The sequence below is a fragment of the Diceros bicornis genome, chromosome 24, assembly GCF_020826845.1.
Source record: "Diceros bicornis minor isolate mBicDic1 chromosome 24, mDicBic1.mat.cur, whole genome shotgun sequence".
NCBI lineage: Eukaryota > Metazoa > Chordata > Mammalia > Perissodactyla > Rhinocerotidae > Diceros > Diceros bicornis.
The window spans coordinates 36,239,906-36,384,084 of NC_080763.1; the positions used below are offsets into that span (position 1 = coordinate 36,239,906).

Genomic DNA, 144,179 nt, shown 5'->3' on the forward strand with positions numbered 1-144,179 from the left:
CGCCCTCTTCTGGCCCGTAAGGGGCCCACACAGGTCCGCTAAGCACCTGACCACCTCTTCGGCGCCCACTCCCCGAATCTGCGGATGCGAGCGCCGAAGCCCCCGGGTGGGCCCACCGAGAGCGGGGCGTCTGAGGGCGGAGACTAGCGCTGGGGGCGGCTCCGCGCGGCCGGGAGGCGGGGGACGGGGTGGAGTCGCTGCCGCCCGTAGCCGCTCGGCTCCACCTGTTGCAGCGTCGGAGCGCGCCAGCCAGGCAAGGCAGAGCCCGGCGTGGACCTCTGCTCCCCGCGCCGCTCTGCAGGGCAGGCCTGCGGCTAGGAGGGGACCTGGGGCAGATCGGCGCGGAGGGGGCGCTCCCTGGGAGGTGAGATTGGAGCGCGGCCGCGGCGCCAGCGCCTCTTGAAAGGCGGGGTCTCGGGGAGGGCCCCGGGCGGTTCGCTGGGGAGTCTCGCCTCTGGTCTGCCTGGGGTGGGGGAAAGCACTCCGCGCGGAGCCCTGTAGGCGCGAAATCGCTGGAGCGCACCGAGGCAGCCAAGCCCGGGTGGAGGAGATGGAACTCTCCGGGGTCACGATCTTCTGGCCGCGGGCCCCTCAAGCCCCAGGTCCTTGACAGCTTCCCAGGGAGCTGGGGCCGCCTCGCAAAGCGCGCTTCGCGCGGGCAGAGCCGACACGTGGGGGCGGAAGACGCCCCCGCGCAGGACCCAGAGGCCAAGGGCGTTCTGGTCTGGGCAAGGCGAGGGACACTGCCCGGGAGAGATGCCCCTAACTTCCTTCGCTCCCTCATTTCAACCTCCCTTTCTGGTTTCCTCCTCCAGCTGGTCCGCCCGCTGGATGCCGGGCAGCTTGGGGGCCCGGCGAGAGGTCAGAACCCGAGGACGCCGTTCCGCACAGTCCCTCTGTCCGTGCGCCCGTCCAGGACCTGCTCCAGCCTCAAAGCCGGGCAGCCGGGTCGGGGACCCGAGAGGCCTGAGGCTCCGCGCGACGCCGAGACTGGGACGCAGCACCACGGATCCATCTGGGGAGGCACCTCCAAAGCCAGGCGACTGAGACCGCGCGTCCTACCCGTCGGTACTTGAGAAGCGATGGTCAGCGAGTCGGAGACCGCGGGGCTCCCCTTTCCCGCCAGCCTCCGAGGCCCGCCGACCTTGGCTTCGGGGGAAATTCAAGCTCGCCGGAGTTAGCCTTGAAGACGCGCCACACCCCCTCTCCAATCTGAGCGGGGCCGGGCGCCACGGTGGAAACAGCGCCCGCATCCTCGTGCCAAGCAGAAGGCGACTCTGAGCCTGGTCACTCGGACCTTCAGCGTTTAGGAGAACTCCAAGGCGGGCGGGGACGGCCGCGAAAAAGCGGATTTGAAACCAGGAATCAAGGCGGACGTGGGGAGCTGGCGCCGCTGGAGCGCTCGAGGCGGCGGCCCGGGGAGCCGCGCGGCCGGGGGGAGCGCCCAGTGGTCATGGGCCTGCCGGCCATCGGGCGTCTGGGGGCCGGCTGAGCGCCCCGCCGAGCCCCGACCTCCCGGGGGCCTGGGCGAGAGTCAGCCCGCGGCCACGGCCGTCCGGCGCGGGGCTGTCCCCGGGGGCCCGGCCATGGCTGGCCGGGGTTGCGGCTGCAGCTGCGGCCCAGCCCACCTGAACGAGGACAACGCGCGCTTCCTGCTGCTCGCCGCGCTCCTCGTGCTCTACCTGCTGGGCGGCGCCGCCGTCTTCTCCGCGCTGGAGCTGGCGCACGAGCGCCAGGCCAAGCAGCGCTGGGAGGAGCGCCTGGCCAACTTCAGCCGCCGCCACAACCTGAGCCGCGACGAGCTGCGCGGCTTCCTCCGCCACTACGAGGAGGCCGCCGAGGCCGGCATCCGCGTGGACAACGCCCGCCCGCGCTGGGACTTCACCGGCGCCTTCTACTTCGTGGGCACCGTCGTGTCCACCATAGGTAAGTGGGCCGGGCGGAGGGGCGGCCGGACTCGCTGGCTTTCCTGGCTGGCTGCTTCTCAACCTCGCATACGTCCGTCTCTGCGCTCAGCCCGGCTGCACAGATGTGAGTTGTTACCTGATCAACAGGTGTTATTGCCTCCCTGCTTCTGGAAATGTGGTCCACGGACCAGCTGCCTCGGCACCACCTGGGAGCTCCTTATAAATGCAGTCTCAGCCCCTCCTCAGACCTCCTGAGTCACAATCTGCACGTCAACAAAGTCCCCAGGGGATTTGAATGAGCCTTAAATTGGAGACGCTCTGCTCTGGGAGATTTTTCATCTAGTTAAGGAGACAGAGCTTGTGTTCATTGAATTTTAGGGAGAAGGCTTACAAATCGAGACAGGAACCTATAAACATTCATTGAGTTAGTACCATGCACAAGGCACTGGTCGGGAGCGGAGGGGGGGGGTGCAAGTTTAAAAAGACTGTGCCGGTTACTTCAAATTTGTAGAGAGAAAATCAGATTGAATACCAGATTGGAAGGAGGCAAAAGTGCTAATGAGGATGGAACTGTTTCCTACCAGGATGGGGGCCGGGGGAGAAGTGCCCTTTGGGCTGAACCAGTTGGTGTTAGGTAAGATTTGGGTTTGATGACTAAAAGTGCTTTGCACTCTGGAGGAGGAGAGAATTGCATTCAGGGGCCCCGTGAGCTACCTGATCTATGTGGTGTAGTGGAAGGAAGGCTAGGAAAGTCTTCTGGCTAACGGGGTGGCGAGGGACGTTTACCGTCAGACTAAGGAGCTAGAATTTATCTAAAAGCAATTGGGAGCCATTGAGAGTTTTTGAGCAAGAGTGTGGCATGGCTGCTGTCAGTTATGCCTTTATTCCCAGCGGAAGGAAAGAGTTGGGAGTCTTTGCACCACATCCCTAAAGGTTGTTCATTCTTGAAGCATAATTGAGTGATAAGAGGGTTGGGGAAGATGCTGCAGAAATTCTGAGGTAAGCAGAGAACCGGAGTGAGGAGAGAGAGGCTATGCAGAAAGGAAGCGGCTCCCAGCTGCCAGAGCACCAGGAGCAGCAGCAAGGCTCACGGTGGCAAAGAGCACAGGGTGCGGGTGCTCTGCCGCTGTGGCCCCTGTTCTTGCCAGCAGAGCTTGTCAATGAAGCAGGGCTACAAGACAAACTTCCGTGAAGCTTCCACGTATGATTCTCTGAGGTAGACATTCTGCCAGAAGGAGCACAAGGCGTAATAGGGATCAGCCTCAGGCCTGATTAGTCAAGAAAGACTTCCCCAGGTTAGTCTAGAAGTCAGGGCTCAGTTGGTGAGTAGGAGGCATGCCCCATCTGAGGGCCATTATGATACGGCAATAACTGGGCATCTGGCAAGAAAAACTCGCACAGCATTCTCCGTGATAACCAGAACGTGGGGCCCTGGGGGGGATGGAGAAGGAGTGATACCCTCCATGGTTCTCTCCCCCAGCCCACATTCTCTGCTGGACTCTCTCTTAGCACAATTCCTCAAGTCCCTCATCGTGTCACCTTCTGTGTCTCAGAAGACAGGTCCAGCGTTTCTCTGTAAGGAGGGCTTGGGGCGAACAAACTGATTGGGAAGCGTTGCTTGAATCTGCTATGTTTGCATAGAAAGTACAGGGTTTTTTGTTTTTTGGTGAGGAAGATTAGCCCTGAGCTAACATCTGTTGCCAATCCTCCTGTTTTTTGCTGAGGAAGATTGGCCCTGGGCCAAAACCCGTTCCCATCTTCCTCTACTCTATATGTGGGGCGCCTGCCACAGCATGGCTTGATAAGTCATACGTAGGTCCACGCCCGGGATCTGAACCTGCGAACCCCGGGGCACCCAGGACGCCAAAGCGGAGCATGCAAACTTAACCGCCACGCCATCAGGCTGGCCCTGAAAGTACAGGGTTTTTATTTAGGTTGAATATTTATTTGAGGTAGTTTTGGTGAGATATTGGGGGGCTAAATCCCCCTCCCACAAGCCACCCCTTGGCACTCCCCATGTACACGGAAGCAGGAAGGAGCACAGTGTGTCTATAGACGTGAACATCCATGTCGTGGGAGCTGAGAATGTCATAGGTGGGTGGGCGTGTAGGAACACAGGCTTTTGAAGTGCAAATATAGTAATGTAGCCCAGGGAATAGAAGGAAACCAGAACTGAGTCTGGAGTTGGAGCTATCGGTCCTGCCTCTGTAACTTGGGCAAGTTTCTTAACTGTTCTGAGCCCCATCCTTCTCATCTGAGATGTCTGCAAAGTGCCCACCTTGGTATCTGGCACATCATAGCTGTTCAGTAAATCTTAGTCCTGTCTCCTGCCCACTCCCCTCCCCTAAGTCTGCCCCTCTTGCAGGGTTCTTGTGAGGAATAATGAGCTCGTGTAAGTGAATATTCTTTAAAAAAATGCAAAAACGATGTAAGTATGGGCTTATGTAATAACGGCAACTGCTACCCTGTATTAGTGTACATGCTGGGCACATAGTGTGATTAATATGTGAATATGTGATGCACCTAATTACTACATGACATTCACACTTAATTGCAGTCGACACAGCTCCATGAGGTAGGTGTGATTATCCCCATTGTATAGATGAGGAAACTAAAGCTTCGTGTTCTTTGTAAAATAACGTATAAAGAAGAAAGAAGTTAAACCATCTATAAAGATAACACCCCAAGCTGACCATCGTTAACATTTTGGTGCATTTCTTTCTATTATTTTTTCCCTGTGCATACACATATGTGCATTTGTATTTTTTTTTTTTTTTTTTGTGAGTAGATCAGCCCTGAGCTAACATCCGCCAATCCTCCTCCTTTTATGCTGAGGAAGACGGCCCTAGGCTAACATCGGTGCCTATCTTCCTCCACTTTATATGGGACACCACCACAGCATGGCTTACCAAGCAGTGCGTCGGTGCGCGCCCGGGATCCGAACCAGCGAACCCCGGGCCGCCGCAGCGGAGCGCGCGCACTTAACTGCTTGCGCCACCGGGCCGGCCCCTGCATTTGTATTTTTTAAAATTGGGATCATATTCTAGAAACTATTTATGTCTTGTATTTTATTCGTAACATTAAATGATGGTGTTTTTCTTCTAAAAATTAGTTCCACCATGCTTTATTCTAAGACTTTGAGGTCACAGACAACAAGAAAGCATACAGTGAAATAATTATGAAATGTAAATAAAACTTCAGCACCAGAGAAAAGAAGAACAGAAATATGGAAAGCAAATGTATCTGGGAAGTTGCTAGAAGCAGACCTTGAGCCAAGAATTTGAGTGCAAACAGTTTACTGGCAAGGGATATAGGCAGGTGAAAAGGAAATAGGTCAATATAGGGTGTGCTATTAGGCAGGAACCACAGTGGGTAACTGGTTTAATCCCAAGGGGAAAGTTGAAAACAATGCAAAGTTCATGACCCAGAATTAGCCCATGCAAGGGAGCTGGGGTATTTATACACCCACACCTGTCAGTAATTGATTAAAGGCTGTTTGGAGGGTGGGAGAAGCACAAGGATATAATTCCCAGGTACTTCTGGCCCTGATTTTCATGGACAACCCAAGGGTAGCCCTCTGACAAAGATATTGGCATTGGCCATTTGAAGATATAGGCATTCGTTGCCCTGAAATGGTAAGAGGGATCCCAAGGGTTGTGGGCAGGACATCAACAATGACTATTCAAGCTCCAGATTTGGTTGCAAGCACCGTAGCAGAGTCATGATCCATACTGGAATTCTTATGATCAGAAAAAAGGAAGCATAAACCGTTTTCCAGTACGTCATCCTCAAAAATATTTCCCCCTTGGGATTTTATATAGGAGACACTGCATAGGACCAGTGGATGATGTTCACGAACAACATTTTCCTGGAAAATACAATTAAAGATTTCTTGTAACTGTTGTCTAGTTGAGACCTTTGATTTAAAAGTCAGAGCAGAGTAGAAAACAGTTTGGCAGTTTTCTCCAAAGGTTAAACATAGAACTACCATATGATCCAGCAATTCTACTCCTAGGGTATATATTCAGAAGAATTGAAAGCAGAGACTCAAACAGATATTTGTACACCAAAGTTCATTGTAGCATTATTCACAATAGCCAAGTGGTGGAAACAACCTAAGTGTTCATCAACAGATGAATGGATAAACAAAATGTAGTACATACATACAACGGAATATTATTCAGTCATAAAAAGGAATGAAATTTTGATGTATACTACAACATGGATAGACCTTGAAAACATTATACTTAATGAAATAAGCCAGACACAGAAGGACAAATATTACATAATTCCACTCATAGGAGGTACCTAGAATAGGCAAATTCCATAGGAATGGAAAGTAGAATAGAGGTTACCAGGGGCTGGGAGAAGAAGAGAAGGGAGAGTTATTGTTTAATGGGTGTGTAGTTTTGTTGAGGATGATAAAATTTTGGGTGTAGATAGTGGTGATGGTTATATAACATTGAATACCATTATATGGTTATATAACAATACCATGAATACATTTAAAACCATTGAATTGTGTACTTATGGTTAAAATGATAAATATTGTGTATATTTTGCTACAATTTAAAAAGTCAGAGCAGAATATTAAAACATAGGGGTGTGGATTCTGGAAGAGGTTGATGATTAGGCTAGAAACGAGAATAAATTTGAAATACTCAGGGAAGTAGATTGACAGTATATCCTGTAAATGATCTTCTATAAATATCTTTTCTCTCAAATAGGCTTTTGTTAGGAATTTATTCCTATGTTTGCCTGTGTGTTTATAATTCAGCTTCCGTCCAAAAAGGATTTGAGGTTATTTTAATATGATATGGTCAGGGCAAGCTTAGATTATGCCATGGTAAGAAGCTACCCCCAAATCTCAGCAGCTTAACACAACAAGAGTTACTTCTTACACACACACAGCCCACTGTGGGCAGGGACTCCCCAGGGCAGTTGTCTCCTGTGTTGGCTCAGTGTTCCGGGCTTCTTTTATCTTGTGGCCCCTCTTCATCAGCAGGCGTTCCAAGACTGCCCAGGACGGGGAGGAAAGGGCTGAAGACTGGAGCACCAGCAATTAAACGGATGCCACCATGCATGTCACCTCCATGCACATTTCGTTGGCCAGATCAAGCCACATGGTCTCACCCAACCTCATGGACTTTGGGAAACACACTTCTCCCATGAGTCCAGAGGTGGATAAGACTCGATATTGGTGAACAGCATGGGTGTCTTTCACATATGCGTGCATACAGTGCACTAGAAATGGATACTAATGGATTTAAAACAATGGAGAGATGAGAAAACATGAGTAGGATAGGACAATTAAGCCACAGATTGCTAATACACAGAGATATATGTCAAAAGGACCTGTGTAATTGCCAAAAGTGAGCCCCAAATTTGGCTGAATTTTCAGTTGTCAAAATGAACACAAAAACAACCATGAAATGGTTCTCCTTATCCAGGCTGGCTGCTTGGAAGACACCCAGCTTTTACAGACGTGAATAAAAATTTCTCCTACAGATTGTCATGAAAGGGACAAGATAATGTGGTGAATAATCTTCTCTCCAGCATCTGGGTCATAAATAGGAAAGAGCACCGTGTGCTCCTGCGTGGCATAGCATCCCTCCATGCAAGGTGCAATTCAGTGAAATCCCCTCTGCCAAAGTCCAGAGCCATGCAGAGCAAGCATGTAGCTCCCGTTGGTCTCGTCCAGGAAGGACATTTAGAATTCTCTACTGGCGGTTCCCAAGCTCTGGTGTCCATAAGAACTCACTGCAGGGGAGAGTAGTCTTGTTAAAATGCGGGTGCTTGGTCCCCCCTTTCAGAGATCTTAATGCAGTAGATCTGCATTTTAAGAAACTTCCCCAGATGGCTCTGATGTAGGCAGTACAGGGAGCACGCTTGAGGCATGCGAGATAGGAGTTGGCATAGGGTTGAAAACTGAGACCACCCAACGAGGATCCTCACTGTTCAAAGAGTGGTCCACGAATCAGCAGTATCAGCATTACCTAGTAGCTTGTTAGAACGGCAGAGTCTTAGGCCAATCCCAGACCAACTGAATCAGAATCTGCTCTTTAACGAAACACCCAGGTGAGTCACAGGCACGTTAATGTTTGAGAAATCTGGAGTCTAGAAAGCTGTTGTGTTGTGATGTTGCTGACTAGGGCAAGCCTCCCCGCTCTGGGCTTTAGAACACAGACAAACTGGTGGCCAGGCTGGCGTGGTGAGAAGGCGAGATGTGCTCATCTGTCTCCTTGGTGGACCTCCTCCCCAGGTGATAGTTAAGTACATGAGGAGTAGGTTAACCAAGACCAACATTATCCAGATGCAGGGATGCAACGGGCTCAGGCTGAGAAGGGGATCCTGGCTTGTGCAGATCTGAGAAGCTCAGACACAGAGATGCTGAGCCCCTCCTTGGTGGTGTACCACTCAAGTAGGTGACCAGATTTTCAATGACAGTTTCTTTAATTTTAATTAAACAGAAATAATTACACTGGCGCCTCTTGTTGGCCCCGGGTGTGGCTGGTGATTAGCACGTGGGTAGCGGTGTTCTACAAGGCGCTCTGGTTCAGGAGCTGAGCTGACAAGTATGTATGGCCTGGTCAATGTGCAAATCTGTGTGGCCCTGAACTGAATATGTTTTCAGAATCTGTTTTTTCCCCCGTGGGCACAGGCCCCACTACTCCCTATTGTCCCACATGCCAAGTTACACTCATTTTCATTCATGGTCTGACTCCTGGGTTCACTGACCACAGGGTTTCCCTTCCAAGGAGATAAAATCAATAGAAGAGATACCAGGGGTTGATCAGAGAATGGGAACAATAAACCCTGAACATGTTATGAGGCTTCTAACAATGGCTCTCTGGCCAAAGGAAGACGCAGCAGGCGTGCTCAAGATGCAGCATTTCAGAAAAGTGGTATAAGGTCTGGCAGGTCAGATAAACTGAACTGAAGGAGGCAGAAGGCTGGAGAGAGAAGGAGGAGCAACGTAATGATGGAGATGCCTCCTCACGCGGTGCATTTCCCCGCTGTCCTCAGCAGGACCACGTGCTCTGGGTCTGGACACAGTAACGTCCTCCTCTACAGGCTGAGAGTGTTCCCCACATAAAAAGTCATTAATGCACTGGTAATAATAATCATCCCCTGCTCTTCTCTCCTTCACCCTAAGAGGAAAGGATTGCTGCTTGCTGGGTCTGCTCCCCAGGCTATCCTTAACTGTGGAGAATCCAGATAATAGGCTGAACGAGAGAAAGCTAAAAGAAGGTGGAGAGGTTAAGTCACTCATGATGATAGAGAGCAGAGAGAGATGGGGGGGAGGGGACCAGGAAGGACAGAAAGACTGAGAAGGCTGATGACTGGGGATGGTTTTAGGGATAAAAGCCTCCAGAACTCCTTTGAGATATGAGAGACTGGGAGAGGAGGAGAGAGGGAACTTTCCTTTGTGTTATAAATTGGAGACTCCTTAAGATTCTTTAGAGATATGCAAGCAAAAATTAAATTTATTTTTTCATTATTTTGGGCTAATGGACCATACTTTTTTGAATGGAACACTACCCTGAGAACCTCCAAGGAACCCAAGAATTATTTGGGTTACGTTCATAGCAAACCCCTCTCCCCTTCATAGAGAAAGGGATGGAGGAGAAGAGAGAATAGGGTGGAACTGAGGATAAAACAAGAGGAAATCACCATGTTTCATAATACAAAAAAGAATTTTCGGTGAAACCGGCTGAGATCAACACGTATGTGTGCCACAATGCTGGACAGTGGAGAGTGAGCAGTACATCTTCCAATATGACTCTACTTTCAAGATACTGAAATTTTCCAAGCAGGAAACAAAATAATTGAGCAAATACAGGGTTCTCAGAATGGATAGTCTGAAAGCTTCCCCATGAAATTTGAGACGATAGATCCCAAGGAGGTGGCCCTCTCCCCCACCTGAGTGAATGCAAATTCCCACCAGCCACTCTTTCTGCCCCCTCCTTCCCCATCACCATGCATTGCTCCCTAGCTATAATCTTCAAATGCACCCATCATTGTTCACATGAAAAAATATGTTAAAGTGCTTTAAAAACTACGGCTATGACTGCAAGTGTAGAGTTGAAAAAATACTGAACAAAAACTCGCATTCGTAGAAGATCTGGATGGGAAGATATTTTCTGAGCACAAAGACAATGGAAGAAACCACAAGGAAAGACTGAAATGTGAAACTGCACAGCAATTTAAAAAGTTTCTATATCTAAATAATAAACATGGAACAGAAAACAATAATGGATCGAAAGTATGATGCAAACACGATGAAGGGCTAAAATCCTTAAAGTCTAAAGCATGTATACAGTGATTAACACAACATCCCCTGGCTCCTGATAGAAAAATGGGGGAAGGATTAGCTAGTTGATTCAGAAAAGATAAACTACAGGTATTTTTAATAAATATATAAAATTAATCAACTTGACTATAAATCACAGAAATTCTAATTATAATGAGATTCATTTTTACCAAACTACAACAAATTGCTCCTTATAATGGTTATGTGGAAAACAATCAGATACAAAATATGATATATTTCAGTGATTTTAAGATGTACCTTTTCTCAGCATTTTAACATCCTTGAAATTGGGATGATCTCACAATTGCTAGCAGAATTTAATTGGCAGTATTCTTTTCTTTCTTGTTGGTACATAAAATAACAATGCATCTTAGATTCAATAAAAGATCACTTTAGGTTCAATATGGTATGATACACCAAAATATTAACAATGATTCTTGTTGGATGGTGGAATCATGGGTGATTTCTACTTTCTTTTTTATGCTTTCCCATATATTTCCAGTCTTCTAAAATGAGTATGTATTTCTTTTATCATCAGACAGTAAACAAAACCTCGTTCTAATCCTGACTGCCTCTTCATAGCTGTGTGGTCCTAAGTGAGATATTTATGCTCTCTGTACCTCAGTTTTTTTATCTGCAAAATGGAATAACTTCTGTCTACCTCATAAGTTGTACACAAATGCTTTGTAAAATGTAAAATGCTTATGCGATTTATATTTTGACACACATATGACATCCACTAATGTATGCCATTGAATAATGTATTCATGGGATATTTTAATTTTTTCTGAAAGCCTGTTCATCATCTTGGATGTCAGTTTATAGCTTTATACAATATAACAGTGATTCCCAATATTTTATTGTTTGAATCTGATATAATTTGATTCAAAAGCTCTTTCCTCAGCCTTGTTTCCGCCCTGGAGAGAGCAGCCCCACCACAGGCATTCGGATTCTAATTGTAAAACATTGTCCAGGCCAGACAGGTCTGATGACGGCCTAACTCAAGAGTTTGAGTCCCCCAGTTAGAGCTTTGATCATCTGTGAGCTCTGGGCTTCCTTCTCTTTGGGAGCGAGAAGGTCAAAAAGTTCTTAACTCTTCCTGATTAGTAGCAGCATCTTGACTTTTTCAGTTTGCTTAAGTACCTGTTTGTATAGGATGCTTGATCATCACAGAGGGTCAACCTAGCATATTGGCTGTTTCATTGTGAATCCACCAATTTCGAAAAGAAGCGAGGGACAGTTATATTCTCTCAACTTGTCTGATTCTCATGTCTACACCTAGGTGTTGTAATCCATAGTACATACTATTCTGTCCTTTTCTTTTACATTATTTCCTATACACTTGGTCAAGAATTTCATGTGTTCCTATAAATGTAGAATAGTTTATCTTCAAACCGTTGGATTTGGGGGTTATGTGTGATTTTTTTTACTCGTGTGTAATAAAATTTATGAAATTTATTGAGTGCCTACCGTGGGTTGGACACAGCACACATCTTTACATACGTATAATTCTTATAACAACCGCATGAGGGTAGGTACTATTAATATTCTCATGTTACAGGCCAGGATCCTGAGGCCTGGAGAGCTTCTATGCAGTGTCTGAAGTTACCCGGCTGGTAGTGGCATGGAGCCTCGCCTCAAAGCTTACGCTTTGAACCACCACTCCTTTGCCATTTCTTCCTTTGAGATCCTTGTTGTGGGAAGAATGACCAGCTAAAGAAACCATGACCTCTTTTTACAGTTGTGGTGGTCTTTAGGTGGCCTGGGATAATGTAAGAAGACAGAGATGGTCTGGTTAGCAGAATCTCAGGAAACATTTGTGATACTGTAATGTCTACAGTTTCATGGGTAAAATGGTCTGGGTAGTGTTCTGCCTACCTCCCAGAAGTCCATGTAACTGGAGATTTATATCTCCTGTTGCAATATTTCACAGTCCTCTTAAAGTTGCAACCTTCCTCTCATCACCATGACAACTAATGTGCCTGCCCCAGGACTTTCATCTCCAATTCGGACATATTTGATCCCACAAGTCACTTCCTGACTCTGCCTGTGGGCTCTTGGCATGTTGGCACCAAGGTTGTCTGTGTCTTGGGTCTTCTCTTGTATTAAGCATCTGATGAGGATCACAAGGCATTGATCTTACAGAGCAACCAGGGCAGTCGTTTTCAAACTGTGCTCCAAGTAGCCCATGGGGTTCTCTGTGGTACTTTAAGGGCTGCCTTGAGGGCCGAGGGGACCCCTCAAGTTCTTATCTCTGTTATATATATTTATTTATATATGTCCAAAATATTTATCCTATCCTGCCACCTTTTTATTGACTATTAAATTTTTTGGTGGGTAGAAATGATTTTTATATAGCCAAATACACTCATTTTGACTGGCAATTTTTTCTTACGGTCTTTCATAAATTCCAGTCCCCGCCATGGTTGAGAGAAATATTCTCATCCATTCTTTGTTTAACTCTAACTCATCTCAAATGTTATTCAAAAAGTCTGCTTTTTAAATAGTTTTGTGTGGTTGGCTATATAATTATGCTTTGATTTATTTCTAAAATTATCACATAATGATTTGAGAATGTGCATTTTCCAGAATTCTCTTTTTTATTTGAGTGTTTCTGTGTATCTTGGTATCTGTATATATTTCAGCTGGGTTACAGAGTTTTGGAACAGGAAAGAACATCATTCCCAACCACCCTTCAAACCTAATAAACACACCCAAAATAACATTTTGGTTGTGTGTTTTGGGCCATATAAATTCAGTGTTATTGATTTCATCACTTGCATAACTTTTATTATTATTTTGTTGATAATACCTTTGTTTACCTCTTAATGCTTTATATGCAAACATCTATCATTAAATTTAGATATGATTAAATTCCTATATTAGCAGATATTTGCTGACTTTTAGACCATCTCTCTAGTTGTAATTTTTAGTAATTTAAGTAAACCACTTAATACATTTTGTATTTTTATTTTTTTAACCAGTTTTAGACTTTTCTCTTTGTAAAGGAATTTGGCACATTTAATATTTGGTCTCATTTGTATTATCCTTTTTTGTTCTTTCTCTCTCTTACTTTCTATTTTCTTTTCAATTCTATACCTTCTATTACAGTGGATTAGGTATCCTTTTTGTCATTTTAAGTGTGATCAGAATGAAATCTTATCTAAATTTCCTGGGGATAAAAAACAATTTCTGCCACAATTTTTTATGTTTATGAATAAAATTGCGACTCCTTTCTCTGGATGATACAGAGTGTTGTGTCCTTGGGTTCAGCCCTGTTCCGTCCAACGCCTCTGCCACCCAGGTCCTTGTTGTATCTCGTTCTCTGAAAACGCTTTTTAAAATTATATTTTGCATCTAGAACCTTCCTTGTATCATCACGTCTGATAACTGAGAGCATATCACCTCCATGACCTTTTTCTCTTTTGTGATCTGTAGTGCTTCTCTTTTGGTATCTTCCTCCATTTCAGTTCCATTCTCTCTTCTCCTGCCTCTGGACATTGAGGTTCTGCTTGATCATTCACTGAACGCCGTTGCATTTTCTCAAGCCTTGCTTCTGCTTTCCAAGAAAAAGTAAAGGCAAGATAATGAAACTTCAAGAGAATTACTTTCCTACGTGGTCTGAAAATAATGCCGCATTTAACACTGAGTGGGGAGGGAGGAAAAAGGGAAACAATCCCGTTTCTTACCTGCTTCTGTGCTTTGTGCTCCGTGCTTCTCTTATTCCTAATTCTGCAACCACTTTTATTAGCACCACTTCAGTCTTGAGGTTGTATTGCTCCTTTCTGTTGCCTGTACTACTGTTTCTTTGTCTCAGTAATTAAAAAGGAAAAGAAAATGACAGATCTATCAACTGCAGATTGCATTGAGCTGTGTGTAGCAGAAAACCTCAATAACAATGGCTTAAACACAGAGAAGTTTACTTTTCTCATGTAACAAGCAGTTCAGAGGTCTGCAGTCCAGGCTGGTGTGGTAGTCCCGCGAGGCCCCCACGTGCCACCACATCCCAGCGCTTTCTGTCTTTCTGCTCTGGCTGGCTTAGATGGTGGCTCTCCCTTGTGCTTACAAAACAGCTCCAGGCTTTGTGACCGCCACCAAGGCAAGAAGACAGGGAAGAGAAGAGGCAAAATGTGTGTACCAGCTGAGTTGGACCCTTGAAAAGAACTTTCTTGGAAGCCTCAACTTCCACTTATATCTCAGTGGCCAGAACCATGTCCGATTGCCCTCCCCACCATCTGCATGGAAGCTATCGCTGCCGCGAACACAATTAAGGCTCCTTTATTGGGGCAGAAGAGAAGGACAGTGTTGTGTAGCAACAATATTGTGTAGGCAGCTAATGGTATAGCTCCTGAAAAAATATTGTCGGGGTGTCTTTCCTTCTAAGATTATTTTGGAAGAGACTCTATGAGCAGTTAATGTCTTGATCAAAGTTTTTTCAGTCCTGGGACTTATTCTTCAAGTGTTTTCTTAATGGGAGTTTAGACAATCCTTGCTGTTTTATTTATCTTGGCACCCTATTATTCTCAAGTTGGATATTCCTGTTTTTTAAAGTCCACCAGGTGCTTCTGCTTTGTTTTCATGTATTTGCTTAATTCCATATTTTGGATTTGATTCTCCATTTATCGTCCAGGTCTCTAATTTTTTCTCCATTGTCTGGTAACTGTCTGCTGATTTTAACCACGTTGTTAGTTATGCTTACAGTGTTAACCATGCCTACTACATTTCAAGCACTGGTCTAAATATTGGAAATTCTTTTTTGCTATTGTCCTGTGTCTTTATTACCATCAACAGTTCTTGATTTATAGTTCTTATCTCTCAGATTTTCTTCATTCAGTCTTGCTCATTTGTGGGGTTCCTGGCTATGTCCTGTAAGTCACTCCCATTCCCAGCAGAATCTTTCTTTGGAACTTAAAACTTAAAAACTGAATTTATGCTGCATTTAGCATTTTTCTCACTAAGGCCTGTTTTATTCATTCTGGCTGTGATATTTTCTGTTCCAGATGTTATATTTTTGGTATTTGGTATGGAGGCATGCTATATATACTATTTCTCAACCTAGTATATTTTTAGATTTAGTTTCTTTTATTTAATAGCTTGTGACCCAATACCAACACCTATAAAAAGAAATGTGTGAGAGGCAGGCTTTGACCACATAGGGATATTCATGTGTTTAGTACTCAGCAAAGCCTGGGTCCATTTCTTGGAATGATGGATGAAGACTGAATTCTGGGAGTTTATAACTTAAAGCAACAACCAGGGCTCCTTCAATTAATTAAGACAAATTTCCTGGAGGACATGGGGTCTAGGGGCTGTTTGGGAAGAGTTGATGGCCTGCTCATTGTCTCAACAATCCTTCGAGTTAGGGAAAGTAAGGCTCAGAGAGAGTTAGTAACGTTCCCAAGTACACACAGCTGGTAAGTAAGGGAGTATATCAGTTAGGAATTTTGTTTAGCTTCAAGTTACAAAGACCCCAAAAGCAGTGGTTTAAGCACACAAGGTTTCACTCTATCCCAGAAAAGAGGTCTGCACCATATGTGGGCAGTTCAGGGCTGGTATGGTGACTACGCAACAAGGAGTCAGGCCTCTTCAGCTCTGCAATCCCTAGGGTGTTGTCCTGGTCCTCAGGGGTCAACATGGCTGCTGGAGCTCTGGCCATCACATCCACACTATAGGTAGTAGGAGGGAGGAAGGGTGTGTCCTTTCCCTTTCAAGGAGATGTCTTAGGTCAGTTTCTCTAACAAGCAGACTCTTGGGCTAAGGATTTGGGAGGAAGTGATTTATCAAGGAGGTGCTCCCAGAAGAGACTAGTAAGGGAGTGAGGAAAGTGTGGATGGGAAAAGGGAAGAAGCCAAGTAGGGGGTTATTTTATGTTGCTCTGAAGCAGAAATTACACCTTGGAATTTGTCCCGCCTTGAGGCAAAGGTACCAGGATTTTATATTCCCACACCAGTCAGTCATTGGCTATGGCTGGGGGAGGAAGGGACCTAAAACTCCCAGGCACTTGGCTGTCTACGTTACCAAGTGTAAGCTGTTCACAGCAAAGCCTGCAGCAGGTGGGGGATGGACACACAGAGCTGGTCACCAGGTTTAAAAGGATGTGGGTGTGGCACAGTGTCCACTACAGGGGGCTTCCCAGACATTCCAGATGTTACTTCTCCTTCTGTTTCATTGACCAGAACTTCATCATATGATCATACCCAGCTGCAGGACTGCCTGGGAAATGAAGTCTTATTCTGGGTATTAAAATGTCAGAGAACAATTACTAAGGAATAGAGAGAGAAGAATGTGAAGGCATCCAGCAGTGCCTACCACAGGAGTGTGATGGATGAAGGAGTCACGAAGAGCCTCGACTGTCAGGCCGCAGGATGGGAACTCCGCACAGGGAGGCTGGCACGCTGTCAGAGACTGGTAAAGAGTTGCATGAGAAAAAGTGCAATTTCAGGGAGATTAACCTGGCAGAAGTGTAGAAGACCCCTGGGAGGCAAAATCGCCCTCGGTTGAGAACAATGTTCAGTTGTTTTTGTTAGTGCCCTAAAAGGGACAACAGGACCGAGAATCAAAACAAAGGACTGCCTCTGTGGTTCCCTTCTTTCCACGGCCTTTCAGGAGTGGGCGCTGTGAGGGGCACTCTGCTGGGACCGCAGAGATGAATGAGCCAGGTGCACACTCTAGAGAGTGAAAGTACAGATGATTTCCCATTAATTGAGGACTTCCAGGCCAAAGACAAGCTTTGAGTATTTTCCCCTCTCCACACCACCCCCCTACCTTCAACTTGAATTATTAACTGCAAGGTGGCTTTTTTCATTTCTTTTTAAAAATATTTTTCAAGTTGCTAAAGTAATACTTGCACATTCGAATAAATTTTCAAATCATTCCAAAGTGTTTAAAATGAAAAATCAAAGTCTCCCTTTACTTCCCCCTCCTACTCCCTGTGGGTGACCACTGCTTTTTCACTTACTGGTGGTTCTTTTTTATTTTTTATTTTTGGTAACAGCTTTATTGATCTATAATTCACATATCATAAAATTCACCTATTTAAAGTGTACAACTCAATGGTTTTTAGTGTATTCACAAGAGTTTTGCAACCATCATCACAATAATTTTAGAACATTTCATCATCCCCAAAAGAAACCCCATACCCTTTACCAATCATCCCCATCCCCTCCAGCCCTAGGCAACCACTAATTTACCTCTGTCTCTAGAGCTTTGCCTATTCTGGACATTTCATATAAATGGAATCATATAATACGTGGCCTTTGTTCCTGGCTTCTTTCACTTAGCAGAATGTTTTCGAATCATCCATGTTGTGATATATATCAATATTTCACTCCTTTGTATTGCTAAATAATATTCTATAGTCATACGTCGCATAACCACCTGTCAGTCGTCAATGGACTGCATATACGATGGTGGTTCCCATTAGTACCATGTAGCCTAGGTGTTTGGTAGGCTATACCATCTAGGTTTGCATAAGCACTATCAGTGATGTTCACACAATGACAAAGTTGCCTAACAATGCATTTCTTAGACTGTATCCCCATCATTAAGAGGTGTATAACTATATTATATCGATGTACCACATTTTATCTATTAGTTAATCAGTTGGTGGACATTTGGGTTGTTTTCGCTTTTTAGCTATTATGAATAATGCTTTACGATGTTGAATAAATGTACACGTTTTTGTGTGGACATGTTTTCATTTATCTTGGGTATATACTTAGGTTTGGAATTGCTGGGTCATATAGAAACTCTATTCTTAATCTTTGGATGAACTGCCAGACTATTTTCTAGAGTGGCTGTGCTATGTTATATTCCCACCATTGGTGTATGAGGGTTCTAATTTCTCCATATCCTTGAAAACACTTTTATTATCTGTCTCTTTGATTCTGTCCATTGTAGTGGATGTGAAGTGATATCTTATTGTGGTTTTGATTTGTATTTCTCCAATGACAAATGATGTTGAGCATCTTTTCAGGTGTTTATTGGCAATTTGTATACTTTCTTGAAAGAAATGTCTATTCAAATCCTTTACCCATTTTTAGTTGGCTTGTCTTTTTATTATTGAGTTATAAGTGTTCTTTATATATTCTAGATTCAAGTCCTTTATCAGATATATGATTTGAAAATATTTTCTCCCATTCCATGGGTTGTCTTTTCACTTTCTTCATGGTGTCCTTTGAATCACAAAAGTTTTTAACTTTGATGAAGTCCAACTTATCTATTTTTTCTTTTGTTCCTTATTCTTTTAGTGTCATATCTAAGAAACCATTGCCTAATCCAAGGTCATGAAGATTCAAACGTATGTTTTCTTCTAAGAGTTTTGTCCTTACATTCAGGTTGTTAATCCATTTTGAGTTAATTTTTGTATATAGTGTGAGATATGGGTCCAACTTAATTCTTTTGCACGTGCATATCTGGTTCCATTTGTTGAAAAGACTATTTTTCCCCCATTGAGTTGTTTTGACACCCTTGTCAAAAATCTGTTGACCATAAATGTAAGGGTTGATTTCTGAACTCTCAATTCTATTCCATTGATCTATATGTCTATCCTTATGCCAGTAACACACTGTCTTGATTACTATAGCTTTATAGTAAATTTTGAAATAAAGAAGTATAAGTCCTTCAGCATTGTTCTTCTTTTTCAGGGTTGTTTGGCTGTTATGGGTCCCATGAACTTCCATGTGAATTTTAAGATCAGCTTGTCAGTTTCTACAAAGAAGCTTTGTGTTGAATCTGTAGATCCATTTGGGGAATATTGCCATCTTGAAAATATTAAGTGTTCCAGTCCATGAACATAGGATACCTTTCCCTTTATTTAGATCCTTTAATTTCTTTAAACAATGTTTTGTGGTTTTCAAAGTATAAGTTTTGCACTTCTTTTGTTAAATTTATTCCTAAGTACTTTATTCTTTTTAGAGTTATTGTAAATTAAATTATTTTATTAATTTTATTTTATATTGTTTATTGAAGTGTATAGAATACAATTGATTTTCGTGTATTGATCTTGCATCCTGCGACCTTGCTGCACTCATGTATTAATTCTAATAGTTTTTTAGTGGACTCCTTAGGATTTTTTGTATACAAAATCATATCATCTATGACTAGTTTTAATTCTTCCTTTCCAATCTGGATGCGCTTTATTTCTTTTATTTCATGCCTGTCTAGAACCTCCAGTACAATGTTGAATAGAAGTGGTGAGAGTGGACATTCTTGCCTTATTCCTGATCTTAGGGGGAAAGTTTCAGTCTTTCACCATTAAGTATGATATTAGTTCTGGTTTGTTTATTTTAGTAGACGGCCTTTATCAGGTTGAGGAAGTTCCCTTCTATTCCTAGTTTGATGAGTGTTTTTTATCACAAAGGGATGTCAGATTTTGGCAAATTCTTTTTCTGCATCTATTGAGATGATGTGGTTTTATCCTTTCTCCTATTGATATAGTGTATTGCATTAATTAATTTTTAGATATTAAACCAACCTTGGATTGCTGGGATAAATCTCACTTGGTCATGGTATATAATCTTTTCATATGTTGTTGCATTTGGTTTGCTAGTATTTTGTCAAGGATTTTTGCACCTATATGCAAAAGAAAATTCATCTATTTTTTTCCTTTTTTTTGTGATATCTTTGTCTTGTTTGGTATCAGGATAATATTGGCCTACAGAATGAGTTGGGAAGTGTTTACCTATGGTTCTCATATATATCTTTCTGAGGTTGCCCAGGATATGCCACAATGGTATAGATGTTCAATAATTTAACTGTTCCTCTTATTGTAGGATATGTAGGTTGTTTCTAATTATTGCTAGTAAAACAGCTCTATAAAGCATATTTTAAATTTTAATATTTAAACTTTTAATTGTAAATATGTATAGGTCTTGCCAAATTTTTGAGAACTTTAAAATTGAAATATTCTCTTAACCAATTTGTGAGACTCTTGTTAGTCTCACAGCTAACGTGTACTGTATTCTTCTGCCTCTTTGGTACTATACTAAATGCTCTAGATACATAATCTTTCATCCATTGAAGTAGGACTATTATTTTCCTCATTCTATGAGTGAGAAAACTGAAGCACAGAGGGGTAAATAGCTTGCCCAAAGGCACACAGCTAGGGAGTGGTGGAACTTTGATTCAAACTTTGTTCGGCCATGATTTAAATTTTGGAAAGAAAGCTAGCCTCTGAGAGAGTAAACATTCTAGTGAAAATTGAAATAAAATCTATGGCCCTGGGTCTGTGTTTATTTTTGCCATCAATGAATTTGTTTTTGATGTTACTGCTGAATATTTTTTGCAAGCTATTGTTTTGAAGAAAGTGGGCTGCCAGGATGTATAGTAAAGAAGACATCTAGATGTCCCAAACTGGGTTTGAACAATGTCATCTCTGCTCTCTTATCTCCACAGAACCATACCCAGCACCCATCCATATGAAAATTATGGATTACTTCAAAATTATACAACTACTTCAAAATTATGGTAGTTATTAGACCCGTCCTCATTATATAATGATTTAATAAAGAAGCACATAGACTATATCACATTGGTTTCATAGTTTAATAACTATGTTTTAATATGGTTGCTTTTGTGATCCAATGCATTTTATTTCATTAATTTAGAGACACATTCTGTGGAGAGGCTCATAGGCTTCCCCAGACTACCAATGGCTCCATGTAACAGGAAACAGGAATTGAGAACCCGAACATGGTGAGGCTGATTCTGAATGAGGAGGAAAATGGAGACCACACCCGCTGTTCTGGCTGCTCCTGTGTGGTTAGCGAAGGGCATCAATCCACTTATAGTTGCGTGAAAATTGACTTGAAACACTCTTGTTGCTCAATCACTAAGTGTAATTTCATCTTTTGATGATTCAGAAGACATTTCAGGGTGTTGCTGTGTCTTGAGGGTCATCGTTGGGAGGGTAAATTACCACACTCCCTCTGAGCAGTGGGGAAGATGCAAGTATTTAGAAATGTCCTATTTATAGAGCGCTCTTTTTATAGGGGAGTAGACTGAGTTCAGAGCTGCCTCCTGCTTCTTTCTCTCTCCCTTCTCAGCCAGTTATGATGTCCCTCTGACTCTTAGCCCACCACCTCCCCTACGGTTGCCGTGTCACGTGTACTCTTTATTGTAAATATTGTTTTTGAAATATATATCTTCAAGATTATTTTAACACTACTTCTTGATGGGTCTTTAAATTGGAAGTTGCAACTTTGGCCAAAGGTGATATGCTTTATTTGGCCTGCAGACGGTGATGTGTTGGTAAATGCTTAACAACCAGCTTAAAAAAAATAACAACCCTGATTTGTAGCATTTGCCTATTTCTGTGGTGTAAATATTTCCACAATGGCTTATTTCAGGCTATGAACATGAAGTCGCTGAAGGCAGGAGGCAGAGAAGAGAAAAGATGTGCATAATCGGCTCTTGTGAGCCTCTACCTGCCAGCTCCAGGACACTCCTGTGGGCCGCAGGGTGCTTCAGAAAATTCAAATTAGTTGTAAACTTTTAAAAATTAGACTTTCCAGTCAAAACCTAGATTTCTGATTTCTCTTGGGAAAATGGAAAATCTGGCTATCACAGGCTCACATTCCTACACGCCAACCACTCGCTAAAGAAGAGCTATGGATGTTCCTTTGGGGAGCTCACTGGTCCCTGGTCCCACCCCACCTAGGCCGAGTGTCACCTGCCATTCATCACTGTGTTTGACTTCTTTCCTGTCCTCTGGCTCAACTGCTGAGGTTCCTCCCATCTCTTTGAGATATAAGAATCAAGTGATCTGGCCTTTTATCAAAAACTCACCAAAGAGTTGCAGAGTTGGGTCTCATATAATATTAATTTTTAAAAATTGCTTCCAGGTTGATCGTGGGGTAGTCAATTTGTCCTGCTGGGGCACGTGAAGATTTATTTTATTCCATTCTTGTTAATTTCCCTCTGGTTGCCCCAAATCAGGAAGCAAAAGAGCTTTTCTCCTTAGGATATTTAATAAATGAGAATTGAACCAGAAAAGCATGAACTTTGTGACCGGCTAAAGGTTTTCCTCTGGGAAACTAAGACCCACTAACTGGAAATGGTGGAAAGTGACAAGTTCAGAGGAAAATCAGTAGAGTAATTAAAAACGTATCAAGCCGTGTACAGTAGGCAGTTGACACAGCAGAGTCAAAGAAAAATAGCATCTTGGAGGTCTTGGACACCATCCATGTGGATTTTGGATAACGCCCAAGTGTCTCGGGAAAGACTGCTCTTCAACCTGGTATGTAGAACACCCGGGGATGCCGACCCTGCCAGAGGATTGTACCATGAATACCTCATTATTTATGGGTATTAAGGGACCCATAAATGGTATTAGACATTTTAATACCCTGTTCTCGGGTGGGGTGGAGTTCTGCAGATGATTTAGGAAGGTGAGGTTTGGAAAAGGGACTTGGGAGAGTCTGGGCGTTTCCGATGCTGGAGGGTGAGGAGAGATCAGTCAGAAAACCAGTAGAGTTAAGAATTGCATTCTGTATATACTTACTTACACATTGGCAAGAGTATCGTTATTTAAGAATAAAATCAATTCCATTTTGGGAAAGGGAGCTCCATTTTTAAAGACACGTTTTGTGAACATTAACCTGGTGAAACGTTTTTAGTGAGTCTTCCGTAGAAACCCTCCATGTTCTTATCACCTCCTGTTTGTTTGGGAGGAGGTGGGAACTCAGTGCTAAATGACACCCATGCATTCAGGTTCTTCTTTACAACAATTTATGTTAAATGAAGCAAGAAGTGAGTTTTTAACTCATAAATAGTGTTTATTAAACATGGATGAAGTAAAGCCGCAGTTAAAAAGAAAAATGCTAAGGTTTGCGGGCAGAAGATACAGAAAAGTGGAGGACAGATGTCAAAGGGAGCATTTTGAAGTAGCAGGAAAACCTGCCAATGAGTGAAAAAGATGGGGAGGATGCAAGATACAGAAGACAAGCTTTCAGACTTGAGTGTTTTCATTTCTTCATCTTTCAAGAAGCATCACGATGCTCTAAAAGGGGAGAGGGAGACAAACAGCCACCATTTATTAGGTACCTACTTTGTACCAGTTGCTAAATCTCCTCCGGGCACCTGGCAGACAGCCCAAGCAGGCACCCCGATTATAATAATTAAGTTTGTTGAGCCCTTCAGTCTGCCAGGCAACGTACTAAGGGCTAATTGCTGTAATCATCCTGTTTGATCCTCAGAACAACACTCCTAGGTAGATGATGACGTCCCCATTTCGCAGATGAGGAAACTGAGACAGAGGAAACTTGCTCCTCGCCCCACAGCCGGCAGAAGGGAGAGCAGCAAGTCCATCTGGCTCCAGAGCCCACACTCTTTCTAGACTGCTGTGTCCCTTCATAGGTATCATATTGTATTGTGAACTACTTAATTAGTTGAGCATAATGCTCCCTAAAAACGTGGTATAGAATTGCTATTGTTCTTCAAGCACTGATGAAGAAAAATTAATTCAAAATGATATCAGTGAAGATGGAGGCAGCTCCATTTCCACTTGATTGTATTCTTCCTTGATGGTTTTTTGGAATAAAAGCTGTTACCATTGCCTTGATTTCTCTTTGCCACCTCTGCATTTTCAACAAATCAAGGGTGAGTCAGGGAGAATGGTGGATGCTTTGATGCTATATTCCAAGGAACCTTGGATCACCTCCAGCGTGCCCAGCCTCAATTAGATGTGGTGTGAATATTGCTGACGGGCTAAAGGGGCCCCGTGGAGAGCATGAGGTTGTTTGAGGTTTCCTATGAGGATTCCCTGTCTCCCATTTACTCTCGGAGAACATTATGAGCTGCCTCAGCTCTCTAGGGTGGGATCCCTCCTCCCAGAAGACTTGAAGGTCTCCTTGCCCATGGGTAATTTATGTCAAATCCTCATTAATGGAACTCTGGAATACAGTCCTAAATCTTTCTTGATATCTTGAATGTGCTTATACTATAACTGAATTAGTGTCTGGCATTTGGAAATACTGATTTATTACATAATTGGCTGGGCTGTCCTGGGCTTTGTTTTAATGGGATTTGGTGGGTGTCCCTTTCCCCCTGTGGCTTCTTTCTCTCACTACATCGATCTCCTAACTTCTGCTTCAGCTTTCACTCTGTGGAAAAGGGCGACAGTCTCCCAGGTACCTCTTAGGTCTTGCTGTCTGCATGGAACCGTGAGCCCCATGTCTTCCTCATTCGCCTCTGTGTGTCTGCACCTAGTGCCTGGTACACAGTAGGCCCTCAGTAAATGTTTGTCGAGTAGATGAATAAATGGAAACTACCTTCCACATGCTTTGATCCTGGTGTCCTATGCCCTTTCGTCTCCACTGGATGAGAACCAGACAGGCATTCACATGACCTCTCAAGATGACTGTTTCTTCTGATAGCCAAAGAGTACAGTCATGGCACTGCAGAGCAGTTGCTCCACTGAAGTATCAGAGGTGAAGCAAGTACGAAATGCCTTATCTTAATAATAAAACTGATTCTATTTCTTGTAATCTATGAGAGGAAACACCAGAGTGTGGAATTCTTGCTGGACTTGCTTCCTGTCCCTGGGTCTTGAGGAGATCAAGTCCCATTCCAAGTCAACTCGAAGGAGGCCGGACTCGGTCCGCATTGCATATGCACCACAGCATCATCAGGTCTACCCAGCCCCTAGGGGATGAGGTGCTTCATTATCAAGGCTTTTTCTCTAGAATTGAAGTTTTGTCTAGAAATGTGTTTGTCCCAAGCTTGTTTCTAACTTAACCATGTTGGTGGAAGCATTTAAATTAATTATTAATTATTTATTATACTGATATTTATCGTGTATCAAGATTTATTATGGTATCATAGTGAGAATTTAGCTTTGTGAGCCTAGAAATCACAAAAGATGAGACTGACAGATTTAACTAGTGAAAACATAAAACTTCTGTATATTTAACACGTAAAACAAATAAAAAGAAAAAACAGCCAAGAAAAATGTTTCTAGCTAGTGAAAAGAGTTAATGTCTATTATGTATATAATAAAGTAAAACATTAATACCGCTACCCTTGGGCATAACTTAATATTCCATCAACAGGCAAACAGTTAAGCACATTATAGTAACAGTAATAATCACTAGCATTTACTGAGTACCTACCACATACCTCATATACATTGTTTCATTTAACCCTCAAAAATCCATAAATGGAATACTAAGAAGCTATAAGAAGTATATATATAATATATATAAATATATGATTTATATATATAATATATAAATATATAATTTATATATATTATAAAATATATATAAATATATGATTTATATATATTATAAAATATATATAAATATATGATTTATATATATTATAAAATATATAAATATATGATTTATATATATTATAAAATATATATAAATATATGATTTATATATATTATAAAATATATATAAATATATGATTTATATTTATATATTTATATTTATATATTTATATATTTATATATATTTTATAATATATATAAATCATATATTTATATATATTATATATAAATCATATATTTATATATATAATATATATAATATAATTTATATAAATATATATAATATATATTATATATTTATATATATATTTATATATATTATATATTTATTATATATTTATATATTATATATTTATTATATATGTATTATATATTTATTCATATATATTATATATTTTTATATATGTATTATATATATATATTTATATATCTTTATATATAGTATATATATTTTTATATATGTAATATATTTATTTTTTGGTGAGGAAGATTGGCCCTAAGCTAACATCTGGACCCGCAAACCCCAGACTGTGCGAACTTAACCACTACGCCACCGGGCGGGCCCCGAGAAGTATATTTTTGACATAGAAATTTATTCATAATATATGAAATGGAAAATATATTATAAAACAGTATGGTCCCATTTCTATAAGGAAAAAATACATAAATAACCTGATAAGATAAAGATATAAATCCGAATAGTTTGATATAAATCACAGAACAGTGAGTGATGTGATTATAGGCTGTAATTTTTTTCATGCTTATCTTTATTTTCCAATTTTCTACAATGAAGTTACTTTAAAATTTTATACACATTGCAAATTTAATTAAGCCCTTATTTTTTAATGGATTATGCATTATCCCGCCTCTTCAAAAAGTGTGTACTGAACATAATTTAAGCTATTTTAGATGTTTGAAGCTCATAATTATGGGCAAGAAAGTCACCGTGTTTCTGAGCTAGAAAGGATTCTATAGCCACATTCTACCAAAAGGCAATGAATGCCCTCAAGGAACCTCTGTGGTTGGCATTATTTGCCCCTGCATTAACCTGTGATCTCTAGAGTCCTTCCTTTTCTCAGCTGTCCCTTTGTGCTGGGATCAACTGGCTCTTTCTAACAGGGCTGTACATGAAAATCTCCTAGGAAACTTGAAAAAACACGTGAAGCTGTCTTGACTGCTTGACTGGAGTTTTTGATTCAGTAGGTCTGAGGCAGGGCATGGCAGCTCTATTTTAAACCAACACCAAAGCTTCCTTAAGTGAATCTGCCTTTGCTCTTCCCTGAGAGCCAGTGTTATAATCAGCATATCCTCTGCTGCTGTTAATCAGTTTTATTTTTCTCAGGTGTATTTGTTTGAGGACCCCAAGGAGAGCTTCTTCCTACTCCCAACAAGGTAGAGCAGTGATTCTCAAACTTGTTCAGATGGTGAGATACCCGAATTCTTAGTCATCCTTGCAGAATACGGTGAAACATCGTGACGTGTAATTCTCTTATAAAAACTAGGAACAATTTTATTAGCAGTAAGTGTGACCGTGTTTTCTGTATTGTCTTAGTCAAAGTTCCTTTGCAAGTATTAGGAACTCATTGGATTAGCTCAAGACAGCATGTAGAACGTATTGGAAGGATACCGGGGTAGTTCATGGAACTGTGGGGCGGGAAGCACAGCGGCCCTCACGAGAGCCCTAAACCAGGGGAAGGAAAGTCAGCAGGAATCGAATCTGCAGCCATTTTCTGTCTCTTGTCTTTGCTTCTCTCTTTACATCTGTTTTCTTCTCTCCTCTCACTTTTGACTTCTCCTTTCTGCTCCTCCCCACTCTTGGGGACTGATGGCCACCCCTCAGCCCCTGAGTTTATACCTCCTCAGTTGAAACAACCAGCAATGACTGCCCATTGTATCTCAGTCCCGTGTTTACACTCCTTAGAGAATCTGATTGGCCAAATGTGGGTCAGGTGTTTATCCCTTGTCCAGTCAGTTGAATCTTGGGGTGTTGGACCAGGCAGGATAAACATGGCTGCCACAGCAAAGTCCTCAGGGAAGAAGAGGGTGCTGAAACCCTACATCTTGTCTTCTAGATTTTATTTTACCTCTTAGCATAAACCCCTCTTCACCAACATCCAGAGACATCTCTGCCCAATATAACCAGCCATCTAATTGACACCCACAAATCATGTTCCTCACCCCTGATGGGATAACATTCGAAGTCCTGTTGAGCTGCAGCACAGCCCCCAGGTATGACCACCTGCCTGCTGCCATTTGTGGACAAGCAGTCAGGTCAAAACACCACCAACACCCCCAATATACAATACTGGAAGGAAAACAGACAACATTGCAATAAAAATTCTCCTGTAGAAAAAAGGAATGGAGGATTGGAACCCCCATGGTATCCTGTCCAGTTATCATCCATTGGTGCAGAGTGTATATAGCATCCTGAGGGCAAGCGAGAGGAAGGTGAAACCAGGCTCTTTAAAACACAGTATCAAAACCCGCTCAAACCTAAGCAAACAAGGAGAATCCATCACAAGGATCTTGCCTTCTCTCAGCATCCCAGGGCAGAAACCAGTAGATCCTCACGAGGGGACGACTCTCTCTCTCTCTCTGGGCCTCCTGCATCTGCTTCACGTTCCCCTCTCTGCTGCTCCGTGTGCCAGGCTCTAACCTAGGGGTTCCTCATAGGCTTTAAAATACGGATTCAGAGGACCTGGACATTCCTACCAGGTTCTCCAAGTACCACTGGGGCTACATGTAATTTTAGGTAGTACATGGAAAATACTGTATTTTTTAATGGGTAATTTAATTGGCTTTTATTTATTTAAATGGCACACACACACGCACAAAAACCTCTAATTTCTTGCTCTCATTGCTTAGGATCAAGTTTTGTTAGAGTTTTAAAGTTCTGCAATTTATGTAACAATATTAGGTCCATGACCATCCATGCTAAAGGTCCATATGGCCGCATCATGATGAGAGCCCTTCTGGGGACTGTAAAACCCTCATCCATTTGCTTTGGGAATGGAATTGGTCTCGTTAATTGGCTTCTCTTGCCATCAAGGAGTACTAGGATCCTACTCCAAATCTTTAGAAAATAAAGATGTGTGAATTCACCTTTGAAATTAAAGAATAAAAATCACTTATTATCTCACTAAGCATCGTTACTGCTTCCATTTTTCTTTGTGTTTCTTTCCAAACAGTGCATGTATGGTTTTTGCATCGTCGAGATGAAATATTTCTAGCCTATGTGAGTCCACTCTACTGTCTCAGTAAGTAGAGTTTTTGTTTGGGATTCTGCGTTGCCTCCCATACTGTTTGAACAGCTGCAAGTGTAGAGGGTATCAGAAATACAGAGGGTATGTCTCCTCCTTACTCATGTTATCCCCTTGGTGACTTTGTAAATGTCCTAAATAAAGCTCTTGTTTCTTGTTAATGGCCTCCTTTTCGTGAAAGTTGAGTGTATGAAAAATCCCCAGAAAAATAGAATGCCCGTTAGTTGGGTTCCAGGAAATTGAGGATTGATTTATCTATATGAGTTATTAGAAAGATTGTTTCTGGCTCAACAGTTCGCTTTGTATGTATCACCGAGTTTTCTGAGACAACTGGGAGAAAAGTGCTGATTGTTTAGGCGAGTTTTGAGGACTCTAGGTGAAATGCGTTGCTTTTATAGAGCAAAGTAAACCCTGCATGATCCAAACAGCAAGTCAACACTTGTGAAAACCTGACCAGACGGTGGAAAAGTGGAAAACAGGTTGGCATGATGTTCACAGAATTATTCAGAAGGGTTTGGAACATCTGCTTAAGGGAGACAGTCCCAGACTGCATATTTTCTCCTACCAAACAAACATGGTTTTTTCTTCCAGGGGAGGCAAGCAGTGCAAACAATCCAAAATTGTGTGTTTTTGGCTTTGACATACAGAATGGTTTCTTCCCACCCCCCCCCGACCCCCCCAAATTTGCTCCTCTGATAGGTACACACACCTGACCATGTAGCTCTGGATGTTTCTAGAGCTGCTGTTCTATTAGCACATCACCTAAGGCCCAGGTTTCTCCTGCCTTTCCCCTAGCAACTCAGTATTAAAATTAATTTGCTTTCTCTATGTTAGGAAGTACTTAAAGGCTTGGATAAAGTTTCTTGGAGTTAAACCCACTTTGGCATAAATAGTATAGATAATCACCTGCCTAGTTAGGAATTAGCCACAGTGAAAAAGAACTAAATGAAACTAAGAAGAGCTCCTGTGTAGGAACCCTGATGCAAAGATGTGAGTTCACTTTCCACCCTAAAAACTCCATATTATGTACCACGGCTGCATTTTTGTGACTTAATTTTTTGTCATTGGCCAATTCTCAAACCTCGGTGATGTTTGATCCCTAATGAAATCTGAACAGGAAGTAGCTTCTGCATAATGAAATTACAATCAATACGCCACTTTCTAGCTGGTACTGGTGACCTCCAGGATGAAAGGCTTTTCTGTTTCCTAGAGAGAAAATTGCCTACCTCATAGAAGATGAAGGTCCAATCTGCCCGAGCTTATTAGGCAGGCCTCTAAGCGTGAAGCGGTGGATTGAACAAAGGAAAACAGTAATTTCGTCAAATTCGTAGTGGTTATTTTTATAGCTTTGATTTGTCCACCTGAAACAGTGGAATGGTTTTGAAAAATATTCTGAAGAGCTGCCACTTTTAAAATCGTTTCTGCCTCGCAGGTTAGCTATTTGACTCCAGCAGAAGCCTCTACATTTTTTACAACTAAGTGGGATGCAGTTTATCAATGGAATTACCCCCTTGCAAGGTGCTTTGCTCCCCTGTGCCTCAGTTTCCGCATCTGTAACAGGGGGTGATAACAATACCTCACGGAGTTGTGCTGAGGAGTGAAGGAAAGCCTAGGCAAGGTGTTGAGAACCATGCCCGCTATACAGTGGGCGTTCATTCAAGCCATGTTAGCTCTGACTGGTCTTGCCCACTGAAATCATTTCCAGTACAGAACAGGGAGGAGACTATTTTTCTGGAATCTTTATCAGAAGTCCCAGCATGTCTCCACAGTGACCCCAGTGAAGATGTCTTGTCCTCGTATAGCAAAACCAGTACTGAGACAAGAGGTGGGGGTCTCATGTTCAAAAATGGTCCATTGAAATGGACTCCTCCGGACACGTGGGTTCTCCATTACTTCTCATTAAAGGCGACATGTACACCTGTGGCGTGGTCCTGGTAACAACAAGGGCCAGTGTAGAGAAAGCTCACTGGATGCCAGACTCAGCAAGTAGCTCTTCCAAAACTGAGGCTTAAAGGGGTCAAGTAAAACTCATGCATGTGCTCAGATGCCTGGTGGCAAAGGCAGGATTCAGTCCTGGATGGTCGGACGCCAGAATCCATAATCTCAACCCGTACCCTACACAGACACGTTCAGAATGTTGTCTTCACTCCCACCCTCTTCCTGGTTATTGGGAATCAATGGCATGATGGTCTCTTCTCTCCCGTGCCCCCCTGTGAAATGCCTCCCCTTATCTATACATAGCCCTTGGGAACTGGAGCCTTTCCATGGAACTCTAAATCAGTATGGTGTGTTTTCTTGGATGTTCACACTAAATTTCTATCTCTCTGGTTGCTGTTTTCCAGTCGAATTAGAAAGCTCTAGTCTAAAGTGTTAGACATTCGAGTTTGAGGAATTTGAGTTTTGTTAACACTTTGGGAATGTTAAGGGCAACCTGGGTTATTTTACCCAGGAGCTTTTCCCATGAAAAATAATGCAGGTGTTTTGGGAGATTGAAAAATACATGGAAACTAGAGCACGCTCTCCACCCCAAGGGGAGAAAGGTGTCCTTTCTCCTCTCTTTGGCTGGAAAGATCTGTAAGTGCATCTGCTATCTCTGAAGACTTCTTTTCTTCTTCTTTTCTCTGTAGGCTAATTGAAGCATAGATCTTATCCGGATATTTAAGATCAGCCTCTCTGTTTCCTTAAGAGCCTGTCTTTGTCTCTGCACATTTCTGGTAGGCAGGAGTCAGCTTCTCTTGTCCACTTGTCATCGTCAGCTCTTTTTCTCCTGATCTATTGTCTCTGCTAACAACTCACTTACCTCACACTTCTGCCCAATTTTCCTTTCACATCAATTTCCCTCTTCTTAGCTGAGCCTCCCAATCTTGTTTCTTCTCAAGGACACCGGGAATGAAAGTCTCGCCCCGTGTGCCTTCTCCTCTTGGTCCCTCTCTCTATTATTCTTGGGTGTCAGGAACTGAGTCATTTTGGGGCTTTCTCTCTGGACCCTTTCTTCCCTTAAAGCGGTAACATTATTTTTTATAAAAACTATTTCAAATCCATTATTCTAAAGACCATTCTTTGATGAGTTTCTGGAAGTCTCACTGAAAACACAAGTTCTCTGAAGCTGTTTTTATTCCCTCGCACAGCAGGCACCCAGCTGGCAACGCGACACATTGTCCTTGTCACAACATGTGTTACCATGTTTGAAGACTCTTGTGATTTGCTTGATAATTTTATCTTTTTATTTGTTTGAAAGCTTTGTGTGATAATCTGAAGAATTCTGCCAGAATTGTCTCATGCGGGTGATATTCATTTTCTGTTTCTCTCCCAGGCCATGTGTCTTCATAGGATGACCAGGTGAAGCCCAAGGAAGGCTCTGCCCTACCCAGGTTTGGCAAGGAAGGTGGGAGAGTCCCAGAGAGCCCCGTCCCTTGTTAGGTGTTGCTGCCTTAAACTTGGGGATTAGCTATGTTCAAATTCCATTCTGCTGTTTAGAAGTTGGGGGGTGTGATTGGGTCCATCTGTATCTCCAAGACGTTCAACAATGCTGTCTCTTACTCACACGGGTCTCTTTTCTGTTCTTCTAACCCTCCAAGGACCTTCCTGCTTCAAGTCCTTTGAACTTACCTTTCCTTGTCTGAGCTCTTCATGAAACTGGGTCACCATCCCCCAGCTTACCTGAAGACATGAGATCTTCTCTTACCACCTCTGGGGAAGAAGCCCTCCTCTCATGTATCTCCTCTATAGCCCTTACCTGAAATAATGGATGTTAAAGGAAAAAGGTTACACTTCATTTTCATATTCAGAATAAAGCAAGTGGCAGAACAACCAACTTTTAAGCCACACAAGTTCTTATACATTTTGTGGGGCCGCCATGTGTGTGTAGATGAGGTGCCACCCAACCTATGGCCCTGGATTGTTGTCATTGAGGATAATAGTGTATTAATGGGTTTAGAATCTTAGGCTTTGGGTCTTTAGCTACAAAATCCATTGCCTTCCAAAATCAAGGAAGTAATTTTTTTTCTTGCCATTTTTCTTGAAGGCCTCTGAGTCCAACTCCACACAGACGAGCATAGGCAGCAATTAGTGTCCGAAGAAAGCCAGGAACAAAGGCTCCATTTACTTTGTAATTTGTAATTTCTTTGTCTCCAAGGAAAAGATCTTGGGTAAAAAAAATAAATAATTGAGTGCCCAGCGAATGTTTTGTGTTTCGTTGTGAGGCTGCATGATGTTACAAATTGTTACCCAGGGCCTTGGCAAGAACAGGGGCAGAGAGGGAGGTTTTCAGTGGAGACAAGATCTCCAGACGGCTGGGCAGGCCATACTGTGGGGCAGGAGGCCAGTCCGAGTAGGGGCTGGATTCTTGGGTGTCTGGGTCTGCTGATGACTTACCCCTGTGACCTCGGGCACTCTACCTCCCTGGGTTTCAGATCCTGTGTCTAAAAAATGAGGCGATTCAATCAGAATAGTTCTTCTCAGCTCTATCATACCCAACAACTTCCTTTTTATGCCAAAGTTTTCTTATAATCCTGAAATTAAACTTTATAAATAAAATATTCCTTTACTATCCTGAAATGAAATTTTATACATAAAATAAGCTATCGATACGCATAATTTCAAAAATGACAGTATACTGACCTAATTATGATATAAAGAAGAAACAAAGGAAGATATTTTATAGTAAAATAATATGTCCATTAATACATAAATGCGAGGCTCTGACTCTGATGAAGGAGTCAGGTGCTCATACCTACAGGTAGACTGAGACAGGTGTACTGTACTACACACCACTGCTCTGCTGTTTGCAACGGGATTGTCTGAGATGGTGTATTAGGGTTTTCCAGGGAAACCGAACCAATAAGAGATAGATAGATATACAGGTGACTTAATATAGGAATTGGCTCACGTGGTTATGGAGGCCGAGAATTCCCACAATCTGCAGTCTGCAAGCTGGAGAACCAGGAAAGCCAGTGATGGAATTAAGTTGGAGTCCAAAGGCGTGAGAATTGGGAGGCTGATGGTGTAAGTCCTGATATGAGTCCCAAAGAATCAGAAGCACTGATATCCACGGGCAGGAGAAGACAGATGTCTCCACTCAAACAGAGAGAGCAATTTCTGTTCTGTTCAGGCCCTCAACTGATTAAATAATACCCACCCACATTGCTGAGGGCGATTTTCTTTCCTCAGTCTATTGATTCAAGTGCTAATCTCTTCCAGAGACATGCTCATAGACACACCTAAAAATAACGTTTTACCAGCTATCTGGGCATCCCTTCGCCCAGTCAAGTTGGCACATAAAATTAACCATCCCTGATGGTGAACAACTCTTGGTAATAGTTAAAATAAATGTTGAATCCTCCCTCAGTTTATATTGCAGTTGCATTCCTGCAAATTTCAGTGTATATTAAAATTGTGCAAAACAAGGTGAGTTTATTTGTAAAACAAGATTTAGGTTCCAGGCTCAGATAAATGCTGACAGGTTTTCTGTATACATGAATATCCAGCCGGATGTTTGAAAGTCGTGCAGGATGCAGGATAGTTCTTTAATGTGCTGAGGCACAGCTAGCATCCTGGCCCCTGCCCACACAATGCCAAATCATCTGACAGCCAAACCACCTGCCAAACACCCATTTCCTGAGTGCCCTGTAGGGGCAGCGCTGCCCCTGTTGAGAACTCTGTCTTTAGTGAGCCCAGAGATGTGCTGTAAAACTTTAATGTGCACACAGATTACCTGGGGATCTCATTTAAACGCATCTGATTCGGGAGCTCTGTGTTGGGCCCAGGATTCTGCATCCCATCAAGCTTCCGGGTGCCACTGCTGCTGCTGGTCCGGGACCACACTTTGAGTAGCGAGGACCTAAAGGACTCACATGGCACCTCCTTGCACTAAGTTTCTGTGGATTCAAGGTGTCTCTCTCCAAAGTGGGGTTTCTTTGAGTACTACCTGCTGTGAAATCTCTTAGAGTGCTTGTCAAACATGTACATCCCTGAGCCTCACCCCAGACATCTGTTTTGTTGTTTTTTTTGTGTGTGTGAGGAAGATCAGCCCTGAGCTAACATCCATGCTAATCCTCCTCTCTTTGCTGAGGAAGACCGGCTCTGAGCTAACATCTATTGCCAATCCTCCTTTTTTTTTTTTTTTTTTTTTTACCCAAAGCCCCAGTAGATAGTTGTATGTCATAGCTGCACATCCTTCTAGTTGCTATATGTGGGACGCGGCCTCAGCATGGCCGGAGAAGCGGTGCGTCGGTGCGCGCCCAGGATCCGAACCCGGGCCGCCAGTAGCTGAGCGCGCGCACTTAACCGCTGAGCCACGGGGCCGGCCCACCCCAGACATCTTGAATCAGGAACTCCCTGCGTCTGCAGGGAATTATTTAATTCCCTGCGTATCACCTTAAAACCTCTAAAGTTGAAAACCCCTAAGTACATATCTAGACGTCTCTGGATCTTGAGGATCTTTGTGGAACAAAGCCCTATTTCTCCACCCAAATGCTATACAAGTCAAAAAAACTGCCCTTCGATGTCAGAGATTGGAAAGTCAACCACTCATCTGAGGTGCTGGCAATTTTCTATTTCTTGACTGGGTGGTGGTTACATAGATGCTCAAGCCATTTATGCATTTATTCACTTTTTTTGAATATATGTTACATTTCACATAAGCGCCAACAAGACCTCACCTCAGTGGCTTTAGTAGATGTGGTCGATGAGCCCAGGGAAGGCATGAGGGGAATTATTATTTGCTGCTCAAGCCCAATTATCCTTTACTTCCTGGCTGTGCCCTTTTTCTGATGGTTTCATTTATTCTAATCCGCTGGTGGGAGAGGGCAGCGTGGAAGACACAGTGAAATGTTTCCTTTTGTTGTCCTGAGATCAAGCAGAGAGACGTTGACCTGCACTGCTTTGGAAAAGGCCATCTGGGGGCATCTGGAGAAGGGACTGCATCTTTCTCTGGATGCAGAATGTCCCTCTTCTGGAAAAGGCCATCTGGGGGCATCTGGAGAAGGGACTGAGTCTTTCTCTGGATGCAGAATGTCCTCCTTCCCCCTCACCATGACCTTGGTCACAGCAATAAAGCCGCCTTCCCCCTGTACAGGCAGCTGGCTACCACGAGAGTATTACAGTTAAAGCTTCTGAGAACATTTTTGTCTGAAAAATAAGGCTTCTGATTTACTTGGATGAATCACCTTCTCTAGTAATTTCTTGGCTCTGCCCCGTCCATGCAGCCCTCACTAGTGGGTCACGGGGCCAACTTGCAGACTCTGGAATAGACTCCGCTCCTCCTGGGGGAGTCCAAAGAGCCTAGTCCAGTAGTTCAGCAGCAGATCTGCCTTGAGACTGGCCCCACCCTGGCCTTGTACCCTGATTCCAAGAACTAGGATTTCTTCCTTTTGACAAGCCTCCTCCTCAACCCCATTTCTGGTGCCTGTGTCTCTGCCTGGTATTCAGCCCGACATCCTATTCTGCTTATTCTGTTTTGCTCTTGTGTCTTATCTTTTGCTGATCTTCCACAGCTGCGTGTACAGCAGGCTACCATCCTACACAACTTCAAGGGTGCCATTTACATTGTGTTCTGTGGGCAAGGCGATGCTACTGATGGACAAGCATTAAAAAAAATCAAAACTTTTTTTTTTTTTTTAATGAAGCAGGTCATTTGACCCATCATTTGTTCTTGCTCTGCCAGTCCATGACATGTGAAATGAGCTCAAGCATTCAGAAGAACTGGATGAGCAATACAATAGATTAATTCTGAGTGATAGCGCGTTCTTGGAATATCTGAGAAGAACCGCTCAAGTCTTCCATGGCTTGCCTTAGAAAAATACAAATTATCTGTCTTTTATCCAAGTTATCAGTAGACATCTGTGGTAGAAATAACCAATGCAAAATGAAACTGGCAACAGTTAAAACACTGCACATAATAAAACTTGTCACAAATGAGAAACTAAAGAATGTAAACTCGTTGGTAAGGTTGAAAATTGCAACAACTGAACTGGGAAAAATTAGATGTGATAGAAAAAAACCCACACGAAATAAAACTCACAGAAGGAAAAATGCCATATGGTAAAACTAGTTTTTTAAAAATCAGTAGAAAAATCAAATAATCTTGGTAAAATCTGAATATGCAAAATTTGATCCAGGAAAATTGATCTTGGTAGAGATGTGGTCATCAAAGAAAACTCATTGTCAGAAGCCATGATGGACAGACAAAAAATAATGAATCATATGTTTTTGGTAATTTAGTAGAAACAAATCCTGTTGAAAAAAATTTTTTTAAATGGGAAAATCATGGTAATAGTTTAACTGCACCGAATGGAAAAACTGATGAGAGATTAAAGTAGCTTCTAATGGAATTCACTGAGGAAAATACTTTCTCAATGAAATTTCTTCGGTGTTGGTAAAATTCAGATTAAAGTCTATATATTCATAAAGACAATGAAAAATGTGTTTAAGGGCAAAGCACTCACTGGGTCAAATAGAGTCTTTAAAATGGTGGTCCACATAAGACGTGATGACCAAACACCACCTTAGATTGGATCCTGGAACAGAAAAAGGCCGTTGGTGGAAAAACTGGTGCAATCCAAATGAAGTCTGGAGTAGAGTGAATAGCAATGTACCTACCAATGTCAGTTTTTTCATGGGCATGTAAGATGGTAACATTGTATCATGGTCATGTAAGATATTGACATTAGGGGAAACTGGATAAGGAGTATACAAGAACTTTCTGTATTATCTCTGCAACTTTTCTGTAGGTCTAAAATATTTCCCCAAAATAAGATGGGGTCAAAATGCCCTGGACCAAAGACAAAGGCAAACCAGAATTCCCACTGCAGCTCTCCCATGAGCACTGCAGCTCACTTCCCAGTGGACCGCCTTGGTTGTGCCACATTGATTTATTTCTAGGGAATCAGACCCTATGCCACACTTTCCCCTCAGCACCCCTTTGTAGACTTCTGTGCACTGCCCACCACTGGCTTCTCCCTGCGGCTCTATCCCCAGGTTCCAGACGGCTTTCTATTGCTCATCCCTGGAACCAGCTTGGACCTCCCAGTGTGTGGACCAGGGGGGCTCAAACTCAGCTGCATATTGGAATCGCTTGAGGAGCTTTAACAACTCCTGGTGCCTGGGTGCTACCCACAGAGGTTCTGATTTAAGTGGTCTGGGGCACGGCCTGGGCTTCCGGATTTGAAAAACCTCCCTAGGTGATTCTAATGTGCAGCCAAGTTTGAGAACCACGAGTGTCGCCTAACTAGATTCTGTTGGTCCTTGAAAAGCCTAGTTAAGCCCTGTGTTAATTACCGCAGCCTTTCACCATCCTCAGGACCGTGGAAGTCACATGTGTTCCAGCACAGATGCCTGCATGTGTATATTGCACCCACTCTCCTTTCACCTATGTTCATTAGCACCCTGCGCCCGGAGGTTTTGTTGATATTTCTTTGTGTCTCCACCACCAGGAGGTGCACGCTCCTGATTCTCTGGATATTCTTGTGAGTCATCCTGGAGAGTGAGGAATCGATTGCTGGTTTCTCTTCTGGAAGCAGATGGCCATGGCCATCCTGAGGGAGTCATTGCTAGATGAGCACCGGCCTCCCTGTGTAGCAGCCTGGCAGTGCCGGTTTCCGCTTCTGCTAGATGGCCCTTATCTCTACGTGCAGTGGCTGGTCCTCCTCTGATCACTTCCTGTGCAGAGCAGAGGATTTTGGGTGCCCTCCAAGTGTGGCCTGGGCAGAACCTTCTTTCTTGTTTGCATTTAAAGCCCAAGTCCGATCAAAATCATTTGATTCTCACCGATCTGGTGACACACCGGTGTCCAGGTGGAATTGTGTCTTTGAAATGTTGGGGCTGAGACCTGGTCTCATTTTAGCCCCCGAATGTTAATGTTCCCAAACACAGGCAGGAGTTGGGGGGTTTTTTGTTAGTTTATTTTTTTTTAATAACAGCAGTTGATGGACCCTCCCCCAGACATACTGACTCAATCTTAGAAGGGTGACAGCTGGGAATTCGAGTTTCACTAAGATCCTCACATGCTGCTGGGGGCGCCAGCCCACTTCTGCTGGTTCTTGGGCTCCACTGGGAACTGCATGACCCCAAAGCATCAAGGGCACTGGCTCAGAACTTGGGGTTCCTCATGAAAATCTCCTGGAATTTACAAAGAAATTGTGCCCAAGCCCCATCCCTCGAGAGTTGGCATCAGAAGGTTCCAGGTGGTGCTGAACATTTATTTGAGTGGTTTATAAACTCCCCAAGTGATTCAAATGTGCAGTCCTGATCTGATCCATGGATCGGCAGACTTCTTCTCTAAAGGGCCAGCTAGTAAATATTTCGGGTTTGCAGTACATATGGTCTCTGGCACAACTGCTCAATTTGCCATTGTATCAAAGTGCCATGGACATTACATAAAGCAATGTGCACAGCTATGTTCTTGTAACACTTTATTTACAAAAACAGGCAACAGGCTGATTTAGCTCATGGGCCATAGTTTGTCCATCCCTAATAGAACCACCTAGGGAGCTATAAAACGGTCTTCCATTTCCAGGCCAATTAAATCAGGTTCTCCGTGAGTGGTGCCCAGGCATTTTTATTTATAAAAAGCTCTTGAGTTGAGTTTTCAATCAGCCAGGATTAAGGACCACAGCTGTAATGCACTATCATCACACGACTCATTCTGAAGAGCAGTGTCTTGCTCTGATACAATGTTTAGTCTGCTCCAGAAGGTTCTTTGTTTCTTTGTATGTTTGCTTCCTTTTTTAACATTTATTTATTTAAATGGAAGGATTCCAAGTATATTGTTCTATGCCTGCCTCCCCCTTCCCAAATTTTTTAACGAGATATGACATATACAGTCGGTGTGCAAATCTTAAGTGTATGGCTTCGTGAATTTTTACATTTATTGTCTGCACTCTTCTTCACATATATTGTATCCATGGAACAACAGCTCAGATCAAAATATAAGACGCTCAAAGAAGCCGTTGTTCCCCTTCCCAGTCAATAGCCTCCTGACGTTTTTTTGAAGCCTGCTTTTAAAACTATATTCTCTTGGAAAAGGTGTCACTAAGTCACCAACTATTTGGCACTTGCTTTGCCCACAAATCTTGGCATTATGGGGGTGAAAGCAAGCATATAGTGTGACTGGAATTTTCTGTTGCACGTTTTGTTGCTATGGCACGCTGAGCCCTTGGAAAGGAAGTTCCATGTGCCCCGTTGGCCCATGTTCATCGGGGGACAGTGAGGCCTTTCAAGCAGCAAGCAGGCCCTAAGCAGCAGGCGTCTGCTAGGTCAGCTCCCCGCACTTCCGTAGATTCTGCTGGAAAGGTAACAAGTCCGAGTGGATTTAGACAGCTTATTTCAGCACAGCAGGCAGCATGAGCTCCATGTTCCCAAAGGTTCCCCTTGCCCCCTAAGTCCCGTGGAAGCAGTGCACAGCAGGCCCAAGTGAATTAGCTTTATTTTTTTTTAAATTGTGATGCAATTCACATAGCATAAAATTAGCCAATTTAAAGTGTACAATTCAGTGGCATTTAGTACATTCACAGTGTTGTGCCACCACTACCTCTGTCTAGTTCTGAAACATTTTCATCACCCTAAAAGAAAACTCCATACCCATTAAGAGTCACCCCTAATCGGCCCCTCCCCTCAGCCCTGGAACCACCAATCTGCTTTCTTTCTCTATGGGTTTATCTATCCAGGATATTTCATATAAATGGAATCAGACAATATGTGGCCTTTTGGGTCTGGCTTCTTTCACTTAACATAATGTTTTCGAGGTTCATCCACATTGTAGCATTTATCAGTGCTTAACAGTTGGTGGACATTTGGGTTATTTCAACCTTTTGGTTATTATATTTAGTGCTGTTATGAACATTCGTATATAAGTATTTGAGTACTTGTTTTCAATTTTTTAGGTATATATCTGGGAGTGGAATTGCTGGGTCATATGATAATTCTATGTTTAGCTTTTTTTATTGTTTTTAGTGAGGAACATTGTCCCTGAGCTAACATCTGAGCCAATCTTCCTCCTTTTTGTGTGTGGGACATCACCACAGCATGGCTTCATGAGCAGTGTGTAGGTCCATGCCCAGGATCCGAATCTGCGAACCCCAGGCCACCAAAGCAGAGTGCGCAAACTCAACCACTACGCCTCTGGGCCGGCCCCTATGTTTAACATTTTGAGGAGCTGCCATACTGTTTTCCACAGCAGCTGCAACATTTTATATCCCACCAGAAACATACAAGGGTTCCAATTTCTCCACATCCTCACTAACACTTATTTTCCATTTTTTTGTTATAGCCATCCTAGTGGGTGTGAACTGGTATCTCACTGCGGTTTTAATTTGCATTTCCCTGATAACTAATGATGTTGAACATCTTTTCCTGTGCTTATTGGCCACTTTATCTTTTTTGTAGAAATTTCTATTCAAGTTCTTTGCCCATTTTTTAATTGGATTGCTTATCTTTTTGTTGTTGAGTTGTAAGACTTCTTTATATATTCTGGATATAAGACTCTAATCACTAGACCCTTATCAGATGTATGATTTGCAAATATTTTCTCCCACTTTGCAGGTTTTCCTTTGATAATGTCCTTTGATGCACCAAAGTTTTAAATTATGATGGAGTTCAATTTGTCTATTTTTTTTCTCATGACTTGGTTGTCATATCTAAGGCATCATTGCCAGATGCTGGAGTGTAAGCAAATCTAATCCCTGCCCCAGAGCAGTTTTGGAAACATCCTTGAACAAAGCTGTTAATACCCTTTGCTCAGAAGATGTGTGGAAACACTAGAATTACCTCCCAACAGACCAACATGCAAAGAAGGTAGAGATGAGAGACAGAGATGGAAAAAGAGTCTTCACACCAGTTCAGGAGCTATATCCAGCTGTCCCAAAGATGGACTACTTTCTCTCGGTCTGGTCATATAAGCCAGTCTCCCTTTTTAGCTTAAACTGGCTTGAATTGGGTGTGCATTTCTTGCAAGTGATTGAGTCTTGAAAATGTGTTGATGTACAGCTGTGTTTTCTGCTCTAAGTTTTCATAAACTCAGTAACGGCAACTGGTTCATAACTGGTGTCGGAGAGGCAGCAAAAATAACCCCCCAACAAACTCATCTCTCCAACTCAATACCAGACTTGAACTTCTGTCTTTGAGTAAGATGCCTTGTAGGACATTTGAATTGCCAGCCCCAGGTGAACTTCTTACCCAGCCAGGTGGGATTGGTCACCCCAAGACACCCCTAGATACTGCACCTTGATGAGTGATCTCTGTGTCCCTCTGCAGTGGGGCCCTGCCCCTGGCTGTGTTTCCACGCTGAGGTATCTGAGGATTCCCCAGGAAAGCCCTTTGGAACATTCTCATCTGGGCTTGATGTAGGAAGTGGCAACACTCCTTTGATTCTATATCTCAAGGCCTAGACACTAATGAGAATACAGTGCTCAAGAAATGTTCATTTTTAAGAATAGCTGATACTAATCAATAGCATTGACTTCAGTGGTATTTCATTCAATCCTTACAACAGCCTTATGAGATAGAATTACTATTTTACAGGCAGAAGGAAATTAGGTTTCTTGTCCAAGGTCACAGAGGTCGTAAATGATAGAGCTGAGATACAGCCTAAACAGGATGACTTAGTGCCCCATAGCCCTTTCCACAGCTGCCCAAATGGGTGATGAAGGCTACCTCTGCTTGGAAATGTCGCATCCTCTTTCTTTATTCTATTTTATTCCTTCTGTTTTTCTTTTATTAATTGTTGATATAGTAGTCCCCCCTTATCCATGGTTTCACTTTCCAGTTTCAGTTACCTAAAGTCAACCACGGCCCAAAAATATTAAATGGAAAATTCCAGAAATAAACAATTCATAAGTTTTAAATGGCACACCATTCTGAGTAGCATGATGAAATCTTGCATTGTCTTGCTCCGTCCCGGAGTGTGAATCATCCCTTTGTCCAGTGTATCCACACTGTATACACTGCCGGCCTGTAAGTCACTTAGTAGCCATCTTGGTTATCAGTTCGACTGCTGCAATATCACAGTGCTGGTGTTCAAGTCACTCTTATTTTACTTAATAATGACCCCAAAGCACAAGAGTAGTGATGCGGGCAATTCGGATACGCCAAAGAGAAGGCATAAAGTGTTTCCTTTAGGTGAAAACATGAAAATTCTTGACTTAATAAGGAAAGAAAAAAGTCGTATGCTGAGGTTGCTAAGATCTATGGTAACTTTTATTACAGTATATTATTATATTTGTTCTACTTTATTGTTAGTTATTGTTAATCTCTGACTGTGCCTAATTTGTAAATTAAACTTTATTATAGATCTATAGATATAGGAAAACATAGTATATATAAGGTTTGGTACTATCCAGGTTTCAAGCATCCACTGGGGGTCTTGGAACATATCTCCCACGGATAAGGGGGGACTACTGTATGTTTTCTGAGTCAGCCAAGTATGCATTGTGTTTCCACTGTGTGCTCAGAGCCCCCACGCTGGCCAAACTTTGATCCTTGGTTTCCATTCTGCTCATTCTTCAGATGGATGTGTGTGTTGTGTCGTGCTGTGCGTGTGTGTGCTCGCACCATTCCAGCGAAAATAACCAAGTAATCCCCTCCCAGAGTTTACTTCTTTTATCTACACCTGTTTACCCAAAACAATCACCTTATGTATATTACACTCATAAAAGTAGTCCCATAACAAGCTGTGAATATGGGTCACTGGAGTCTTTGTTTTTCTGACGGTGGAGTTGGCAATATCTGTATTTAGCCCTATAGCAACTTCTGGTGAGAACTTAACATTTGGAGCCATTAAGGGGTCTCTTCTTACCGCCTGGCACTCCGTGTTGTCAACCAGAGTGTGAGGTTCTTGGGCCTGATTAACTGTGAACAGATCTCTCTGGTTGGACAGTGCAGGGAAGCGGATAGGTGAGCTGGTGGATAGAGGAGTCTGGGTATTTTTCCTTGTGGTTATTTTGATGGAGATGACATAGCCACTGAGATGCTCTCTTCATCCAAGGGCCCAAGGAGACTTCTCAGCCCTGTGGTTCAAACAAAATACCAGAGGCTGGAGGGGCCCTCTAAGCAATTGTCTTCAAACTTTTTGTTTGTATACCGCCTAAAAGAATTTTGGAAAACTCACACATTTTTAATTCAACATCTAGAATTTATTCATAAATGTGAATAGTAAAGATAGATTTTTAGATGTATGATAAATATTGATATTTAAAACAAAACTATCATATCTTTCTTCTAAAGGTACCCAATTAAATCTAAATTCCATAGCAATTTGATAACCCACCAACCACCACCCATTTTAAAAATATATAAACAAGATTTTCTTTAACTGTCAGAAATTTTATATTGTTTCATTTTCTTTTGGAACCTATGTATCCGTTCCACTTCCCCCACAGAAATTTATACCAATACAGTATATTTTTATGTAAGTCTTTCCTTGATCACCCTTCTCCTACAACAAAAATATGTATGTAAATTAAATTTTAATTTTTTTAACTTCTTGTGATCATAAGGCTTAAATGTTTTAAAAAAATTTCCTGATTGAGATTAGTAGTACACAACTGATCAAAATCACATGAATATATAACAAATTTGGATAAATAGTAAACATAAAAAGTGAAATATTGAAAATACATTTCTAAATGAGATGAATTGAGCTTTATAATGTATCAAAGAATGAGTGTTACATATTGCTAGAAAGAATTGGGTTTAGAATAAATTCTAGTCCTATTTTTCATTTGAATGGAAGCATCCAAGAAGCTTCCTTTATATAAACTGGCAAATGAGAATGGAAGGAAATTTTGTTTAGCAATGCCACCCAATTCTTTGAATGCCTTCTGAGTTATATGCCAAAAATCACATGTTCATTTTCATCAAAAATTATATTTAATGACTGTGGTAAGCTAAAGAATGCCCCCCACACACATACACACACACAATATCTCCACATCCTAATCCCTGGAACCTGTAAATATTACATTGTATGGCAAAAGAGACTTGCAGATGTGATAAAGCTAAGGATCTTGAAATGGGGAGATAATCCTGGATTATCTAAGTGGGCCTGATGTAATCACAAGGATCCATAAAAATAGGACACAGGAGGAGTCCTGTGAGGAGCAGAAGGTGATGTGACGATGGAAGCAGAAAGAGTTTTGAAGATGCTGCACTGCTGGCTCTGAAAATGGAGGAAGGGAACATAAGCCAAGGAATATAAGGAGTATAGCTCTAGAAGCCAAAAAAGACAAAGAAAAGTTTTCTCCCCTCAGATCCTCTAGAAGGAACCAGCCTTGCCCATGCCTTGACTTTCGCTCAGTGAAACTGTTTTTAGACTTCTGATCTCCAGAACTATAAGAGAATAAATTTGTGTTGTTTTAAGCCAGTAAGTTTGTGGCGTTTTGTTACAACACCTGAAGGAATCTAATACACTATCAGGTGAGAGCTCCGTTCCGTTCTCCTAGTAGGTAAAGAGTTGGAAACCACAACCACCGTGTCCTCATTCCAGCCCATGGGACGGGGACAGGGAAGAGGAAGACTCACTATACATAATCCAGATTTGTGGATGGCCACATCACTTCTTTTAGTCACCTAGTTGCTAGGAAACGGAGAAGTGTAGATTTTTTCTAAGTGGCCATGTACCACTTCTTTTAGGAGGTTCTATTACAATAGAAGAAGCAAAGGATGGATTTAGCAGGAAAGCAGTCTCTGGCTGCCAGTTTCCTGCAGGTGGTGAGGGAGAGATGGTGCTGGCATTAGCCACAGAGAGAAGTGGACTGATGAGAGAGTTGGAGACCTGCGTCAAAAGGACTCGAAGGATTGTTGTGGCAATGAGGGCAAGGGATTTCTGGCTCACGGAACTGATGAGTGGCTGTGTCACTCACTACAGAGGGAGGCACTGCTATGTAGAGCATGCTGCAAAGTGTAAGAATAAGAGTAATATATGTGCCTTATCAGAATTGCAGGTTTATGTAAATATTGACTTTCATCGACAGCTTTCTGTTAAATTAATTATGAAGAATGTTTTGTTAAAGGGATAGAGAAGTTGCTGAAGCAGCACTTGACCACTTCTGCCCTCTGCCTCCCTTTAAGCACTGTGACTTCCTTAGGATGTGTTTACACCCACACCAGGAAAACGTTCTGGGGAGGAACGTCATCATGCCGGAGTCATGTCATTAGCTAAATGGCATTTGGTCATTTGCATTCATTGTAACAAGATAGCTGAATCCCCAAGCAAGATGGATCTCCTGGGTCCTGTTTCTGCTGTTTGTTGTTGGTTGTTTTATATTAACTCTATTTTATTTTCTCCCATGATTAATGTAGGGTATACTCATTATAGAAAAAAGTCAGAAATTCCAGAGAAGTAGAAGGAAGGAGGGTAATCACACACACTCCTACCGGCTGAGGCACCCACTTTCTTAGCATCTTGTTGGAGTTCCTTTCAGTCTTATCTCTATGCATTTTTAAGTCATGTTTTCTGTATCTCTTTCCTTTTTTTTTTTTTTTTTTGCTGAGGAAGACTGGCCCTGAGCTAACATCCGTGCCCATCTTCCTCTACTTTATATATGATGCTGCCACAGCATGGCTTAACAAGCGGTGCGTCCGTGCACGCCTGGGATCCGAACCTGTGAATCCCGGGCCACCGAAGCGGAGCGTGCGCACTTCGCTGCGCCACTGGGCCGGCCCCTCTGTATCTTTTTCTTAAGTAAGCACCATAATATAAGCATTTTTCACAATTTTGATAGCTTCATAATAGTCTATGTTGGGCATGTACTATATTTTATATTTTATTATCTATATTTTATTTATCCTCTTGCTGAGCATTTAGATTGTTGCTTATTTTTCACTGTTATATATAATGCGGTGAGTAATATAAGTAATTTCCGTATTTAGCATCTTTTCCTCAGAATTGAGTAATAGAAGCGAAATTTCTGGATAACAGGGTATAAATATTTTAATGTCTTTTCACCCACAATTGGACATTGCTTTCCAAAAGGGGTGTATCCGTTTATATTTTAAGGATCATGTGTGAAGTTATTGGGTTTTATTTGAAACGTGATATTCACAGTCTTGCCCAAGGCATTCAATAAACGTGAAAAAAAAAGGAGAAGCTGTAACTTGAAGGAGACCAATCTTAGAACTAATTTTAAGAGTGGATAGAAGAAAAAGTTTGGATGGACTTGCTCTGTGACACTCTGTTCATTCATTCAATACATACCCAATAAGCCCTCCCATCAAAATCAAATTCATAAAGGCTATGGAAGGATCTCGGTAGATTTACCGTCACAGATTTTTCCATCACATCTTATCTCAGCATAAGGTAGTGTCCTTTTACAGATGACGACTCTAAAGCTTAGTGTTTTAGCCAAGGTTGCAGTCAATTAGTGGCAGAACTGAGACATAACCCCAGGGTTAGGGCTGCTTTGATTGTATTTATTGAGCTACTGCTATATTCAAAACAGTGTGATAAACATCAGGAGAAACAAAGGTGAAAAGGCAAGGTCCACCCCCAGATCTTGCACTTAATATGGAAGATCAGATGCTTAAAAGGTATATTAGTTTGCTAGGGCTGCCGTAACAGCGCACCATGGACTCGGCAGCTTAAACAACAGAAATTTATTTTCTTACAGATCTGGAGGCTCCAAGTCCAAGATCAAGGTGTCAGCAGGGTTGGTCTCTCGTGAGTTTCTCTTTCTGGCTTGTAGATGGCTGCATTCTCACTATGTCCTCACATGGTCTTTCCTCTGTGCGTGTCTGTGTCCTAATCTCCTCTTCTCATAAGGACACCAGTCATACTGAATTAGTGCCCACCCTAATGACCTCATTTTAACTTAATAGCCTTATTAAAGACCCTATCTTCAAATACAGCCACATTCCGAAGTACTGGGGGTTAGGACTTCACATCGAATATGGCGGACACAATTCAGTCAATAACAAAAGGTAAAAAAAAAAATCCAAAAGGTTGCAAGTCCACAGTTATGAAATATGGCTAATGCTAAGCTAGTGGCTCTCAACCCCAGCTGCACTTTAGAATCACCTGGGGAGTTTTTTAACAAATAGTAATTTGTCTCACTTGATTGGTCTGTGGAGGGCCCTGGCAAAGGTGTTTTTTAAAAGCTCCTTGGTGATTCAAATGTGCACCCAGGACTGAGAACTTTGTGTAACTGAAATACTAAAGAGAGACCTGAGTTGCTTTCATTGTCCTAAACTGTCGTGCTTTCTGCCCAGCAAACACTTAGCTTTATATATAGAATACGTTCTAATTGGCGGAATATCAGAACAGCAGCTCAATTTCGAGTCTCAGGTTCACGCAGACTCAGCTTGCAGTATTCTTTTTTTTTTTTTGTGAGGAGGACCAGCCCTGAGCTAACATCCAATGCCAATCCTCCTCTTTTTGCTGAGGAAGACTGGCCCTGGGCTAACATCCATGCCCATCTTCCTCTACTTTATATGGGACGCCGCCACAGCATGGCTTAACAAGCGGTGCGTCGGTGCGCACCCGGGATCTGAACTGGCGAACCCCGGGCCGCCGCAGCGGAACGTGCGCACTTAACCGCTTGCGCCACTGGGCTGGCCCCGAGCTTGCAGCATTCTTTTGCTCTTTCATCATTAAGTAGATAGTCATTAGTTGAAGGCCTCTGATGCACTAGACACCATGCTGATGTCATAAGCCAAATAATGGCCCCCCTAAAGACGTCCATACCCTAATCCCTGGAACCATGAATAGCAAGATTATTCTGCATTATTTGCCTGGGCTCAAATTAATCATATGAGCTCTTAAAAGCAGAGAACCTTTCCTAACAGAAGTCTAACATAAGAAGAGCAGGAGAGATTCAAAGCATGAGAGGGACTCCCCCCACCATTGTTGCCTTTGAAGATGGAGGAAGGGGCCACCAGCCAGGGGATGCAGGCAGCCTCAATGAACTGGGAAACTGGGCATCTGGGAAAAGCCTTCAGCTGTCACCCAGCAAAGAAGCAGGGATCTCAGTTCTACAACTCCAAGGAATTGAATTCTGTCAACAACTTGAATGAGCCAAGAAAGCGTTCTCCCCTTGCCGCTCCAGAAAGGAGTGCAGCCCTGCACACACCTTGGTTTCAGCTTGGTGAGACCCAAGTCGGACTTCGGACCTACGGAAGTGTGAGATAATAAATCTGTGTTGTTTTAAGCCACTAAATTTGTGGTAATTTGTTATAGCAGCAATTATAGCTGTAATACAGCTGAACTCTGAAAAATAAAATAACACATTCTCCCTGTTGTCATGGAGCATAGCGACTCAAATTTGCAAAATTTATAAAAGGAAAAACAAATCAAGTTTTTTGGTAACTCGAGTCTTAGGCTCAAGCAGTTTTTGAATTCAAGGGCCCTGGGTGTTAGGTGATATGTGAGGTCCAAATTCTGCACTTTTTGATGCAAGTTCCCAAAAAAACGAGAATGAGCAACCTGTTACTGTGGATTGAAGAAAAAGGGAAATTTTTGTAGTGAAAATATAGCAAAGACTAATTATTAGAAAGGGTAGGCTTTTTATAAAGAAAATAATAGTTATAATAGTTCCTCAGACTTCAAAGGAATTCCTGTCCTCAGCCCCCAAAACTGCTAATTTTAGGAGGAAAGCTGGTGGTAAAATCATATGTACCAAGTAAGGAAATGCTCAAAAAAAAAAAAAATTAAAAAATCCAAACTCACAATGATGGGGGCATGTCAAAGGAACACAGGAGCCAACTGAAATAGCTCCCAGTGGCCAAAGCTGGAAGGATTTGAAGCAATAAAATCAAGTAGTATTGGGTAATAACCCAAATAGAAAATAAATATCCATAAGTCCACACTAATATAAGTAAATGATGCAATAAATAAATGGGGAGCAGAGACAAATCTCCCCTGAAAAAGAATTCCACATAAGTTATGTAGGTGCTCCACCTCCAAGGAAGTACATGGAGCACAACTCCCCACGGCTTAAGTGTTGGGTGCACAGTGACTTCCTCCAAGAGCATGGATGGGAAAAGTCTGGGTGGGAGGTGCAGCTAACTTTACAGTGGAGAAAACTGGCAAACTCTCAGCCAGGTGATCAGGGTTTTAGCATCATCTGTGAGAAGTCATGTCGATGGTGAGTTCCCTTGACATGGTGTAATGAGAATAGCACTTCCCCGCTGTGGTCCTCCTCTCCCAGACATACCACCCCAGTCTAATCATGAGAAAGCAAGACAAATCCCAAATGAGAGACATTCTACAAAATACCTTACCGGTACTCCTCAAAACTCCGAAGGTCACCAAAAACAAGAAAAGTCTGAGAAAGTGTCACAGGCTAGTGGTGCCTACAGAGACATGATGAATAAATGTAACTAAATGTGGTGTCCCAGATGGAATCCTGCAACAGTAAAGGACATTAAGTAAAAACCAAGGAAATTTGAATAAAGTATGGACTTTAGTTAATAATAATGTATTAATATTGGTTCATTAATTGTAACAAATGTACCATGCTCATGGAAGCTGTTAATAATAGGAGAAACTAGGTATGGGGTATATATATGGGAATTCTCTGTCCTATCCTCACAATTTTTCTATGAGTCTAAAACTATTATAAAGTTAAAACCTTATTTTTTTTAAAAAGTGAAAAAACATCATGCATCTTACAAATGTTTCTTCCATGGTACCATATATGCTCTGTAGAGTAAGACGAACTTTTCTGCGTTTTCTGACGGGAAAAAGGAGCCCTAAGGGTGCAGATGTGGGCACAGCCCCCAGAGCAGTTCTATTTGGGGGAGGGGGACTTGTTCTTCAGGTAATTTAAAGTAAAAGCATCCTAAGTTATTAGTTTTTGTGCACTGCTTTCTCTGCTTCATGTACAACTCACTCATCATAGTATATTAAAGCTATTTGATGTGCCAAGAGTATGTTTCATCTAACAAAGTACATTCTGTGACCATTTTCAGTATATTTTTGGGAAATTAGGATAAATATGTATCGTAGAAAATAGATGGAACTTTGGTATTTTGGTAGTTGCCCGAGTTGAAGGCAAACCTGGCTTGACCCTGGGCCTATGGGAACCCAAGTCCAGCCATTATGAATTCTGAATGGTCATTCAGAATAGCCTTCCCCATTAGGATAGGGAGGCAATTTTACATCAGTCTGCACATGGAAATAAAAATAGATGCTTTAGCCTCTAGTCCAGAGGAAGAACAGGAATCGTGTATCTCATCTTTACCTGTGGACGCAATGGCCAAATATTCAAGTACTTTGCAAGGTAGTCAAGCTCTCTATCTTCAAATGAAACTTATTCTTTCATTCAGGGAGAGACTGACAATTTTCCAAGCAGCTATATGTTTCCAGTCCCAGGAAGGAGGCAACTGGTGGTAAAAAAAAAATTCTTTTTAAGTAGTAAAAGCATGTGTATGTATTTAGTTCTTGAGGTTTCAGGGGGCCTGGGCTCCTAGACCAGCTGTTCCTCTTGATTCCTCTCCTCATTCCTTGTCACTGGCTTCTCACTGCCCGACACATCGTGGGCTCGCAAGTGTTGGGTGAATGAATAACCCGGGCAAGGGGGGGTGGAAGGAAAGGAGCCAACCTGCAGCACATTGCCATTCTGGAGACGGAGGTTGACGACGACGAGAGAGAAGGGAATTCTCTGTGTGTTTTGGCCACCGTGTCCTCGGAGGGCAGCAGTCCTTCCAAGCTGGTTCCACTCTGGAGAATTTCCTCATTCTTTCTCTTACAGAATAGTTTTCCTGAGCATCATTTCTCCTAATCAAGCAAGAGATAGTGTATTACTTGGCAGAAGTCATCCCCTTCTCCTCCTTTTGTTACTTAATTTGATAAATACAGAAGAATGTGTGTGACGTAAATCCACCTTACAAATTCTCCTGATAAAGTAGACACCATGAACCCACCTCCTGCCCTAAGAACGAAGTGTTACCTATAATGTCATATCTCCCCACCCATCCCCACTTCCCCTTCCCAAGAGGTGACCACCACCCTGCACTATGTGGTTATCATTCCTCTGGTTTTTCAAAATTTTACTTTCATCACAAGTATGTAAGCCTAAGCGATATATTGTTTCAGTTTTGGCTTTGAGGTTTATGAAAGAAGCATCATGCTGAAAGTCGTCAACTACAACTTTCTCTATAGCCTCAATATTATGTTTCTAAGATTCATCTCTAATACGTGTAATCTATAACTGCAGTTCATTTATTTTCGGTTCTATATAGTATGCTATATATGAATATTCCACAGTATACTTATCCATTCTCCTGATTTGGGGCATTTGAGTTTTTTCCAGATTTTTGCCATTATGATCTATGGCACAGGGAACATTCTCGGTGGCTGTCTCCTGGTGCGTTCATATTAGCGTTCACTAGTGCAGTAGTTCTCAAATGTAAGCATGCATCAGAAAACCTTGGGGGGCTTATTAAATCACGGATTGCTGCGCCCCATTCCCAGAGCTTCTGTTTCAGTAGATCTGGGGTGGGGCCAGAGACTTTGCATTTCTAGTAAGTTTCCAGGTGACGCTGATGCTGCAGGCCTGGGACCTCGTTTTGGGACCCACTGTCCTAGGGTAAATACCTAGGTGTGGCACAGCTGGGTTGCAGGGTGTGCACCTGTCCCACACCATAAGATAATGCCCGATTGTTTTCCTTCGTAGCTGTAACATTTTATTTTCTCATGATAGTACGGAAAAGTTCCACTGAGCCACATTTTCACCAATCCTTGGTCTTATTCATGTCCTTTCTCTACATTCAGTGTGACTGAAACTGTGGGAAGGAAAGGATTTATACACTGAGACAAGTACGGTTTATAATTTTTGAAAAGAAAGCCGAAGTCTTTACACTGTCTGGGTCTGTTTCACTGGGCTTATTAACAAGCAAAAGAATGGACTCCAACAGGTTTGCCAAGGAAAGTGAACAGTGAACGATTCTTATAACTTTAACTGAACATCTTTTACCAGAGTCAGGGAGAGGTAGATGGTTAGGTCATTTAGGTTCATTAAGTAGCCATAACAAAACTGGAGAAGGTCCTCACACAATAGCTGAAATGATCGACAATCATTTCTGTCTATTCTCCCATTAGAGTGTAATGTTGCTTACTCAGAAAGCACTTCATTTCGAGAAGATGCAGACTCAGGAGAGAGGTGATGGAAATTTCATAATGTCGTGACAGATAAGATGACCATGATGTATCACATGCCAGAACTGGAGGAAGATAGAGAAGGACATTTAAAAAAAGTAAGGGGAGAGAGGGGATGGGTCTGTGCAGGACATTGTGCAATTACTTCACTCACAACGTGGCAAAGCAGAGCGTGGTGGGAGGAGCATCAGCTTTCGTCAGCCAGAGCGGAGTTTGATTTCCGGCTCCTCTAGCAAAGCCTTGGTGTAAGAACTGGCCCAAATTTCTGGTCTCTCCTGAGCCTCAGTTTTCTCCTATGAACTGGAATCACTCCTGTCTACCTCACAGGCTATGGAGGTTTATATGAGATAAAACGTGCAAAGCTCCTGGCACGTGGTAAGGCAGTCAGTAAATGTTCTATCCTCTTTTCCTTTTAAACAGGCTTTATGAGAATAGTAACTATTGCCATTTTTCCGTTAGTTCACCGTTCACAAAGCCCTTTTCCATGTCTAATTCTCATAGCGCTCGAGAGGATGCTATTTCTATAATCTTTATTCTGTGCTCGCCCATCTGACCTGCCTCGCCTCTGTCAGCATTCATGGTTATGTTCTGCCTCTCCCGCCGAGCACCACTGTAAACCTTGAATGGCTATGTGCATGAGCCCTGGTTCATCACTCTCTAATCTAAACGTATGGATGACGAGATCTTTACAGACAGGACAGACGTTTAACATGTTCCCTCCTCGGCTCTGCACAGAAACATCAGCATGAGGAGAGCGAACATTATTGAGTACTTCCTCTGTGCCCAACACTTGGCATGCTCTACATCTGAAGTGGGTTCAATTATTACTTTTATTTTGTACATGACAAGGTAGCCACAGACCTAGAAAACGTTATGCCGCGTGAAAGAAGCCAGTCGCAAAAGACCACGTATTGTGTCATTTCATTTATATGAAGCGTCCAGAATAGGCAAATCTATAGAGGCAGAAAGTAGATTAGTGGTTGCCAGGAGCTGGGGGGATTGGAGGGAAATGGGGAGTGACTGCTAGTGGATATGAGGTTTCTTTATAGGATGATGAAAATGTTCCAAAATTGATGTGGAGATGGTTGCACAACTCGGTGAATATCCTACATTTCAAATGGGTGAGTTGTATGTAAATTTATATCTCAATAAAACTGATTTTTTTAATTTATTTTTTTATTGATGTTTTAATAGTTTTTAACATCGTGAAATTTTGGGTTGTACATTTTTGTCCATCTCCATATATATGTCTCCCTGTGCCCACCCCCCACCCCCATTGCCCCTGGTAACCACAATACAGTTTTCTCTGTCCATGTGTTGGTTTATATTCCACATATGAGTGAGATCATACAGTGTTTGTCTTTCTCTTTCTGGCTTACTTCACTTAACATAATACCCTCCAGGCCCATCCATGTTGTTGCAAATGGGACAATTTTGTCTTTTTTTATGGCTGAGTAGTATTCCATTGTGTATATATACCACATTTTCTTCATCCAATCGTCAGTCGAGTGACATTTATGTTGCTTCCACTTCTTGGCTATAGTGAATAATGCTGCAATGAACATAGGGGTGCATAAGCCTCTTTGGATTGTTGATTTCAGGTTTGTTGGGTAGATTCCCAGTAGTGGGATGGCTGGATCATAGGGCATCTCTATTTTTAATTCTTTGAGGAATCTCCATACCGTTTTCCATAGAGGCTGCACCAGTTTGCATTCCCACCAGCTGTGTATGAGGGTTCCTGTTTCTCCACATCCTCTCCAACATTTGTTGTTTTTTGTCTTGGTGATTATAGCCATTCTAACAGGTGTGAGGTGATATCTTACTGTGGTTTTGATTTGCATTTCCCTGATGATTAGTGATGTTGAACATCTTTTCATGTGCCTATTGGCCATCTGTATTTCTTCTTTGGAGAAGTGTCTGTTCATTTCCTCTGCCCATTTTTTGATTGGGTTGTTTGTTTTTTTGTTGTTCAGTTGTGTGAGTTCTTTATATATTATGGATATCAACCCCTTGTCAGATGTATGTTTTGCAAATATTCTCTCCCAGCTGGTGGGTTGTCTGTTCATCTTGATTCTGGTTTCATTTGTCTTGTAGAAGCTCTTTAATCTGATAAAGTCCCACTTGTAAAACCGATTTTTTAAAAATCTTATTTAAAACAAAAGCAAGATAGGCTTGGAGCAGTTAAGGCACTCGCCCAAGATTACAGTGCTAGCAAGTAACAGAGCTGGGATTTGCACCAGGTAGGTTGAATTCAGAGTCACCCTTGAGCTTCCTGGTTCCTCTCTCCCATTTGTCTGCCTGACAAACTCCAGCTGCTCCTTCAAGACTCAGCTCAACTCTAGCTTTTCCTCAAGGCTTCCTGTGTTTCCAGGCAGCCTCTGTGCTCCCTCTCCTGGGCCCTTGCTTTCCTAAAAACACCTGCTCTAGAGTGCTTGTCACAGTGTCCTGTAAGGCAGGCTACCTATTTGCCTCCTTAGTGTAACTATGTATGCTTCTAGCAAAGAGAGATTGGCTCCTTTCCTCCGTATAATCCCAGAGCCTAGTTCATGTCTGGCACCGACTACATGTGTCTAGTCCTGACGCTGTGACTGAAATCAGGGGGCATGGGCTGGTCCCATCTACAAAGCATCCTTTGGCACCAGCATCTGAGTTCCTGAGCAAAATGACCCCGTGTGGGATACTTTTATGTACACAGTTGGGTTTGGTGAGCTTGACTGATGAGTTCTTCACACTAATGAGGCCAAGGTGGCCAGTCTAATCTTTGTGCAGGTCACAGAACATTGCTTTCTTTTCTGTGATTGCAAATTGAACCCTCACCCCAGACAGCCTTCTTGTAAAGCCTGTGCAGTTGATAAGATAGGAGACTAGGTAAGAATGTGTATGATTTGGGAAAAACACATTATTGTCTCTGGAAAAATACCTGCAAGTTCATGTCCACGTGGTAGGAATAAACATTATTCCTTTATACACAGAGGTAACACTCCTTCATTTTGACCCCCCATCTTTCTTCCTATTATAGTTTATAGAACACTGCCTTAGAAGACAAGTCTGAACCCAGTGGAAATTGGCCATAGGTAGGAATTTTAAGAAAAATCTCTCCATAAGAAAGATCCAAAGTTTGTGAAATGTTGACATTTGTAGATATGCAAAGAAGGAAAGGAAATGCATCAAGATGTTATCAATAATAGCAGCTCACATTAATTAGCTCTGACATTGTGCTAAGTTCTCTACACTGTAAACTCATTTAATCCTCATACTCTTGTACTATTGTTTTTCCCCTCATTTTACCGATGGGGAATCTGAACTGTAGAGAGATGTGTGAACTCCCTTTTCTGGATGCAGGATTGTGAGTGGTTTTTAATTTCTCTTCTCTGCTTTTCTGCATGTTCTAAATTTTATACAGTGGATATGTGTTATTAGGAATAACACATTAAATGTTGTCATAAATGAAATGTTATTAAAAACAAACCAAAGAATGCAGCAGCTGCTGAGGAGAAACCCTTTTCCAGATGATGGGGCTACCCTGCATTCAGACTTGTGGGCTCACGATAGCCTATTATCATGCACAGAACTGATCTATGAGTCTTTCCCCTGGATGCAAGGCTTACTAAAGCATCCCAGCTAACCTTTACAGTCATCTGTGCACACCTTACATTACACATTGTTAAATGGCGGAGGAATTGGGCCTCCAGCTCATGCGGGGGACTCTCACCTCCACGCTGCTGACCCAGGTCTTCTAACAAAAACACGCAAGTCTGCGCCTAATCCTACAACTGGGACTCATTCAAAAAGAAAACAAAGATAAGGATGAAGTGGGTTTCATGAAAGAAAACCCTCTGTGTACTTGATGACTTCTTGGCAAAGAAAAGACGGGAAGTGTGTTGCCGGCCAGCCGCTCCTTGGGCCGCCTCAGGCCTGTCTCGCCCGCCATGGCAGGTGGTCAACATTTATCTCACTGAGAACCGAGGGAAGGGAGGTGCTGAGGTTCACTGACATCTCGAACTGTTTCGAGGCTGATAAAGAGTGCTACGGAAGTGATTTTTCAGATTTTCAAAACATGAAGATGTTGAGGTTCCATTGTTTTCCATTTGATGGCCACTGCCTGGTGTCGGGTCTGAGAAGACCTTTCTCACCTTTGTCGACATATGGTGGGTGATTTTCACCGACTTACAGATGGGCATCGGAGAGAAGACGGCCTGTAATGTCATGGGCAGGGTGTGCTCCCACATCACAGGTGGGCATGAGAAATGTCTGGCCTTGTGGGGAAGGCCGGAGGGCACTTGGCTTGCTTTTCAGCCCTGGATCATGCTGATGGGCTCTTCAAGAAAAGGAAAGTTTTTCATTCTATGCTTAAGTTTTTACTTCTAATTGAGTTTAGGGGCATGGCATTGTTCATGGAATGTTAAAGAAGTTTTCTAAAGTACCTGAAACGAATTATCAGAAGGGTCCACATTCACGGTGATGGCAGGGGACTCAGATAAGCTGCTTTCTTCTCCAGGAGAGAGAAGAACACGCATCCAGCTGTCTTAACTCACCTGGCATGAGTAGAACCACTCCACAGGTGCTAGAAGCACGGGGGCAGGCCTCAAAACACAAGCCACCTGCAGGACACACACGGCTGGCCTGAGTAAGCCAAGGCCAGGACAGCAGTAGGATGGACAGACAAGCCAAGTGGTGTCTAGAAACTGAAACATGTTATCCAAGAAAGAGTTTGGTCTGAGGGTCATGAGAAGTGACCAGAACGTGGATGAGAGCAGATGGGATGGGGAACAAGCAGAAGGCTGAACGTCAAGGAAGCCTGTGCACATTGGGCGTGCGCACTCTGTATCTCTGGCCTGCGTTTCCTCGTTGCCTGCAGTAAATGGAGGAGATGGCCCCTGAAGTATTTTGCAGGTCTCCTGTTTGCCCGTCACAGAGCTTTGCTTCTGCTCTCGTGGTTCCAAAGCAACAGGTCACTTCTAAGTGGGAAGAGACAGCCTGGAAGCAGGTAGTGCTGATTGAGGTGGGGTCTAGGGACAATGAATCTGGAGACTCTGTTACCAAGTAAATCCCGAACCCAGAAGGGAGTACGTATCCTTTAGCAAAGACCCCGTAGGAAGCATAGTGTAAGCCTCTCCCTTAGAGCAGAGACACAAGGTTACTAATTGATTATAGATGTTTTTTTTTTTAATTTTGCTAAAACCTGAACTAAGGTTTTACTGAAAATAGTCGATTCCAATGGTCGTCATTATAATAAATACAGCACATAGCTTTGGGTAATAAAACGGTTCCTTACTTAGCTGTCTGTCCAACTAAGTTTTGAGCTCTCTGAGGGCAAGAGTCTCTCATCTCCAACCTCAGTGTCTAGTGGAATAGATGATGAATGAAGGCTCCAGGGGGGACTGGAGAGAGAAGGAAGGTACCACAGTCTCCAGTCCCCTCAGTCTGCTCATTCCAGGCTGAACTGAGGGTGACTCCAGACCCCGTTGGCTTTTAAATACCCTCGTGTGTATTTCTCTAGCCAAGACAGACAATGAAAGAAATGAAGAACAAATAAGAGTCACAAAATAACAAAACAGGCAGTGAAAGTACAGTTTATAGGACAAATTACCCACAGCTCATGGAGCAGTTCAGTGAGTTTTTCTGATTCGTATTTCTTCTTTTTAGGTCTGTGCTCATTTAAAAAGAGCCAAAGTAAACACACAAAAATGTGGCAGACCTTCTGCCTTCATGGCCTCTGGTTTCCTTTCTCCTTGCTGCGGTGGGGTCACTGGCTACTAACTCCACTTGCATTTTCCTGCCAGTGAAAGGTACACACTCAACTTAGCAGTGTGACTTTCCCCCCTACTTTTCTGCAGTGTGGCCAATGTTCCTATTCTTGTTTAAAAATGACACATTGGGAACAAATGAAAGAAAACTATTAATTGTGAAGTTGTTCCTAAATGTGGAGGAAATAAATGAGCTGTAAAAAATGTGAACAGTATAATTGACTCTCAGCAGCATGTTTACCACATTAGAACTGCAAATGTCAGAATTCATTTTCCTAGTCAGTGGCTTGACACAATGGTGATGAGCAGCTTACACACACGGTTGTGCATTTAAAAAGCCTGTAGCTTCTTATAATTAGAGATCGATTTCGCTTTAGCCTGGCACGTAGTTTAGCTGTTGGTGTGAAGACAAGATGCGTTCTGCCTCTGAGGAGTTGCTGTCATCCGCGGTGGAGTGGGAAGATATTCCGGCCTGGTTATTCAGCCCTTGGCAGTATTTCCTCCTCTGACCTGAGTCATTTTGGGTCATTTACATGCTTATCAGCACCCTTAACAAGGAGTAAAATGTGGGATAAAAGAACCTGAAATTCAAAGCAATTAATTTGACTTTTTATTTATAGTTCTTTATAAAGTCCCAGTGTAAACCCTACTCCCCCAAAATAACTGTTATGAAGAGTGTTCTATCTATCTATATTTTTCCATGTGTATATAAAACATATTACTGATTTTGATTTTCTCAGGGGATCATATATCAATTGAATTCTATAACTTTTCATGATGTGCTGACGTCATATGATTGATAAAATGTGACCATGTGCTAAAGTGTCTAGCCGGGACCTGGCACACAGTTAGAGCCTGGTAAGTAGTGATATTTCTTAAAGTAAGATTTGAGGATTGTCTTTGGCTTTCATATCTCTGTTCCCTATTTACTGTGGATAATTGGGAGTTCATATAAAATGTCAGAGAACAGAGGCTTACCAGAAGAAAGTTAAAAATCAATCCTATGGGGCTTGTCACAGGATCTCTGAGATGACCACTCAAAGATGCTATGTACAGTTGTGTGATGTGTGCACTGCACAAAGACCCCCAGCCAAAAAGGCAAGATTTAGAGCATGCAGGGCCCTGGAAGCCATGGTGAGGAGCTGGAGCTGTTTCCTTTCCTGCAGTGGGATACCATTGAAGGATTTTAAGCAAGGTAGTGGCAAGATCCAATTTATATTTTTAAATGATCACTCTCATAAAGAAAAATTAACTTAACAATTAACTCTGGGTGCTGGGAGGAACTGGTGTTGTCGGTGGGCAAGAGCAGAAGCAGAAAGGTCTCTTAGGAGCATCTGCAGAGGTCCAGGCGAGCAGTGAGGTCTTGGACGGTGGGGTGGCTGTGCAAATGAGGAGTAGTCAGATGTGAGATGTCAGGGATGCAGGACCCACAGTCTCAGGGGAGCCAGAGAGGTTATCATGAGAGAGACTAGGGCCAGAAAGGTCAAGACAGGCCCCCTGATTTTGGGATAGCGAGGTTAGAGGGTGGTTATAAGAACAAGCAGGCAACCACACCTCAGAACCTCTGAGCCGTCATGTAGGGCTCCTTAAATAAGAGTTAGATTCTCCCAGTGCCTGGTCTCACCTACAGAGTAAAGACTTGAGAGACTTGTTCATTTCTTCTGGTTCTTGAAGACCTACCCCCCATTAAGAACATTCTGGTTCTTGGAAGCCCATTAGGAAGCAATAAACTTAAACATTTTAAACATTCCATGCTACAAAGCAGTTATTTAGATCCTGGGGAAATGGAGCCAAGGGATGGTGTTATTAATTGTTAGACATTGGTGGAGGGCTGGGACCATGAATCATTATCCCTTCCATGCCAATCCCTTCTCTCCAAAGAGATAAATCTGTACTAAAACTGGACAAGCACGGAGATAAATTGAAACACATTTCATTTTAATATTGCTCCTTTTTGAAAATCCCATAGGATTCCCTGTAAGATCCTGATGCACCCTCTGAATTATCTGAGGAAGATTAATTATGTTCAGTAGCGTTTGAGGGTTAAGGATATTGGAATGGGACGGAAGATAAACGTGCCAGTGACTTCTGTAGGTTTTAGGTTCCGTGATGAGAAATAAATCAGCAAAGTTCATTCCCTCTCTGGGGCAGTGAAGTTTTTATGATCCTTCCTCTGGCCACTTTTGGCAGAGCTCTGACATTTCCTGGGGAATAAGTCAGTAAATAACACCGACGTAAAAGCAGCATGTGGTGGAGGGGGCCTGAGCCTCCCACAGCTCTCAGCCACCCGCCTCTCACATTAGGGGAAGGTGTGTTGTTTCTGAGCAGATCAATTTAAGCTCCTGCCAAGAGTGAATGAGAAGGAGGACATCACCCCAGCACCCACTACCCTCACCCCCTGAGATGGGAGTCTTCCTGGACATCTTAGCTTCTCCAGGTCAAAACCAAGAGAGCTGGCCCCTGCTGGCTGCCCACCCAGGACCCTCCCTCTCAGTCCTTTCTCTTCCCCGGGCAGTGACTCTAAAATTGACCACATTCCCAGGAGCATTGTCCCCAGTGCAAACGGATACAAAGATGTGGTGTCGTACTTCAAAGCTCCGTAGCATAACCAGAGAGCTATTTGCTTTAAACCATAGATTTTGTCCTTTGTAACTTTATTGCAAAATAATTTGACATACAATAATCTGCGCATATTTAAGGTGTACAGTTTGATGAATTTTGACGTATGTGTGCGTCCGGGAAACCATCTAAATAATTAAGACAGTGAACATACCCATCATTCCCAAAAGTTTCCTTATCCCCCTTTGTAATCCATCCCTCTCCCCCATCGCCAGGGAACCTCCTACTGCTCTCTGTCACTATGAATTAGTTTGCATTTTCTAGAATTGTATATAATTGGAATTATACAATATGTGCTCTTTTTTTGACTGACTTCTTTCACTCAGCATAATCATTTTGAGATTTATCTATATTATTGCATATATCAATAATTTGTTCCTTTTTATTGGCTGCCCATTTTTTCCTAGCATCTTTTGTTAAAAACTTTTTCAATTCCCAACTGAACTGCCTAGACACCATTGTGAAAACTGTGGTTAAGTTCGGCGTGCTCTGCTTCAGCAGCCGGGGTTCAGTTCCTGGGCATGGACCTACACCACTTGTCTGTCAGTGGCCATGCTGTGGCAGTGACCCACATCCAAAAAGAAAAAGAGGAAGATTGGCAACAGATGTCAACTCAGGGCAAATATTCCTCAGAAACAAAAAGAAAAAAAATCGAGGCCAGCCCGGTGGTGTAGCGGTTAAGTGAGCACACTCCGCTTTGGTGGCCTGGGGTTCAGGGGTTCGGATCCCAGGCGCGCACCGACACACCTCTTGTCAAGCCATGCTGTGGCAGCGTCCCATATAAAGTAGAGGAGGATGGGCACGGATGTTAGCCCAGGGCCAGTCTTCCTCAGCAAAAAGAGGAGGATTGGCATCGGATGTTAGCTCAGGGCTAATCTAACTCACACACACACAAAAAATCTATTGACCATGTATGCGTGGGTCTATTTCTAGACTCTCTGTTGAGTTCCACTGATCTATATGTCTATCTTTACACTACTACAACATTGCCTGAATTATTGTAACTATATAATAAGTCTTGAAATCAGGTAGTATAAGTCTCGAGCATTGTTCTTTTTCAAAGTTACTTTGGCTATTCCAGGTCCTTTGCATTTGTATATAAATTTTGAAATTCACTTGTCAGTTGCTACCAAAAAGACCTGCTGCTGGGATTTTTATTAGGATTGCATCGAATCTATAGATCAATTGGGGGAGAACTGGCATCTTAACAATATCAAGTCTTCTGATCTGTAAACATGGCATATCTCTCCATTTATTCAGGTCTTCTTGAATTTCTCTCAGTAATATTTTATAGTTTTCTGTGTACAGGTTCTTGCACACCTTTTGTCAAATTTTCCCTCAGTATTTTATATTTTTGATGCTATTGTAAATGATATTTTAGTTCCATTTTTTATTGTTCTTAGCTAGTATATAGAAATACAATTGTTGTATTTGTATCCTGCAACTTTGCAAAACATACATTAATTCTTGATCTTGGTTTTTAGATTCAGTTGGATTTTTTACATAGACGGTCATGTCTCCAGTGAATGAAGACTTCTTTCTTTCCTTCTGAGAACTGTTTTAGATGCATCTCATAATCTTTAATTTTCATTAAAGATTTTTATTTTCATGCCATTCAAAATACTTTCTAATTTCTATTTATTTCTTCTTTGATCCATGGATTATTTTAAAGAATAATTCAATTTTCCAGTTATTGGGGATTTTGTACCTATCTTCCTCTTATTGTTTTCTAATTTAAGCCCATTGTGGTCCTCAACATACTTTTTATGATTTGAATGCTTTTGAATTTATTGAGTTTTGTTTTATGGCCAAGAATATTATCTATTTTTATAAAGGTTCCACTACACTTGAAAAGAATGTATATTCCGCTATTATTGGGTAGAGTTTCCCATAAATGTCAATTAGGTCTAGCTGGTCGATAGTATTGTTCAGGTCTTCTGTATCCTTACTGATTTTCTGTCTTCTTCTGTCATTTATTGAGAGACGTGTTGAAATCTTCAACCATAATCATGAATTTGTTTATTTCTACTTACAGTTCTAATAGTTTTTGCTTCATATACTTTGAATCTCTGTTATTAGTTGCATAAACATTTAGGGTTTTTATGTCCTCTTGATGAATTGGTTCCTTTATCCACTATAGAAGATCCCCTTAGAAATGATCATCTTTCCTCTGGTAATATTCTTTGCTCTAACCTATAGTGAATCTTGTATGAACATAACCACTCCACCTTTCTTTTGGTTAGTGTTAATGTGGAATATCTTTTTCTATCCTATCACTTCTCACCTCTCTGTGTGTTTATATTTAAAGTGGGTCTCCTGTAGGCAGCATATAGTTGGATCTTGCTCTTTTCCCCTCAATCTGACAATCAGTGCCATCTAATTAGGTGTTTAAACATTTATACTTAATGTGATTATTAGTATGATTGGATTTAAATCTGCCATTTTGCTATTTTTTCTATTTGTTCCATCTATTCTTTGTATTGTTTTTCCTCTTTTTCTGCCTTCTTTTGGAGTAATTGAATATTTTTTATGATTCTATTTTATCTTCTCTGCTGGCTTATTGGCTAAAGCTCTTCAATGTGTTGTTTTAATGGTTGCTTAGGGTTTATAATATATGTGTTTAACCTATCGCAGTCTATCTTCAAGTATTGTTATCCCACTTCACATTTAGTATGTATACCTTAAAATGGTGTATTTCCATTTATCGCCTCCCAACCTTTGTTCTGTACAATGTAGGTCATTTATTTTACTTCTGCGTACGTGCTGCCTGCTGTCCACTGTCTGAAAACTGTTATTTCATGTATTTCATCCATTAGCGTTAGTTGTTTAAGGCAGGAGGGAAAGGCTAGTCCCTGTTATTCTGGCATGGTTAAAAGCAGAAGTCCTAAGAGTTTTTCAGCCACATCTTTTTAATTTTTAAGTAGTTTTTCCATTTCTGTTCATTGTGGAAATTTTGGGAAACTTCTGGCAGTACTAAAAAGGAAATATTACCCATAAGATTACCACCTAGAAATAACCCCTATTAATATTTACCCTATTTCCCTTAAATCATTTTTTTTACATTTTCACATAATGGAACCTATGTATAGTCTAATAATGATGAGGAGGGGGGCATTTTCTTAAATCATTAAAAACTCTTCACCAACATCACATTATTGGCTGCCTCCTAGTGTATCATCTTTTGGCTATGTACTAACAGATTTTACTATTCTTCCAATCTGGGATACTTATATTGATACTATTGTATTGTCACTATTATACTATCATAAATATTGTTGCATTGAACATTTTTGAAATCACTGTCTGATTTTCTCATTTCCCTGTAACTGATTCTGAAGGTCCAAGGGAATGACTATTTTTGAGACTGTTGATGTATACGTTGCTTAATTGTTTTCTAGAAACGTGGTACTCATTAACACTCAGCAGTGTATACGGGGGAACAACTCTTGGCTTTAAAAAAATTTGCTAATTGTTAGGCAAAAATGATATCTTCAATTTACATTTCTTTGATGACTAAGGGAAAATTAATTATTTCCCAAGTTTCTTAACATTTGTGATCCCTTTTTAAAGTATTCGTACACAGCCTTCCCTATATTCTAGAGCAGCCATGTCTTTCTTATTGTTAGTATACACACAATATTTAAAGATATTAGCACTTTATAACATTTGTAGCAGATAGCTTTTCTTAGACTGTCACTTGCCTTTTATTTTTTTAATATATGAGATATTTTTAAATAGATATGTAGTCAGAGCTATTACGGTATTTTCTTCTGAGATTTCTTCTGTTGTTTTGTGGCTTAGAAAGGTCTCTCCCTCCATATGTCATTGAGATATTTGTGTTTATTTATCTCTAGTATTTTTAGAGTTTGATATTTATACATTTAACTATTTGATATACCTGTAATTTAATTAGCTATGAGGTTCAGTTATAACTTGATTCTTTTTTCAAATATCTAATTTTCCCAGCCTCCCTGACTGAATAAAGCTTCCTTTCTCCCCTCATTTGTCGTGCCACCTTTACTACACATAAATCTTAGATGTACAGGAGTCTCTTTTAGAGCCTTTATTCTTCTATGGATGTGCCTGCCCATTCCTGCCCTAGTGCTGCACTATTAATCCATAAAATACAAATCATTTTAGGGCACCCTCTCCATTACAGGAGATAATACCCTATATCCATCACTGCCCTAAGCCATGAGGCCGTGAATGAGATCCTCTTCCTGCATCCAAGGGTCTTAAGGCCTATCATGTCCAGGGAGGGAAGAATACCCTGTAAACACGGATATGTTATATATAATTGATGTTATATATAACTGGTTAGAATAACCAATTTCACACGGATAAGAAATGCTGCCAGACACAGGCAAGGAGAAGTAACTCTGTCAGGAGAAGCTGAGCAAGGCTTCACAGAGAAGGTGGCCTTTGAAGTAGGTCTTGAAGGGCCAGAAGAGGGCACAGCAGGCCGAGGATACACGTGGGCAGCATTCCCCGGATGCAGAGGGACATGGTGCCTTTGGAGAGAGCCCAAGCTCTGCTGTGTGGTTGGGAGGAGCAGGAAGTGGTAGGAAAAGCTTGGTGAGGCTGGATTCTGGCAGGCCCTTGGGGTCCTGCTGAGGAATTTCTATTTTACCCTGTGAGCAACAGGGAGCTCATAGAGGTTTTTATGAAAGGAGTAATCCATAAATCATACTTGCTTTAGTCGTCATCGCTCAGCTTGTAAGATGCTGAAGATACACAGATGAATGAGTAACAATACACAGTCCTTGCCCTCCAGGAGTTCCCAAAGACAGAACACCAACATTTTGCATTTAATTGCAAATACACTGTAAAAGGGCTATAATAGTGATGTGTCACAGCTGTGTCCCCGGGAGAGATGAGGTCAGGAAAGGCTTGGCATTGTTTATCTACTGCTCAGCAGGAGGAAAAGCAATGGGGTGATCAGAGCAGGCATGGTAAGACCTGAAGAAGGCCTGAACTAAGGCCAGTAGGGCCATGATGATGGAAAGAAGAATTCAAGAGGCGTTTTTGGGAAACAACTTAGGTACACGTTGGATTCGGGGAGATGGGAGAGGGCGAAGGATGGCTGAGGTTTCTAACTTTATTCACAGACACGTATAGAGCATCAATTGTGTGCCAAGCTTTGTGCTGGGCACTGGTGACATAACAGTGACCAAGTAATCCCCAGCCCTCCAACTGCTTAGAATCTGGTGGGTGAAATAGGTAAACCGGCAATTACAATACAGAGAGTTAGGGCTACCACAGGGATGTGTACATACTGCTCATAGGAATGTTCATAGGAGCTCACAGAGGGACACATAACCCAGTCCTCAGAGATTTCATGGAATTGTGATGTCCAAACCGAAACTTAAAATACACTGTAGAAGTTATCCAGCCACAGAGATGAGTGGATAAGTAAAAGAAAGTCCTGGGCTAAAGTCCAGAAGTTGAGGAGAACATGGCTTCTTTGGGGATCACAGGTAGTTCCATGTGGCTAGGGTGTAGCATGAGAAGGGCGTAGCAAAAGATGAGATTAGAGAAGCAGAGAGGGAAAAGAACCATGTGAGGAATTTAGACTTTGTCCCAAGGGCACTGGGGAACAACTGTATGGTTTGAAGCAGAAATAGGAGATCATCTATTTTGCATTTTAGAAAGCTCGCTGAGGTTCTGGTTGCAGCATGTAGAATGGGTAGGAGTGGGTCAACACTGGTGGTACTCAAGCAAAAGAGATGATGGCCTGAACCAGGGATGTGGCAGTGATGGACTGGAGAAATATTCCAGTGCTGGAGTCAATGGGACATGAAGGGTGACCAGAGGAGGGACGTGAGGGAGGAAGGGCAATAAAGTTAACGCCAAGGCTTCTGTCTCGGGTTAGTGGTGATGTTCTTCACCCAGGTAGGAGGGACAGATTTGGGAGTTAAAGATAATGACTTCAATTTGGAGCAGGTTGAGTTTGAGGGGTCTATGGGACATCTTAATGGAGATGTTGGATAGGCAGGTTTAGAGCTTACCAGAGAAATCTAGGTTGAGATATAACTTTGGTGACTTCAGGATATAGATAGTAATGAACGTTTAGAGAAGGTGTTAGCTCTGTCAGAGTGTGTTGAAAATAGGAAAAGGACAGAACACAAAGAATCTTGAGGAAAACTGACATTGAAGGGGGGGTATAAGAAGAGGAGACCATTAAGGAGAACAAGAAGGACATACCAGAGGCCAGTGGAACATCAGAGGAATGTGGTGGCATGGAAACTCAGGCTAAAGAGAGTTTCAACAAGGGAGTGGTCGCTGTGTCAAATCCTGCGGAGACCAAGGAAGATGTATCCATTGGCTTTCCTGACAAGAAGTTTTGGTGACCTGTATGAGAACACCTTTCTGGAGGTGGGAAACTGAGGCCAGATTCTAGAGGTTTCAGGGCAGTAAACAGAGACACAGAAGTGGAAACAGCTGGTTCACTCAGCTCTCTGAAGACATTTGGCAGAGAAGTAGAGGAGAGAGAAGAGAGATAGTGATCACAGGAGGGAATAGGAGAGACCTGAAAAGTTTAAACGCTGGTAGGATGGGTCTAGAGAAGGAGAATTGGAGATTTAGGAGAAGGAGGAGAAAATGGAGCAGGGCCCCTTAGGAGACAGGAGGGGATAGGCACAGGTGGCAGGATTAACCTTAGACGGGGGTAGGGACACCTTATCCATGGTGCAGAAAAGAAGGACGGAAGGATGTGGAAGCAGGGAAGTGTGTAGGTTTCTTGAGAAGTTCTGGGCTGATGGCTTCTATTTTCTCTGGGAGGTGGCAGGATAGTGGAATTCATGCAAAGATGAGAAATAATTCAGGAAGAGCAAAAGACAAAGAAAAGAGCAAAGTGTTGGCATTCCTTGGGGAATACCAGCTTCCATGGGGTGGGTGGAGGAGGATCCAATGAAGGGATGACCACAGAAACGGGGGAAGAACCAAATGGATCCCTGAAAGTTCAGCTGAGGCATCTCCCACCTCCCAGGGGAGGCTTTCTCTGACGTCCCTGACCCCTGTCCCCTGGCCTTCCCCTGAGCCCAGTCAGAGTTAGGTGTCACCCCACTGTACCCCTTAGCATCCCAAGAGTCAGCAGGGTTTAGCGACTGGGGCACTGGCTTTGGAGTCAGAAAGACTGGATTTCTCATACTAGCTCTGCCTCTTGTCAGCTGTGTGATCCTGGGCAATTTATTTTACCTCCATAAGTCTCATGTGTAAAAGGGGAATAATAATTCCAGTAGTAGCTACCTCGTGGGCTCCTAAAGATTAAGTAAAACAATCCATATAAAGCTCAGAGCACGGCACCTAGCAAGTGTTTGATAAATACTAACTGTTGCTATTATTATTGTCATCATCATCAACGTTCACTTATACTTGATGTTTCTGTCTTCCACACTGCACGTGCAGGCCAGATCCATGTTTATGTCTTCTTCATGGAGTCAGTGCGTAGCACGTGGCCTGGCACACAGTGCGCGTTCAGTGAATATTGTGGTGTGGATAAAGTCCCTGTTTAATTAAGGTCCTCCATCTGATGTAATCAGAACTGAAAGGGGAATTGTGGGAGGCAACGTGGACTGCAGGCTGCCAGCCTCTGAACCGGGAAGAGGCCTCAGAGGCAGGGAGCTCTCTTCAGGCATGGCAGCCCCAGCCACACACCCTGTGCACCAGCCTTTCTCCCAAGGACGGAAGCGCCTGGCAGCCCTTATCTGCCCACCAAGGAAGGTGCTTAGAGGGAGGGCAAACAGCTTCTGTCCTGGGGTCACCAGGTGATGGTGGGTGGGTCCTGGCATGGACCCTGCCACCCGATGTGGTTAGTTCCATTTGGATTCTGGCCTCTACCTGGTCCCTCATCTCTGATTTGACCCTATGACCTGACTTCTGTCAGAATTCTTGTACTTTGCTTCTACCTGGCTATAATTAGGGAGCACCTGTTCCACTGCCCTTTGCTGATGGCTATGATAACGAGGGGTTAAGCAGAACCATTCAAGTATTCAGAACTGACAAAGTGACCAATAAGCATGGTTTATTAAAAAGTTATCAACTGTTTACATAAATGGTTGTTTCTAGTTTGAGGACATTTGAAAACCACTTATTCTCTCTTAGGTAATTTCATTATTTTCCATTGAACACTTGCTTACCCTATTAATTTACTTAGCAAACCCTTTCCCTGTGGGATGTTGCATTGGAAAACTTACTGTGAGAATGATTGCAGAGGCTGAACAGGAGGAGCTGAAGTTAATCAGGCTGTGTACAGCATTTACATATAAAATGATAGCATTTATTGAATACCTGCTGTGTTTCAGAAATTGTCTTAGGCCCTGGGGATACAGCAATGAGCAAGATAGACAGAAATCCCTGTCCTGTGGAACTACCATGTGATCCAGCAATCCCCCTTCTGGATATCGATGCAAGAGAATTAAAATCAGGATCTCAGAGAGATATTTACACTCCCATGTTCAAAGCAGCATTATTCACAATAGCAACCTAAATGCCCATCGATAGATGAATGGATAAAGAAAATGTGTATATTCATATAATGGAATATTATTCAGCCTTTAGAAACAAAGAAATACTGTCATATACCACAACATGGAGAAACTTGTAGGACATTATGCTAAGTGAAATAAGCCAGTCACGAGAAGACAAATACTGTATGAGGTATTTAAAGTAGTCAAAGTCATAGAGGGCGAAAGTAGAATGGTGGTTGCCGGGGACTGGTGGGGAGGAGGGGAAATGGGCTGTTGCCGTTCAATGGGTATAGAGTTTCAGTCATGCAAGACGAAAAAGTTCTGAAGATCTGCTTACAACAGTGTGCATATAGTTAGCAGTACTGTATTGTACACTTAAAAATTGAAGAGAGTAGATTTCATGTTATGTGTTTTTTACCACAATAATTAAAAAAAAAAAATACTTGTCCTCGTGGAACTAACGCTCTAATGGGGAAAGACCAACAATAAACAAATAAAAATGTAAACCACACAGTGTATTACACGGTGATAAGTGCTCTGGAAAAAAAATTAAGCTGGAAAGAGAGATGGGAGTTCTGGGAAGGGGTTGTCATTGTAAATAGGGTAGTTGGTGTTTGAGCAAAGACCTGAAAGAGATGAAGGGGTGAGCCTAGCAGCTATCCAGGAGAAAAGCAGAAGGAGCGAGAGGTGCAGGAGCAGGCCTGGGATGTAGAAGGAGCAAGGAGGCCACTGTGCCTGGAGCAGAGCGGGTGAACAGTGGAGGCGGTGGAGAAGTCAGAGGCAGAATTGGGGACGGGGCAGATTGGGTCCGCCTTGTAGGTTCTTGTATGGACTTTGGTTTTCATGCCAGGTGAATGGGGGCCATGGAGTGCCTGATCTGACGTATTTCAGAAGAGCCGCTCCTTCTGCTGTAGGATGTGAGAGGACAGCAGCAGGGAGACCAGTCAGAAGGCTGCTACAAGCATCCAGGGAAGACAAAGGAATATCTTGGGCCAGGGTGATGGCAGGGAAGGTGATGAGAAATGGTTGCGTTCTGACTATATTTTGGAAGGCAGGGTCAATACGATTTCTTTTCAGATTGGATGGGAGGTGTCAGAGGGAGAGAGGAGTCCAGGATGACTGTTTTGGGCCTGAGTAACTGGAAGGATAGAGTTAATATTTATTGAAATAGGAAAGACCGTGAGTGGATCAAGTTGGAGGGGAAGGTCAGGAATTCCATTTTGGGGATCACTATTACACACCCACGTGGAAAAGTAAAATACGCAGCTGGATATGTGAGTCTAGAGTTCAGGAGAAAGGTTCAAACTAGAGATGAAATCTAGAAGACATCAGCATTTAGATGGTACTTAAAATCATGACACCAGATGAAATCATCAAGAGAATGACTATAGAGTGGAGAAGAGGCCCAAGGCCTAAGGTCTGGGGCATTCTGACACTTAAAAGACAGAAGGATGAAGGCGAGTTAGCAAAGGCGATTGAAAAGGAGGAGCCAATGAGTTAGGAAGAAAACTAGAAGAGACGTGTGTCTTGGAAACCAAATGAAGAAAGTGATTTAGTACGCCGAAGAAGGAGGTCTGGGAATTGAGAGGCCATGCCAAGGTGTCATAAGGAGCATCTATTCTATATGAATACTGAAATCACCTGGAATTATGACAGGAGTAGCGTTGACAAGATTGGTGACTGTGAGCCAGGGACTAAAATAGTCAAGGAATATGGGGGAGGCACATGAGCGTCCAAAACAAGGAGGGTGGTGGGTGTGTTGTATACTTCATTTCACTTGCTCTGACCAGTTTTGGGGGGGGGGGGGGGGCAGGTGTTATCATCCCATTTTGCAGATGAAGAGACTGAGGCACAGGGAGGTTAAATACCATGTCCAAGGTCACCCTGCATGTGAGTGGCAGAGGCAGGATGTGAGTCTGTGCTCTTCAGCACAGCGCTCTGCTGCCTCACGGTGCAGGATGTCTCCCCTCCCCTCTCATGCAGGATCCCATCAGTCCTGACCACATCTTGAGGACGCCTTTCCAGTCGCCTGTATTTGACTCCAGTCCAGGGGTTGTGCCTTTTCACATGGCATAAATGTATATGTTTGAATTCTAGATAGAGTTTATTCTATGTACAAATAAATGTAGAAAACACATTTACTGGATATCAAGCAGTAAGAAATCTCATATAGTCAGACACTCCCACCAGTGCTGTTTCAAAATAATTTGTGTTCATTTTGATGATTCTGATGTACTGCAAGAATCTGAAATACCATAGCCGTATAATCTGGCAGAATTTGTGTGATAAACACATTTTGATAATTGCACATGTGACTACTATCCACTGTAATTCTCAGTTAACCAGAATATTAATTGAACCAAGACTCATTCTGGATGAACAGTCTGCTACACTTGTGCTGGCCCTTTCTAGCCCATTAGAGTTGTCCTGTCTTAGGAGTCAGGCACACTGTAACCAAGAAAAACATGCCATTTGTTTTTGCTGCAAATCAGATGGCAATGACGATAGACCATCCCTGCCCTGGGCGATCCGTCTGGTGAAGTTTGGTCCCATGTCCCGGACTGAGCGGAACAAGCCTTCAGTATGACCTCAGATCAGAAGGGCGGTGACCACAGCTGGAGCAGACCTGTCGGTGGCCCCGAGAGAAGGTTGCCTAGAGCCCCAGGGGCCTCCAGTGAGAAGCTGTGTGAAGATACCAGAGCTAGGCCGGAAATATTCTATCTGCCCCACTAACATGCCCTCCCAGCCTGTGGCCGTCAGGGAAAGAGGTAGGAGGGCAAAGATTATTTGTCTATTATCTATCCCTGATAGAGAGGGGACAAGTGGGCTAAGTCAGGGTTCCTAAAAGGAAGCATTCATGATCTGACCCACGCCTCGGCCTGTAAATTTGCCAGCGCTCGGCCAGCCACTGGGAGCCAGAGGGACAAGGGTATGACACAAAGATGGGCACAGTCCCAATTTTGTTATAATTTACAGTCTTGTATTCACATTTGTTTCTCTTGGCTCCCAGTAACTAGAAAAAAAAATAAACTGATGGGTAAGGAAAGGCTCAATACATGAAGCAATTCAGGCTGTTTGCTCTGTAGGGATCTAGAGTCAGACAAGAGCCGTGCATGGTGGTAGCGCTTCTCTGGTGGGCTGGAGAATCAGAGAAGGCGATGTTTGAGGCAGGAGTGAGTGAGTGGGTGGGATGGAGGAGGGAGCAGATGATTTGCCCACCTGCGTTCTTTCTTTCCAAGTATTCAACAAATAATCAACCTCATGCCTGCTCTGTGCTAGGTGCTGTGGATAGAGCAGTGAACATACAGACAGGGTCCTGCCCTCATGAAGCTTATCGTCTATTGGGGGAGACATGCAAACACTCTAAGAAGCAAGATAACCACGGACTGCGACAGGGCCTCCAAGGAAGGCCTTGACCTTGGAGCTGTTCCTGCTGGGCTTGTGGGAGCCAGCGGGCCCCGGATTGGAGACGTGCACATTCAGGAGCTCCTGGACCCCTCAGCCAGCACAGCCGTGGCCTTTCTGCTCAGGTTAGAAACTAGAAATGGGGCCCGAGGACTCCATGCCTGGCCCTCCTCTCCTTCTAGGCGCCTGCTTCTCAGGGCTTTGTGCACAGCCAGTCAGTGGACGGTGTGGGTCACTGCACGCTGTCTGTCTGTTACTGATGGCTGACTCCTGTCACATACAAATGGAAATGCTATCCCAGGTGCCATGGTGAAGGCAGGAGGGCGGGGTGTCATGTGCTCCATGTGATTAGGCCACTGTAATTAGATAAGGGATTTTCCCAAGGTACACAATGAAATTCCAAGTTCACAGAAAGCGTTACTTAGCAAACACTGTATATAAGACTCTGTGCATGGCATCACACACGTCAATAACAGTGCCCCTTATAAAGGGCTAATTCTTTAGAACCGTGAGGCCCTGTTCTAGCATTTTACCAATGTTAGGTCATTTAATCCACACAAAAATCCGGTGAGGAAGGTATTGCTATTAGCCTGTTTTACGGATGAAGAAACTGAGGCACAGGTTAAATAATTTGCTCAAGGTTAAAATAAGGATAAAAAACTGCAAGGGCCGGCCCGGTGGAGTAGTGGTTAAGTTCATGCGCTCTGCTTGGCAGCCCGGGATTTGCGGGTTCAGATCCCGGGCATGCACTTGCACACCACTCATCAGGCCATGCTGTGGCGGCGTCCCACGTATAAAATAGAGGAAGATTGGCACAGATGTTAGCTCAGGGCCAATATTCCTCACCAGAAAAAAACAAGAACAAAAACAAACTGCTTGGGTTCAAATCCTCCCTGAGTCCTTTTTTTTTTTTAATTAATTTATTTTTTTTATTGATGTCTTAATAGTTTATAACATTGTGAAATTTTGGTTGTACATTATTGTTTGTCAATCACCGTATACATGTCTCCCTTCACCCCTTGTGCCCACCCCCCACCCCCATTGCCCCTGGTAACCACAATACAATTTTCTCTGTCCATGTGTTGGTTTATATTCCACATATGAGTGATATCATATGGTGTATGTCTTTCTCTTTCTGGCTTATTTCGCTTAACATAGTACACTCCAGGTCCATCCATGTTGTTGCAAATGGGACGATTTTGTCTTTTTTTATGGCTGAGTAGTATTCCATTGTATATATATACCACATCTTCTTGATCCAATCGTCAGTCGAGGGACACCTGGGTTGCTTCCACCTCTTGGCTATGGTGAATAATGCTGCAATGAACATAGGGGTGCATAAGCCTCTTTGGATTGCTGATTTCACATTCATTGGATAGATTCCCAGTAGTGGGATAGCTGGATCATAGAGTATTTCTATTTTTAATTTTTTGAGAAATCTCCATACCGTTTCCCATAGAGCCTGCACCAGTTTGCATTCCCACCAGCTGTGTATGAGGGTTACCATTTCTCCACATCCTCTCCAACATTTGTTATTTTTTGTCTTGGTGATTATAGCCATTCTAATGGGCGTGAGGTGATATCTTAGTGTTGTTTTGATTTGCTTTTCCTTGATGATTAGTGATGTTGAGCATCTTTTCATGTGCCTATTGGCCATCTGTATATCTTCTTTGGAGAAGTGTCTGTTCATTTTCTCTGCCCATTTTTTGATCAGGTTGTTTTTTTGTTGTTCAGTTGTGTGAGTTCTTTATATGTTATGGAGATTAACCCCTTGTTGGATATATGTTTTGCAAATATTTTCTCCCAGCTGGTGGGTTGTCTGTTCATTTTGATCCTGGTTTCATTTGTCTTGTAGAAGCTCTTTAATCTGATAAAGTCCCACTTGCTTATTTTTTCTTTAGTTTCCCTAGTCAGAGTAGGCATGGCATCCGAAAAGATTCCTTTATGACCAATGTCAAATAGCGTATTACCTATATTTTCTTCTATGTGTTTTATAGTTTCACATCTCATCTTCAGGTCTTTGATCCATTTTTGAGTTAATTTTTATGAATGGCGATAGCAGATGGTCCACTTTCATTCTTTTGCATGTGACTGTCCAGTTTTCCCAGCAGCATTTATTGAAAAGACTTTCCTTTCTCCATTGTATGTTCTTAGCTCCTTTGTCAAACATGAGCTGTCCAGACATGTGTGGTTTTATTTCTGGGCTTTCAATTCTGTTCCATTGATCTGTGTGTCTGTTTTTGCACCAGTACCATGCTGTTTTGATTACTATTGCTTTGTAGTATGTTTTGAAGACAGGGATTGTGATGCCTCCAGCTTTGTTCTTTTTTCTTAGGATTGCTTTAGCTATTCGGGGTTTTTTGTTGCCCCATATGAATTTTAGTATTCTTTGTTCTATTTCCATGAAGAATGTCATTGGGATTCTGATTGGGATTGCATTGAATCTGTAGATTGCTTTAGGTAATATAGACATTTTAACTATGTTTATTCTTCCAATCCATTTGCATGGGATGTCTTTCCATCTCTTTATGTCATCATCAATTTCTTTCAATAATGTCTTATAGTTTTCATTGTATAGGTCTTTCACCTCCTTAGTAAGATTTATTCCTAGATGTTTTATTCTTTTTGATGCAATCGTAAATGGCATTATCTTTTTGAGCTTTCCTTCTGTTAGTTCGTTATTAGCATACAGAAATGCAACTGATTTTTGTAGGTTGATTTTGTACCCTGCGACTTGGCTGTAGTTGTTGATTATTTCTAATAGTTTTCCAATGGATTCTTTAGGGCTTTCTGTGTATAAATCATGTTGTCTGCAAATAGTGAGAGTTTCACTTCTTCATTGCCTATTTGGATTCCTTTTATTCCTTTTTCTTGCCTGATTCTTCTGACCAAAACCTCCAGTACTATGTTGAATAAGAGTGGCGAGAGTGGGCAGCCTTGTCTTATTCTCAGAGGAATGGCTTTCGGCCTGAATCCTTTTCTAGCTGAGTGTCCTGGGGAAAGGGATGGGGCTGAGATCTGAACCCAGATAGTCTGATTCCAGAGTCGGTGTTCTTATCATCGTGTGTGTGTGTGTGTGTGTGTGTGTGTGTGTAGGGGATTGCGGGACAAGACTCCGCTCTTAAGTAACTTAAAACCTAACAATATAAAGAACTACTGATCAGGAACCCAACCCAGGCCGTCAGGCTACAGCAAAATAAACACCCAGTTTTGAAAGAGAAACTATTTGTGAGGAAAGCAGAAGTATATTCCCAGCACAAGACCTAGACAACCTAGACATTGATGAAGTACCCTGCCACTTCAGATCAATTCTCCTGCTCTGTTGGCCTCGAGTCACTTTGGCGAGGTTGAATGAGTCTCTCTATTGCATCTACCCTAACTGCTCCCTTGTGCCTTTGCAAAGAAACTCATCCAGAAGATTTGAAAGCACAGCGAGAGAATCAATTTTTTATTAACAATTAAATTTAAAAGTTTTAGGTATATGGTATGTGCTGAGCTCAGTCTAGGAATGGGCAAGAGTCCTTTGACAGCTGTCACCGTGAGGTCAGGGCCTGGGGAAGCAGGAAAGGCGTTTGGAAGGGGCCTCGAAGAACGGGTACATCTGTTTTGGTTTTGGTTTTGGATTTTTCTTGGGGGACAAGGGGAATGTTAATATATTTTTCTAATTAGAAATGTAATACCTTCCTCCTGCTGTATGCTACTAATAATCAGTTGTGAAATATGTAAAATATTCTTTTTGGGTATGCGTCCAAAAGAATTGAAACCAGGGACTCAAACAGATGCATGTTCACCAATGTTCATAGCAGCATTCTTCACAATAGCTGAAAGATAGAAACAACCCAAATGTCCAACAACGATGAATAGATAAACAAAATGTGTTATATCCATACAATGGAATATTATTCAGCTGTAAAAGGGAATGAAGTTCTGACACATGCTACAACTCGGATAAACCTTGGAAACATTATGCTAAGTGAAAGAAGCCAGACACAAAAGGACAAATATTGTCTGATTCCACTTATATGAGGTACCTGGAATAGGCAAACTCATAGAGACAGAAAGTATAATAGAGGTTACAAGGGGCTAGAGGAGAGAAGAAATGGGAATTACTGTTTGATGGGTACAGAGTTTCTCTTTGGGGTGATGAAAATGTCCTGGAAATGGATAGTGGTGATGGTTGTACAGTGTTGTGGATGTATTTAATACCACTGAGTTATATGCTTTAAAATGGTTAAGATGGTAAATTTTGTGTTGTATATATTTTACTAAAATTAAAAAATCAATAAGAAAAAAAACAACCAAAAAATGTATGTGGTAGAGGGAAAGGCTCCATTCACATCATCTACAAAATCTGTGAAACAGGAATCACTGTGTCAAGATTTGTTCAGGATTCATATGAAGAAATTACAAAATTCTACTAAGGTTCATTTTTAAAAGTTTTCTATAAATGGAGAGAGAGAGACACTGTGTTCCTGATAGAAAAACTCAATTTGGTGAGGATGTCGTTTCTCCACAAGAGAATCTCTCTATATAAGGTATCTCCTATCAAAATCCAAATATCTTTTCTGGAACTTAACCAAATGATTCTAAAGCTCTTCAGGAAAACTGAACATGAAATAAGCTGGACATTTTTTAAAAGAAGAAAGAGAGAGGAGGAGGAAGAGAAAGAGGGAAAAGTCTTCACAGATATTTAAAAAAGGAAAACTGTTTAGGTTTTTAGTACCAGTCCCAGCATAGACAGACAGATCAAGGGAACAAAATACAGAATCTAGAAACAAAGGTAAGAAATTTGCCTCTGATAAAAGTGACATTTTGAGAGAGTGGAGAAAGAATAGACTATTTAAAAATGGCGCTGAAGAGCCTATACATGTGACAAAATTGTTTAGAACTAAATACACACACAAATAGAAGTAAATCAGGGGAAATATAAGACCATGGATTGTGTCAATGTCAATATCATGGTTGTGATAGTATTCTATAGTTTTGCAAAATATTAGCACTGGGGAAAACTGGGTAAAGTATAAACAGGCTCTCTCTGTATTATTTCTTACAATTGCTTGTCAATCTCAATTGTCTCGATAAAAATTTCGCTTAAAAATGGTGCTGAGGGGCCAGCTTGATGGCATAGTGGTTAAGTTTGCATGCTCTGCTTTGGTGGCCCAGGGTTCGCGGGTTTGGATCCTGGGTACAGACCTACACACTGCTCATCCAGCCATGCTGTGGCAGCGTCCCACATACAAAAAATACAGGAAGATTGGCACAGATGTTAGCTCAGGGCCAATCTTCCTCACCAAAAAAAAAAAAAAAGGTGCTGAGGAAAACAAATGATTTTAAAAATGATAGATCCCTACAGTTAAAGAGGGATTAGTTTTTAAAAATTAGAACCATAAGTGAATACTAGTACATTCTTAGGGTAAAGAAGAACTTGTCTCTCCATGATTCCCAAAGACAAAAGCTACAAAAGAAGACAGGTGAAAATTGAGGTTTTCCTACGTAAAAATTAAACTTCAGCATAGCAACAAACCATTTATGTAAAAATAAAAGACAGACATAAATTGGGAAAAATATTTCAACATACATAAAAAACGACAAGTTAATTTTCTTAAAAATATATGAAGAGCTCTCACAAATGAATTAGAAAAACAATAAATACCCTAATAGGAAAATGGACTAGACATGAATAGAAATTCACAAAAGAAGAAATACAAAAGGCCAAAGAACACGTGAAAAATGTAGGCAATGAAGCAGAAACTGGTGGGAGAAGAAACTGTAGATTCTGGAAGAAATAGGGTTGAAGGAAGCTGAGAGGTGATGACTTATTTAGTGATAACAATTAGCTCAGCGTCTGACACAAAGTACACCCCCAGTAAATGTGTGTTGAATGAATGGGTACACAGAGATGAAGAACACAGGTGACCCGTCAAGGAGAAGGGACACTTCAGGTGCACATTGGAGAGAAGAGAAAGGTAGAGGAATAGAACAATTTTAAGGGGGAAAAGGGCGTATTAGGTCAACTTTCGTTGTAACACCTGTTTTACCAGTAAAACTAGAAATGATGTCATCAGAAGAAAATCCTTCTGGGTCAACTCCAGAAAGCCTTCAGTGAGGGTGCGCTGAGATAGGAGAGGCTCTGAGATAAAGGTTAGAGTTTAAACCATTCTCTTCAGTGTCTGAATGTGTGGCTGCTCATCCCTCTTTCCATTCCCTAGTGGATAACAATGACTTTTGCCCTTTTCCAGACACATATTGTTGCCACCAAATCGGACCCCACTCAGTGTAAACAGTGCAGTTGACAAGAAGCGCATCAGACTCAGGGTGAACATGGATTCTAGTTTGCACTGGGCGCCTCAGACTTGTTCTCTGACTCTAACCTCACATTTCCATTTTTTGAAGCAACTTACTAAAAACCCTCGCATTTGGGTTAACAGCCTGAGTTCATGGAAGGTGTTTGTCTTCAGTGTTTGTTCCCTCATTGGGAAAATAAATTCTAATGAATCAGCACTTTCTTTCCCCATGACCAGCCAAAATGCCATTGTGTTATAATATTTTCAGACATTTCCTCTGGCAGTTAAATTATTACACCAATTCCATTTGTGCCACCAGCATCACAATACTTTCTGAAATGGGTTCTCTACTGGCTTTGGGCAAACGGAAGTTATAACTGCTTTCTGGAACTAATAATATCAAAATTAAATGTTTTTAAGAAAGGCCCCAATAGAGCCCCCTCAAAGAATAGTTTATCACAGAGCAGTTATTCATTTAGATACACCCCAAAAGGTGCCTCTAAAAAGAATGAGTTTTGAGTGTTGGGTCTCTAAAGACTCTTAAAGAAATGGAAGAAAATAAGGAGGGGAGGAAGGAAGGAGACTAGAAGAGAAGGAAAGAAAGGAATAAGGGAAAGAAAAACTTGATTTTCTGTAGGGAGATTTGGTTCCCTAGAGCTAATTTTCATAGCAAACATGAAGATGTTTGCCAAATGTTTCTAGGAAAGCCTAGGTAATGCAGAATACATAATGGTACAGTAGTAACATACTGTCTTAGCTCAGGCTGCTATAATAGACACCATAGACTGGGTGACTAATAATCGATTAGTCAGATTTATTTCTCACAGTACTGGAGGCTAGAAGTCCTAGATCAGGATGCCAGCACAGTTGGGTTCTGGGCGAGAACCCTCTTCCGAGTTTCAACTGCCGACTTGTTGTATCCTCACACAGTGGAGAGCAAAGAAGCAAGCTCGCTCTGGTGACTCGTATAAGAGCACTGATTCCATCATGAGGGCTCCACTGTCATGACCTCAACTAATCCTAATTCCCTCCTGAAGGCCCCTAATACATCATATTGGGGGGTAGAGTTTCAACATGTGAATTTTGGGGGGTCCTGAATATTTAGTCTATAACACATAGGAAGTTTCATGAGTTTGTAGGGAAGAGGTACAGACTGGGGAAGAAAGTATATTATATTATAAATAACACACTTTAAATAACACTGTATTTCTTAAGTCTTATATACTCTGTCATTTAGTGTGCCCAGGCCGTGCTTCATTCTTGTACAACATCATCCATCAAAGTAAAACCATAAAAGGTGAGAGGACCACCATTATTCCCTAGGTCTTTGGCTTTCAAACTGGATTTCTGGAAGCACTAGGATCCTACAAAGGGGCTGAGAAGCTGCTGTGGAGAGAGGGAGGGTGTTGAGAAGGTAGGCTGGGAGCCACCAAAATAAAGATATCATTTTCATCATTCCTCAAAATGTCTTGGAGCCAGGTCTTCTCACTCGTGTTGAAGAAAAGGCACCTTTCATCAGCTACACGCCCCGCCTTGTGGTAACATTCTACTTAACTGAACCATTTCTCTGTAGTCTGGGGGAGGACAGTTTAGCTCAAGAGAGAACATAATTATAGGTGCTTACTTTTAAGGAGTAGTTTCACGATTTAAAAGTTAAGAAGCACTGGAATTGGAACACCTACTTGAGATAAGTAAATCAAATGATTTTTTCCCCTTTAAATGAGGGTAAAGTCAGAAATAATGATGGCATGTATTGCAACTGTCATACTAGCTAAATGTTTGTGAGGAGGAAAAGAGCTTGAAAAGCATAAAACACACAGCTAAATGCCAACTGTGCTGGGGTTCCCCACACCTGATAAAGAGACTGAAGGGCCCACAACAACCACAAGCAGCTGAGCACTACAACAGCTGGCCAGGAGCATAACTCAGCCTCCCTAGGCGCCTACAGGGAGAGCAAACAGGCCACAACAGAAGGACACACATAACCCACATAGGGGTCACCCCTGGAACGTTGAGAAGTGAGGGAAGCACACTGCGGGCCTCCTAAGCCATCACTTACATAAGATCACCTATCCAAGAGCAGGAGACGTAGCTGACCTACCTAATACGTAGACACAAGCACAGGGAAAGAGGCAAAATGAGGAGGCAAAGGAATACATTCCAAGTAAGGGAACAGGACAAAACCCCAGAAAAGGAACTAAGTGAAACAGAAATGAGCAACCTACCTGACAGAGAGTTCAAACTAAGAGTGTTAAGGATGCTCACTGATCTGGGGAGAAGAATAGATGAACTTGGTGAGAATGTCAACAAAGAAATGGAAGATATAAAAAAGAACCAATCAGAAATGAAGAATACAATACTGGAAATGAAAAATTCACTAGAGGGACTCAAAAGCAGAGTAGAGGATACAGAAGAACGGCTGTGCGAGCTGGACGAAAGACTAGAAGAAATTACCCAAGCTGAACAGGTAAAAGAGAAAAGAATTAAAAAGAGTGAGGACAGTCTAAGGGACCTCTGGGACAACATCAAGTGCACTAACATCCATGTTATAGGTGTCCTGGAAGGAGAAGAGCAAGACAAAGGGGTAGAGAATCTATTTCAAGTAATAATAGATGAAAACTTCCCTAACCTAAAGAAGGAAACAGACATCCAGGTACAGGAAGCACAGACAGCCCCAAACAAGATAAACCCAAAGAGGCCCACACCAAGTCACATCATAATCAAAATGTCCAGAATTAAAAATAAAGAGAGAATCCTAAAAGCCGCAAGAGAAAGTCAAGTTACATACAAAGGAAACCCCATAAGGCTATCAGCTGACTTCTCAGCAGAAACCTTACAGGCTAGAAGAGAGTGGCACGATATGTTTAAAGTGCTAAAAGGAAAAAACTTACAGCCAAGAATACTCTACCCAGCAAGATTATCATTCAAAATGGAAGGAGAGATCAAAAATTTCCCAGACAAGCAAAAATTAAAGGAGTTTGTTAACAAGAAACCAGTGCTACAAGAAATGTTAAAGGGACTGATTTAAGGGAAAAATAGAAGACCACAAATAGGAAAAATTATCTATTTCTATGATAAGAATGTAATGGATACAAATGCACAAAAAAGAGGTTAGATATGATATCAAAAACATAAAAGGAGGGAGGAGGCGAGTTAAAGAGTAGAGCTTTCAGACAGAGGTCAAACTAAAGAGACCATCAATTCTGTATAGAAGAAGAAAGGAACAGAGAAAGACTACTAAAACACTGAGAAAAAAAAGTTTAAAAATGGCAGTAAGTACATACTTATCAATAACTACTTTAAACGTCAGTGGACTAGATGCTCCAATTAAAAGGCATAGGGTGGCTGAATGGATAAAAAAAACAAGACCCATATATATGCTGCATACAAGAGACACACTTCAGACCTAGAGACACTCACAAACTGAAAGTGAAGGGATGGAAAAAGATACTCCACGCAAATGGCAATGAAAAGAAAGCTGGGGTAGCAGTACTCATATCAGACAAAATAGGCTTTAAAACAAAAATTGTAAAAAGAGACAAAGAAGGGCATTACATGATCAAGGGAACAATCCAACAAGAGGATATAACACTTGTAAATATCTACGCACCCAATCTAGGTGCACCTAAATATATAAAACAATTATTAACAGACATAAAAACAGAAATAGACAGTAACACAATAATAGTAGGGGACTTTAACACTCCACTTACACCAACGGATAGATCATCCAAACAGAAGATCAATAAGGAAACATTGGCCTTAAATGCCACACTAGAACAGATGGACCTAGTAGATATATACAGAGCATTCCATCCAAAAACTGAAGAATACACGTTCTTTTCAAATGCACATGGAACATTCTCCAGGATTGATCACATATTAGGCCACAAAACAAGTCTCCATAAATTTAAGAAGATTGAAATAATACCAAGTATCTTTTCTGACCACAACAGTATGAAACTAGAAATCAACTATAGGAAGAAAATCAGAAAAGCCACAAATACTTGGAGATTAAACAAAAGGCTACTGAACAATGACTGGGTCAACGAAGAAATCAAAGAAGAAATAAAAAAATACCTGGAGACAAATGAAAATGAAAATACGACATGCCAGAATTTATGGGATACAGCAAAAGCGGTTCTAAGAGGGAAGTTTATAGCAATACAGGCCTATCTCAACAAACAAGAAAAATCTCAAACAACCTAACAATGCACCTAAAGGAACTGGAAAAAGAAGAACAAACAAAGCCCAAAATCAGTAGAAGGGAAATCATAAAAATCAGAGCAGAAATAAATGAAATAGAGACCAAAAAAACAATAGAAAAAATTAATCAAACCAAGAGCTGGTTCTTTGAAAAGATCAACAAAATTGACAAACCTTTAGCTAGACTCACCAAGAAAAAAAGAGAGAAGGCACAAATAAGTAAAATCAGAAATGAAAGAGGAGAAATTACAACAGACACCTCAGAAATACAAAAGATTATAAGAGAATACTATGAAAAGCTATATACCAACCAATTCGACAATCTGGAAGAAATGGATAAATTCTTAGACTCATACAACCTTCCAAAACTGGATCAAGAAGAAGTAGAGAATTTAAATAGACCAATCACCAGTAGGGAGATCGAAACAGTAATCAAAAACCTCCCCAAAAATAAAAGTCCAGGACCAGACGGCTTCCCTGGTGAATTCTACCAAACATTCAAAGAAGACTTAATACCTATCCTTCTCAAACTCTTCCAAAAAATTGAGGAGGGGGGGAAGCTCCCTAACTCATTCTACGAAGCCGACATTACCCTGATACCAAAACCAGACAAGGACAACAAAAAAAAGAAAACTACAGGCCAATATCACTGATGAACATCGATGCAAAAATCCTCAACAAAATACTAGCAAATTGCATACAACAATACGTTAAAAAGATTATACACCATGATCAAGTGGGATTTATTCCAGGTATGCAAGGATGGTTTAACATTCGCAAATCAATCAACATGATACATGACATTAATAAAATGAAAAATAAAAATCACATGATCATCTCAATAGATGCAGAGAAAGCATTTGACAAGATACGGCATCCATTTATGATAAAAACTCTGAATAAAATGGGTATAAAAGGAAAGTACCTCAACATAATAAAGACCATATATGAGAAACCCCAGCTAATATCATCCTCAATGGTGAAAAACTGAAACCTATCCCTCTAAGAACAGGAACCAGACAAGGATGCCCACTGTCACCACTCCTATTTAACATAGTACTGGAAGTCCTAGCCAAAGCAATCAGGCAAGAGAAAGAAATAAAAGGGATCCAAATTGGAAAGGAAAAAGTGAAACTGTCACTATTTGCAGATGACATGATTTTATATATAGAAAACCCTAAAGAATCCACCAGAAAACTTTTAGAAGTAATAAACGAATGTGGTAAAGTGGCAGGATACATAATCAACATACAAAATTCAGTTGCATTTCTATACACTAACAATGAAGTAGCAGCAAGAGAACTGAAGAATACCATCCCATTTACAATTGCAACAAAAAGAATAAAATACCTAGGAATAAACTTAACCAAAGAGGTGAAAGAGCTGTACACCGAAAACTATAAAACATTGCTGAAAGAAATTGAAGAAGACACAAAGAAATGGAAAGATATTCCGTGCTCTTGGATTGGAAGAATTAACATAGTTAAGATGTCCATACTTCCTAAAGCAATCTATAGATTCAATGCAATCCCTATCAAAGTTCCAACAACATTTTTCACAGAAATAGAACAAAGAACACTAAAATTCATATGGAACAACAAAAGACTCCGAATAGCTAAAGGAATCCTGAGAAAAAAGAACAAAGCTGGAGGTATCACACTTCCTGATTTCAAAATATACTACAAAGCTATAGTAACCAAAAGAGCATGGGACTGGCACAAAAACAGACACACAGATCAATGGAATAGAATCGAAAGCCCAGAAATAAACCCACACATCTATGGACAGCTAATCTTTGACAAAGGAGCCAAGAACATACAATGGGGAAAAGAAAGTCTCTTCAACAAATGGTGTTGGGAAAACTGGATAGCCACATGCAAAAAAATGAAAGTAGACCCTTACCTTACACCATACACAAAAATTAACTCCAAATGGATTAAAGAGTTGAATGTAAGACCTGAAACTATGAAACTCCTAGAAGAAAACATAGGCAGTACGCTCTCTGACTTCGGTCTTAGCAACATATTTTCAAGCACCATGTCTGACCGGGCAAGAGATACAATAGAAAAAATGAACAAATGGGACTACATCAAACTAAAAAGCTTCTGCACAGCAAAGGAAACCATCAACAAAACGAAAAGACAGCCTAACAATTGGGAGAAGATATTTGCAAACCATACATCTGATAAGGGCTTAATCTCCAAAATATATAGAGAACTCATGCATCTCAACAACAAAAAAACTACCAACCCAATTAAAAAATGGGCAAAAGACCTGAACAGACATTTCTCCAAAGAAGATATACAGATGGCCAACAGACACATGAAAAGATGTTCAAAATCACTAACTATCAGGGAAATGCAAATCAAAACTACAATGAGATATCACCTCACGCCTGTCAGAATGGCTATAATTAACAAGACGGGAAACAACATATGTTGGAGAGGATGTGGAGAGAAGGGAACTCTCATACACTGCTGGTGGGAGTGCAAACTGGTGCAGCCACTATGGAAAACAGTATGGAGATTCCTCAAAAAATCAAGGATAGAACTACCATATGATCCAGCTATTCCACTGCTGGGTATTTATCGAAAGAACTTGAAAACACCAATGCGTAAAGATACATGCACCCCTGTGTTCATTGCAGTGTTATTCACAATAGCCAAGACTTGGAAGCAACCTAAGTGCCCATCAAGGGACGAATGGATAAAGAAGATGTGGTATATATACACAATGGAATACTACTCAGCCATAAGAAACAATGAAATCCAGCCGTTTGTGACAACATGGATGGACATTTCGGGTATTATGCAAAGCGAAGTAAGTCAGAGGGAGAAGGTCAAATACCGTATGATTTCCTTCATTAAGTAGTAGATAATAACAACAATAAACAAACACATAGAGACAGAGATTGGATTGGTGGTTACCAGAGGGGAAGGGGGGAGGGGGGAGGGTGAAAGGGATAATTGGGCACATGTGTGTGGTGATGGGTTGTGATTGGTATTTAGGTGGTGAACATGATGTAATCTATGCAGAAATAGAAGTATAATGATGTACACCTGAAATTTATACAATGTTATAAACCAATGTTACTGCAATAAAAAAAAAAGTTAAGCACTGGAATTGGAACACCTACTTGAGATAAGTAAATCAAATGATTTTTTCCCCTTTAAATGAGGGTAAAGTCAGAAATAATGATGGCATGTATTACAACTGTCATACTAGCTAAATGTTTGTGAGGAGGAAAGGAGCTTGAAAAGCGTAAAACACAGAGCTAAATGCCCCCACGACTCAATGTATCTCTCAGGGAAATGAAATTTGTAAAATTCCTGTTCGGGAGCTGATGTATTCCGATTTCCATGAGGCTGATTTTTGTTACCTTCTGAGTACAAAAATTACTGTGACTTGTAGTAATGTAAATGATCTAAGGAATCCTGATTTGTCATACCCCAGTTTTCAGCTTTTACGGTTAGGCTAGCAGTCATTTATTTTTGACTTGTAAACTACTTATTGCTGAAGAGTCTAGAAATGCCCCCCACTTCCGAAGTTACCTGGAAAATAGTTTCATCTTCACTATGTATGATATCATAATCTTTTGTCAGAGATCCTTTTCTGTTAACAAAATTAGACAGGAATAATAACCCTAACAATAGCAAATTCCAAAAATATCTCTAACTTCAGGGAAGACTCATAACTTCTTGGTCTGCAACAGTACTTGCTGCAGAACAACAGCTCAGGCGTCCAGGAGAAATACTATTTCCCTTCAGCCTCCTTGGTGCTTTATGAAATGCTTTAAATCAGCCTGTGACATCTTTGTAGTAGAGAAATGTTACAGAGGGAAATTTTTCTCAGGTAGACTGTAGATTAACCTGCCTTGCCTGTCAAAGGAGAGCCCTGGATACCCATGGTGAGCTCTCCCCAGAATCCTGGGATGATTGAGTATACAGAATGAATTCAGATTCATGCTCTGTACACCCAAATCACAGAATATTGGAATTTGACAGTCCTTAGAATTCATTTAGGCCGCCCTACCCTCATTTTACCAAGGAGACAGCCAGAATAAGTTGTGATCATCACACACTTAGGTTGTTTATAGTCTGGACCACAACCCAGGCCCCTAACTAGCTAGCTATGTGATTTCGAGCAAGTTTTTTTGTTTGTTTTTTACTTTTTGCTGAGGAAGACTGGCTCTGAGCTAACATCTGTGCCCATCTTCCTCCATTTTGTATGTGGGATGCCACCACAGCATGGCTTGATGAGCGGTGTGTCAGTCTGCACCCAGGATTCGAACCCGCAAACCCCGGGCTGCCGAAGCGGAGCACGCGAACCTAACCACTACGCCTCAGGGCCAGCCCCTCGAGCAAGTTTTTTAACCTCTGTGTACTTCAGATTTCTCATGTGTAAGAGGGGGAAATAATATTCCTACTCCACAAGGTTGGCATGAGGATTGAAGAAGTAATTTCGTGTAAAGCATTAGCACAGAGCCTGGCTCAGAGTGAGTGCTCCGTACGTGTAAACTGCTGTCGTAATTATCATCCTCATATGACACTATTCTGCCTGCCTCGAGGAGCTGGAATAGACAGTCAAATGCTAAAGACCCAGAGAGCTTTAGCACTCATAGAGGACTCATGAACTAGTAGATCATAGAACAAAGGAGGAATTCCTAAAATCAATCTATTTCCATTGTTTTTCTCACTGTATAATTGCGAATAAAGAGTGCAGTTATCAACTTCCTAAAAGCAGACAGTTATTGCCAGTCCTCTTTTGGTTTATTAAATCACTGAGCAATCCTGTCTTGAATGGAAAACTCTAGAACGGAGATTCTCCAGCTCTAGAATAATCATTGTTATCCAGTGACGAACTGGCCTCAGCCCCAGAGATGTTGATCCAGTAGATGAGGTTCCGAGTCTGCATCTAAACAAGCTTCTCAGGTAGTTCTGGTACCAGTGGTTCAGGTACGACAGTCAGGAAGCACTGCCTAGAACATGGAATCCGGGCCCATTCCTTCAGCAGGGTGGGCCGCCACACCAGCAGGTGCTCGGCAAATGCCCGTGCAGAAAGCCCAGTCAGAACCAGTGCCCACCCAGCCCTCAGTCACACTCCCACATCTCCATGCTCCCCCCTCTCCCCTTACGATAATCCAGAACCTCATTTTACAAAAATAAACTGTGAACAGCACCCCCCTGATTCCCACTCCAGAAGGTGGATTGGCTGGGAAGTACCACTTCTCTTCATTTCCTTTGTCACCATAGGTAATGTAGGGAGTAGAAAGTCCGTGAATACTTTGAAAGTTGTCTCAATCCAAAGGAAAAAAGGGGTGGCTGCCATCATGTCTGCAGCTGTCACGGCCCCACAGTTAACCCAGAGCTTCTGAAGATAGCTCATTTTGATATAATGTACTATCTGAAGTGTTTTCTGCATCATATATTAATACACAAAAGAAGTGGGCTGGCCCCATGGCTTAGAGGTTAAGTGCACGCGCTCTGCTACTGGTGGCCCGGGTTCGGATCTCGGGCGTGCACTGACGCCCCGCTTCTCCGGCAATGCTGAGGCCGCATCCCACATACAGCAACTAGAAGGATGTGCACCTATGACATACAACTATCTGCTGGGGCTTTGGGGGGAAAACAAAAAGGAGGAGGATTGACAATAGATGTTAGCTCAAAGCCAGTCTTCCTCAGCAGAAAAAATATATATACACAAAAGAAGTTAGGATTGTCTTTGCCTCTAGGACCCTGGAGGTTCCTGCACTGGGTTTTGGTGGGGAGATTGGGGCCCTACTTTAGAATCTTCCCCAGGCAGACATGACTTTTGCTGCCTTCCACAAACCACCCCTCCCGCCCCTGAGCTCTGACCCCAGCTAATGGTGTTTCCTTGAATGGGGTCTGTGGTCCTTGTATCAGAATCGCTATGGATATTGGTTTAAAATTCAGGGTGTCTGGCCCCATTCGACCTCCTGAATCAGAATCTCTGGGGTGAGGCCTGGAAATCTCCAGTTTTTAACAAGCTCCTCAGGGAGTTTCCACGTGCACTGAAGTTCACTTCTGTCCCAGGTGACCTTAGTGTTCTTCTATCTTAGTCACTTCTCAGTTACCTTTTATATCGTGAATAAAGGTGTAATCAGAACATCCATCCTCCCTGAAGCCTGACAGAGTTTTCCATCCATTTTTTATGTCATCTGCAGGTGACCCAGAAAAGGAGTTGATTTGATAAACAACCTGGTGTAGGTTTTCTTCCTGTGTGTTATTTCCAGCACTTTCTCTCCAGGACCAGGTTTGATGCTCCTGGAGGCAGAAACTATCTTCTAATCACCCCACTCTGCCCCTGCTCTTAGCACAGTGTTTGGAACACGGTAAATACTGAAATGTTGCCTCATTTGACTGTCACGTCCACACTTGCCTTCCAGTGGCTCTCTCCTCAACGTCTAAAAATGATTCCAGAGAAAGTAAATTTTGGTTGTGAACACTTCACCCTCATATTTCAAACCTTTATCTTGAAGCATTTCCTTTAGAAGATTCAGAAAACTCGATCCACGCTTCTGATAGCCTGTGAGGTACCGATGACCTTCCCACCTCTTCATGTGGGGTGCACGCCTCTCCCCCCACACCTCCTTGCACACGCATCCTGAGGTACTTACTTGTCGCGGTTTCTCATTACCTCAGTTTCTTTTAAGGGACCCCCATCACCACTCTGGCATTCCCAAAAGTGATTTTTAAAAAATGACTGACATGCTGTCCTTTCTTTCTCTGAAGGAACAGGGTCCAGTCTTCTAGACATTCACTATAAGGAGCTAAGGAATGGAAATTGTTCATTTCCTACAGAATGTGTCAACATCTATAGCTTCCAATCATTGGGTTCAAACCCTAGTTTGTCAAATTTAAATCCTGAGAGAGTGTTAACATGAGTGTTTTCTGGTGATGTTATGTTGTCTGAGTGGTCATTTACCATACAACACTTCAGTATAAACAGATAAGTGTATGTTTGTATAAGTTAATTTCACTTTATACCCTGGAGTTAGTTAGCCATCAATGGAAGTGTCTATTCTGGAATCCATTATCAAGAGGCGGCTATTAAGCACTATAAATATTGTTATCAAAATCTACACCATAGGGTGTATTGGCTAGCATAAGAAATGCTGGAAATAATTCTCTGTCAGAGAAATGAGTGCTGTGCAAGATATACGATTTGCCAAACAGATTGCGTGGAACCCAACACCCTTGAGTGAACGAGGCAGTAAATTCACCAAGCAAAGCTGGAACCCTTCAAGGCAGCATTGAAGGTCTGGAGCTTTGTTGTTTCAATGTCAATTAGAAGCCATTAAGAAAGAAAGGAATGGGCAAAATAATTGAACAGGTTATAAAGAGGGTGCCCAAATGACCACGAAACATAAAAAAAGATGCTCAACTTTATTAGACATCAAGGAAATGCTAATGAAAACCACTGTGTACCCATCAGAGTGGTTAAAATGAATATTGGCAAGAATATGAAGGAACTGGAACTCTCAGACATTGAGGGGGGCAGGGTAAATTGGTACATCCACTTTGCTGAACATGTGCTTATCCTGTGAGTCATCAGTTCCACTCCTAAGTGTATGTATCCAAGAGAAATGTGTACATATGTTCATCAAAAGACATGTGCCAGAATGTTTGTAGAAACACTATCCATAATAGCCCCAAACTGGAAATGACCCAAATATGTATCAACAATAGAATGCCCTCTTCATCCCACCCCTCCAGTGCCCTCAGCTGGTACCTGTTCCTTGATATCAAACAGATTCAACAACTTGCTCGATTTACAAGTAAATTTCCATTAAATTCCAAATCCCTTGCAGACCTCCTCTTGAAGCTCTTTTAAGTCCCTTACACTGAATTATCAATGAAGATGGAAGGAGGAGCTGGAGGGGTGGGGAAACAGAGGGGAGAAGATGCCTGTTGAAAAAATTGCAATCCCAGAGAGAAGACATCTCATTATCCAGTGCTATGTAGCAAACCTTTCCGAATTAGTGGCTTAAACAACAACCGTGGACATTTCTCACAATTCTGTGGATCTGCTGGGCTCAGCTGGTGTTTCTTTGGGTCCATGAGATATCAGCTGGTATAACTCATGCAACTGTGTTCAGCTGGAAGCTTGACTGGGGCTGGAATGTCCAAGATGGCTTCACTCAGTATCCGGGGAGGCTGGAATGGCTGGGGAGGGCTGGGCCTCGCACTCCAACTGAGTGGTCACACTTCTTACACGGCGGCTCAGGAGTCCAAAGAGAGAAAGACGAAACTGACAGCCTTCTGCTCTCTAAGCCTTCAACTGGTACAGCGTCACTTCCCCCGCATTCTATTGGTCAGAGCAAGTCTCAAGGTCACTCAAGATTCAAGGGGAAGGGAAATGGGCTTCACCTCTTAATGGGAGGAACAGCAAGTGTTTACAGGGATGGGCGCAATTTGCTCAAAATCATCTTTGGAAACTGTTTACCCTAGGCAACAAGAGTAAAGGAGGGCAATCTGGATGGGTAACCTGGATTCAGACCAAGCCTCCACTCCTTATGAAGATTACCTGGCTTATCAGTGTCTCACTTTCCCCACCTGTAATGTGAAAAGCTTGGACTAGAAGGCTGCGAATTTCCTCTCAGCTCTAACAGTGTGGTTCTGTAAATCTGAGTAAATACAGAGTCCTGGTGAGAACCCTGAGTGTACTTTCCACTGACCCTCTGAGTCTTCTATCATTAAGAACCCCCTCGCCATCCCCCACAATCTCCTAAGAATAATCCATGGCTTCTGTTCTTGCCTCCTTTTTCCATCCTAATTGGAATTGGAGGGTCTTTTAAAAAACACCCTCCAAATTCATATGTAGTATCATCATACACAAAGAGGCTTAAAATTTCCAAATCAAAAAGATTACGAAAAAGTAAATACAAGTCAAGCTTTGATTTCTCAGCATATTGAGAAGAATGAATCAAGAGGGATGCTTCGATGAAATCCAGGCATTTGTGACAACACGGATGGACATTGAGGGTATAATGCAAAGTGAAATAAGTCAGAGGGAGAAGGTCAAATACCGTATGATTTCCTTCATTAAGTAGTAGATAATAACAACAATAAACAAACACATAGGGACAGAGATTGGATTGGTGGTTACCAGAGGGGAAGGGGGGAGGGAGGAGGGTGAAAGGGCTAATTCGGTACATGTGTGTGGTGATGGGTTATAATTAGTATTTTGGTGGTGAACATGATGTAATCTATGCAGAAATAGAAGTACAATGATGTACACCTGAAATTTTTACAATGTCATAAACCAATGTTACTGCAATAAACAAAAAATTTAAAAAAAAAGAGAGAGAAAAAAAAAAAAGAGGGATGCTGCTTCTGGGCAGGTGTTTGCCTGCAATCTGAGGAAACCTTCCAGAATATTTTAACATATTTTTATTTGTTTAAAAATAATGATATGAAACATTAGGATAAAATTAAATCACCCATCTTATTACCACACTGAAATTGAGAGTGATTAAGAATTTTTATTTTAACCTGATTAAGAATTTTGTCTCTTTCCCTTTATGTTGTTTTTTCTGTGTATGTTGGTGGCAGACATCATCAGTTCTGGAGTCCTTCTCTTCCCCCAGGGGCTCAGGTTATCCCTGACCAGTCTAAGTCTAAATCCATTCCTCTAGTAGATAGTTCATTAGAGAAGTGGACATGTGACTTGGTTTTGATTAATGATATATAATGGGAATTTTGCAAGGGGCTTTCTGGAAAGGATTATCTGCTCATATAAAGACAGGAACACATTTTCTGGCCCTGGACACTGGAGTGTGAGGAGGTGATGCGTGAAGCTGTTGGCATGCGGAGAACTAGCCGACATGATAATGGGTCCAGAGCTGGAAAGGTGAAATGGTGTTGGCTTATAGATGATGTTCTAAAGCCACCCAGTTAACCATCCCTGGAGCTGCCTTATCTCTAAACTTCATGTTCTGTGAGTTAATACATCCCCTTCCTCTTTAAGCCACCTCTGTTTATGAGTTGCTGTTAACTGGCATCAAAAACATCTTAACTGCTACGATATATATAGCTGCATAAATATATTTTATAAAGTTTATTTCTTCACCCAACAAATATTTAATGAGGATGCCCCATGGGCCAGGCTTGAGTCATTCTGCAGACACACTTTGGCTCTGCTTTTTCCCATTTAACATTTTCTCCAGTCAGTAGGAACTCTCTGTACATATCGTTTTAATGGCTTCATTTTAATGGCTACTTTATTTTGTCATTTCCCTATTGCATGACATTTAGATTGTTGAGCGTTTTCATTATTAAAAGTAAAGACATGGTGAGCATCAATGTACAATATTAGTCACAGTTCTGATAATTTGGGGGATATATTCCTAAAAACAAAAGAGAAAAAGATATAAATATTTTTAAGGTATTTGATACATATTCCCAAATTGCTTTCTATTTGTGCCAATTTATATGTCCCCATGCAGTGTTTAAGATTTGCCTCTGTGTCCAAGGGCACTCTCATAATATACATTTTGTGGTTTCTTTTTCAAAGCTTTCTAGAAAAAAATCTGATTGAATTCTATACACGTTTACGCAACAAATAAATGGCATAAAAAATGGGAGGGAAGACTGTTAATGAATAAAAGAGATTTAAAAGATATAATGCATGGACCTTATTAGGATCCTGAGTCATACAGATGATTTGTAAAAAGATATTTTTGAGAAATTTGAATATGGACTGGGCATTATTTGGTGTTAAGGAGTTAGTGTTATTTTGTTAGTTGTGATAATGGCATGGTGGTTGTGTTAGGAAAATAAAGTCCTTGTCAGTTACAGATGCATCATTATAAATGGATGAAATGGCATGCTGTCTGGGATTTATTGAAAATACTCCAGCAAATCAAGGGAGTGAGGTGGGATAGGAGAAACATGGTTGGCAAAAGGTTGACATTTGCTGAAACTGAGAAGTGAAGGTTTATTGTAGTATTCTCTCTACCTTTGTGTACATTTGAAAAAATATCATAATGCAAAGATTTTAAATTTTTTACCTTGATTAATTGTTAAAAGAATATGTAGTTGACAGCATTTACAGAAAAGGCTGGGAGACTGCATGCCTGCTCTCTCTTCGTGGTTTCAGTGAAGGGCTCCACTGGGGTTGACTGGGACACTGGCAGTCCCTGGTTGCTTCATTCCTGGCCTCAGGGACACTAGGGAGCCTAGTTTGGTCCCAGGAGCACCCCTAGGGGTTATGGTCACATTAAAACAGATCTCAAATGGTTCAAGGGAACTAGACCGAAGTAGACCACCAGGCGAGCTTCCTTGGCCTCCAAACCAAACTCGTGTCCCCTTGGTCCCCAATCAGCTAGCTCATCTGCTCCTAGACTCAGGTTAAACACAAATCAGTTGACCTCAGACATGAAGCATAGGGAACAAATTGTGTATTGAAATACACCACCTCTGACAATCAGTTTCATTTGTGTGCCTGTGAAATACAGGGAGACCGAAATGCATGGGGTGTAAGAGGTTTTTAAACTGATTTAGTTACGTCACTTGTTGGAAGAGGAACAAATACATTCAGAAATGTGTGTTTTAATAAGTGAAGATTGTAAAATTTCAGCTTCTGAATGTAGCCAATCCCCTGATTTTGGTACCAGATTTGGTGGCCATTGTGATCTGGGTGTCTGTGTAAAGCATGGAACTATAGATGCTTGTTTTATTTCCCTCCCTCAATTCTACTTATGATGTATACAGCTGACAGTGGCTTGCACTAATTTAGCATAGTCAGGTGGAAAGAGCTCAGGCCTGGGAAACAAGACAAATCTAGGTTCTAATTCCGGCTTTACACCTTTAGGCAAGTTACTTAGCTTCTGTATTCTTCTTTTCCTCATCGGTCAAATGGGGCTAGTAGGCTAGTAATTGATACCCAGGTCCCCAGCAGCGGGAGGAGGCTGTGATACCTGGCAGAGGGCAGACTACTTTTTTTTTTTTCGGTGAGGAAGATTAGCCCTGAGCTAACATCCGATGCCAATCCTCCTCTTTTTGCTGAGGAAGACTGGCCCTGGGCTAACATCTGTGCCCGTCTTCCTCTACTTTATATGGGACACCGCCACAGCATGGCTTGACAAGCGGTGCGTCGGAGCACGCCCAGGATCCGAACCCAAAAACCCTGGGCCGCCGAAACGGAGCGCTCGAACTTAACTGCTCCACCACCGGGCAGACTTTTGACAATGCCTGTGTCCTTTCCCTCCACGAAGGGGAACTCTGAGGCTTATTATTCTCAATCCAAGGCATCCTTAATGCTCAGTATTTTGTGGCTCAAAAAAGGGGAGGTTTTCTATGAAAAAACCTGCATTGTTAGCTTACACACCTTTAAGCTCTGAGAGTAGGAAACACTATGGAAACCCTCTAACTGCAAACATTAGGGGGCTGTCCCCACTGCTTCCATGAACACCACACTTGCGCCATTTTCTGTTATTTTTGCTGATTGAAAAAGGGGCAGTGATCAATCAAATGCAGTAGGTAATCAAAAGTTGTGGATTATCCTTTCTCTAATAAAATCTTATTTAAAACCAAATTAACAGGGGCCGGCCCGGTGGCTTAGTGGTTAAGTGCCCGCGCTCTGCTACTGGCGGCCCGGGTTCGGATCCCAGGCGTGCACCAACGCACCACTTCTCCGGCCATGCTGAGGCCGCGTCCCACATACAGCAACTAGAAGGATGTGCAGCTATGACATACAACTATCTACTGGGGCTTTGGGGGAAAAAATAAATAAATAAATAAATAAATAAACAAAGATTCAATACTGAATTCTCTCTAACTTTCAGTTATTTAAAAACAAACAAACAAACAAACAAATTAACAAGATAGCATCCAGAAATTTTAAATCCCTGGAATATGTCACAAAATCACTAGAAGCCTCTTTCCTTGGAAAAATCAGCTTATCAAACTTGTCAGCTGGCTTCACCTATATGTGCCCAAGTCACTCCTCCCAAGTGAGGCTGGACTGGGGACCCAGAAGCCAGGATGACTCCATCATGGTTTATTTTGGCTCTTGACTCACTCTGGCGTGTTTTGTAGATAGCAGTTTGTCTGTCCCAGCCTGGATGCTGGGCTCCTTGAGGTCAACGACCTTGTCCGTTCATCGTTGCGTGGCCCAAACACCTAGTGCAGGCCCGTGAACTTAAAGGTGCTTAATAAATTATTGCAGTTACCTGTGGCTGAGAGCTACTCCTAACAACTACTGCTCTGCTTTCTACGAATAAAATAAATCAAGTCTGCTCTGGGATCAGAAAGGAAGATTTGGGAAAAGAAAACATTTGCCCGTTTGAATCTTGTGCTACATAAGAAAATTCTCTTCTGAGTCTGGACAAGTGCCTCCTCTCCCCTCCCACACACACACCCCTCTTGTTATTCCTTATGATTTCCTCATTTTCAATGACTTTATCCAGTTTCTGGAATATAGTCTGGTCAGTAAACAGCCCCAGATAAGTGTTTCTCCTTTTTTCTGCATGTTGCCTCAGGTCTGTTTGCAAAGAGCAGCAATAGTCCTCTGGTCTTACAACTTTGGGGGAGGGGTTCCAGCTTTCATTTTCCTTTCTTCGAATCATAAGACAGAACAACCAAACTGAATTGGCAGTCCAAAACAAATGGGACAAGAAACAAAGGAAATGCAAAAGAACCAGAAAATAAGTGACAAAACAGCAACATTCAGCCCTCATATTTCAATAATTACCCTAAATGTAAATGGATTGAACTCTCCAATCAAAAGATACAGAGTGGCAGGATGGATTAAAAAGCAAGACCCAACAATATGCTGCCTTCAGGAAACACATCTTAGCACTAAAGACAAGCACAGGCTCAGAGTGAAAGGATGGAAGACAATACTCCAAGCTAATGGCAAACAAAAGAAAGCAGGTGTTGCCATACTCATATCAGACAAAGTAGACTTCAAGATAAAACAGGTTAAGAAAGACAAAGAAGGGAAATATATAATGATAAAAGGGACACTCCATCAAGAAGACATATCACTTATAAATATATATGCACCCAACATAGGAGCACCAATGTACATAAAACAACTATTAACAAACCTAAAAGGAGAAATCAACAACAACACAATAATAGTAGGGGATCTTAACACCCCACTTACAGCAATGGATAGATCATCCAGACAAAAATTTAATAAAGAAATATTAGACTTAAATGAAAAACTGGACGAGATGGACCTAGTAGACATATACAGAGCACTCCACCCAAAAACAGCTGACTACACCTTCTTCTCAAGCGCGCATGGAACATTCTCTAGGATAGACCATATGTTGGGAAACAAAGCAAGCCTCAATAAATTTAAGAAGATTGAAATCATAACAAGCATCTTTTCAGACCATAAGGCTATGAAACTGGAAATGAACCAGGAAAAAAAAACTGGGAAAGTGACAAAAATGTGGAGATTAAACAACATGCTGCTGAACAACCAATGGAGCATTGATGAAATTAAAGGAGAAATCAAAAACTATCTGGAAACAAACGAAAATGATAACATACCATATCAAACCATATGGGACGCAGCAAAAGCGGTCCTGAGAGGGAAACTCATAGCGATACAAGCCCACCTTAACAAACAAGAAAAAGCCCTAATAGGCAACCTTAAATTACACCTAACAGAACTAGAAAAAGAAGAACAAACAAAGCCCAAAGCCAGCAGAAGGAGAGAAATAATAAAAATCAGAGCAGAAATAAATGATATTGAGACCAAAAAAACAGTAGAAAGGATTAATGAAACAAAGAGTTGGTTCCTCGAGAAGATAAACAAAATAGACAAACCCTTAGCCAGGCTTACTAAGAAAAAAAGAGAAAAGGCTCAAGTAAATAAAATTAGAAATGAAAGAGGAGAAATTACAACGGATACCATGGAAATACAGAGGATTATAAGAGAATACTATGAGAAATTATATGCCAACAAATTGGACAATCTAGAAGAAATGGATAAATTCTTAGACTTATACAACCTCCCAAAATTGAACCAAGAAGAAATGGAGAATCATTTTCCTTTCTTCGCAGTGGGGAAACATTGGCAAGCTTTATTGGTTCCAGAAATTCACTGAGCCAGAGGAGGTACCCCAACGTCCTTAGATAATTGAGAACTAATACCTCGACACCTCGGTTACTCTTCGGTGTTCTTTGGATTGGGAAGAAAAAGACATTGCTCTCAGCTCAGTCATTAAACTCAATAAGACTTTTCCTAATTCTCCACTTCTTCAACCCCCTCATTTCAACTTGAGCCTGGGGATAATAATAAAGATACTAACAAGAGAAAACACAGCAAAGACAAAGTATTTATTTACATAGTGAAGATATCTAATAAATGAAACCTCTACTGCCAAGAGTGGCTGAAGGCCTTTAGTTTTGAAAACAAAAGTTCCCAGAGAAGAAATGATGGTGTGATTTTCTCTCTACCGTTAAAGGCCGTAACTAACTCCCAGTGGAATTATTCCCCGTCCCTCGCTCCTTCCTTACCAAATCATCCTGTCCATTCCACTCCATCCCACCCAGCTGAAAAGCTAAATTCAATATCTTCCTCTAGTCTCTTGGTTCTAAGCTGTTAATTTCCTACCCTAATGCAGATCCTTGTGTGCTGAGAAAGGAAAACTGAATTTAATTGGAAAACTAAATGGTAACATGGTATGCACATCTAGGTATTTGGGAAAGGTGGCCCCTTAGCTCTACCTTAGGAGAGCAGATCAGACTCCCAGGAGCCCACAGACCACGAGGTCTGATTTGACCACTTCCCAGGGTGCACTGGGAGGCAGCCACGGGCTGAGCTGTGGCAACAAGGAAAAGTGTTGGCTTGGGGACAAGCAGGGTGTTCTCAGGAAAGAAGATAGTGGGTGAGTCCTTGAGTTCCCAATGATGGGGCTCAAGTTAGGAAACTGAACTTGATAATAAAGCAAGAATGGAAACAGGAAGGTTTGATTTGAATAAGAAACTGAACCCAGGGAGGCACGCTCAGTACTTATTTTTGAATAGTGTTTGTATTCAGAGTGACTTTGATGCCCATCCCGTCAAACAGATCAGACTTTTCACAGTTACTGAGTCATTTGCGTGGAAGGAGCCCATGTCCCTCAGGGTGGGCTGACCCTCAGGGCCCCTCAGTGAGAAATGCTGAATGTATCAGTGCTCTCTTTTCTATTTCTCATTTTTCTTAGTGACGTCCATTGTCCTACAGCTGGTATTCTTAGTAGCATGTCTGTGTGCATGGGTAGAAAGGTCAAGAAGGTGGAAATTGTGAACAGCAAGAGGCAAAGGCAAGAGAGACCTTTTATATTTTGTCAGACTATAACAACACCACCTCAGTTTTCACTCCCAAAGCATAAGAATTTTGTTTAAAAGATGGGAAAGACTTGAGCAAATTTCTCATTTCTGCATATACTGGCATGTGCTGTTTCTCTGCCTGGAACAGCCCCAACACACACACACACTGTTGCTTGCCTAATTCCTCTTTAGCTTTCAGCTCACCCTGCTTAGTCTTCCCAGAACCCCAAGTCTGAGATGGGTTCCCCTCTTAGCAGCTCCCATAGGACTCTGTACCTCCTCCAGCACAACACTTATCACACAATATAGCAATCACCTCACTAGACGAGAGGTCCATGAGGGCAGGGACTAGATCTTTCCTTTCTGCAGTTCTATCCCCAGTTCCTGGAGGAGCACTCAATAAGTGTTTATAGAATAAATGAATTCCAATGAGTCTGTATAAGCCTTTTCTTTGGATGAGCCTGTGTTTATCTGTCTGAACAATATCTGTTGAGTATGGTTGTTCAGGTTGTGTACTGAACAAGGACATCTAGCAGAGTCAGGAGGGGAGGCTGGAATCCAGCCTACATTCTCATCACCAAGCCATTTTTCGCTGTCTGTATCCACTAGGAGGAAGAGGTACCTTTTTCTGATTTGCACTATGGCACCATATGGGCTTTCAGCAGCACAGCTCTGAACAACACTTAGTGTCTTCAAAAGGAAGTGAGAATTCTCCCTCTCATTCCTAGAAAGGCTAGGACTGAGTGCTTTTATGAAACTATTTCTTTAGGTCCTTTGCCTGCCATCAACGCCGAGACCTTGACCCCATTCATAGCGAAGACCTCCCTCACTCTCCTCTGATTTTTGTCTCCTGCAGGGTTTGGGATGACCACTCCAGCGACAGTAGGAGGAAAAATCTTTCTGATCTTTTATGGCCTCATTGGGTGCGCAAGTACCATCTTGTTCTTCAACCTGTTCCTGGAGCGCCTGATCACCGTCATCGCCTACATCATGAAATCATGCCACCAGCGGCAGCTCCAGAGACGAGGGGCCCTGCCCCCAGAGAGCCTGAAGAACCCAGGGAAGTTCGAGGCGGATAGCTTGGCTGGCTGGAAGCCCTCCGTGTACTACGTCATGCTGATCCTGTGCGTGGCCTCCCTGCTCATCTCCTGCTGTGCGTCAGCCATGTACACCTCCGTCGAAGGGTGGAGCTACTTCGACTCGCTCTACTTCTGCTTTGTAGCTTTCAGCACCATTGGCTTTGGGGACCTCGTCAGCAGCCAGAACGCCCAGTACGATAGCCAAGGCCTCTACCGTTTTGCCAACTTTGTCTTCATCCTCATGGGCGTCTGCTGCATTTACTCCTTGTTCAATGTCATCTCCATCCTCATCAAACAGTCCGTGAACTGGATCCTGAGGAAAATAGGTGGCGGGTGCTGCCAACAATGCCAAAGAAATCTCTTGCGGTCACGGAGGAACGTGGTGATGCCGGGCAATGTCCAGACACGGTGCAACATCTCCATAGAAACGGATGGGGTGATGGAGAGTGACGTGGACGGGCGCCGTCTCTCTGGGGAGATGATCTCCATGAAGGACTTCTTGGCAGCCAACAAAGTCTCGCTGGCCATCCTCCAGAAGCAGCTGTCTGAAACAGCCAATGGCTACCCCCACCAGACCAGCACGGTGTCCCGGGACAATGAATTCTCAGGGGGGGTAGGAGCCTTTGCCATAATGAACAACAGGCTGGCAGAGACGAGTGGGGACAGGTAGGAGCAAGGAGTGGTCGCTGGGCATGGAGGCCTAGGGGAGAGTGGACGATGAGGGGACCGTCATCCAGCTCAGCTCTGCACCATGGCTGGGTTCATTCTGGATCTGTTCCTTCTAGCCTCCTCAAGCCCAGCTTTAGAAATCTCATCTTCTTGGCTCCAACGAACAGCCACCTTTCAGGGCTGCGGGAAGATGAGCCTCAATGCCTTTCTCCTTATCTTTATTCTTTAAGTCTAAATTCAGTCTTTTAAAAATGAACCACAAAAGCAGTCTAAGACGTTGCACTGTTTCTTCACTTACCTTGCTCCAGGGTCTTACCTGCCTAAGGGAAGGAGGGTGTAAGTAAGCCTTGATTTCCTGCTGCTCTGTTCTTCATTTGGAAATAAAAATCCTGAAGATCCTAATTTTCCTCTGGAACTCTGGATGGCTGAATTCACTGCCCCTCTCAGCCCCCTCAAAAAAGGGGAGAAAGCGTTTGACAATGTGTCTGGGCTCTGGGCTTCCATCCGAGCAGATTTCTTCATAGTGCCGTGGATACAGAAACCATCTATTCTACTTTTTATACCTGCTCCTCTGCTTTTGTTTTTCCTTTCTTTTATTTTTAAGATCTTAATGCTTGGCTAAGGTGTCTGTGGGACCTCCATGTGGTAAGAAAACTAAATTCAGCTTCAAGCCTTTAAGCTGCAGTGAGATAGTGGGGAGACTCGCTTTTGTAACTAAAGAATATAGCTTAACATTTTCCCTCCGAATGGTCACAGTTCCATTTCATTTTTACCAGGGCTTGGGGCCCATTGAGAAGATAATGGCTGACTATTTATTAGAACTGAAAATTTAATAAATCCTCATTTTATTAACTAATATTATGTGAGTGCTCGTTATGAACAGTGGGGGGGGGAGGGGAATGCCTAATTAAACAGGCATTTATTGTGCTCAGAGAAAGGAAACAGGAAATTAACCTTTAGGGATATGAGCATCATCTTGGATTCTTGAATGAAGAAACATTCTAGGCCAGATAATGAAATTTGGCTTTTCTTGTCTAATCTGTTTCGGTTCTGCCTTCTAGGATTGTACCAAGTCTAGTGACATGACCTCCCAAGCAGGGAAAACGTCCATGCCAGGAACAAGGGCTGTTGATCTTCTTCATATATGCAGGAGAGAATATTTTGGCGGATGAGAGCAGCGTTAAAAAGAGATAGCTGTTGTTTTTATGAGATAGGAGTGGTGTACACACAGCACTTTCAGAAATGATGGGGAAAGACTAGTGCCATAAAGAAGATAAAGAGAAAACCTATGCCTAGTGAAACTGAAATGTTGAGCGGAAAGCATCAGAGCTGGGAGGACCCTTAGGAACCATCCAATCCAACCACCATTTTTTTACACAAGAGAACGGAGACACGAAGGGATCGCTTCTTGTCTGAGCTCTTAGAGTTGATGGTGCACAGCTAGGAGAACCCAAGCCCCTGATGGGGAAATCTAGGCTCTTCCCTCGTGCTCCACACAGCATCAGAACCCTCCCTCAACAGCTCTCTCCAGGCTGAGTTGCTTTTTCTTCTGGCTGAGGGATCCAAATATTTTCTTTACAGTGCCAGAAGTGCCCGACAGCGGAAGTCCAATCAGGCAGCTCTGAGCTTTGAACTTAGGGCTGTGCAGCTCCAAAGTGAGAGATCTTCAACTGCTACTGTGTATTCCTCTTAAAGGGAAGCAGCCTGGAGCTACTGCAAAACCCTTGTTAGGAACCTCTGATCACAAACTGAGGTTCCCAGGGGCTCTGCCCTGCACCAGGCCCTGTTGGAAGGGGAAAGGAGCTGGGTCCCTGTCCCTAGGGGATTTCTGGATCTCCATGTTCCTGGTACAGGAACTGGCACAAAGTAGGTCCTTGCTTCTCGAACCTGGGTCCTTAGAGACCTTGGACGTGTGCCAGGAGGCCAAGGAGCATCAGTATAAGCAAGGTTCATCTTCCTGGGGGGTCAGCTTTACGAAACGATTTTTGCAGTGTTTTGTTATATCAAAACACATGGCTTTATTTCAGTAGGATCCAAAATTGGCGTAAACTTATAAGCTAAACACAAAAAGAAGAATTAAACTTTTGATGAGTTTCCTGAGGAGTGCTCTCAGGGTCTTGGAGAATGTTCTGCTGTGGGTTGGGAGTTCCCTAGTGTAAACATTTGAGAACAGGTATAGGGAGAGAAGCGCCGTACATTTACAAAGAATGGATGGAGGCATGAGTGGATAGAGGGATGGATGGATGGGAGTAACATATGCAAAAAAAACATTGCAAAACTAGGAATCCTTATTTATAAATCCTTATGACTTTCTGTGGTTACCCTTAGGCATGAATTGGTCAAGAAGGGAATTTCTAGATAGTAATAATCAAGGTTGAGTTTAAAACCTGGAGCCCACAAATCCGCTAATATTGTTATGTGTGTGCACACAGGTGTGAGAGGAAACACACACATGCATACATGTGCATTTTCCTAGGTAATGAGCTTCACAGTTTTCATCATGTTTCCGAAGGGGTCCTCACATCTTCACTACAGTTAAAATGTTTACTGCTATTTTCTCCTGTCACCTTTGTCCCCACTCAGGTCTCTAGCCCCTCAGCAATTCTTTCTATTCTGTTCTCTCCAAACCATCACCATCTGGCCTCCCCATCAGAAATCATGTTCTGCTACCATGGCAGCTTACTGGCCAAGAGGAGAGTGACTGTTTGCAGAAGGCATTGAGTTTGGCCAGGCTCCTCTGTTTAGGAACCCAGAGACTCCCTGGAGTGATAGAGGACCCATTGACACGACATCCATGAAGCTCTCAGTCTTCATCCACAGCTTGGCTCACAGCTGGGCTGTCTTGAGTTCTCTGCGATGCTATCAACATCAATGGTCCTTATTGCAGGGGCCTTGAAGCCAAGACACAGAGTTTTTCACATGACCATCATCCCACATCACTAGAGTTTTGCCATATCTCTACACTACTTGAAATAGTATCTTCTTTTTTTTTTTTTGCTGAGGAAGATTAGCCCTGAGCTAACATCTGTTGCCAATCTTCCTCATTTTTTTCTTGAGGAAGATTAGCCCTGAGATAACATCTGTGCCAATCTTCCTCTACTTTATATGTGGGTCACCACCATAGCATGGCTGACAAGTGGTGTAGGTCCGCACCCAGGATCCAAACCCACAAACCTGGGCCACCGAAGTGGAACGCACCAAACTTTTAACCACTAGGCCATGGGGCCAGCCCCTCTTCTTAATATTTTAATCAACTCAGTTTTTAATTAGTTTTGTTTTAGAAAGGAACTTTGTCTCAATAAAATGAAGATACAACTATGTTATTAAATTCTAGCCAGATCCTGTGTCCTAGTAAAGACTCTAAGCCTGAGACCTTTTCTTTCTTGGTTAAAAATGGAGATTAACAAGTGTCGGGGAGGTGTTAAAGACACGCTAGCCCCAAACAGAGGCTTTCTCCATGAGGTAACCAAAAGGACTGGAAGAGAATTGAAAAGGGAATAACTTTCTTACTGTGTGAGTTGATGTTAATTCATTCAAAGGGCCTCTAAAATCATCTCACGTTCCACCCAAATAATTGGTGTACATCCCACATTGGGGGCTGCAGAAAAGTAACAAAGTACAGCACAATTTCTGAGGTCAGGCCAACCACATGGTGAAGAACAGTTCTTGGGTCTGAACACCAGCCCCGATAGTTCCAGCGTGGGAGAGAGTGGGCAAGTCTCTCAACCTCACTATGCTCCAGTCCCTCTGCACTTGTGACATGGAAATGGTAACAACATTGGATCAAATGTGGTAATGCTCAGGGCAGGACTTTGTGGCCCCTCAGGAGCTGGACGGGCAGGGGGTGGTGCTCGTCCACATGCTGGGGGATGTGGCACGGGGGGCATTACATCCAACAAGGAAAGATTTTGTTTTGTTCTTGCACCTGACACCCAGCACTTGCCACACTGTGTTTCAACAATGGTTCTCGATTATTAAATGGTGTCACTCTTGGAGTTCGTTTTATACTAAACTAAAAGAGCCCACAGCCTTTGTTGCTGTTTCGCTGAGTCCTTTCATTTCAGTATTAACTGAGCCAGTTGAGTGGTTTAACATAGTAACATGTTTTGGAAAAGCTGTAATGATATCTTGTATATTGCAAGAATTTTATGATTTTTAAGGCTTACCCATTCACAATTGTAATATTTTGACCTTCATAACCACATTGTAAAGTAGGCAGGGCACTTATCCTCAAATTGCCTTTAATCTTTTCTAAAATAAGAGAGATAATTGCATTTTACATACAAATTAACTGGGGTTCAAATTGACAATAGTTTTGAGGATAAGCTTTAAAAGTATACAGACTGGGTTTGAATTTTGGCTTTGTCACTTACTGGCTATATGAACCTTGGAAATTTCTTTAAGGTCTCAAAGCCTAGTTTCCTCATCCGTAATGCAGGCATAGTGGTGTCTGCATTGCTGCATCACTGTGTCGGGTAATGGGATAATCTGGGTCTGGGCTCTCACATCAGGGACTGTGGTATCTTAGCCCCTGGGAGTGAAGGATGATATGTTACAGCATTCCAGAAGCCAAAGGATAAATAAGATCAGCTTCTGGAAGAGCCCATTTTATTCCAAGATTTGGGAAGAAAATGAAGTTTCCTCTTCCCTATTTGATGTAATTTAAAACAATCTTTTATGATCACATGGGATTATCCTTGGGATGCAAGGATAGTTCAACATTTGTAAATCAATCCATGTGATACATCACAGTAATAGAATGAAAGATAAAAATCATATGATCACCTCACTAGAAGCAGAAAAAGCTTTTGACGTAATACAAGATCCTTTCATGACAAAGCCTCTCAACAAATTGCGTGTAGAAGGAATATACCTCAACATAATACAGGCCATATATGACAAGCGCACAGCTAACATCATACTCGACAGCGACAGGTTGAAAGCTTTTCTTCTAAGATCAGGAAGAAGACAAATTTGCCCACTCTCACCACTCCTATTCAACGTAGTACTGGCAGTCCTAGCCAAAGCAATCAGGCAAGAAAAAAAAATAAAAGGCATCAGAATTGGAAAGGAAGAAGTAAAACTGTTTCTGGTTGCAGATGGCATGATCTTATATACAGAAAATCCAAGACACTCCACACAAAAAAAACTATTAGAAATAATCAATGAATTCAGTCAAGTTGCAGGATACAAAATCAATATACAGAAATTACTTGTGTTTCTATAAACTAACAATAAAATATCTGAAAAAGAAATAAAACAATCCTCATTTACAATTGCATTGAAAACAATAAAATACTTAGAAATAAATTTAACCAAGGAGGTGAACAATCTGTACACTGAAAACTATAAGACTTTGAAGAAAGAAATTGGAGACACAAATAAATGGAAAGCTATCCCATTGTTCATAGATTGGAGGAATTAATATGCTTAAAATGTCCATACTACCCAAAGCCATCTATAGATTCAATGCAATCCCTTCAAAATTCCAATGGTATTTTTCACAGAAATAGAAAAAACAATCCTAGAATTTGTACGAAACCACAAAACACCCTGAATAGCAAAAGAAATACTGAGAAAGAAGAACAAATCTGGAGGCATCACATTTCCTGATTTCAAACTGTATTATAAATCTATAGTAATCAAAACAGTAGAATATTAACATAAAAACAGACACATAGTCCAATGGAACAGAATCGAGAGCCTAGAAATTCATGCATATATGGTCAACTAATATTTGACAAGGGAGCCAAGAATACTCAGTGGAGAAAAGTAAGGCTTCTCAATAAACGGTACTGGGAAAACTGGATATTTACATGCAAAAGAATGCATCTAGACTCCTATCCTACACCACTCACAAAAATTAACTCAAAATGGATTAAAGACTTAAATGTAAGACCTGAAACTATAAAATTCCTGGAAGAAAACAGAGAAAAATCTTCTTGACATTGGTCTTGCCAATGATTTTTTGAATGTGACACCAAAAGCACAAGGAACAAAAGCAAAAATAAATAAGTGGGACCACATCAAACTAAAAATCTTCTGCACAGCAAAAGAAACAACAAAATGAAACGGCAACCTACAGACTGGGAGAAAATATTTGCAAACTATCTGATAAGAGGTTAATATCCAAAATATATAAGGAACACATACAACTCAATAGCAAAAAAACAAACAATCCAATTAAAAATGGGCAGAGGACCTGAATAAACATCTTTCCCAAGAAGACATACAAACGGCCAACAGATACAAGATAAGATACTCAACATCACTTATCATCAGGGAATTGCAAATCAAAACCACAATGAGATATCACCTCACACCTGTTAGGATATCTATTATCAAAAAGTCAAGAGATAAATGCTAGTGAGGATGTGGAGAAAAGGGAATCCTTGTGCACTGTTGGTGGGAATGTACATTTGTACAGCCACTATGGAATATAGTATGGAGGTCCTCAAAAAATTAAAAGTAGAACTACCATATGATCCAGCAATCCCACTTCTGGGTATATACCCAAAGGAAATGAAGTCATTTTCTCGAAGAGATATTTGCACTCACATGTTCACAAAAGCCAAGATATGGAAACAACCTAAGTGTCTGTCTATGGATGATTGGATAAAGAAGATGTGGTATATATATATATATATATATGTATACACACACACACACACAATGAAATATTATTCAGCTATGAGAAAGAAGGAAATCCTGCCATTTGCGACAACACGGATAGACCTGGAAGGCATTATACTAAGTGAAATACGTAAGACAGAGAAAGACAAATACCATATGATCTCACTTATATGTGGAATGTAAAAACAAAAGACAAAAAAAACAAAAATGAACTCAGAGATACTGAAAACAGATAGGTGGTTACTAGGGGCTGGAGGGTGGGGGAAATGGGGAGATGTTGATCAAAGGGTACAAACTTCCAGTTATAAGATGAATAAGTTCTGGGGATCTAATGTACAGCATAGTGACTATAGTTAACTGTATTATATACTTGAAAGTTGCTGAAAGAGTAGATCTTTAATATTCTCACCACACACAAACACAGACATACACACAAAGGTATCTATGTGAAGTGATGGGCATGTCAAGTAATCCTATCGTGGTAATCATCTCACTGTATATATGTGTATTAAATCATCACATTGTACACCTTAAACTTACACAATGTTTATGTGTGTCAATTATATCTCAATAAAGCTGGAGAAAAAATAAAACATTCTTTTTAAAAAATTACGGAACAAAAGGCATAATTTGCATGAATTTTAAAGATAAAATAGAAGACCTACGAGAATTTCAACACTGCATTGGACTGTACTGCCAGGCTCCTGAAAGTTAATTTACTGTTCTCCCACCTTAGGGTACTTTGATGGAAATATGTGAGACACGCTCTTATAGATAAAGGGTTTACAGCACTCCCTGAGACATAGTGAATGGCTCCATAATGGTAGTTCTGGTTTTTATCAAGTAACCTCAAAATCACAGCAGGATATAATGGAACAAGGATTATAACCTAAGTCCTCTGCATCCCAGCCCCTTGTTCTTAGACTTCAAGAGAGAACACCCAGTCTTAAACCTCTATCCATTGCCAGGTGAATTTCAAAAGTTAAAAAAGAGCAGGCAGGAGAACAGTGCCCCTCGGGTCATGTCATTTCTGATGATTCCAGGTCTGGCCCCTCTCTCAGGGACCAACAGGTTCATTCTTGGGGATCCCCTCTGAGGTCCGGGCTGCCTGCAACAGGACCTTCATTCCTGTTCATTCCTGCGCCAGCCTGGTTGGACAAAAACATTTCTCTGAAAAGGCTTAGCACAGGGAGTGGGCTTTTTACATTATTTCTCCTCTTTTCAGAGTCCCTTTTATTTCTTCTCCTTTCAGAGTAGCTAAAGATCAGCCCTCTTGCAAAATGAGGAAGAAATGGCCAAAAATACAATCTATAGTTATAACAAACTGTTTTAGTGAAAATTAAATCAATGATGGGGTAGGGGAAAAATAAAGTCAGACTATGTAAAGTTCAAGCACGTATTTGGAAATAAAAGAAGAATGTGCCAAATTTGAAAAAAAAAAGATCAGCCCTCTTGGGGTTTCACCCCAAAACAAGGTGTGTTCTCTGTGATCACACAGGAATGGGGTTATCCATAGCCCTGTGTACCACATGGCAGCAGTGAAGGCAGCCCCACCCCTTGTTTGAACAGAAAAAGGTACTGAAAGATTCAATCTTTTGATACAGAAAAAAGGTGGCCCAGTTGGTTTGATGGATTGTCTTGTCATCTTTTTGAAAAATTTAGCTACTGCTTTCCGGACTTACAGTGGTATAATGACATGGACGGAAGTGTACCAGAGGAGATGGGAGTTCTCACCCTTGGCTGTGCATCAGCAACATCTGGGGAATTTTGTTAACACGATAGATTCCCAGGTCCTATCCCAGACCTACTGAAAAATACGCTCTGATACTGGAACCCCAGAAGTATATTGTGCACAATTTTCATTGGTGATTTTGATGTGCAGTCAGAGTTAAGAACACCTGTTTAGGAGCTTGTTCTCTCGGGTCCCAGAAATTATCATATCTTATTGATCCATTGATATAATGAGAACAGTACTTTACCCTGGCATGCTCCTTTATACTTTATAAAGAACTTCCATGTGTTCTGTGTGTCGGTCAACACTGACAACAGTCCTGTGAAGAAGGCATTACTATTCCCATTTTGCTGAAGGAAAACTGAGGCTCAGAAAAATTTAACGACTTGATTAAACTTCTGGCCTCTGCTCCTAGATGTAGAGAGTTGGAAGGAACATTACTCCCAGCCAAACAATGAAAAAGAGTTGGATTAACTTCAAATTCACCACTTTTTTGGAAATCATTGGAGAGCTGAGGTTGCAGAGCAACTAACTGGCCCAAAATGTGAGCAGAAATGGGCATCTTCAGAGAGAGAGAGGAATCACAAGTGCTCACATACCTGGGGTGTTAGTTTAGCCAGGATAATTGATGAATTGGTGAATGATGCATCTAGCCTGGTGGGACAGTGTGAAGCCCCCGAGGGCCACAGAAATTGGGGGAGCCCACACCTTCTTGCAGGCCTTTTCTCCATGAACCCCACTGGGTGCTTGCAGAAAAGACCAGAAACAGCTTCAAGAAAGTGTCCATTGTAGTGCAAACCTGGGGGAGGGGGATGGCAGCCATGCACAAAGAGAAACTCTACCAGGATCCTTCTCTCCTATCTCCTCTATGGAACAAAAAGCCTTGATCAGGGAAGGAAGAGGCAACAGAATCTGCTTCCCTTAGGGCACTGGTGAAAACTCTTCACAGGGAGGGGAAGGGAATACGACAAAAAATCCCTACTCCTGGGGGAGAGGCAGGAATATGTGCTGCGCCAGCAGCTACAGCCAGGGGACAGTCAGGATAACTGAGACGACCATGCCCCTGACACCCAAGGACACAGTGCCTATCTAAAACTAAGGCTGAGTCAGAGCGACAGAAACACTCCCAGCACCCTCCCCACCAAGCTTGCAAGCTTCAGATAACAAGGAACAGCAGAATATTGCTGAGAGGACGGTAAGAGTGTGCAGAGACCATCTCTGAGACAGTGCAAGGAGAAGACGTAAAGCTCAAGATCAAACTGACGTTGCTCTGGCAAATCAAGTTACATCCCAAACACAAGGTATTGCTACAGTAATGGGAAGCCTGAGGTGCCCTGAGGGTAACCATAGCAACAACGAACCTCAAATCCAGCCCAGCTCTTAACTAGATTAAGTCAAACATCCGCACTAAGCATTTATCAGTGGGAAAAGCATGCTCATATCTAGGCATAAAAACTCAGTTCATGCTGACACACACAAGATGTCCAGCTTTTAACACAAAAATTTGAGGCATACAAAAAATCAAAAAAGAAAACATTCCCCAGAGACAAAGCAATCATCAGAAACAACTCAGATTTAAAATGCATGTTGGAAATATCTGGCAAAGAATTTAAAATAAATATGATTAGTGTGTTAAAGGTACAAGAGGAAAAGGTGGACATTATGCAAGATCAGATGCACATGTACACACACACCACATACAGCTAGGCATATCTTTCTCAAATTGCAGAAAACGAAAGACAAAAAGAAAATCTTGAAGGCAGCTAGAGAAAAAAAGAACATTACATTCACAGGAACAAGATAAGAATTATAGCAGACTTTTCATCAGAACTCATACAAGCCACAAGAAAATAGTGCGACACCTTTTTTTTTTTCTCCTAAGGAAGATTCTCTCTGAGCTATCATCTGTGCCAATCTTCCTCTATTTTTCAGTATGTGGGCTGCCGGCACAGCATGGCTGCTAACAGAGTGGTGTAGGTCCGCACCCAGGAACTGAACTGGGGCAGCCAAAGCAGAGTGCACTGAACTTAACCACTAGGCCACTGGGGCTGGCCTGTGTGACATCTTTAAAATGCTGAAATTTAAAAAAAGAACACCTGTCAATCCAGAATTCTATACCCATCGAAAATATCTTTTAAAAATGGATGACAAACAAAGACTTTCTCAAACAAAAACTGAGAGCAAACCTACCCTTCAAGAAATGTTAAAGTTCTTTAACATTTTAAAACAATGGGAGAGAAGGAACAACTCTTCCATACAGAAGATTTCCAATTAATAAACATAGAAGGAATTGAGAAAATAGAGAATTACCATTAGAACAGCAAAGTAACAGTTGCTGCAGGCAAGATCCACTGATGGAAGCTAAAATTAGTGATGTACAAATTTAAGCAGAATCAGGATATTTGTAGTCTCAAAGGATCTCTACCAAAGTATTTAGTAATTACAAAGAGAAAAATAGTAACCTTCCAGTAGAATTCTGGCAGACACCACGTTAATCAAGTGAGCAAAGTTGACATCTCCATCTTACATGCCAGCATCACGTGCCACCTGAAATGATGCATTGAGGAGGGCACAGCATCTGAGGCATCCTTCACAATAACTTCAATCTAATCATGAGAAAACATCAGACAGACCCAAACTGAGAGACATTCCACAAAGTAACTGACAAGTACTCTTCAAAAGTCTCAAGCTCATGAAAGACAAGTAAAGACTGAGGAAATTTTATAGATTGGAGGAGACTAAGGAGGCATGACAACCAAATGTAGTGTGGGATCCTGGAACATAAACAAGACATTAGTGGAAAGACTGAGGTGGAATCCAATAACTTTTGTGGTCTAGTTAATAGTCTTGTACCAAGGTTAAATTCTTAGTTTTGATGATTGCTCTATGGTTATGTAAGATGTTAACATAAGGGGAACTTGGATAAAAGGTATATGGGAACTCTCTGTACTATTTTTGCGACTCAACTGTTAGTCTAAAATTATCTTAAAGTAAAAAGTTAAAAAGAAAAAAACCAAGGCTTTCTCAAGATTGCACAGCCAGCCGCACCTCGACTTGGGCCATGACTTGAGCATACACCTATGATTCCCATTCAGTTCTTACGTCCTAATGGGTCTAAGCCATTGATCTGAAGCAGTAGTTCTGAGAGTGTGGTCCCAGCAGCACCTGGGAACCTGCTGAAAATGCAAATTCTCAGGCCCCAAACCTGACTTAAGGAATCAGAAACTCTGAGGGCAGGGCCCAGCAATCTGTATTTTAACAAGTCCTCCAGGTGATTTTTTCCAATAAAGAATGCTGTGCTGAGCATGAGCTATAAAGGGCAGGAAAGAGACCCTCCCCTGGGGCCCAGCCTGCGTCCCCATCAGGCTGTGCCACTGTTGCCAGATCCCAATGCCTCCTAGAAATGAATCTCTTTTCTGCCTCTCAGAGCCATTTCTAATCATCTTGAATTGCCCAGATGCCAAAATAACTACTCTGGAAACTACGTTCCCGATAAGCTATCAGATGACAGTAATGATTTAGCATCCTAAATTTATGCATAATGTGGTGCTTTTTTGTTTTTAAGGGATTTAAAAAAAAATCGCCTCCTAGTTGTCCTTGGGTAGAAGATTTCTGTGTATCCCTAGGGCATTTGCTAATTGAATTTTGTTTAGTCTTCCCAGCAGCTGTCATCTAAGTCATTACAGAATTACCTGCCAGAGAGAGCTGTGCATCCAGTATGTACCACATTCCTCAAAATCATCAGAATTACCGAGGGAGATTTTTCCAAATGCAGATTTTCAGGCCTTTCCCCAGACTTTCTCAATCAGCATCTCTATGGGTGGGGCCAGAAAATCTGCAGTTATAATATGCATCCCCCTCCCCATAAAAATCAGTCCTTCTGCACATTAACATCTGAGAATGACTGGTCTGCAGGATGAGATGGGGGCAAGAAAGGCGATAGCCTCAAGGAAGATGCAGGACCTGCCTCAGATTTGGTGAGAAGGCTTCATGGACACCCGAGATATTTACAGCATAGCTTTGTGCATCCAGGTTGGTTGGGCCGATGGCCACTGAGGTGAACAAAAACCTGCATAGTGCACCCTTCCCCATGATTTATTCCTGACTTTCTCTGACCAGTGTGTGAACTTGGGCACCACTCATGCCCTTCTCTATGTGCAATGGAAGCATTCACCTCTGCTTTCTCTTGTGAGCTAGTTCAATATCCAATAAATATCAAGGCCTGCCCTATGTGAGCTGCTTTGAAGGTATGGAACAAATCTTCAGGAACACACTCAACTTCAGGAACACACTCAACACTGCAAGAGCACATTATATAACTAAGGGCTGAAACAAAGTACCAAAAAAAATTGCCAGGGTGATCAAGAAGGGGTGAGAGTCCATGTGGACTGAGAAAGTCAGAGAAGTCTTGGAAGAGGTTGGCTGGGAGGTAGGACTGGTAGAATGGATGCAAGAAGTAGAAAGGTCTCAGCTGAAGGCATAAGTACATGAGAAAGAAAGAATGAAGATCATGATTCCAAGGACAGAGACTATGTCTTCTATCAATACTGAGTATATATGAGCACCTCCCATGTGCAAGAGAAGTCAGGAGTGAGGACTAAGTCCAGAGCTGGAGGAAACTGGTTGCTCATATTTTTCTGGAATTCTGTTTCTCCCTCCTTTGAGGAGAATCTGCCCCACTCTTCTCCTTCCTTTACTGGAATCTCTGGTTCTTTCCTTCCAGGTCACCCTAGGCCCTCCAGGATATTGCACAGATATCCTTTAAACTCCTCTTGATTTGCCTTAGTTCTCGTTGGAAGGCAGGGTGGTGACCAACATGAATGCCTTATACTCCTGGAGGAGGGAAAGTGGGACAGAGGAGAGTGCTGAGCTGAGAGACATCACCTGAGGAGGATGGGCGGGCAATGGCCCATTGTGTTAGTCAGGGGTCTGCGGAGAAACAGAACCAATAAGATGTGTAGATATATAGCAGAGATTTATTTTAAGGAATTGGCTCATGCAGTTGTGGGGGCTGGCAAGTCTAAAACATGTAGGGCAGGCCAGCAGGATGGTGACCCATGGAAGAGTTGATGTTGCAGCTTGAATCCAAAGGCAGTCTGGAAGTAGATTCCCTTTTCCTCAGGAGACCTCAATCTTTTTCTCTTGAGGTCTTCAACTGATTGGATGAGGCCCACCCGCATTATGGAGGGTAATCTGCTTCACTCAAAGTCTACTGATTTAAATGTTGATCTCATCGTAAAAATACCTTCACAGCAACATCCAGACTGGTGTTTGACCAAATATCTGGGTACCTTGGCCAAGCCAAGTTGACACATAAAATTAACCTTCACACCCATTAAACCCCTCAGAGCCTGAAGCAGAAAAAATGGGAAACCATCCTATGCTCCCAAATCCCCCCCCAGTCAGGGTTCAGGGAGAATGCACAAAATGACCCTCTCTCGCCTTAGCCGTCTAGACCTCCGCTTTGAGGGAGGGGCGAGCACTCCTCAAGTTTCCAAGGTCCTGCCTCTGTTCCTCAGCTCTAGGGGTGATAGCCACATCCTGCAGTTGCTGCCTCTGCACCCTGAGAGTCCTCCAATCTTTCCCCTTGAACAGAGTATTCTCTGCTCTTGTTGTTCATTCAAATCATTTGAAAGCTTTAAAATAAACTTGATGCCCCATTTCCTATCTCCAGAGATTCTGGCTCAATTGGTCTGGGATGATGCTCAGTCATGAGTATTTTTTAACAGCTTCCATAATTGTGACAGTTTGCCTGGAGTATTAAATTTGCATGAAGTATTAAATTTATGCTCTATAACTTATTATATATTTTGTGTCTTTGTGTACTTTTCTGTTTTCCCTGAGCTATATTTTGTAACATTTGTTTTGAAATTTTTAGCCTGGCTCAGGAGAGAGGTGGTTTTGTCCTCACTCAGCCTAGAGAGGAGAGTGCAGAGGCTCAGATTGGACCATGGTCCCTCGCCTCCTGCAGTGACATCTCACAGGCTCTTCTTTGTTGGTTCCATGTGTCAAAATATAATTTTCAAAAAATTAAAATCATAGCTCTCATACAAATATATAGTGAGAAAAAAATAAAAGATTTCTTTAACTCAATGAGGGAACAAAGAGGAAACAAAAAATGGGAGAGGACAAGTCTGGTTCAAAGGATGATAGGAGATACCTAATACATATGTACACACATGCACGCACACACACACGCAACACACGCACACAGTGAAAGAAGGATGCTGGAATAAGATTGCTAAATTAGATACAAAACTGGTTAATGCTAACAGACACATACAGAACACTCCACCTAACAACAACAGAATACACGTTTTTCTCAAGTGCACATGGAACATTCTCCAGGAGAGACCATATGTTAGGCCACAAAACAAGTCTTAATAAAAAGACTGAAGTAATACAAAGTATATTTTCCAATCAAAATGGAGTGAAACTAGAAATCAACAGCAGAAGGAAAACTGGAAAATCCACAAATACATGGAAATTAAATAACACTCTTAAGCAACCAAGAAGTCAGAGAAGAAATCACAAGAGAAATCAGAAAATATCTTGAGACAAATAAAAATGAAAACACAACATACCAAAACTTATGGAATGCAGCAGAAGCAGTGTTAAGAGGAAAATGTATAGCTATAAATGCTTACATTAAAAAAGAAGAAAGGTCTCAAATTCACAACCCAACTTTACACCTTAAGCAATGAGACAAAGAAGAAAGTAAACCCAAAGCTAGCAAAAGGGAGGAAATAATAAAGAGTAAAGTAGAGATAGATAAAACAAAGAATACAATGATAGAGAAAAGTAAACAAAACTAAGAATTGGTTCTTCAAAAAGATCAACAAAATTGAAAAACGTTTAGCCAGATTGACTAAGAAAAAATGAGAGAGGACACAAATAACTAAAATCAGGAGTGAAATTGGGGACATTACTATCAATTTTACAGAAATGAAAAGATTATAAGAGAGTACCATGAACACTTGTATGCCAACAAATTGGATAACCTAGGTGAAATGTACAAATTTCTAGAAACATACAGTCTATTAAGACTGAATCATGAAGAAACAGAAAATCTGAATAGATCTTTAAAAAGATTGAATCAGTAATCAAAAACCTCCCAACAAAGAAAAGTCCTGGGCCAGATGGCTCCACTGGTGAATTTTAAACAATTAAAAAAGAATCCACGCCAATCCTTCTCAAACTCTTCCAAAATATTGAAGAGGAGCAAACACTTCCTAACTCATTCTATGAGGCTGCATTACTGTGAAAGCAAAGCCAGCAAGAACACTACAAGAAAAGACAACTGCAGACCAACATCTCTTATAAACATTAATGCAAAAATCCTCAAAAAAAAAATACTAGCAAACTGAATTCAACAGCATATTGAAAAGTTTATACATCATGACCAAGTGCAATTTATTCCTGTAATGCCAGGGTGATTCAACATACAAAAATCAATCTATGTAATAAGCCACATTAACGGAATAAAGGGGGGAAACCACATGATCACCTCAATTCATGCAGAAAAAGTATTTGACAAAATTTGACACCCTTTCATGATAAAATAAAAACACTCAACAAAGTAGGAATAGAAGAGAACTTCCTCAACATAACAAAGACCACATATGAAAAGCCCACAGCTAATGTCATATTCAATGGTGAAAAACTGAAAGCTTTTCCTCTAAAATTAGGAACAAGACAAGAATGCCTACTTTAGCCACTTCTAGTCAACATACTATTGAAAGTTCTAGCCAGAGCAATTAGGCAAGAAAAAGAATCTACGAGTAAAACATCTAATTTTTTTAAAAAAAGAAAGAAATGTAATTATTTCAAGCTCTTAGTATTTTCATTGCTTAACTTTACATGGATCTTTTGAGAAATATCATCTCTTGAAAAGAAGAAACATTTATTTGAAGTTTAATGATTTCTTCTATTTCATGTCAGTTATTTCTCCTATTAAATTTAAGTAAAATTAAATTTAATTAGTTTTTTAAATGTCGTGTATAGTTTCATCCCATTTTTGCAATAGCTTTTCTTTCTACAGCTATGTATCCATCCATTTATCCGTCTATTATTTATCTATCTATATTCTGATGCCTAAAAAGATGTGTGAAATTATGTTCACTTAATATTAATGATGTTTATTTCTGGGGTCATAGGATTTGTGATCATTTTAAACTTTCATACTTAGATTTTTCTGCAATATTTAAATTTTTTATAGAAAGCACTGATCATTTTTATAAATCTAGTAGACAGATTTTTCTTAAGACACCAAACAAAACCTGGAAACAAACAAACTAAGGTGCTAACAGTAATTAATTCTGAATTGCCATATGGTTGACTCTTAATTGTTTCTTTGTAGTTATCTGTTGTTTTTAAGTATTCAAAAATTAAAATAAAAAAATAAAATAAAATGGATTCAGTATTATGTAGTGGAAAAACCAGACAGATCTCCTTTTAAATATTGGCAGTTTCTTAATTTCTCTGACTTTTCGCTTTCCCATCAGTGAAATAGAATAATTGTGCTAACCTTACATAATTTGAGTTGCACAGTTTAAAAGATATAACGTCTGCAAAATGATCAGAAGTTCCCGGCTCAGACTAAGCACTTAATAAAAGGACTAACTTTGACTCTGTTCTTGAAGATTCCCAGCTGTGTTTATGGACATATTACTGTCTCCCTCCTCTCTTAGAATCGTCCTGCCAGGCATCTCTTTCTCAGCTATCACTGTACCTGTTGGACCAGCCACTCTTCACTGCCTCTTATGGTTAGTGCTCCTCAAATAGATACCTAAATGTGTTTTAAATTATTTATTAAATATTAGTTAATAAAGCTGAAAGAAAGTCTAAGCAAGAAGACTGGCTTTACTGTTGGGGTTTATGGCAGTTATTGCAAGAATTTTAGGGCCAAATCTGTGCACTGCTATGTTCATTCATTCATTCATTCATTAAGCAAACATTTATTGATCATCTGTCACCGGTCAGGTGCTGCCCTGGGCATTAGAGGTAGAAAGACAAATAAGGCAAATTCTAGTCTTATGATATTCGTAGACTTCAGACTTTATTCCTCATTATGGAACTTGTCAAAAAATTGGCCTCAGGTGCTTAGACGGGTGGTAACGTGGATTTCCCTGCCCCTTACGATCTAGATAAGATCAGTTCAAAGCCCTCCCCTCTTTCCTCCCAAGATTGTTGTGAATTCTAGGGGAGTCATTGCTTTTGTGATCATCTCTAGCTCTGAGATCTTAGTAGTCTAACTGGCGTTTTCTATTGGATCCTTAAATGCCTTCCTGTGTGAACACATGTATGTGGTTCCTGTTGTATGTGTCCCCCACAAGCACACAGGCATCATTCTTCTGGCCTCTCTCTCTCTTCTCTTCTGTGATGCTTAATTTCATGTGTTCACTTGACTGGTCCATGGGATGCCCAGATATCTGGTTAAACATTATTTCCGGGTGTGTCTGTGGGGGTATTTCTGGAAGAGACTAGCATTTGAATCCATAGACTGAGTAAAGCAGATGGCCCTCACCAGTGTGAGTGGGCATCATCCCATCTATTGAGGGCCCCAATAAAACAAAAAGGTGGAGGAAGGTTGAATTTGCTCTCTGCCTAACTGCTTGAGCTGGGACATCAATCTTCTCCTGCTCTTGGAGCTACTGGTTCTTAGGCCTTCGAACTACATCACCAGCTTTCTGGGTCTCTAGCTTGCAGACAGCAGATTGTGGGACTTCTCAGCCTCCATAATCACACGAGCCAATTCCTCATAATAAATCTCTTTATCTATATCCATATCTATAATCTATCTACCTATTTATTTATCTATCTGTCTATCTATCTATCATTGCCTATTGGTTCTGTTTCTCTGGAGCACCCTGACAAATACACCTTCCCACTTCACCTTCTCATCCTTTCCTGGATTATTCTGGAGAACTACCCATTCTTCTCACCTTTTATGAAGAACTGTAATAGTTCCTTTTCTTGCTGTCCTTCCCTTTCGAATTATACCCTTCAATGTGAAAAGGGCTTGTTGTTGAATCTAAAAATATCTCTAATTAGCTTCACAAAGGAGAAGAATTCTTTAAAATTTTTGCTGATAAGGATGTTATTATATATCATAATCAAAGATCTTTCTCAAATATGGAGTTGTTTAGGGCAGGAATATCCAGGTACAACTGTCTACTTGTTTTTGATCCAAAAAATTTCCTATTTCATTTATTTTACTTTTTTCTCAGAATAGTGGTGGGGGGTGGGAGATTGAATCATAAAGTGGTTTGAAACCCCTCATGTGAGGCAGACAGACAGCTTCTTGTTGAATGTTTTGAGTATCCATTCTCTGTGTTGAGAGAGTGAAGAAAATTGTTCTTCATCTACAGAAATTGCCTCTTACTCAGAGGCTCTCCAAGAAAAATTTAAGAAATCTTCCCCTAATCAGTTCCATTTTCAAAGCCTTACATAAGAGGACCCTTAATTAGAACCCTCAATTGTTCCATGAATAGAGGATATGAAGGATGAGCCGAGGGGAGGGGATGCCGCTCACCAGACAGTCATAATGATGTTACTTGAAAAGTTTCTTGTTCTAAGTCATAGTGACAGGCTCATTGCAGGACAGTCCCAATGGTCACTTTTAGTCCAGTCAGTTTCATTTCAGCCACTGAGCACCTTTGGCTGCTGCTGCTAAGTCAATAAAGAGATTGATTTGTAGATATTACAACCTTTCCACCCCTGGACTCTCTATGTTTCTTGTTCTAAGTCATAGTGACAGGCTCATTGCAGGACAGTCCCAATGGTCACTTTTAGTCCAGTCAGTTTCATTTCAGCCACTGAGCACCTTTGGCTGCTGCTGCTAAGTCAATAAAGAGATTGATTTGTAGATATTACAACCTTTCCACCCCTGGACTCTCTATTTTCTTACTCAACTTAGTGAGTAAGAAAATACCCTGTGATCCCTCACTTCTCCCATTCTCTTGATTTCCTGGTCCTTTAATCTCTTCACTTCAAAAGTCCATTTCTGGGGGCCAGCCCTGTGGCTAAGTGGTTAAAGTTCCACAAGCTCTGCTTCAGCGGCCCAGGTTCATGGGTTCGGATCCCGGGTGTGGACCTACTGCACTCATCAGCTGTGCTGTGGCAGCATCTCACATACAAAGTGGAAGAAGATGGGCACAGATGTTAGCTCAGGGCTAATCTTCCTGAAATGAAAAAAGAGGAAGATTGCCAACAGATGTTGGCTCAGGGGGAATCTTCCTCACCAAAAAAAAAAAAAAAACACTCCTTTTCTGGTGCCTCCCATGACCTGACCTGAGCCAATTAGGTCGTTTACAATTCTTCGGTTCTCTGTGCTAGATGATGGTGACCACTGAAAACTCTGAGATGAAAGAGAGTGCCTACTCCCACCAAACCTTGCTTCCAGGACATAATGAAAGCAAGTCTTACACCAAATTCCATCCTACATATAGATATTTATTAAATAATCGTTTGTCAGCATACATGTCCCAAAGCAGTCTATATAGCCTGTTTTATGAGCTTGATGAAGTCCCAGCTCCCGTTCTTCTACATTCTCTGACAGCCCTCTGCATGAAACATTCGTCAGGATGGATGGACCAATAGTCAGCATCAGAACCAGAATCTCTAGTTCTGGTTCCTAACACGGAACCACTCAGGGACTCGGCTGAGAGACTGGGTTCAACCATTTCCCCTTTCTCTTCTGCACATTTGGTCTCTGATCGGCTCCCCCTGTGATGACAGCTAACAATTACTGAGTTCTTGCTGTGTGCCAGGCATTGCACTAAATTATTTTATGCAGTCCCCATAATAACCATGTGATGTAAGAACAGTTATGATCCCTGTTTTACAACTAAGGAACTTGAGCTCAGAGAAGTGACTTGTCCAAGGTTACAGAAGTTAAAGGTGCTCAAAGTTAGAGGAATAAAGAGGTAGGGCTGACTGATGCCAAAGCTTTAAACACTTAACCATGTACTTAACCACTGCACCATACTTGAGTCACTCTCAGTAAAACAAACAAAGTAAAAAAGAAACAAGAAACAAAAAATTCCTTTGATTTGCCACCTCATCTCTCTCCTTCCCTTCAGAGCCACGCTTCCCCAAGCAAGATTTGAAGTTGCCATTTCTTCTCCTCTCCCCATCCCCCCTCACCCTGCTGCAATCGGGCTTTGCCTCCACCACACCACTAGACGCAGTCACCAACACCTCCATATTGCCAGATCCAACGGACACTTAGGCACAGACCTTACACGATCTCCTGGCAGTATTTGGCTCTGTGGTCCACGGCCTCCCTGAAATTATGTCCGCAGGTTTCGTTCTACGTCTCTGGACACCCCTCCTCAAGGGCTCCTCTTCCTTATCCTTACCTAGGATACTACAGTGCATGTAGTCATCATGTCTCCTTAGTCTCCTCTGGTCTACGACAGTTTCTTAGTCTTTCCTTGTTTTTCACGACATTGTTTTGAAGAGTACTGGTCAGGTGTTTTGCAGAATATTCCTCGGTTTGGGTTTGTCTGGTGTTTTCTCACAATTAGACCGGGGTTATGGATTTGGGGGAAGAGTCAATGGCCGAGGTGCCCCCCACAACTCCACTGAAGCCCCCTCCACTGAGCAGGTGGGCCCCTGGAGTACTCTGTAGGAGCCATAGACTGGGAAGAGAGCCTGAGGGCTTAGGAGATAGTGCCCGGGAATTACATGATGGGATGTCACCCTGAAGAGTTGTGTTTACGTTGTGGCCAATGGCAGGCCCAGGGCCAGAGGAAGGAAATGATTGTTGTTGAGGGGGACAAATACATCTGAGGCTGAAGGAGGGCAGACCAGCTGTGTATGGGAAACATCAACCCCTGTATAATGTAAATAGGTGGGCTAAACATTCGGTTGCTGTTTCAGACTTCTGCCAACTCAGCTTTTCCACAATAAAGCTGTATCTCCCGTCAAAAAAGAAAGAAAAGAAGAAAGGAAAAAAGGAAGGGAAAAGAAAAAGAAAGAAAAACATGAATATAATCCATCCTGCATTGTATTTGTCTTTATAGCAATGAAGTCATAAAATGTAATTTTTAATATGTTTTATGGAGGATAAGGACCGTGAAAGTCACGCCACAGCCCTGCTTCAAGTGCAGCTAACTGAAATTTCACTGTTAGTTATTTCTGGATTGAATGCAGGTCCCTGAGGAACCGGGTTCCAAGTACGTTAACTTGTGATGAATGCTTATCAGCCCGCGTTCCTAATAAAAGGAGAAAGACACAGCCAGAGAGCCCTTGGTGCCCAAGGGGAGGGGACAGTGTTAAGGCGGTAAGAAGTGATTGAAGGCAGAGTCTACAACATTGCTGAGGGTTGGACTTGACCTTGAGAAAGCTTGTTCCATTAGCTCCACTGGGACTGAATCCTCATTCCACACTAACTGGATTAGTGGTAAGTGGCAGAAACAAATGGACAAATAGGCTAACAGGTTAAATTAGTTTAAAATCAGAAATGAATTAAATGCACAGAGCTCCAATCTCTGGAGGAAGAGGCAAGATTATTACTAATGGAGTACAGCCTGGTGTGCCCCGCCTTCAAGGAGCTCACTGCCTAGGGAGAAAGATGCAGAAGTAAACAAATGATCACAGACTAATAACAAATTAAAGGGACAATGGGAGTATAGAAGAGGAAAAACTATGCCTTGGTGAGTCAGAGATGACTTCGTGAAGAGGTTACATTTAGAGTGGGTCTTGACGGATGTGTAGGAGTTCATCAGATGAAGGATCAATGTGAGATGGTGAAAGAGCACAGGCATTGGAGTCAAGCAGAACAAGATTCCAATCCTAGCTTCATTTTTTACTATCCCTGTGACCAAGACAAGTTATTTAGCCTCTCTGAGACTCAATTCCCCTATCTATAAAATATCTACCATGAGGAGTTCTTGGGAGGATTAAAAACAATAAGACACATATAGTACCTAGGTGCTGCCTAGCACCCAGTAGGCTTTGTGTAAATAGAGCCACCAAGGGGATGACGTGCTTTAGAAGCTAAGGGTATATATAAAGGCGTGTCGGAAAGATGAGTCACACAAAGGTTGGGGAGGGAGTGTGTTGGAAGGCTGTTGGAGTCCAGAGAACCTGGGTTTTAATTCTTCCTGTCCTTGCCTTACCAGCTGTGAGATCCTGAGCTGGCTGTTTAGCTTCTCTGCCACTCTGAAATGGGGATAAGAACAGCACAGGCTCATAGGCTGCTGTGATGAGGCAATGAGTTAATGCAGGAAAATGCCCAACACAGCGGGAGCCATCTGTGAATGGCTATTATTTCTGTTGTCATCCTCATCGTTTGTTTTGCCGTCATTGGGAAGAAGAAGTGAGAGAATGCAGCTAAGAACCAATAGATCATATCTGGCACTCCACCTACCTTGATAGTGTTTATTGACAGTATTTAACACTTTGTACTATCTCCCCACCAGAACGTGAGCTCCAGTGAGCATAGGCACTTTGTCTCATTCACTGCTGTGAGCCCAGTATCTAGCAGAGTGCCTGACACATAGTATCCATAAACACATGTAAGATGGATGGAAGGATGGAGGGATGGACAGAAGGATGGATGGGTGGATGGATGGGTGATGGATAGAAGGAAGGAAGGAAGGAAGGGAGGGAGGGAGGGAGGGAGGGAGAGAGGAGGGATGACTAGATATGTGGTTGGTTGCTTGGTTTGGGAAAAGCACAGTGCCCATTGCACGGAGGACTCCAAGCAGAGCTGTGACTGTGACTCAACTCCAGCTGCTGTTAAAGCTCCAGAACGGTTTCCAGCAATGGCCCTGGGAGAGTAGAGCCTGAAGGAGGCAGGTGAGAGCCCTTGCAGGTGGGTGGGTGAAGTGGGCATAGGTGGAGTGCATCCCAGCTCCTGAAGACAAGTGCAGGGTCAGCTGGACCTTCAAGGGGATCCTTGCCGGCCCCTGGTCAATGGCCCTAGGGAGCCTGGAACCCCACCAGGACAGTACTGATGGGAGCCTGGCCTGGACCCCCAAGGAGGGATGATGAGGGGAGTGGGGGGGGTGTGGCCTCTCCACCTGCTCAAACCCTAACCATCCTTTGGCACTCTTTCTGGAGTGTTAGGAGACCCGTGTTCAAGTCCTGGTTCTGCCACTCCATGCTGTGTCACTCAGGCCAGTTATATGACCATCTGTGCTTCAATTTCCTCATTTGTAAAGTGGGGGTGAGAAGACCTACCTTATAAATTGCTGTGAACATTAGACATATAATTAGACACAAAGTGCCCAATATGGAGGAGGCACTCGACAGAGGGAGCTGCTGTTATTATTACTGTTATAATCATTATTAATAATAAAAAGGCACTTTATAAACTGTTACAATTATTACTACAGCTCAAAGGATTCTCTCTTTTTAGCTGAACAGCATAAAGACAACTTTCCTTGTCTCAGCTGCAAAATTCCCCTCTAGATGAAAGCCATTTGGGGCTGTGTCCTGTGAGAATCATCCGTGTGTCATTCCACCTGTTCCTGGCTGACAGGAGCTCCCAGGGCACCTGCATGGTCTCTCTCTCTTTCTCTCTCTCTGATCTCTCTGTCTGTCTATATCTGTCTGTCTCTCTCTGTCTTTCTCTGTGCCTCTCTGTCCATCTGTATCTTTCTGTCTGTCTCTGTCTGTCTCTCTCATCTCTCTGTCTCTTGCTCTATATATCTCTCTATATATATCTCTCTCTCATCTCTCTGTCTGTCTATATCTGTCTGTCTGTCTGTCTGTCTCTGTCTCTCTGTTTCTCTTTCCCCTACCCTCTCTCTCCTCCTAACTCTCTCCTCCTCAATGTTCTATCTTTCCTGAGGTCTTCCCAGCCCCAATGTTCTATCTCTCCTGAGGTCTTCCCAGCCCCACTCACCAGCACCATAACCAGAAGAGGCCCTCCTCCCCTCTGCTCCCTCCTCTTTTCCATCAGTCTCTGTGGGGCTCTGCACGGAGCCTCAATTTCCTCATCTGTAAAGGCAGATATGACACCACCCATCTCAGCCATCTTGTAGGGCTGCGGGAGGATTCCACGAGGTGAAGCAGAGAGATTGCTTAGCCCAGGGCCTGGCACATGGTAAGTGATCAGTAAAACGGTAGCTGTGAATTTTGTTCTTATTTCTGTATCTGCACCTCATTGCCTTTACTTCATTGTGAGTTTTGAGTCAGGGGCCGAGCTCGGGAGTCATCCCTGGATGATTCCCAACGTGAATCATAGGGTCAGGTGGGGGAAGGAGTGAGGGAGTGAGGAAGATACAAAAGAGGAAAGAAAGAAGGGGATGGTGAGCTGTGTCTGCTCAAAGACACGTCTCAAAGGGAACACCCTGCTGAGGAGGGTGGGTGTTCAAAACAAAACGTGGTTGACATCCCCTCTTCCTTCTTGTGAGGTGGAGCCGCCAGAGGGACACGCTTCCACAGGTAGGAGCGGCAGGTGAGTTCAGGCGCGTGGGGTTGGGTAAGACCCCAGGATGATGAGACCACGGCCTGCCTGGCTCACAGATGTTAACGATAGGAGATGCTGTCCAAAACACTCCCAAACATGACAGTGTCTAACCTGCCCCCACACCTGCACTATGAGGCAGGTGTAATCACTTTACAGTGAGGACTCAGAGGCCCAGAGAGCTTAATTAACTCACCTAAGGTCACACTCATCCCCAGTGGTACAGGAGGGTCTCAAGTCCAGCCCCCGCCCCCAGGGTCCAACTGTTCTTTAACCTCTTTATGTCACACAGAACAAATTGCATCATGAAGAGTGGGCAAGGTGAAGGGCCCCAGTCTCTTCAAGGATTTGAACGAAGGGCGTCTAGGTCTGTAGGTAAACAGCCTTCCTTCAGGTCCCAAGCCTTAGTGCGGGAACCATCTCGCAGATGGAGAGAAAGACACACCTCCACACCCACATACTGAAGTCGAATCAGTGTAGGGCCTCTGATGACTCCATTTGCTGAGGAACTAACACTTGTTGAGACCTACTATGTGCCAGTGCTATGCTAGACCCTTTCATGTATTTTATTTCATTTAATACTCAAAGCAACACTAAGGGAAGCCTATTTTTGTTCTCATTTTACAGATGAAAATCTGAGACAGAGGTTTAAGGAAGCTAAGATCATACAGTCATTAGAGGCCCTTCACGCGACCATAATCTCACCCCGCAAATCCCCATGGAGGCTCAGGGGAACAGCCTCACTGCTGTGTGAGTCTCAATGTGTGTCACAGCTCCAGGTGACTATAACGTCGTTTGCAGACCTGGGATTGTGAAGGAGGAAGTCCTTGGGGGTTGGTATCAGTTTGCTTTGCTTTGCCTAGAATACTACTGCATAACAAACAACCTCAACACTGGAGTGGCAAAGACAGTGAGCGTTGATTTTGCTCCTGTGTTTGCAGCTGGGTATTAGCTGATCCAGGCTGGGCTCCCAGGAGGTGGCTCTGCTCCAGGTGTCTCTCATACTCCTCCTGGAATCAGCAAGCTACCCCAGAATGTTCTTCTCATGGTGATGGCAGAGGCACAAGAAGGCAGGTAGAAATGCAAAAGATTAATCATACCAACACTTTCATCTCATTCTATCGACCAATGCAAGTCACATGGCCAACCCACAGTCAAGGACAGGGAAATATGGGCCACTAATAGAGGTGAGGGGAGCTGCAAAGGAATGTGGCCATAGGTGTAGACCCAGGGACCATTCTGTCTCCCCCTTCCCTTGTATCTGGCAGCATTTGGCGACATAAATGAAGCAGCAGGAAAATCTCAGGTTCTCTCCAGAAGACAACAGAAGTGTTGACTTTCCACCTCCCTCTCATTAGGATGAACTGGTGTTGCTTTGACTAAACACACTTCAATAGGTTGTGAAAAAATATTAGCCGTATTTTTTCTCTACCACATTGTCTCTGATAATATTAATGATAATATAATTTACAGTTATCTGGGTCTTGAAAGATTACAAGGCATTTATTATCTTCCTGATCTTCACATCAACCCCGCGAAGCATGCGGAGGAGGGAGAGAGCCCATGATAACGTATAATTAATGACGACAGCAACAATAAAAGCAACTAGTGCTTCTTTAGTTCTTGCTAGATTCCGGGCACTGATTTACACAACTGACTCATTTACTAAAGAGTAATTGCTCCTCACTGGGGCTCCAGGGTCAGAATCTGCTTTGGAATCCCAGGGGTTCTCCTTTCCAGCTGTGCGGCCTTGGGCAACTTACTTAACCTCTCTGTATTAGTTTCCTAAAGCTGCCATAACAAATTACCACAAACTGGGTGGCTTAAAACAACAGAAATTTATTCTCTCACAGTTCTGGAGGCTAGAAGTCCTCTTTTTATAAGGACACCAGTTACACCGGAGTAAAGGCCCCCTCTACTCCAGTATTAACCCACTCAACTTACCTAATTATATCTGCAATGACCCTGTTTCCAAATAGGGTCACATTCTGAAGTTCTGGGAAGGACATGATTTGGGGAGGACACTAGCCAACCCTGTACATTCTCTATGCCTTGTTTTTCCTTTTCCATCTATAAAAGGGTGCTGTGAGTGGGTTCTATATTATAGGATTGTTATGAGGATTGCATGTGATATGGCTGGAAAGCTCTCACCACAGAGCCTTGCTCATTGAAAGTACTTATCAAATAGAAGCTGTCACCATCATTGTCTCCAGTTTACAGATGAGGTAGTGAGCTCCAGATGGCCAAAATTGGTTGTCATCCCATAAATTGCTGAGCCTGGTTCTCTAATTCCTGAGCCAGTGTGCCGTGCATACAGTAGATGCTCAATAAATGCTCCATGACAACAACCTGAAATCCAGAGGGGATGTACCCAGCCATAAAGCCCCATGATCACTCCTGGCTGGAAGAATAGGAAATCTGGAGGTCCTGGAACCCAGGCCCTCTGACTGTCAGGGCTTTCTCCACCTCCACCCCCCTGCAAGCTGGCTCCCTGTCTCTCAGCTGTCTTTGAAATCAGCTCTTAATTCCACTGCTCTCTGCCTAACTGGTAGGGCTGACACACCTGGGTAGTGATGTTTACCTTTAAGATTGCAAATTGGATTCCATAGATTAGTCAGTCCACTGCTAGCAGCCGCTTGGCTGGAATCCTTCTGGCAGCTGGCTTTTCAGCTGTTCAGCTGCCGCAGGGACTTCCTTGCTGCATTTCCCCCAGGGAGTTTGCTCTGTCAAGAAGGCTTTGCTGAGACAGAGAAAGCCAAGTTTTGACATTGAGCAAACCCTCTTGTTAACAAATTGCGCCTAATCTTACCTCCACGAGGGCTTCCCTGGGCGCCCAGCTGATTTCTCCTGGGAGTTGAGGGAAGCCCGTGGGAATGGGTGGGCATCCTCTGGTGGGTGGCTCTGCCGGCATGATGAGCGCAAGCTCAGACAGCGCCAGGCCCAGGCCAGGCAGACTGTGATGGAGGCAGAGGTCGGCTCAGACGCTGGGCTGCTCAGCGCCTGCCTCGGGACCCACCTGTGCCCTCCATGATCTCAGTTCCATGCTCTGGGAAGTCCCTTGCATTTCCCGCATACGCAAGCCACTGAGTCAGCACAGGTCCGGGACACAGATACAAAACAGATATGGTCCCTACACTAGGAGCTTCCAGGCTCAGAAAGGGGATGTGACATGTACAACCTCCCTAAATTAAGTCAATGAATGAAAAGGCCCTAAGACAGGAGGGCAGGAGCACAACCCTCGGGGAGAATCAGGAAAAGCATTTGAGGGGGTCTTGAAGGTTGAACAGGAGTTCAACAGCTAGTGGCAGAGTTAGAAGTATGAGTAAAGGCAGGGAAGTAAGAATCCCAGAGCGTGTACAAGAAACAAGAACTAGTCCAATTTGGCTGAAAAGCAGGAAATTATGGGAGAAGCAACTAGAGAGGTGATAATGAATAGTAATAATCCCTTCTGAGGAGTCAATCCACAAATCTACAACCACTAAAAATGCCTGCAAGTTCATCAGAGTCCTGATTTTGCAATGTGATGGATGATCCATCCATCACATCACAGAAGCCATAGTACTTGCTTAGCAAGAGTTCCACCAAAGCTGTGGCTAGAACACGCCTGCACCCACAGGGGTGAAGCACCCAGCAGCCCTGCCCCAGGATGGGCTTTGCACTCATACTGCTCCATTCCATCCTCACAACACCTGAGAACGCAAGGATTGTAAGCCCACTGCACAGATGGGAAAAGTGAGGCCCAGCCTTTCGAGGTGGAGAATGACATGCTTAGGATCTCACAGTGTGAAGTGCTGAAAAAATGGTGAATAAAGGGAGGCATATTTTTTCTAATTACCTTACAGTCATTTCAGAGTTTTCTTAATAATTCAATGCATGTTTTCATTGCAGTGCCGGGGATAATGAGGCGACTGCAGGCTAGGAGAGGAACTGGCACATGAGCCTATGATTAGAGCAGGCTGGTATTTCTCATAGCTGAGGGAATGGAAAGGAGGGGCTCCTAACGCTGCGCAGGAGGTCAGAGTGAAACCTGACCTGAGTCTGGAAGAATCCCATCACATGCATAACGATGAAGAGAGCCAGGAATTCCAGGTAGAGGGAACAGCCAGTGCAAAGGCACAGAGGAATGACATGCAAACTAAATAGAATATATGTTCCATGGGAACAGGAGCTTTGTCTATTCATCAACATGCCCAGTGCCTGGCCAATACTAGTTGCTCAGTGAATATTGAATGAATGAATGAATGAATGAGTGAGTGAGTGGATGGACAACTGGTTTATTAAAATTCAGGGAGAATTCAAACTGGAAATGGTTTTAACTTTCTTCAATTATTTTTTGGAAGACTCGCTCTGATTAAAAAGTCCAGTCCAGTCCAAAGCATTCCCCAACCCCACACTCAGACTCAATTCATGTCTTAAGACCCCACAGTAGGGAAGGGGCAGAGACTTACCTTTTGTGCCCCTCCCCCTCCCACTCTGCTGCTGTTTCTGACACCCTTCACCCCCCTCACCCCCCTCCATGTAGGGCATAGGGAGGAGGGATTAGAGGAGAAGCTACAAAATCTTTCTATTGAATCTACATTCCTCAATGGAGTGTATTGCATTTTATTTATTTTTTATTGAGATATAATTGCCATATAGCATTATGTTAGTTTCAGATGTACAACATAATGATTCAATATTTGTACATACTGCCAAATGATCACCACAGTAAGTCTAGTTAACGTCTGTCACCACACATAATTACAATTTTTTTCCTTGTGGTGAGTACTTTTAATATTTATTCTCTCAGCAACTTTCAAGTATGCAATACAGTGTTATTAACTTTAGTCACCACGCTGTACATTACATCCTCATGACTTGATTTGTAACTGGAAGTTTGTACCTTTTGACCCCTTTCACCCATTTCACCCCCCTTCACCCTCCAGCCCTTGCCTCTGGCAACAACCAATCTGTTCTCTGTATCTATGAGTTCAGGGTTTTTTATTTGTTTGTTTGTTCAGATTCCACATATAAGAGAGATCATACAGTATTTGTCTTTCTCTGTCTGACTTATTTCACTTAGCATAATGCCCTTAAGCTTCATCCATGTTGCTGCAAACGGCAAGATTTCCTTCTTTTTTATGGCTGAATAATATTTCACTGTATATATGTACCATGTTTTCTTTATCCATTCATCCACTGATGGACACTTAGGTTGTTTCATGTTTCGGCTATGACATGAACTGCTGCAACGAACATAGGGGCGGAGATATCTTTTCAAGTTAGTGTTTTCATTTCCTTTGGATAAATACCCAGAAGTGGAATTGCTGGATCATATGGTAGTTCTATTTTTAATATTTTGAAGAACCTCCATACTGTTTTCCATAGTGGTTCCACCAATTTACATTCCCACCAACTGTGCACACGCGTTCCCTTTTCTCCACATCCTCGCCAACATTTGCTATCTCTTGTCTTTTTGATAATAGCCCCTCTAACAGGTGTGAGGTCATATCTCATGGTGGTTTTGATTTGTATTTCCCTGATAATTAGTGATGTTGAGCACATTTTCATGTACCTGTTGGCCATTTGTATGTCTTCTTTGTAAAAATGTCTATTTAGATCCTCTGCCCATTTTTAATTGGATTGTTTTTTTGCTATTGAGTTGTATGAGTTCTTTGTATATTTTGGATTTTAGCCTTTTATCATATATATGATTTGCAAATATTTTCTCCCATTTGGTAGGTTGCCTTTTCATTTTGTTGATGGTTTCCTTCGCTGTGTAGAAGCTTTTTAGTTTGATGCAGACCTACTTGTTTGTTTTTCTTTTGTTGCCTTTGCTTTTGGTGTTAAATTCAAAAAATCATTGCCAAGACCGATGCCAAGGAGCTTACCGCCTATGGTTTCTTCTAGAAGTTTTAGGTTTCAGGTTTTCTGTTCAAGTCTTTAATCTCTTTTGAGTTCATTTTTGTATATGGTATAATATAGGGGTCTAGCTTCCTTCTTCTGCAGATGGCTGCCCAGTTTTCCCAGCACCATTTATTGAAGAGACTCTCCTTTCCCCATTGTATATTCTTGGCTCCTTTGTCGTAAATTAATTGACCATATGTGCATGGGTTTATTTCTGGGCTCTCTATTCTGCTCCATTGATCTGTGTGTGTGTTTTTATACCAATACCATACTGTTTTGAATACTAGAGCTATGTAATATATTTCGAAATCAGGAAGCATGATGCCTCCAGTTTATTCTTCTTTCTCAAGATTGCTTTGGCTATTTGGAGTATTTTGTAGGTCTAGAGTGTGTTGCATTTTAGAAGGGCCGTTCTTCATTATGCTGTACTGTTTCATGCATCGCAAGAGGTCTGGCATCCCTGCTCACTAAATGCCAGGGCAACACCTCCCCAATCATTGTGACAACAAAAACGCCCCCTCATGCTTACAAATACTCCACAAGGGAGTGCTATTATCTTATTTTGAGAACTGAGTATTAGCTGGGGCTATTTGCCAGCAATAGCTGGGGCTATTGCTCTTTTGGCTGACACCTGCTGGTCAAAACACCAGCTCTTTCATGAAGCACATTGGGGTTCTGTTGAGGTTCCCTGTGGGTACCTCCACCCTGCCCTGTCCCTGACTTTGGCCTCACGTTCTCCAGCTGACCTCTCGTGACCCCCCAGCTCCTGTCCCTGGGGATCTGCCACACAGACTCTCCCCACTGGGGTTCCCTCGTGCTGGCAGGTGGCCGCTTGGTCGGGATCCATTGAAGATTCAAGCCAGCTACTTTCTGTGGCATCCACTTTTCCCATGATGAGCAACAGACTCACAGGCTGCCCCATGGCTGCCCTCTCTTTCCAATTGCCACAGTGAGCTGCTCCAGTCACGCTCCCACATGGGGCCCCCAACTCTGGGCATATATGTCAAGTTCTTACCAAGATTACTCCCTCACATGCTGCAACCTGGTGCCCACACATGCCTGCAGCTTAGCAAACCCACAGCCGGGAAACGAGACACCAGTCTCCCTTTGTTACAGAACCCCCTGATCCTGCTTGGGTTTTGCTCATTTGGCTTGGGAGGGGGAAGGGAAAATCCAACGCACTTTCTGCTTCCATATGAAGGAAGGAGAAGTCAATGCGGAAATGGAAAGAACTTAGGAGATGGCTTGAATGAGGGCCAAAGGAGTCCTTCTCTCCCAACCTTCGATAATGCCACCAACAGAAGCAGTGATGTTGGGAATGGCAGCTGGTGAGGGGCATTACCGAGCTTGGTGGGTGTGACACAGACATGATGGGTCTGGGGAGGCCTCAGCCATGCCTTCATCCACAACTATTTACTGAGTGCCTACTATATGCCAGAAGTGGTGCTGGGGGCACAGAGATGGAAAAGACCTTATAGCTCACAATCTATTAGGAGAAAGAGATACTGAAAAGATAATTAATAAATAATGTGATTTTTTTAAAGCTAGTAGTGAATCTCTAGGGAATCATGTTGTTATGGGTTGAATTGTGTCCCCTCCAAAAAAGATATGTTTAAGTCTAACTCCCAGTACCTCAGAATGTGGCCTTATTTGGAAATAGAGTCATTACAGAAGTAATTAAGTTAAGATGAGGTCATACTGGAGTAGGGTGGGCCTCTAGTCCAACATGACTGGTGTCCTTATAAAAAGATGGCCAGGTGAAGACCAAGAAGACGTAACACTTATAAATATATATGCACCCAACACAGGAGCACCAAAATACATAAAGCAACCATTAACAAATCTAAAAGGAGATATTAACAATGACACAATAATAGTAGGGGACCTTAACACCCCACTTACATCAATGGATAGATCATCCAGACAGAAAGTCAACAAGGAAATAGAGGATTTAAATGAAAAACTAGACTGGATGGACTTAATAGATATATATATAGAACACTCCATCCAAAAACAGCAGAATACACATTCTTCTCAAGTGCACATGGAACATTCTCAAGGATAGACCATATGTTGGGAAACAAGGCAAGCCCCAATAAATTAAGAAGACTGAAATCATATCAAACATCTTTTCCAACTACAATGCTATGAAACTAGAAATCAACTACAAGAAAAAAGCTGGCAAAGTGACAAAAACATGGAGACTAAACAACATGCTACTGAACAACAAATGGGTCATTGAATAAATTAAAGGAGAAATCAAAAAATATCTGGAGACAAATGCAAATGAAAATACACCATACCAAGTCATATGGGATGCAGCAAAAGCAGTCCTAAGAAATTCATAGTAATACAGGCCCACCTTAACAATCAAGAAAAATCTCAAATAAGCAATCTTATACTATACCTAACAGAACTAGAAAAAGAAGAAAAAACAAAGCCCAAAGTTAGCAGAAGGAGAGAAATAATAAAGAATGACAGCAGAAATAAATTAAATTGAAACAAAAAAAATGGTAGAAAGGATCAATGAAACAAAGAACTAGTTCGTTGAGACGATAAACAAAACTGACAAACGCTTAGCCAGACTCACAAAGAAAAAGAGAAGGCTCAAATAAATAAAATTAGAAATGAAAAAGGAGAAATTACAACAAATACCACAGAAATACAAAGGATTATAAGAGAATACTATGAAAAACTATATGCCAACAAATTGGACAATCTAGAAGAAATAGATAAATTCTTAGACTCATACAACCTCCCAAAACTGAATCAAGAAGAAATAGAGAATCTGAATAGACCAATCACAAGTAAAGAGATTGAAACAGTAATCAAAAACCTCCCCAAAAATAAAAGTCCAGGACCAGATGGCTTCTATGGAGAATTCTACCAAACATTCAAAGAAGATTTAATACTTATCCTTCTCAAACTATTCCAAAAAATTGAAGAAGATGGAACACTTTCTAACACCTCCTACAAGGCCCACATCACCCTGATATCAAAGCCAGACTAGGACAGCACAAAGAAGGAAAATTACAGGCCACTATTGCTGATGAACATAGATGCAAAAATCCTCAACAAAATATTGGCAAACCAAATACAGCAATACATTAAAAGATCATGCACCATGATCAAGTGAGATTTATACCAGGAACACAGGGATGGTACAACATCTACAAATCAACCAATGTGATACACCAACAAAATGTGGAATAAAAACCACATGATCATCTCAATAGATGCAGAGAAAGCATTTGACAAGATCCAACATCCATTTATGATAAAAAACTGTCAATTAAATGGGTATAGAAGGAAAGTACCTCAACATCTAATGGCCATATATGACAAACCCACAGCCAACGTGATATGCAATGGGGAAAAACTAAAAGCCATCCCTCTGAGAACAAGAACAAGACAAGGGTGCCCACTCTTGCCACTCTTATTCAACATAGTACTGGAGGTTTTGGCCAGAGCAATTAGGCAAGAAAAAGAAATAAAAGGAATCTAAATAGGCAATGAAGAAGTGAAACTCTCGCTGTTTGCAGACAACATGATTTTATATATAGAAAACCCTAAAGAATCCGTCAGAAAACTATTAGAAATAATCAACAACTACAGCAAAATTGCAGGGTACAAAATCAACTTACGAACATCAGTTGCATTTCTGTATTCTAATAATGAACTAACAGAAAGAGAACTCAAGAAGACAATCCCATTTACAATTGCAACAAAGAGAATAAACTGTCTAGGAATAAATTTAACCAAGGAGGTGAAAGACCTATACAATGAAAACTATAAGACATTATTGAAAGAAATCGATGATGACATAAAGAAATGGAAAGACATCCCAGGCACATAGATTGGAAGAATAAACATAGTTAAAATGTCCATACTACCTAAAGCAATCTACAGATTCAATGCAATCTCAATCAGAATCCCAATGACATTCTTCACGGAAATAGAACAAAGAATCCTAAAATTCATATGGGGCAACAAAAGACCCCAAATAGCTAAAGCAATCCTGAGAGAAAAGAACAAAGCTGGACGCATTGCAATCCCTGACTTCAAAACATACTACAAAGCTATAGTAATCAAAACAGCATGGTACTGGTACAAAAACAGACACACAGATCAATGGAACAGAATTGAAAGCCCAGAAATAAAACCACACATATACAGACAGCTAATCTTTGACAAAGGAGCTAAGAACATACAATGGAGAAAGGAAAGTCTCTTCAATAAATGGTGTTGGGAACACTGGACAGCCACATGCAAAAGAATGAAAGTAGACCATTATCTTTTGCCATACACAAAAATTACCTCAAAATGGATCAAAGACTTGAAGGTAAGAGCTGAAATCATAAAACTCCTAGAAGAAAATATATGCAGTACCCTCTTTGACATCAGTTTAGAAGGATCTTTTCGAATACCATGTCTACTTGGACAAGGGAAACAAAAGAAAAAATAAACAAGTAGGTCTTCATCAAACTAAAGAGCTTCTGCAAGGCAAAGGAAACCAAGATCAAAACAAAAAGACAACCCACCAACTGGGAGAAAATATTTCCAAATCATATATCCAACAAGAGGTTAATCTCCACAAAATATAAAGAACCCACACAATTGAATAATAAAAAAACAAACAACCCAATCAAAAAATGGGCAGAGGATATGAACAGCCGTTTTTGAAAGAAGATATAAGGATAGACAATAGGCACATGAAAAGATGTTCATCATCAGTAATCATCAGGGAAATCAAAACAACACTAAGATATCACCTTATACGCATTAGAATGGCTATAATCACCAAGACAAAAAAATAACAAATGTTGGAGAGGTTGTGGAGAAAAGGGAACCCTCATATACTGCTAGTAGAAATGCAAACTGGGGCAGCCACTATGGAAAACAATATGGAGATTTCTCAAAAAATTAAAAATAGAAATACCATATGACCAACTATCCCACTACTGGGTATGTATCCAAGTAACTTGGATATTATTTACCAAGATATTATTCCAACTATCCCACTACTGGGTATGTATCCAAATAACTTGGATATTATTTACCAAGATATTATTCTTGAAATCAACAATTCAAAGAGGCTTATGCACCCCTATGTTCATTGCAGCATTATTCACTATAGCCAAGAAGTGGAAGCAACCCAAGTGCCCATCGACTGATGAATGGATAAAGAAGATGTGGTGTATATATACAATGGAATACTACTCAGCCATAAAAAAAAGACAAAATCGTCCCATTCGCAACAACATGGATGGACCTTGAGGGTGTTATGTTAAGCAAAATAAGCCAGACAGAGAAAGACAAACACTATATGATTTCACTCGTATGTGGAAGATAAACTAACACACGGACAGAGAGAACAGTTTGGTGGTTAGTGGGGGGAAGGGTTGGGGGGTGGGCACAAGGGGCGAAGGGGCACATTTATATGGTAGCTGACAAATAATAATGTACAACTGAAATTTCACAATGTTATAAACTATTATGACCTCAATAAAAAAAAAAAAGAAAGAAAAAGATGGCCAGGTAAAGACAGAGACACAGAGGGAGAGTGTTGTGTGACAGTGGAGGCAGAGACTGAAGTTATGCAGCCACAAGACAAGGAACATCAAGGACTGCTGGAACACCAGAAGCTAAGAGAGAGGCATGGAACAGATTTTCCCTTAGAGCCTCAGAGAGCATGGCTCTCCCAGCACCTTGATTTTGCACTTCCGGCCTCCAGAACTGTGAGACAATACATTTCTGTTATTTTAAGCCACCCAGTTTGTGGCGCCTGGTTATCACAGCAGTCCTAGAAAACTAATACACATGCTGAGTGAAAAAAATACGTATGCTGGTTACAATCTGTATAATTCCATTTATTTGACATTCTTGAAATGGCAAAATTCTAGAAATGAGAACAGATGAGTGGTTGCTAGGGGTTGAGGAGGGGGTAGGGGTGAGAGCAAAGAGGGCATGACTATAAAGGGATCCTTCTAGTGATGGGAATGCTCTGCATCTTGACCATCTCAATGTCAATGTCCTGCTTGTGATGTTGACTGCAGTTATGCAAGATGTTACCACCAGGGGAAACAGGGTAAGGGGCATGCAGGATCTCTCTGCACAATTTCTAACAATGCAGGTGAATCCACAATTATCTCAAAATTTAAAAGTTTAATTTAAAAAAAAATTAAAAATAAGAATTTTAAATCTCAAAAGTTTAATTTTAAAAAAGCAAATCACTACCATTGATTAAATATCTACTCGGTGAAAGCACTGGGCACACTTTATCTCATTTAATTCTCGTTAAAATCTGAGAAAGAAAATCTCGTTATCACCCCTATTTTATGGGAAACTGGCGTTCAGAGAGGTTAGGTAAAGAGGACTTACTTGGCTAGGAAGTGGTGTGGGTCAAGATTTGAACCCAGGCCTGAATTACTCAAAAGCCCAAGTGTTGATGAGCACAGGCTACACTGGAGGGGAATAGAAGGTCCAGAAGAAACCAAAATGTCCAGGAGGCGGCTGGAGATTTAAGATTAAATCTCAGGACTGGAGAAGAGAAAAAAGAGACTCTATTTCTGGGCATGGTGGCCTGAGGAAGCCGGGTGATTACCCTCTGCAGAGAACATGTGTAAACCCGGCCACAGTTATCAAAACGACCATCTCAGGGCACTGGGGAACGACCAATCACAGGCAGCAACTTGAGAATTGCTTGCTCACGAAAGCACAGCTCCTTCATGGAGTAAGAAATGCTAGTTCGAGGCTTTCTTTTTCTTTTTTTTTCCTTGGCTGAGAAAGATTTACCCTGAGCTTACATCTGTTGCCAATCTTCCTCTTTTTTTTTCCCCCAAAGCCCCAGCAAATGGTTGTATGTCCTAGTTGTATGTGGTTCTAGTCCTTCTACGTGAGCCACTGCCACAGCATGGCAACTGACAGACAGGTGGTGTGGTTCTACGTGAAGGAAGCAAACCCTGGGCCAGCGAAGCGGTGAGCACCTAACTTGAACCGTTAGGCCATCAGGGCTGGCTTGAGGCTTTCTTGAGTGGGGTGTCCTCCCCTCCCCAGCTCGGTTGGCAAAACCTGCAGTTTTATCGGCCAGAGGTGGTGTCTGGACGAGACAGGTGGCAGAGCAGCTATAAATTTAACATGGCGCTACTGGACGTGAGAGAGCCATAGGAAGGCTTAGATAACAGACTGTCCACACATCCCTGGCTGACTGCCAAACTACACAAGCAAGAGGGAGACCCGAGGAGACAAAAATGGAAGCAGCAAAAATGGAAAGCCTGAAGAGTCTTGTGAAATTCTGCACCTTTGAATGTATTTCTCAATCACTCAGCTGGGGCCACAGAGAGTAGAAATCTTATTGGCTCAAGGTGTCTGAACATAAACTCTGCACCACTAAAATATGCAGATGCAAGGGAGACCCCTTGGGAGCCAGGCTTTAAAACAGAAAGCAAAAACCTTGAGTACACAGGTAGATCAGTAGCTGCATATTACAAGAGATACAGATGTTGCAGTTTGAGTCCAGGCAAGTTAATTACCTAAAAGAAAAACAAACAAAAAAAAACCCCACTGAAACCCCTCAGAAGAACAAAACAGAAACCGGAAATGATACAATGATACAACATATTATCCACAATGTTCAGTTTCAATCAAAAATTACTAGACATGCAAAGAAATAGGACAGCACAACCTACACTCAGGAAAAAAGCAGTCAACAGAAACTAATGCCAAGTGAGAATGTGGGATTTAGCGGAACAAGACTTCAGAGCATTTATGATAATATATTCAAATAATTAAAGGAAAATGTGTTAATAACGAGTCAACACTAGAGAACATCAACAGATAAATGGAAATTTAAAAAAAAAAGAAATTCTAGAACTGAAAAGTACCATATCTGAAACAAAAAATTCACTAGATGGGCTCAATGGGCAGAAGGAAAAAGCTGTGTATTTAAAGAAAGTGAGTAGAAATTAACAATCCAGAAGACAGAGAGGAAAAAAAGTGAAGAAATATCAACAGAGCCTCAGAGATCTGAGACAATACCAAGTTTTACAACATACACGTAATCGCAGTCCCAGAAGGAAAGGAAAAAAATTTTTGAAAAAGAAAGTGCTGATAAGACCTCAAAGTTAGTGAAAAACATTAACTTACAGATCCAAGAAGTTCAATGAACTCCAAGTAGGATAAACACGATCTAGCAGAGCAGCTGGGAGGAGTTGCGGGAGCCGTCTTCAAGGAGGTGCTGGCTAAAGTCACCGGACTCTCCAACGGAGAGGACTTGGAGAAGGCAGCCAGTGGGCCAGGGCAGAGCCAGGGACTGTCTCTACTTAGAGGGGGGCGAGAGGAGCATGAGGAGGGGCAGTCACAGGGTGAGAGGCGAGTCCAGAGAGTGTATGCATCAGGGAAGCAATGGGAAGAGAGACAATTTGACACCAATTCGCAAGGTGGGTGGTGTCAAATGCACAGAGCAGCGTAGAAGAATAAGGACACTGAACCAAAGGCCGTCAGATTTCCATTACGAGATCTCCAGGGCACATTCCACCACTGCCCTCACTCTGCTGGTGGGAGCGTAGCCTGGTCCAGCCTTGCTCAAGGGCACTTTGATAATATGTCAAGGCTTTAAAAATGCTAACTTTGACTCGCTTGTTCTATATCTAGGAATTTATCCTATGGAAATTACTAAATGTGGGCACACAGATTTCTGTACCTTCCTTGAGATAATCATGACAGCTGACTTGTGTTAAGTGATTACCAGGTGCTGAGGGCTCTGCATGCATTATCTCATTTACCTCAATGAGGCAAACATTATTTTTATACCCATTTTATAGAGGAGGCACTGAGGCATAAAGAGGTTTAGTACTGAATCAAAGGCACATAATACCTGGGAAAGCTCAGATCTTTCTGACACAGAGCTCCCCCCCTGCTCTCAAATGTAGAAGCATCATAAATGTAGGAAAATACAGGCTTGGTATAAATTATAGTATATCCAACAACCCAAGTATTACTTTACTGTATGTCTCTTTCCCACGAGAAAGTCAGCTCCATGAGGGTGGGGACTTCGTCTGACTTGTTCCTCAGGGCCTAAAACAGTGCTCGGCACAGAGTAGATGATCAGTAAATATTTGTTGAATGAAAGAATAAGCCTATATAATGGATATTATAGATTATTAAAAATCATTTTTTCAAAGGGTAGTTAATGATGTGAGGGAAATATTCATAAATGATTGTGATAATATTTTAAGTAAAAAGGGAAAATATTACACTAAATATATGATATGGTCCCAATTTTGCTTAATTATTTATTATACATAGGAAAAAAAACCCAGCTTAAGGAAACAGACCAAACATATTAAATGGAGTTATATCTGAGTGGTAGAACAATGGCTGGCTTACATTTTCTTAGTTATACTTTTTTCTCTACTTTTTACCTTCCTGTACTGAACATATAGCCAGCTCTGGTGGTCTAGTGGTTAAGATCCGGCACTCTCACCGCCACAGCCCAGGTTCGTTTCCCGGTCAGGGAACCACACCACCCATCTGTCAGTTGTCATACTGTGGTGGCTGCATGTTGCTGTGATGCTGAAAGCTATGTCACTGGGATTTCAAATACCAGCAGGGTCACCCACGGTGGACAGATATCAGCAGAGCTTCCAAAGTAAAAGAGACTAGGAAGAAGGACCTGGCCACCCACTTCCAAAAAAACTGGCCACGAAAACCCTATGAACAGTAGTGGCGCATTGTCTGACATAGTCCCAGAAGGTGAGAGGATGGCGCAGAGAAGACCGGGCAGGGTTCCGCTCTGCTGTCCACGGGGCACTAGGAGTTGGAATCGACTTGACAGCACTAACAACAAAATGAACATATGTTACTTCCAGAGTTAGAAAAAAATAAATGTTACATATGACGAGCCATGGAAGTCACCCCGCAGGATTGAAGGTTCAGGGGAAATAAACCCAGAGGACACAAGTTGTGGTTCCAGGAGTTCTGCTGAGAAAAGGAGAGAAACCAGACAGGAACAGAAAGGGAAGCTGGGTCAGATGAGGCTTTTTCAAGGTGATGAGGAACCTGTCTGAAGGCAAGAGGGGAAAGAAGCCTGAGGAGCCAAGTTTGAAATCCCTGGAGGAAAAGCACAAGTGATTTCAGTTTAAAGGTCTCTGCGCTTGGCCAAACACAGTGGAGAACAGTGGCGCTGTTCACAGCTGAACGGGATGCCCCATTCCTTCGACTGGTAAACAGGGAGACCCCAGCAGGGGCCTGAGGCAAAGATGCAGTGATACATACAGAGAGGAGCAGGCAGTAGATGTGGCATCCAGAAGACAGCATCTGAGCATTGTAAACCTTTATTCCCAACAAAAATCATCTAACTCTTGTGGGCTAAGTGCTCAGAAAGAAGGATGAAGAGATATGGACAGGGTAGGGATCAGATATGAGGGCCAGAAAGAAGATGTACTGGGTGGATGGGGTTTTGGGAGAGGAAAAACTTTTCCTCTACCCTCTTAGGTTCAGTAAATGGGGACATGCAAATTAAACTGACAAATGACACATTAACATGAGAAAAAAAGGTTTGTTTGTATGCAAATGGGAGCTAACAGAAGAAGCAGGTAGCTCAATAAACGGTTAAAGATAGAGGCTTATATATCCAACTTACAGGGAAAAGGGAGGGGTAGAAAAGGCTTCTATGAGAAGAACAAATAGGTTTCTTTAGGAAAGACAAATAGATTTTTACGAGATGAAAAAGTTCATGATGATGTTTGTCTATACAGGTATGAGTAGGCTTTCCACATTCTTCAGGACCATGAAACTCCCCAGAGAGGGGATTTATGATGGGTTTACTCTTGGTGTCTCTCCTGGGAGTAGACTACCCCCACAGAGGGAATTTATGGCAGCATCATTTCCCAAAGTTGCTGCTTTTCATCAGATGAGGGAAGCTACAAGAGGTCTTCTTTCTGCGTCTGTTGAATCTCAAATGTCTTCAGCTTAAAATAATCTTCGTGTCAACTTTGGGATTCTGAGTGGGTCCCCACGGTGTTCAAGCTGAGACCTGGAAGTTGAGTAGGAGGAAGCCAGGCAGAGATGACCCCAAGCAGAGGCCTTGGGCCCCCCAGGGGTCGGCTGAGGCCCTGAACAACCGCCTGGGAAGTTACAGAAGGTGCTCTTTAGGGTGTATCCCAGTTCTAAAACTCTCTGGATTTTCCTCAAACAAAAAGATGATGAAAACAAAGTTTGAGAGCCAGAGTGACTAAGTTACCCCTGACTGCCCGTCAGCTGTATGGTCTTCAGCAGGTCATCTGCAAATTGGGGGTAATACACTAAACTCAAAGCGTTGTTGTGGGGTCATCTGAGCCCATGTCTAAGAAGGTAGCCAGTGAGCACTTGGTAAGTGTAAGTGGAATCTGAAGTCCTTAGCTTTAGTTCATCTCTGGGGACCAAGTGCCCAAGGGGGACAGAAAAGGGGAGGAGGAGGAGAAGGAGGAGGAGGAGGGGAGAAGGGCAGGGAGAGGAGGGAGGACGAGGAGGAGTGGGTAGGACTGGGGATCCAGGGATGACGGAGTGGTCTGGTTCCAGCACCAAGAGGAGCTGGGGCAGTGCCAGTCTGCCTCCACCATGGGTGGGCCAGCCAGGTGGAGCCTGGACAGAGGGATGGAAGGAGGCCACGGTGATGCCAGCGAGTAGATTCCAGAAGCAGTGCCTGAGGGGCTAGGGTTGGACAGAGGCCTGATAAGAGGCTAAGTACCAGGCTTCCTGGCCAAAGGACTCAAAGGCCGCGGTGAAGAAGAGGGTGCGCCAGCCTTGGGGAGTGGGTGAGCAGGGGGTGTCGGGGATGGAGAGGGGGAGTGGAGAGCGCCCAGGGCCCTCTGGGGGTCCAGGAGCAGAGACCAGCTCCACAAGGGACTTCCTA

At 42.1% G+C, this 144,179-nt stretch overlaps 1 protein-coding gene across 2 annotated transcripts; it reads left to right on the top strand.

Annotated features, from left to right (window-relative positions):
* Positions 1-255: 255 nt before the first annotated feature.
* On the top strand, positions 256-102,468 carry KCNK13 (potassium two pore domain channel subfamily K member 13). 2 transcript variants are annotated; one of them, XM_058567535.1, is made up of 3 exons: positions 256-364; positions 816-1,926; positions 100,721-102,468. In XM_058567535.1, the coding sequence occupies exons 2-3, from the start codon at positions 1,587-1,589 to the stop codon at positions 101,611-101,613; spliced, it is 1,233 nt and encodes a 410-aa protein (XP_058423518.1). In that variant the 5' UTR covers positions 256-364; positions 816-1,586; the 3' UTR covers positions 101,614-102,468. The 2 variants fall into 2 exon arrangements, with proteins under 2 accessions (XP_058423518.1, XP_058423519.1); XM_058567536.1 differs by lacking the exon at positions 256-364 and having other exon boundaries at positions 726-1,926.
* Positions 102,469-144,179: the final 41,711 nt, after the last annotated feature.

What these genes read in the sequence shown, in the direction of transcription:
- KCNK13 (XM_058567535.1), top strand. Translation starts at nt 1,587, where the DNA reads ATGGCTGGCCGGGGTTGCGGCTGCAGCTGCGGCCCAGCCCACCTGAAC. An exon ending in CACCGTCGTGTCCACCATAG is followed by an intron (nt 1,927 to 100,720) that starts GTAAGTGGGCCG and finishes TGTCTCCTGCAG; the next exon opens with GGTTTGGGATGACCACTCCA.